The sequence below is a fragment of the Phyllostomus hastatus genome, unplaced genomic scaffold (genome assembly GCF_019186645.2).
Source record: "Phyllostomus hastatus isolate PE091 unplaced genomic scaffold, TTU_PhHast_1.1 phas_contig_159, whole genome shotgun sequence".
NCBI classification, from domain to species: Eukaryota; Metazoa; Chordata; class Mammalia; order Chiroptera; family Phyllostomidae; genus Phyllostomus; species Phyllostomus hastatus.
In genome coordinates, this window is record NW_025333640.1 from 14,413,798 (window position 1) to 14,550,246 (window position 136,449).

At 37.6% G+C, this 136,449-nt stretch overlaps 2 protein-coding genes and 2 pseudogenes across 9 annotated transcripts; all 4 read left to right on the forward strand.

Annotated features, from left to right (window-relative positions):
- Positions 1–23,017: 23,017 nt before the first annotated feature.
- LOC123814221 lies at positions 23,018–23,197 on the forward strand (annotated as a pseudogene).
- Positions 23,198–27,745: 4,548 nt separating this feature from the next.
- Positions 27,746–77,912, forward strand: GUCY1A1 (guanylate cyclase 1 soluble subunit alpha 1). Of its 6 annotated transcripts, none has more exons than XM_045831429.1 (10): positions 27,746–27,899; positions 28,293–28,357; positions 53,555–53,920; positions 59,834–59,895; positions 63,368–63,426; positions 64,724–65,433; positions 66,773–67,258; positions 70,147–70,290; positions 73,603–73,757; positions 76,595–77,912. In XM_045831429.1, exons 3-10 carry the CDS (start codon positions 53,666–53,668, stop codon positions 76,794–76,796), a joined length of 2,073 nt encoding a protein of 690 aa, XP_045687385.1. In that variant the 5' UTR covers positions 27,746–27,899; positions 28,293–28,357; positions 53,555–53,665; the 3' UTR covers positions 76,797–77,912. The 6 variants fall into 6 exon arrangements, with proteins under 6 accessions (XP_045687385.1, XP_045687388.1, XP_045687384.1 ...); XM_045831432.1 differs by lacking the exon at positions 27,746–27,899 and adding an exon at positions 28,020–28,136; XM_045831428.1 differs by lacking the exons at positions 27,746–27,899; positions 28,293–28,357 and adding an exon at positions 28,547–28,980.
- Positions 77,913–96,357: 18,445 nt separating this feature from the next.
- Positions 96,358–128,122, forward strand: GUCY1B1 (guanylate cyclase 1 soluble subunit beta 1). 3 transcript variants are annotated; one of them, XM_045831775.1, is made up of 14 exons: positions 96,358–96,474; positions 97,105–97,178; positions 106,362–106,462; positions 108,281–108,399; positions 115,767–115,964; positions 116,695–116,925; positions 118,135–118,251; positions 119,181–119,314; positions 120,899–121,096; positions 123,360–123,597; positions 124,550–124,690; positions 125,201–125,355; positions 125,706–125,832; positions 126,952–128,122. In XM_045831775.1, the coding sequence occupies exons 1-14, from the start codon at positions 96,472–96,474 to the stop codon at positions 126,973–126,975; spliced, it is 1,860 nt and encodes a 619-aa protein (XP_045687731.1). In that variant the 5' UTR covers positions 96,358–96,471; the 3' UTR covers positions 126,976–128,122. The 3 variants fall into 3 exon arrangements, with proteins under 3 accessions (XP_045687731.1, XP_045687732.1, XP_045687733.1); XM_045831777.1 differs by lacking the exon at positions 96,358–96,474 and adding an exon at positions 96,647–96,868; XM_045831776.1 differs by lacking the exon at positions 106,362–106,462 and having other exon boundaries at positions 96,414–96,474.
- Positions 107,495–107,688, forward strand: LOC123814223 (annotated as a pseudogene).
- Positions 128,123–136,449: the final 8,327 nt, after the last annotated feature.

Consider the following 136,449-nt stretch of genomic DNA (forward strand, 5'->3'; position numbering starts at 1 on the left):
AGTTATGCAATTCACTATGTGGAATAGCAATTAGTAAGTAATTAGTAATATAAGTATCTATTAAAATTTGCTCCTGTTTATTTTTTAATGTGCATTTTATTTCATAATACTAAAAGAGGAGAGCCTGGTGAAGCTGATTTTCTTCCAGCAAAAAGGCAGCAGTATGGATAATAACATGGGTGAGTAGCAGGTCAGAGTAAAGTCTGTGTAATGCAGATGAGTTACTGCATTTAAGGACACATGTTTTGAGCACCTGTATCTTTGGCTTTCTTTCCTTTCATCAGTGAATTGACTGATAGTAAACTGCATGTATTTTCCTTGACACAAGGTGCATGCTTTGAAACACTACGAAAGAACAAGAAAGACAAACTCAGCACATGTCACTGCTTTCAGTGTGGCTTGCATATGATAATATTCCTGTTTTCTTGAGTTATAAAGCATCAGTCTGGCTCTTAGTTTGGGGAACCTTAAAGAATCAAAGGTTTATATCTATAACCCTAACTCATCTCTATCTTTAAATAGTTACTTTCATTATGTTTTCATATTTTTATTAATTCTTTAAGCATGGTAGCGTCAATCACCTCAGCAGTTGTTTTATATATGAGGTCTGTCCGAAAAAAGTCCAGCCATTGTTCATGTAATGAGACCAGTTTGTGTGACATTGATGTAACTTGGCAGCCAAAGAGAGCGGACTGGAATGTGCATGTGTGAAGTGACAATTTCACTGCACTAGTCAGTGGGGTGGTAGACACAGTTGAGGGAGCATGTGTACTGTGTGGATGTCTCATTCAAAGTGACTGGGTGAGTAGAGCAAGAAATCTGCATCAAATGTTAAGCTCGAACATTCCTTCACACAAACTATTTGGATGATGCAGAAGGTCACAACTAGGGGCAACTAGTGATTGGCAGCTTCATCGTGACAATGTGCCCACTCATGTATTATGTGTTGTGCAGTTTTTTGGCAAAATATCAAATCCCCCAGGTGAGTCAGCCTCCCTACAGCCCAGATATGGAGCCCTGGGACTTCTGGCTTTTCCCAAAACTAAAATCACCTTTGAAAAGGAAGAGATTTCAAACCACTGATAAGATTCAGGAAAATATGATGAGGCAGCTGATGGTGATGCAACAAAAATTTTTGAAGAGTGTTTTGAACAGTAAAAGAGACAGTAGGAGAACTGGATGATGTCCCAAGGTGCCTACTTTGAAGGGGACTGAGACATCGTTGTCCTATGTTCAATGTTCCTTGTATCTTGTATTTTCTTCAATAAATGTCTATTTTTCATAGTAAATGGCTGGATACTTTCTGGAGAGACCTCATATGCTACATTGCTAGGTGGTATATTGGTGCATAGTATAAATATTGACACATGGTGCATTTTCTCGTATTATGTTGGGGCTGTGTATTTGTGATGCTGTGATTTATAAGTATACATTCATCCTGTTTCTGGTACAGAGATCCTCAAAACCTTGGAATTTCTTTAGGGATGAGAGGAAGGTGTCCTTGGTTATGTTACAGAGGTTACTTTGGGAAGCTCCTTAAGTTTAATTTAAAGGTGAGGGCTGGTTGCCAGGAGAAGCAACCATGTGATTACAGAATTGGAACTTTCGGGTCCACCTCCTGACCTGATGATGGAGTTTAATCACCAACGGTCAATGACTTAATCAGTCCTGCCCATGTAATGAAGCCTCCATGAAAGTCCAAAGGGCAGCTTTGCTCCATGCATATCTTCCATCTGCCTGTTCCTGAGTCACATTCTTTTATATTAAATGGTAATTTAGTAAGTAAACTGTCTCTCTGAGTTCCTTCAGTTCTGGGTGCTGCTCTAGCAAACTAATGGAACCTGACAAGGAGGCTATAGAAATCTCTGCTTTATAGCCCACTGGTCAGAAGTACAGGTAACAGCCAGGGTTTGTGATTGGCAACCTGAGGTGGAGGGGGTCTTTGGAAGCTGGAACCTGTAGCTGGTAGGTCAGAAGCACAGGTGAGAACCCGGATTTGTGTCTAGAGTCTGAAGTGCATGTTGGTGGGAAATGGTGCAACCTGGTAGGCCTGAACCCTGGCTCTTTGGAGTCTGATGCTGTCTCCAGGTAGATAGGATCAAAATTGAGTTGAATTTTAGGACACTAAGCTGGTGTCCAGAACAGATTGTTGGAAGTGTGAGGAACACCCCCCTCCCTCCACATACACACCATACACACACATCCATTAGGATTTGGATGCAGAAGCAAATTCAGTATTAAACTGTGCTAAGGGTTTTAAGGAATTCTTATTTCTGTGAAGTAATAGACATCTTAATATAATATCATGATGATATCTTAACAGGAAAGGACCAGATAGGCATCTAACCCATTATTTCTATAAAAGTATTCTGCAATATCTATGCCCATCATAAATCACTACAATAAGTAACTCACCAGTCTCAGATGGAGCTGACCACACTGTTGAACCCTATCAGTTCCTGGTATGCCTTAATCAAATGTCACCTGTGGCAGAGATAGGGGTGCTAGAGGGCATGGTGGCAGACTCACATGGGGTCATCGTGGAAGGACTACTAATTATGAATTCACTCTTGCAGAGGCCCGCCAAACTCTATCTTGTTTATTAAGGGAAAGTAATCCTGAGGGATAGATATTATCATTCTCATTGTACTGATAAAGGTACTAAAGCTAAGTGATGCCACAGCAATTACAACAGTTCAGGTAACTATTAGGTGAGAAAGCAGGGATTGTAACACAAATCTGTCTGGCAAGCACTTACTCATTTATTCAATCACACTTCAGAGATGTTTTCTCATGTCACAATTATTAATATCGAATATGGTCTCCCTTAGTCTACATCATCAGTTGTCAACCTTTTTTCATCTCATGGCACACACAAACTAATTACTAAAATTCTGGGGCACACCAAAAAATATTTTTTGACTACCTGACAAAAAAATCAATACAACCTTGATTCATTCACACCAGATGGCTGTTGTTTCATTGACTATCATCATTGTTTTACTTGACAATATAAAGGGAAAGGAGGTCAGTGCCACTAGCTAAGCAGTCAGATATTGAACACCTTAAAAATTCTTGTGGCACATTGGTTGAAAAATTATGGTTTATATTATGAAAGTGTCACTTCCATTCTATTGTCACAATGTCCATTCATTAATTTTCTTGGTTTTGAAAGTGACTTATTCTGGTAAAGTCATGAACTTACTATTTTCAAGCGCTTACCACATGCCAGCAGTTATGTTTGGCACTTCACAAATTCTCTGTCATTTATCCTCAAAATAAGTCTGAGAAGTAAATTGAAGCTCAGGAGGCTTAAGTTATATGTATTAAATCCTACAGTTTAAAACTAATAGAAGTGGTATACAAATCCATTTGGGTCTGGCCCTTGCACATTAGAGGAGGAAGGAAGGAAGGACAGAAGGAAGGTAAAAAAGAAGAAGGGAGGAAGGGGCAAGGATATGCAGCGAAGAGAACTCAGAAGAGAGTAGAAAAACCATGAGGCTATCCAGAACTCAAGGCAGAGCCATCCAGGGGCCACCAGGCTGTGTCTGCTGCTCTTGGTGAAGATCATCTCCTCTGGGCCTTCGTCTGGCAGATTTTTGTTGCTGCCTGTAACATTTATTTCACCAGAAGCTGCAAATTTGTAATTTCCCAATGGTCTTGTTCCTTTGCCAATTATTAGTTGGAATACTTTAAAAAAATACTTTCTAGCATCAACTAATATTATTTGGTCACTCAGAAGCCCCTTTGAAAGGGAAAAGCATACAGTCATGATGCTGTCAAGGCCATTGGGCTCAGAAAAGTGTGTTTCCAGGTTTTCTGAGTAAGCAGACCAGCGTGACCACCAACGCTTGGAGTAAGCCAGCCAGAACTCTAGCACTCTCTGACTGTGAAGCCGTTGTATTCTTGGGACATAAACCACAGAAACCTGGACATTTTCCTAAATATGTCTGATGTTTCAGACATTGACATCTACGCTGAATTCTTTTATGTCATTCATAGAATATATAATTATGAATTTGGCAAAGGCTTGTAGAAGAGATCAGTAAACTGAAAGGGTTTGTAATATGCTTACTCCCTGATAGTAATCCGCCTCACCTTCTGCGATATATTTACACAAAGGAGCCCCACGCTTTGGTGACTACTTAGGAGGACACATCCACCCAGCCAAGCACTTCCTGCTCCACAGCCTAACCTTGAAAGCCCCAAACTGAATCTCATAATAGAACGTGATTTGTCCATCTTGTCCCACCTTCAACATTATGGGAGTCTCCCATGGCTCAGGGACAGGAATTGGGTTTTGTAGATAATAAGGGAGACCCACCGAAGAGTCATTTCCGATTTCCTGTCCAGCAGCACGTATGCCTACACCACTTGTCAGATTGTTTTCTCAATCAGTGTTTCTACTTGTGGCAAAAGCAAATCAGTGTCAGCACTTTGCTGATTGAGACATGCTTTTGAATTGTTTATGGCGGATTGCTTGATTATAGCAGATCAATGTGTTCTTTGAAATATCTGATCTAGTAACCAATTTATTAATTTTTTTAAAAAGCCCTATCAGGTGATTCTAATATTATATCTGTATATCTATCTATCTATCTATCTATCTATCATCTATCTATTTGCCAGTGCCAAAGCTCTTGATCATAGATGTAGGACAACTGTCATGTTCTTATGCCAGAGTTTGAAAATATTGTTTATTTTTTGACCAAGACTGATCAAAAACAAGTTCTTCACACAAGAATGAAGGCAACTTCCCATTGATGAGTTTGGATTTAATTTTAATGTTTTCCTAAATTTGGAAAGACCTTTTATGGACACTGCAATGTCTATAGCAGATAACTGTAGAAACTCTGGATATTGTAACTGCATTTTTAATTGTTTATTGTTAAGTCCTTTCAAGATTATTATGAATATTACCCCAAACCACAGTAAAAATGAGCTGCTTTAGCTGCTCATTGGCAGTTGCCTTCCTCTCCACTGTTCCAGAATGAGATTCCATGTATGTGAAGACAAATCAGAGGGCTCAGATTTCAGCTCATGCTTCTGGTAGCTAACAGGGAGTTTTCTTAGCTGAGCAAGATTGCTGGCAACTGAGCCACAATCTCTTTGTAGTGTTCTTTAGTTTGGAAGCATACCTATTTTGTAAGTGCCCAAACCCAAATACCCGGGACAGAAGGCATTACAGAAAACCTGACCAATCACATACACAGAGGTTTGATGAGATGAACGTCAAAGTCAGAAAGAATGGGACCATGCTGATGGGAAGGAAGTAATGGGATCATGCTGATGGGAAGGAAGTAATGGGACCATCCTAGTGGGAAGGAAGTAATGGTACCATCCTAGTGGGAAGGAAGTAATGGGACCATCCTAATGGGACGAAACTTCCCCTAATAGGAAGTTTTGATCTTCTGCTGTAGTTTCAGCAACAAATGTCTACAAACAACTACTCTGTATTCTAAGATCTCCCTCCTTTCTTTATCCTTTTCCTCTTTTTCCTTCCTTTCTTTTTACTGAACATCCCCTTCCTCCTATTCTACTCCTCTCTTTTCTTCTCACCACATATCTCCTTAACTTTACATTTTCTTTTTGCTCCTTCTACTCTCCATCATATCTTTCTTTTTCATTTCCAACTTCCTTTTTCCCCTTCTCACTTCAATCTGCCATTCAAAAAACTTAAAGTCTCACTCAGCATACACAGACTTTTCAAACAAACTGTTTATAGAAATACTATTTACTTTCTCTAATTCCACTTCTTCAATGTGGCTACAAAAATTTAAAGGTATCAGAGAATATAAAAGGTCGGATGGTAAATGGTGTGTTCTAACAGCACTTTGCTTAGTTCTTCTAACTCCAATAGGGTAATTGAATCTTTCTTCCCCCAATGCTATGAGACTTTAAGCTTAGAAGCAAACCTGAAGAACATTGGTCATGATGGTTTCTGACTGACTTGAATCTTTTCATTAATAGAGAAGTCCTAGAGACTTGTCCAATCAAAGGAAGAGGTAAAACTAATCATTAACTCTAAATCACACACTATCGTTGTTACGCTGGTTTAATCATGTAGATATATTTCTGAAAACAATGCGCTATCTTGGGTTAGTATTAGAAAAATAATTCGTGTAAAAGTTACAAATGAGAAACCAAGCCTACAAGCTCAATACTACTTATTTAATGACTTTATATGCTTCTGTGTAGTCAAGGTTGGCAAGAAAATGGCTTCACGCTTGTCTAAAATTTTCCATTTAAGGAATTTTCTATGTTATAGTTATTCTCCTTATCTTTATAACACCTACTTTGTGTTGCTCTATAATGTTTTTTTTTTTAATTAAAGGTTTATTAACTCTTCTTGCATGGGAAGAAATTTAACAAAAGAGAAGTATTACTCAGACAGCAAAGAGTAGTTTACCCTTCCTTCTAAAAGGCTATTCGAACACATTTTCTACAAGAAGGAAGTAAAAATTCAAACCATATGAACTAATTTTACTTTCTTTACTATCAAAGTACATTTTGTCTTTTGAGGTTTAAGTTCCTTTACTGATAAAGATTATTTTCTATTGACATTTCTCCTAACTGAAGTTATTAATTTCATCTAAAAATTTTTATACCAGAGTTAATCAGTCAATTCTAAAACAGCACCATTATTTTAATGAGGCTAACACATATTATAAAATACCAGATCCTTTTGCACCTTTTCCAGAGTAGCAACATGCCAAGCCTAAATAAAACATATTGAAGGAAGATTTTTTAGTAAGAAAATGTGTATGTCCTATTTATTCTCGTTAAATCGATGACTTAGAGTCTGATCTTAACTCCATATTCACTGACAACTCTGTTTGCTTATTATGAGAGGAAAAATAGCAACAATCCTTGATTAGCAGTGAGAAAAGACATATCTAATCTTTTTCAGAAACATCCTGAAGTTCCTAAAGTAGGGAGGATGGACTATGGGGAAAAATAAATTAACTCTTGGTCAAAGGAAAATTAATTCAAAACAGATTTAAATCAGGGCAGCCCTAAGCACTGGGTTGGAAAGAAGAAAAAGAAAAGCAGGAATTTTTTTTGTTTCCAAAGAGTTTAGCAGATTTCTTTCAAGTCTAAAAATTACAACCAAAAGAACATAAAGCTTAACCAAAAATAACAGCACTATGATTCTTGGAGGAGAATCTAGATTTTTTTCAAAAAAATAATCAGTATATCTGAGGGATCTACTATACCAACAATTCTATTATATTTATATTGATGTTGCAACACAGAGCAGTGTATACATTGGAGCAAAGTCACGCTAAAATCAGCAGCATAGCACATGGTGGGCCACAGAGGAGTTATTTTACAGTGTAGGTTTCCACAAATATAGATATGTACCATCAAACACACTAGATTTAAGATAGGACAACATTCCCACAATTTGGTTTCAATAATTTATATGACTAAGTAATTCATTTTAAGTCAATTTCCTAATGCACAGGAATGTCAAATTAATGTGACATCATATTTAAATTAAAGAAAACACTACATAGTTTTATATGAAATATAAAGAATAATCTATTAAGAATGTTCTCTGAAGGTTCAATGAAATCATGATATTGTGAATGTATAAAAATACATTTGGCACTAATTGCATAATGGACATACTTTATCTGAAGAATATAATGCCTATAAAACCATTTAAACATGTACACAAAATATTATGAACTTTTTATTTACTTTGTACATATCTAAACCATTTGTAATAAAGAATAAACTACTTCTTTGGGTTTTGATAACAATCTATATCAGAATTTCCAAATTAATGGAAAAAAATAGAAAAAAAGTACTTAAAACCATAAGTTATATTTAGGTATTTGTCAAGAAGCCAGATTCCATGGGTTTTGAATATCTGACCCTTTGGCATCTTCCCACATAACCAGCCCTTTAACCCAGACTTGGAGTAAAGAGAATAGCTATTTTTTTTTCCCTTCTCTGTTTAACTTGGCTTAACTTTCTGTAGAAAGTCCTCTTTCCCACAGCCCAATTCCAAAGAAATTGTAATGTTAACAATACCCCTAGCACAGTTAATTCAGTCATTTTGCCTGTTAAACTGATGAAAAGCCAATATCAGATATCATTTTCTTCAAAGGTGAAACAGTAATTAGGAACTTCAACTTAAGATTGCCTTGCATTCTTACTAGTAAATTTTCTTTTTCCCTTTCCCACTGCACTTGAGCAAAAATTCCCAGTCATGGGGAGATCTTAACAAAAAACCATGTGGGAAATATGAAATGATCTAGAAAAATATATCTTTCCTTCAGAAGTAATCAATAAATAACACAATGCTAGAAAGTAGACCACAAACAAACCCTAGAAATTACCATTTTCTCTAGGTAAATTTGAAGGCATCACATGTCTTGTTGGTTTCCTGTAAGCCTCCATGAGAAAATATAAGAATTTAAGAAATAATTATATTGCCTAAATCAGGGGAGAATGAAGTGGAAACTTATCCATGATCCTTTTGATGGAAATTAAAGAATAGCTAGGAGTTAAAGAAGCAAGACCATCCAATCCTATATAAGGAAATTGAACATGATTTATTGGGGTGAGGGATAGATCATTTCAGCTTTGCTCTAGGTTTGTGTAGTTCATTTAACAGAATAACAGTAACCAGAAAACATGTCAAAAGTCTTTCTTCAGCGGGCAAGGAGGATTCAGGGATTACAGATCTGCTAGACACAACACTGGGCAAGCAGCTGGTCAGTCTCTGTGTCAGCATCTTCCAGTTTAGGGGACAGTGAGACTCTGAAGTCCTGTGAATTACTTAAGTAATGTCTGCAGTGGTTGGGGGAGGAGGCTCTGGGCAACAGTGTTCCTGATTACCTATGATTTAGACATGCCGTTAAATTATTCATGGATTAAAATGTTACTGTGCCAAAACAAAGCTTTAACTTTGTTTAATCCAACACTTTCCAAATGAAGTTCAGCAAAGAACTCTCAGTTCCTTCCCATATGCACACATACCACAAATCTTTGACAACCCACATAGGTATCCTGCAAAAATACAGTTTAGGAAATTATGATCATTATTGCCATTTGTCTGAACCAAGGACTGGGTGTATTGGTGGAAAAGCAGAAACATGCTAAGGACTTTGGGACTTCCAGGATACATTCATTGGTCGAACACTATTGACGAAGGCTAAGGAAAGGCTCAAGTGTTAAGGTCCATTTTTAGGGACTTGAAAATGAATTATGAGGAACTTTAACATTTAACCATTTAGAGTACTCTATCCAACTGGAAGAGACATGAAATTTTCCCAGTATCCAAAGCAGGTATCTGACGTTCTTACTCAGGGTTGAGTGGTCATAGAGACAGGTACTTAAAAGACTTTTCTTTCTTTGTTTACCAAGTTAACTGACTTTAAGATCTCCTCTACAGCATTGAATATTTTCTATAATGATAGTTCCTATTCTTTCCACAGAGATTTAATTTTCCCAATTTAGATAGGATCAGAAAACAAAGCCTGGCCCTAATTTCAGTCAAGAATATTTTTAAATGCAATGAATGTAAGTGGCAGTTCTGTTTAATATAGTACAGAAAAATTAAAACCAGCCTCTAGAAGATGTAGTTGGTAAGCCTTGCCCCTTCCTGTACACTGTGGGATGGAACGAATGTCTGAGGAGGGTAGAATTGGAAAAAATATTAATGAAGGAATGATACAGAAGAGTGTAAGCCATGAAATCTTTTGAAAAACTACTCTGACTTGGAATTGAAGTATTTTATTCTCAACCCTCTAAATTCCAAAAGATTTGTAAAATAGCATAATTGTAAGTCATTGCTTGTGATTATTTTATTTTTTATGTTATTCCTATACTCTAAAGATCCGCATGCAGCTGGAAAATGGGCAATTATCATACTAGTTACAAAAATAGCCGCTCTTTATTGTTGTCGCTTGGAGGTCAGGAGAACCATATTTAAATAATGTTTTTCCACAATTAACATCATGACCTGAATATAGCAGTCATTTGATGATGCTTTTAAAATTTTATTCATATCAAAGTCAAAAGAGTTCTCACTCCCATTTCTGGTAGATTTTAGGAGGCTTCATGGTATAAAAGAAGAAAAAATATGGTACATATAATCCTGAGTGTTAGTCCTAGTTTGTTTCTTCGTTAGTTGTATGACTGTGATATCAAGACAGTTAATACTTCTGACATTCTGAAGTTTCATTTCTAGGCTAGAGATACTAATATTTCCCATTTTATGGTGTGGTTTTGTGGTAATTTCATCATGATGAAAAATATTTTGAAACATGAAAGTTGCTATGTTTCTTTAAGATAGCATTAAATTATAACTATTCGACAGAAGGAAGGGTCTCATCATCAGTGGGAAGCTGAGTATGCGGCCAAGAAAACTAGCAAGAACAAGGGGGTCTTAGCACCAGGATCTGCTTGCAGCCAAGTTCTTGTGGCTGGAGCAGTGTCTTGTTTTCACCCTGCAGACACAGGCTTATTTTCACTTCCAGGCTTCTTTGAGTGAGAGTCAAAGTCTTCTTCAAGTAAAGGCAAGAGTCCTAAAGAGAACATCAGATCGGACAAGCCGAACTTACGTATTTCCAGCCTTCTTCCCTTCTGCAGTCCTGACTGCTTCCGCAGAATCTGTCCACTCTGGTTTTCCTGAAGCTAGAGCCCAGGTATTCAGAGACGGAGCACACCTCTGAGACATCTTCTCCGCTTCCTTTGCTGGAAGTGCTAATTATGGGCACAGGCTCCTCTCTCTTGTCTGTCTGCAAAAGTACTTGTCAGTACTTAAAGAATGCCTCTCCCAGTTCACATCTTTCATCAGCCCTAACTTTCCTTCTTCTTTTTATTAATCTCCCCTGCCTTCTGGGTATTTCCACTTGGGTGAAATCCTGTCATCACAAATTCAATGTGTTTAAACCTAAATTTATAAATCTTCCCTCTCTTAAGAAAGTTTAATGCCACATTATTCCAAGCACATACATGCTGTCAGCTTTCTGCTAGGCTGAAAACTCTGAGTTATTTTTAATTCTCAGTAAACGACTGCTCTAGTTCTATGTTCTCTTCCAACTTGTTCATCTGAGATAGCAGTTTATTTAATTTGCTCCCCATTAGTGACCCCATGTGAAGAATGACTGGACTGGGGTCTGCCACAGGTTCACTGCCAGGCTCCCTGTAAAATGTCAACAGTGCTAAGTCCAATGAGTTCAGAAACTGTTTGAGAAATAGGCACTCTGGAGCGAGCGAGCAAGAGAGAGAGCAAGAGAGAGAGAGAGAATGTGAGAGCGGGAGAGAGAGAACTTGGGGAGAGGACTAAAGGTCAAAACTAAAAAGAACTGGGAATAAGATGTTAGAAAGTGAAGGTGAAAATTTACAAGTTATTCTTTTATTGTTTTCAGAACATTTAACAGTGAAGGAAAAATACAAATAGTAGAAACAGAAGGCTGTAGATGGAAAATAAATATGTATTAAAAATCTGTTGCCTGTATTACTGGAGAGTCAGTAACACATTATACAAACATGGGCCTAAACGATGCTGTGACTTCATTGTAAAACTACAATTATCATAATTCTAGGCCAAAATTATACTGCCTAACATTTTTGATAAAAACATACATAATAAAGGAAAGAGCAGGGGCATCAGTCAGGTTAAAGAAGATGGTGATTTGTCAAGCCTCTTTGTGATCTGCCTGGAATTGGATGACCTCCTTACTATTTCCCATTTGTGATCCAAGGATAAATCGTCTTTCATGGCTAGTGGTGTTGTGACCGGACATGACCACCACAGTGAAACTGAACACATTTAAGGGACTTACAAAACAAAAATGCAGTGCAGGCTAAAATGTATGACTGAAACTTTTCACAGAGCTCTGCAGTTTGCACGTGCCTGATAACAGAAACGAGACTGAGGCCCATTAGAGGTCAATGATACACGATCTCCTCTTAGTGTCCCATCTGTCATCGAGCAAAGAAAATGTCCAAGGAGCATTTTGGTCACACAGCTCTGCATCTGAAAACCTTCCACTATATTTGGGGATGTAAGAACTGATTTGACTACTTTTCATTTACTTATTTATCATGTACTCATTTGTTCATTCATTCATTCATACCTGCCATAAAACTATTACTTAATATTTATACACTAGGCACTAAGAGATAGGGGTAAAATGATGATGAGAAAGAAATGAGCCATGCCCTTATGGAGCTAATCATCTAGTAAGGACAAGTGAAAAACAAATATAACCAAATTATAATATAATGCTATGAGTATTATTATTATTCAAGGTACAGAGTGCTATAGAAACACAAGCTGAACCTAGTCAAAGAGTTAGAAATGGTTTATGAAGACAATGAAATTTCAGCTGAGACAATAGATAGGAGTTAGCTGAGCAAAGAGGGAGAAGAAGACCCTTCCAGGCAGCTGTATCAGTAGAAGTAAGCTAAGGTATGCTGAGTAACTAAAAGATCTCCAAGGCTCAGTGCTTTATAAGTTATTTTGATTTCATTCTATGTGTCCACCGTGGGTTTTCTGGTTTGCTCTTTGTCTTTTTTTCTCCAAAAGAAGGATACCATTAATGAATCATCTTCCATCTGGGACGTTGCCTGTCTTGCGGCAGAAGACAGATATAGTATGCTGAAGCACACACAATGGCTCTTTGAGCTGCCATCCAAAAGTGACACATGCCACTTCTGTTTACATTTCACTGGGCGAGGCAAATCATGTAACCAATTTCACTGGGAAAAACAGTATAAGCTCCCAATGCGCAGGGAAGGGCACCATATTGAGAAATGGACCTAATAGAAGAATGAAACCATCTATTAATGGTATAAACATTAGTATAGCTTAAAATTTGAATTGATGTTAATGTAGCTTGAGCTTAGCTATTGAGGCAGAAAGTGATAAGGCCTGAAGCTGGCTCAGTGAGCATCATCCAGACTGCGCACGCTCACAGGGCCACAGTAAGGAGGGAGAGCTTTATCGTAAGTGCTTTGGGTGACCTCTGATAACTGATTGGAGTGTGGCAATCTGATTGGAAAGAAGCCAGATTGGAGCAGGGAGGATGAGGGAGTTAGAAATTGTGGACCTTTATCCAGGTAAAAAAAAAAAATCATATTTGAATAAAGGCAGTAGGAGTGGAAAAAGCCCATAAGATTTAAGAGGTGTTTGGAAAATTGAATCAGCAATCAGATTGAATCAGAAAAAAGGGAATGCTTGGATATGAGGGATGGATGGGGAGAAGTAAGGCAGCAGCCCAAGTTCTGGTCAGCTCATTAAAGAGTAGTATCAATTCCAATACAGAGGACACAGGGAGGGGTCAGGTTTGGGAACAAGACGGTAAATTACTTTCAGGACATTTTGAGCCTGGCTCCCCTGGAAGGCATTCCAGCAGAGGTACCAGTAGGTAGGTAAACATTTAGACTTAAAGTTATGGAAGAAAGGAAATCTGAGCAAGAAATGTAAATCTAGGACTCATCAGAATGTACACTGTAAGCCAAGTCAGGGAGCAACGGATATCTCCAGGGTGATGGTATGAGGGGGAAAAGCAGAAAGGATAAAATGACAATGCAGCCTTAATTAAACACATGTGTGACTCTGTCCACAGAGGAAGGGCATTGGTTCTTGAAGAAGAGTCATAGGTTTTACTTCCTCAGGGTCTCCCAAAGCGCTGAACATGAAGCGGTCAGAAGCACAGTAAGATGTGAGTCATACTGGATATCAGTTCCTAGCTTTGCTCATGGCAGCCATGTGTCCTTGGAAACCACATCTTACGTGTCTCATTCATTAAACTGGAGTGCTAACACTTTGACTCCGTACTGAACAAGGTTGTCAGGACTTGCAAAGCTACATAATGTAGGTGACAGCTCTTTGGGAACTGAAAAGCATCTTTTAAATACAAGTTGGTATTATAATGTTCACACTAGGAGGGGAAATTCCTAAATCTATTTTGAGGCCTCATAAAATATGAAGAAAATGGAAAGTCCTTTGCCAAAGCTCATAAAAGCAAAATTGACAACATTGCTGATATGACTCATTTTTCCTTTGAAAACCAACTATCAGATAAGGGTCAGCTCTGTTTAAATAGAAACTTAGGAAAATAAAACATTTAAGGAGTCTTTTTTAGAGTGAGACTTTCTTTTTTTTTTTTTTATCACATTGCTCAAGTTGAAGGTGTCTATTACCTGTAGGTAAGTTAACCTATGGCCCCAACCCTAATTTTTGTATTTTTCCTTTCAGGAAGATATATTTGCATGGTGGCAAAACCATTAAAATTTCCAATTTATGTCATGAAATTTTCAAACTTTCTTGTGGAGCTCTCACTATTAACCAAAAGTTTTGAACCTCTTATAACTATGAAAAAATTAACTCCAGAGGACTTGTCTAGACCAAAATAAAAAAAAAAAAACAACAACAACGATATTCCAGCAAATGTGTGTTCTATAACTTACATTTTCAAACAGTAATTACAATCTACTTTTCACCAATTTTTATTTATTTAGGTGAGAGACAACCTTCATTATCACTGTTTATGTGTTTTGTTTCATTTAAAAACACTCTAGTGCCCACTGTCCAAGCAGTTTGTAAGAAAGTTTGGACTTCTGTGTCAAGTATGACTTGAAACATTCCGTCAAGAGTAGGGCTTATGCTTTCAGCTCACTGTAATCTCTTCGTTTTATTTTCACAACCAAAAATTTGTGCTCCAAACATGAAAACATTGTGAAAGTCACCATATGCCATTGAGAGCACTATGAATTAGAGGGGAAAAGAAATAAAACTTTCCCTGTACATGTAGTTAAATGTCTTTAAATTTTGTAGAATAAAATGCTAAAGAGAGATTCAGGGATATATAAATCATCAAATTGTTTTTGTCTTTGCAGGTATTTTCTAAGCTACATTAACTCTAGTGGTAACAAATAATGAGGGTTATTGGCTGTCACTCAGCACCCCTGCCCCATCATCACTAAGCTAGCATTATACACTTTCTCAGTGCGTCCTCAGGCTCTTTCTCAACACAATGCCCCAGGCAGCCACCTTCAGTCACTTACAGTGCACAAAAAGACAAAACCTCTTTGCCATCCTGATACATACTAATAAACAAATGTGCTTCATCTGACTTCATCTATAGCAAGTATATCTTGCACATGAACTTTATCTGTGAATGTAAGAGAAAAACTATGTAACTTAATTTACAATGTAAGCACTAAACCTACAGATAACTGTTTTTCACAGATATTAACACTACTTATGGAATTGAAAATTAGTACTGTTCCTATCAGTACTTTCTCTGTCACCCTTTACTACCATCCAAAACATAAAGTGTTCACTCATCCTTAATCACTAAATACTTATTTAGCAATTATCACTATGCTCATTTCAAATAAACTCTAAATTTAGAAAAGGAAGAGTATGCTGATTTTAAGTCTTATGAAAACTTTGTTTTATCATTTCCATGACTACAGCCCACTTTTTATATTTCAGCTAATCTTTTCATTACTGTTTGGAAAGCAACAACAAAATGGACATTTATTAGGCACTAATGTGGAAAGTTATCATTATTCTTCTAGAATACATCCTTTTGTTTCTTATTGAATGGTGTTTTCCTCTTTTTTGAATTCTTCTGGACTCTTCCAAATGAAACTTCACTAATTGAATTGCAAAGTCACACCATGGAGCTTTTGAAATCATGCAGATGTGTGCTGACAACATAGCTATTTCAAACCTTGTTCATGGCCTTGAGAAAAGTGTGGTAATGAGTAGGAAATGAGATTTGTAAAAGAAAAGAGTTGACAGGAAGCAGCTGTTTCTGTTTTAAACATTCCATCAGTGGGACCACATTTTCTATCTGTCCCCTTTTCAAGTCAAATCCTCAGTGGGCTCATTTTAGTCATTATTTGTTGAATAGTACACATCTGGTAGGGCATGGTTCTGGTAAGTGGAGTGAACTGCTTGGTGACTGTTATATTGCACCTCTGTCTGGGCACCGGTGACCACTTGATTGTAGTGCACGGTTCTTACCGACAGCACGAAGCTGACTTCTGACTTCTGTGGAAAAACGCAGTAATATCTCATTGTCTGTAGCTCAATGATGTGAGAACTAAAAAATGCAGATCCTATAAAAACACATTTGAAAATATCAGCTTTAGAAGTGTGCTTTGTACCAATACATTATATGTGTCTTGGTAGAGTCTACACTCAAAACTCACCTTCTGTCAACTTTGTAAGCCCTTGCTATGAAAAAATTTTATGGGTGCTTATAAAAGGCTCCTTATTCAAGAAAATAATCAACATAAATTTCTTCAAAGGTGTTGTATAAAACTAGGAGTCACTCCACACAGTTGAATGAGTGGTACATGTGGCTGGTACTCTGGAGTTCTGCAGTGTGCAACTTACACAATGGTTGGCAGCCCTAAGATAAGTGTCTAGATATTCCTGTTTGGATCAATAGTTTTGATGGTATGAAATGGGATTGTATGACAGTTACATGATTCCCGGTCTTATGTCAATACTGGCCCTAAAACAATACTGTTCCTTCTGTTGAAACACTATTCCTTCCCTCAACACTCCATTCACTTGCATGCACACTTCGCATTTTAGCTTCCTCTTCACCCGCTCTGGGAGATTCCACCTCCCACCTGTGAAGATGAGACTCCCTTTATAAGTTCTCATATTTCTCTGAAGGTCCCTTTCATAGCACTTAGGCTGTTTTTAAGTAAATAGTTGGCTATCATTTCCCAGCTCACTAATTATGGAGCAGTGGGCAAAATATTAAACTGCTTTGCTTACCACTGCATTTCGTGAATGTGTTAAGCTAGACTTTATTTAATACATAATGATACAGTGCATGGTTAAATCAATTTGAAAAAGTTACCCGTGCCATTCCCCTTTATTGTGCCCACCTCAGTGACACCCCCCCCATTTGTGAATCTCCGCATCAACGTTTCAATTCTTTTTCTCTTGTGCCCTCCATTCTACAATCTCAGATAGCTGAAGGAAAATGATCTTTGCTTTTAAGGGAAAAATCTTTAGTGTCTCTTTTTTTCATCTTTGCTGCTCTTTTAATGCATCTAGCTTGGCAGCTATATATCTTTTTTTCCTGGGAAAGAAAAGATCAGGAGCCACAGGCCCTCCTAACGTGGGGGAGAGGAAATTTCTATTATAAACAGAGGATGTCAGATGTTTCCTTTTCCATAACTTCTAGGAAATTTATTATTGCTAATACCTCATCCTACTTAGGAATAAAAGTGATTTAGTACAAATCCACGAAAATGCACCACAGAAAAATTGATTGGTTCCAGCTAAAGAAGCAGATGGTAAACGACCTTCTCATCAACTTGATGCAGATATTTGCTGATTGTAAACTTTATATATATATAATATATATATATTTTATATATATACTTTAGTTATTGACAAGTCCATACCATTTGATGTTAATGCAGGGTCGTGATTTTATATTTATCAAATGAAATGTTTGGATTGTGTAATGATAACTAGGTAGGAAGTCTATGTAGATGATGCCAAAGGCATTAAAGTCAAACTTTGTAACTGTAGGTGCTTGAGGGTTCCAATGTAATTCACAGCCCCAGTTGAACACTTTTTGAGAGTGCAGAAGGCTACAAAAGTAATTGAAATTATATAGCTCTTGAAATGTTTTTTGCTAAAAATATAATTTTAGTATATAGTATATATATATTTATTTTCAAAAGCATTTTCTCTCTAAGTTAAAAATAACACTTCTGTAAAAATTAAAGCCTGATAATATTTCAAAGCTTTTTAAATTGACAACATTGAGTATAACATAAATGGAACTTTCAGTTTCAACTCTGACATGTAAATATCTTGGAAGCTGATACTCCTACCTTTACAAAAAGACAAATGCTGGACGAACTGAAAACCAACTACTTTTTTATACTCACCATAGAACTGAGTGGTGTGGAAAACCACAACCCCAAAATCTGGAGAGATAGGAGAATCCAGAGGATCAGAGCAATGATCTGCTTACCCACAACAGAAGCCACTGCAGACTTACCCAGTGGTAGGCATGTTTAAGTGGTAATTTGGATGGATTTCTAGATGCTGACAATATATTGGGATGAGAATGAGAAACTCCTGGAGACCACAGTCTTAGAAGGGTTCCCACATTTTTGTGTACTTTACCCCCAGGAATCACATAATAAACTGATGAGAATAGATACTATACTTGATCTTAAGCAAAGGTCTGAGAAGTAATATTGACTTTTCTTCATTTTTATTTTGAAGTACATTTATTACTGTACTGGGGACAGTGAAACCAGGAGGGGCTTAGGATGGATGCCCTTCCAGGAAAAATGCCCTCCTAGCTAGAGGAGGGAAAAACACAGAGAAACTGAACAAAAGAAGGCAAGAATTAAACAGATATACAAACATACATACATATATCGGTATACAGATATGTTACATATTATGGAGTTTTATATGCTGTATAGGATGTTATAGCTCTGGGTGGTGTGGCTCAGTGGATTGAATTCCAGCCTGAAAACTAAAGGGTTGCTGGTTTAATTCCAAGTCAGGCCACATGCCTGGGTTGTGGGCCAGGTTCCCAGTTGGGGGTGCATGAGAGGCAACCACACATTGATGTTTCTCTCCCTCTCCTTCTCCCTCGCTTTCCCTCTCTTTGAAAATAAGTAAAGAAAGAAAGAAAGTTACATGTATTTACAATGTTGAATGATGTAATATGTATGCAATATATTATGTTTTATATATTGTGTGTAGATATCAAGCTGTCATTTCATTATAGATGATTTTAGTTTTTTTTAAGGGGTCACTTTTAAGATCTCATTATCTTTGGTTTGGTCATTTTATCAAATGTATTTATGAATGGATTTTTTAAATTTTTTTTAACCCTCTTGTGAATAATTGGGCAAAGAAGAGGAGAAATGACCAACTAATGTCTGAAAAACTTAAGTTGGTATCCCTTTAAATATTGTCCTTTCACTAAATCTCTGTTCTCTTTTGGTAGTATCCTGCATAGATCTTAACCTATCTACATTTTCATCCAGTTTTGTCTAAATTTTAATTACTTCTTTAGATCTATTTTCCAATTTGTTAATGTTCTCTTCACTTATACCTAATCTGTTATTTAACTTTTCCATGAGATTTTATTTCTAATTACATTGTTCATTTCTGAAAGTTCCCTTTGGTTCCAGTTTCAAGTGGTCAAGTTTTATATTCTGTTTCCTTTTTTATACTATGAACATGTTTTATTTAAAAACTGTGTTAAATGCACTTATTGTACATTCTGTTTTGAATAATTTCTACTTTTGTAGTCCTTGCCAGTCCAGCATAATTTTCTTGTTTCTACCATTCATCATTCATGGGGGTGTTTTTCCTCATGTATGCGGTGATGTTCTTATTACAATTTCATTTTATCTGTAGAAATTACTTGAAGACTTTCTGTAACGTAGAATCCCTGGTGAGGATTTACGTTTGTTCCTGCCAGGCTCCTGTGGCATTCCCAACACATGACCATTTAAAAATAAAGGTTCTGCCTGTAGATTTTCAAGCACTGCATTTATATGAATTTCCATTCCACAACTGTGAAAGTACGGGCTTGAATTGAGATCAGAAAGACTCCGAAGAGACTTGTTTCCTTTCCAGCTCCATTCTGAGTCAATACTTAAAGAAAGAAGACCCCTGAGAGAAAATAATTCTGTCCAAGATTTCAAAGTGCGCTGTCATTTCCGACTTGTCCTAGGTTTTGTCTTCTACTCCCCAGCACACACTGCCCAGAGTCCCAAGCTCCTGCCCAGCAGTTGTAGGCTGATGACCTCAGAGCAGTTGGCAGCTACTGTGCCTGCTTACCAGTGAAGCCCTTCTTTCTTGTTATTTCTGTTTTCTGCTAGTCACCCTCTCTGGACAATAGCCTAGTTAAGCTTTAAAATTGCGTTTAGTTCTTACCCAGCATTGTCGGTCCTCTCTGCTGGGAAGGGTGGCTCTGCACGTCTGCCCTGGTGTTGGAAAGGGAGGGACTGTTTTGTAACTTGCATTACTTTTATAATCAGGCCAAAATAAAATATTCTAAGAGGATAGAGTTGGTAAGACACTAATTTTCCTTAGGTAAGTACATAATATTGTCAACTGTTTAAACGAAGTATTTTATAAATATAAGAGCAGCAGCCATAATTGTCATTTTCATAAAATGAGATTCCAATAAGTCTGTTGCTGCATAATTAGCCTTCTCCTTATGTCAAAACAGAAATGTCTTTACTCTGAAGAAATTTGAATCAGTTTCTTTGTTTAAACCAATGCACCGGATGTGTATGCCTCATGGCCCCGCCCGGAGAGACCATCTGAAGAGCATCTCCGTCTCCCTGGCTGCCTTTTAGTTTTGGAATCTGTGTGCTTCCCTTCTCCCAGAAGAAGCAGCATATGTGAAACACTCTCATGAGCAAGGCTCAAACAAAACATCTTGCTGTTGGAATTAAAGTGAAAACTAAAAGCAAAGTGAATAACCACGCATTAGGTGTTTCTGGCACAGACTCATGAGCTCATTAGCACAACACTTCACCAGTTGGTCGCTCTCCTGTGAAGAATAATAAAAAACCACCAGGCTTTACTCCCACTGAGCTGCTTAAGGAGCAGCATATGATTTTTTTCTCATACCAGCTTTGAATTAAAAAAGTATAACGAGAAACAGAAAAAGTTTTATCTGTTACAATATTTAAAAGGATAGTGACACTTTACTAACGTATACTTCTCATCTCTTTCATTATTCTTTGAATAGTTGCAAGCACATCTTTCTGCAGAGATGGCTCTCTTTTCCATAGGTCAGCAGGTCATGTTGCCGTGGAAAGCCACTCTTAAAATTAAAGAACTCATAGATGTTCATATATTTATAGTCACATATAAAATTCTCATTTTGACTAATTGCTTTCTTCTAAAAGTGATATTCTATTAGGATTTTTTTAAAAAAAACTCTATTTCAACCAGCTCTACAACAAAACCCCTGAAATAGCAGACTGCCATTCTGTTGGGAGAGATGTGTGGGAACTTCACCTACAGGATGTCTAGGGTTGTCTTGTAAGTTGAGTGCCCAGAAGTAGAAAGTGTTAAACATTTTTCAACTCTCTGTAAAAGGCATGCACTTACTTAATAATTATTTTCTAACATGACTTACCGTTAAAGGAAGCAGGAATAAGTCAGCCTTTATAACATTTGAAGAGTTGGGTGAAACATACTTGAGTATATTTCCTTAATGTTTTCTTCTGTAAGTAGCTTTATTGAATATACTTTCCATGCTTTGCCTTCCTGGTTCAGTAATCTTCCATCTTCCTTCTTTCCCTCCCTACCATCCTCTCATCCCTCCTTCCTTCTTCCCTTTATTCTCCCTCCCTCTTTCTCTCTTTTATTAAATAGATACACACTACCCCATTTGATTAACCATTGTATTAGGAAGTAAAGCTGTTGAAACTCAGGTTTTCCATTGGTAGCTCAAACTAATATCAAGCAAAGAGATTAAGAGAATATATAAATAGTTGGAAGTTCAAGGTGAAAACCCAAGCCTGTTATATAATGGTATCAGGAATGGGTACCTGCCCAAGGAGTTCCTCAATAAGACAATTTTACTACCTTGAAATATTTAGTGTTTCTGAGTATGATCCTCAGCCATCAAAGTGATTTACAGATGCTGGTTAAAATGCAGGTTCCTGGGACTTACCAGTACCTAAAGAGTTTGATTTAATAAGTCTAAACAGGGACTTTTTGTTTCGCATAGTTAATAAGCTCTTTGCAGAATGACCAGAGTGATTCATATCCTAGGGTGATGAACCAGCCAGCTCGAGCTTGAGTCCTGCTAGCTGTGTGATATTGGGAAAGTTATTCGATCTCCATATACCTCAATTTTCTCATATGTTAAGCAGATACAATAATAGTGTTTGCTGGGGGAAGCAAGTGCACAACCTACATGGTGTTTAGAACAGTGTCTGGAACAAAATAAACAATGTAAACAATTATGATTCATTTTTTGACATTTAAAATGTAAAATCTCAGAAAAATTCATTTGTCCTTCTAATAAGCTGGGGTGTTGTTATGACTTCAACTCTCATTTTAAAACAACTTGATTGAGATAAATGTACATAAAATAAGATATACTAATTTTAAATGTGCAGTTCCCTGAATTTTGATAAATGTATACACCCTCATGACCACCACTCCAGTCATAAATTAGAACATTTCTGTAACCCAGAGAGTCCCTGTGCCTCCTTGCAGGCAACTTCCCATCCCAGCTCCAAGCAACTACTAATCTGTCCTTTGCTATTACAGATTAGTTTTATTCTTTCTAGAATTTCATATAGATGGAATCATGCAGTATGTACTCGTTTATTTTATTTTATTTTTCCTCAGCATGTTTTTGAGATTCATCCATGTTCCTTTGTTTTTAGTAGGTCCTTCTTTCCTACGGCTGAGTAGCACTCCATCGTATGCATGCACCACAATGTGTTCATCCACTCACCTGTTGCTGGGCATTTGAATTGTTTCTGATTTGGGGCTGTTATGAATAGTCTAAATAATGTATTTGTTGACAGCTAGTGTTAGTTTTTCTATTTAAAAAATGCTGAAGTCAAAGACATGGAGTACACTTTCCCTCCCAAGAACACACCCGTGCCACTCCTCCCTCTCAGGAGTGCATCTCCTAAACTCTAAGGGTTTCCATGAGACTGGCAACCAGGGGCGCAGTGGGCAGTGGCAGCTCATCCTGGGCTTGCCCCCTGAACCTGTCTCCAAGGCCCACCTTTCTCCGACTTTTCAGTGAGCCAAGACCAGTGGCCCCACTCTGGCTCACTTCGGTCACTGTGACTTCTATTTCTCACATAGACTGTTTCTCGAGTAGCCTGCATAGATTCATTCCTTCCTCTAACATTTCTAGAGAGCCGAAGTGTCCCCACCTAGGCTCTCTTCTGCTGCTGCTTCTATCCTAAGCCCTTCTTTGTTTCACTGCCCCCCCGCTTTAATAAATGTACTCTTAAAATAAAAAAAAGAAAAGAAAATATCTCTCAGCCTTTTGGTTAAGATCAAGTGTATTTTCTGTTCTCATCAGTTTAGTATGTGATGCATCTTCTATTCCAGCACAATATATTAAATGGCTTTGAGGAGCAGGGAGGTGGAACTCGAGCTTGCTCTGTCCGTTTTGTGCATGGGTGGGGTGGGGCGGGTGACTGAGCTAGAGAAGGAAATATTGATATTGAAGACCTTAACCATAGCTATGGACTATTTTTTAGTTTGTTTGTTTTTGCAGACATTGTATCTTTGTATGGCTAAATGGTTCTCTTTAAACATGTCCAGGTTTATCCGTGTGAAGTATCTTTAACTGGATAGAACAAACACAGTTCCATTCAATAAATGCCTTTGAACAAATTTCACAAACGCTTATTTTACAGTATCCATTAACCCATTCATCTCAGGGACTTTTTATGTCATTGTCTCCACCATATATTTTCTTTTCAATTTCTTAAAGTCAATTGAATTGTAAGTTATTTCAATAAGGAGATATTTTAAAAGCATCATTAAATATATTGAGATCTATAGGATATGAGTTTGGTCTTCTTTCAAAGTATAAACAATTTATGAAATGCTAGTGCTATGTAATGATATTAGGAATAAAAGAGTCAATATAACTTTTACTTTAGCACATAAAGTAAAAATATAGGGATCTGTTGTATGTTTTTAAATATGAAAATCAATAAACTCTCCCAGTGCCACCAAAGTGCAAAGATGCTATGTTTACCTGGATCGCAATGGCCTGGCATCTTTTGTAATAAGCTGAGGATTTTCTAAATCACCAAGCCCTGGTTCTTTTTTGCTGAATAGTTCTTCCTTCAATCTCTCTTTCTTTTCACATTTTACAATAAGCAGCAAGAAGAAACCAGGCAGAGCCTTCAATACTTTCCTTAAAAATCTTCTCCTTTAAATACGCAAATTCATAATTTTTGTATGTAGCAGACTTCAGTTCAGCTGTGTTCCTTTCTGAAGGCTCTGAGAGAGAATCATTTTTCTAGGATGATCTGGCTTCTAGAGACTGCACGCATTCCTTGGAAATAACTCCCTTCCATCCTCAAAGCCAGCAATTACTTTAATTCTTTTCCACATTGCATCTCTCTGACTCTCTTTGATTCTGACCTTGACTTTCTTGTTTCCATCTTTTATTTATAGGAATCTTGTGATTGCAATAGGCCCACATGGGTGATCTGGGGTAATTTTCCAATCTCAAGGTCAGTTGATTAACAATCCTAATTCTATGTGCAAATTTAACTCCCCCTTGCCATGTTCCATGTGACATGTTATATTTACAGGTATTAGGTAATGAGGACATGGACATTTTTGGGTCAAGGACTGTGTGCCATTATTACCCCCAGTGCTCTATTTACTGTTAACAAACACCATTCATTTCTATCACCATTAGAATCTTTTCAAGTCCAGCTTTTTTCATGAATATCCTACCATAACTAGAAATTTAGGAATTCCAATCTCACATGGTCTGCTTTTCATAATTAAGACTTCACATTCCAAAACAGATGTTTTGGGGTGGTAACATGGTCCTGATAATTACAAGTTACCAGTATAAAATTTACCTAACTAGGTGTGTTTAAAATAAATTGAAAGCAAATAGCTATCTTAAGAAGGAGTATAAAAGAGTAATAAAGAGGAAAATGATCATGAAATGCTTCTTATTTTTCTTGTGTTTGACAAGTTATCCTGATTCGACAACTAATACAATCAGTGGTTTGTTAAAAAAATAAAGTGAATTTCTGCCCCTGACATAAAAAAGGGGGTTTTATAATAGCAAACAATGGAGCTCTCCTTTATTCCCTCCTGCTGCCTTACTCCCTTACCCTTTCTCTCAATTACCTCCAGTTTATGAACTTGTGGTGTTGGTTTATGAACTGGACCAAGAGGCCAGTAGAGATGAATCCATTAGTGTCCTCAATTTATTTGAGTTGATATGGCAATAACATCCCAGAAAAAAAAAAAGAGAGAGATGAGGGTTCTAAAAATCCCTAGGATTAAAGATAATTCTACAACCTGTTCCCAGGCCTCACATACTTAATGAGTTCATAGTAGATCAGTGGTTCTCCGACTTTAATATGCATAGGAATCAAGGAAGGATTTTGTTAAATGGTCCAGTAGGTTTGGACTGAGGCCTAATGCTCCATATCCCTGACAAGATCACAGGTCATGCTGATGCCACTGATACACAGGCCGCAGTCTAAGTAGTGAGGATTAGATTACATCTCTGGTTGGCAAAAAAATCAAGTTTTAGCCAAACCTATAGTGCATGACAACTAGAGGACAGGCAAATGAGGCCATCTGGGCCCAACTGATCTTTCCACCTTATCTTCCTATGTTTTTGCAAGTGTGAAAGGAATACACATTAAAATCTTTCTGTACTGTTGTCATGAGTACGGGGATAATAAAGCAACTTTTCTGCCTGAGTGGACAAATTTACCCAGGATTTCTTTCAACCAAATACTTGTCCTTGTTAACATTTTTGTCAAGTTGGCATGACAACTATCCTATTCTCAATAAAGTGGAGGTAAGTTTTAACCTATACGTCACCTGTAAGCCACAAGAATGGACATGGAAGATGATGACATATTTAGGTATTCATTTATCCACTCAACAGTCATTTTACTGAATCCCTACTATGACCCATGTTCACTGATAAGTACTTAGGCTGCAGAGATTACTTCTCTAGTGCAAAACACTACTTTCCTTATGCAAAAGTACTTTCAGTATTTTTTTAAAGATTTTATTTATTTATTTTTAGAGAGGAAAGGGAAGGAGAAAGAGAGAGAGAGAGAGAGAGAGAGAGAGAGAAACATCAATGTGCAGTTGCTGGGGGTCAAGGCCTGCAACCCAGGCATGTGCCCTGACTGGGAATCGAACCTGCAATGCCTAGTTTGCAGCCCACGCTCAATCCACTGAGCTATGCCAGCCAGGGATACTTTCAGTATTTTTTTCAGGGCATATCAAATATACAGATTAATAAATGGCTTTCACAATCACCTTTTGGTGGTTCCAGCCACACTTAACCCTAGATTGGTTGCTTTCTGCACATCCCATACTGACAAAGGATGAGCAAAGAATACAGAACTGTCTCTAGCTGATGGTCTACCCTTGGTGAAAGTGAGTAGCCCCTGGCAGAAATTACTGAGGTTAAATATGATACTTATTATAAGGTGGGTGGTCTACAGAATTTGAGGATGGTAAAAGCAGAAATTAACAGCTTTAGCAGATCACATTCCAGGATGAAAAGAATATTGACAAGAGTAATATCAGTAGAGGAAACAAAAACAAAAAAAATCAAGTTTTAGCCAAGCCTATAGTGCATGACAGCTAGAAGACAGGCAAATGAGGCCATTTGGACCCAACTAATCTTTATTTTACACCTTATCTTCCTGTACTTTTCCAATGTGCTTTGCATTTTTCTATCAAATGGTACAGTATCCTGTTTCTTAAATATCCATGTCGCTGCTCCCTACCTCCATGTCATCACTCACTGGAAAAAGCAAAGCAAAACAAAAACAAGCTTCTATTATATCTTTATCCAAGTAGGATCAGCCCTTCAAGGCTTAACTCTAATGCTGGTCCCTTATGCAGTTAAGTCTCCTGTCAAAAAAAGTCTTTTCTTTTGTGCTTTCATATTGAATTTATTTTTAAAATCTAGCATGAGATTCTCTTTCAATTATATGCTAGTGGGTATTTCTTTTTTCTTTTTTTCCTAGGTCTTAAATTCTAAGTATCCTGAGGACAGAAGCCCTACTGACCTAAGAGACTATCATGGGTTGATGGGTTGGGAGTAGAGGAAGAGAAGTTTTCAGAAGTGGCAGAATCAAAACATGCATATTTACAACTATAAACTTTTGTGTTTTACTAAGGCAAAGTTTATTTAAATGCCTTGTTTCTTATTTAAATGTCTTTGGGAGGGGGCTTATTCTGATGTTTGCCATGAGAAGAGCACAACCAACAAAAATGGGAGAGAATTTGTAAATGTGATGAGTCAAAAATGATACCAGATTATGTGGTAGGTTTGGGGAGAAATACAAGAATTGGAGATAACCATGGGCAATCTGTCCCAGAGTTCCTGGGTTTCAAGAAGGACCATGCAATAATCATGAATAATTGTGAATTCACACTGAAACATAATGAAATTTTTACTCTGAAAGTCAGAAAGGTGACTGGAAAACAATATCAGAACCTAATTTTCTGCGCTGGAATACACACACGGACACCACCCCCTACCCCCGGCAAACAGAACTAAATGTACTGAATCAAGCAGAATCAGGATCTTATTGGAAGGTTGTAAATGTCCGCAGCCATAGAACTGCATTTGTCAAAGGGTAGATGGGCTCTTTCTACTCTGGCTCACCCCGAAAACCAGAGCAAGAGAACCATCCATGCAGACACCAACTTCCCAGCAGAAATGTTGGAAGTTTTAACCATGATAAACCACAATTTTTCCAAATCAGACAAGAGTGGAGGGTTTTGTTTTTTGTGTTTTTTTTTGGTTTGTTTGTTTTGTTTTTTGTTTGTTTGTTTTAAGAAGCCAAGTTTTTCCTGAGTTCCCTCCTTTTTTCCTTCCTCTTTTGTCCCGGTCCCCATCCCCTCATCTCTGTTTCCACCGAGTAACTGCTGGGATGGTGATTGGGTAGCTGGAGGGGCCAAGACTCAGTTCCCCTGCCCCAGTCTCGGCGTAGTGGGTGGGACTCAGCCCAGAGCTGGTTTTGCACAAGCAGATTTCTGTGCACTTCTACACGTTCGCCTAGCGAGACCCAAGGCCAAAGGCGGACAACCGCTAGAGAACCGCCGCAAGCGACCCACACCTGCCGGGAAGGGGCCGCTGCTGGCTGCCAAAGGACCCTGAGTGACCATGGTGCGTTGTAGCCACTACTTTCTTTTTCAGTTTTTTGGTGCAGGGAAGGCAACGGGTTTTGAAAAGAAGTAGAATGTTATAGGGAAGGAAACTGCTAGGGATCTTTTGGGGTCATCGGAGAAAGAGCGACTCGTAGACACAGGGAGAAAACCGCTACCGGAACGGACTGAATGCTTCGGAGTAGCGCGGGAATCGGGTTTGAGAGTCACGTCTCGTCCCGCCCAGCCTGTTGAGCAGGTAGACCCAAGTAGGAGCGCTGCGGCCCAAGCATTAGCGCTGCGGCTGCGTGTGCGGTGGGTGCATTTGCCCAGAGACCCGCAGGTGCCACCGCAGGGTCCCGGCTCCCTTCCACCTCCTCCCTCCCCTGACCTCCACTCCCTTCTGCATTCACAGTGCAAGGAGCGCCCGGGAGCTGCTGTAGATCCGAAACGCTGTCCAGAGATCTGGGAGGTCACCGAGTAAGTTGTCGCAGCATACGCACGAGTGTCGAGTGTCGGGGCTCCTCACAGCGGGGGCTATTTCTCCGAGCCCCCGGCCTGGGCCGGTCCTCCACAGGCCCCCCCCCGCCCCCTCCCCCCCCCCTCCGGGGAAGCTTTCCTGGCGCTTCCCGCTGCCCAGCGCCGAGTGGCCTGGGCGCGGTTCCCACGCGGGGGAGGAGCAAGGGGGCAAAGGAGACGGCGCCGGGGGACCGGGCTGAGGGCCCGGGGGACCTACGACGCCCGAGAGAGGAGTAGGGACCGGGCTGGGCTCCGGGCCGACCGCGCTAGCGGCAGCGCTCGCGGAGCCGGGCCGTGAGAACGCGCTGGGCGCGCCGGGACGCTGCTCTCCCACGGCCCCGGCGCCCGGCAGCAGCAGCCAGCCAGCCCCGGCGCGGCGCCGCGGCCTCCGGTGCAAGGGAGACAGCTGGAGCAACAAAGGGGCGCTGGGACCTTCGAGCCTGGGCTTTACCGCAGCTTCCACCCGCTTGCTACGGCGTGGGTGAGCGATTCGCCCTCCTCGAGAGCAAACAGCTAGGATTGCAGGATTCCTTAGAGAAAACAGCCAGGAAACTTCCAGTGGGGCTCAGGGGCTTGACCAAAGAGTAAGTGTGTGTGTGTGTGTGTGTGTGTGTGTGTGTGTGTGTGCGCGCGCGCGCGTACGTGTGCTAATTACAGTTTGGCAGTCTAATTTCCGTCCCACCTGGGGAAACGGCGAGCAGGAGTCACCCGGTCGCTGAGTGCGGGACCTGTGCCCGGAGCCGGTACTCAATGGGCTGAGCTGCCTCACTGTGACCGTCATGAGAGGGGCTGCGATGCAACGTAGTCATGTGATTTCGGGCTATAGATTTTGTGCGTCTTGCTCTTGCTTGTTTGTTTTTCACACGCCTGTTCTTTCATTTTGCACTCGATACGCCGTTTACATCTTATGAAGTAAACCAGAAGGTTGTACATCTCACTTAATGGTAACTGGCAGAAGGCACCTGGGTTTCCAACATAATGGAAATCCCTCTGAGTGTGTGTGTGTGTGTGTGTGTGTGTGTGTGTGTGTGTGTGTGTGTAGGGGCGGGAGATATATATTAAATTAGAGCTTCATTTATAACACAATAGTAGTGATTTTTCAGGGTTAGGTTTCTGATGCTGATTTCATTAAATGTCTGTTTACTTCTAGAACTGGGCTTAGTAGGAAAATCGTTAACCCTCTGGTTCCATATATAAGATGTTGAAACACAATGATAGATACAGATTTTCATGTCTTGATTCATAATATAGAATTGATATGTTGCTTTTCCTAATATAATTATTTTTCTGCAACTGTGGTATTTCAGGTAATGGTTTACTGGGTAACGGTTTTTACACCATTAACAATGTAAAAGTGATATGAATGTCTAAAATTCCAAAGCAAACTTTAATTTGTGAAAAAGTCACATGAACTTTATTACTTTTTCAGTGGAGGTTGTCTGTGTAGGCTATGCTCTCTGCTCAGTTACCAAACACCTGCTTCTGTGGATCGACTTCAAGGGTCATGAAGTCCCCGAAATTGTATTCAAACAGCTGAGTTGCAGCACTTTTAGGGAAACAGTCTGGAGTTCTCAGGTAGCTGAAGAGATCTGTGACTCAGTAGAAAAATAACCACGAAGTTAAAATATACATGCATAAACTACACTTTTTCTTATCAAAACAATAGACTTTCTATATAAAGCCTTCTGATAAAATAGTAGGAAAAATTCTAGAATAATTAAGTAGTGTTACAATAATGAAACATCTCATATAAAATAGACTCACTTGTATGATTTTAAATGTATGGGATAGGAAATGTAGGCAGGTGAAATTTATTTAGTAGAAACTTGTACTCTTTCTTCTGGTACTGTAAGATCTCTTCATGGTTTATGACAAAGAAAATATATTCTGTCTTCAAAATCCAACAAAAATATGAAGTACTTATCCTTGGTCAGGTATTTCATAGTGTGTGGATATAGATAGCTCCTTAAAGGCCCTGTTTCCAGATGTTCTGGTGGAAAATAATGGGTCTCATACAGCTGTCATTTACAGAATGAGGGAAATGTAAAGATATTTTACTTATACCTGGCAACACCAAAGAAAAAAGAAATGTGGAAAACCACAGTGCTTAGCATTAATATCTCTTATACCTGTGATTTATTAAATGATCTTGCTTTAAGGTATTATTTTAAAAACTAGTTTAGTGAATATTATATTGTATTAAAACTAAAGAAGTGATAACTAAAATTTAATTATTTCTGTTATGAATACATCAGTAAAATTTTATGACTAAATGTCAAAAGTTTTGTCATAGACATTTTTCAAATAAAAATTCTTTCATTATGGTTTTTTAATTTAATCTCTATTGTATTTTTCCAGATCATTTAGCCCCCTTATACCCACCTCTCCCCAGCAGTCACCACACTGTCGTCCATGTCCATGGGTCCCTTTTCCTTTTTGCTCAATCCCTCCACCCCTAACCCCCTCCCACTAGCTGTCATTTGCTGAGTTAACATTATTTTTTAATGAATAAAGATATTGTATAACCTTAAATTTTGTCTGAAATCATACAAAAGAAATTAAATTCTATGGTTACATTTGTAGGTTGCATTTATCAACAATTAATGTGAGTACAGGGAAAAGAATACTGATTTTTTTTACAGGTTAGCTTAAAATAACATGTGTGCCCATGAAGTTTCTAATTCACCATTTTCAGAAATAAATAAAAATCAAATTAGCCTTAAGAATGAATATCTGCAGGTAAAGAGAAATGGAAATTTAAAGTAATATTTGAACATACCAAAAATATGTTATTGATGGGACAAAATTGTGGAGGAAATTATTTATTCTGAATATTTTCTCTATGTCATTTTCCAGAAAGTTCTTAGCTTTTCTTTTGTTTGCTAAGATTTATAACATTTATGAGAATGATTTTTATATTATTTAAATTATAAATATTTGCCCAAGAAGCTTTTCTTAAACATTATTATCGATTACTTCTCTTCATATTTGTATAAACTGTTATTTTTTGTTCTAAATACCAATAATTTCAATTCTTCTTAGTCTCTAGACCATCTAGATTTATTCAGTAAGTGTTGATTAGGTACCTGTGCAATAGTTTTGTTTTGGATATCTTTCTCTTGCCCTGATAGAATAAGATGTTTTGGAAATTTTTAGGTCTTAAATGAGCATATTTAGTTGCCCATAAAATAGATGACTTAATTGAGGTTGGAGTAATTTCCTCGCTATCCTAAATCACAGTTGCTCCTATTTCTCTCAAATTGTTTGAAAGTATCTGACCTATTTCATAATTTTTTCTTTTCTCTGGCTTGAGGCCAACAGGCTTTATCTTCCTATAGTTCTCAGGCTTATAGAAAGTATGGATAAAATTATTTGCAAGGAGTGAAGAGCTTTAGACCAGCTTATAAAACTTGAGGGTCTTCCTGCATCCTTAACATAAAAATGCAATTCTCGCTACTCATAGTTATGAACTTCACCTGCCTAGAATGTTTTCTGGTCATTAATGATCTTTTATTAAAATGAATCCTCCCTTTCGGAAAATTAAAGGCAACTGAAATTAATTAACTCACATACCACCTCCTCCTTCTCACCACAGTGGGAATTAGCAAGAAGCCAACAGAAGACAATGGCATGGGGAGTGGACACCCTGGGAAAAGGAAATTGGGCAGACCAAGGAAAACTTCTTAATCCTGAAATGATTTCCAGGTCTGACCTAACCTACATATTGCCATTCGCTCTGCTAAATTACATTAGAAATACCTGTTCAGATGTCTGTATCTTATACCAAATTCTAGTCTCCCTCAGGATATTCAGCACTGGACTCAGTGCCTGACGCAGAGTAAGTGTCTAATAAGTTTAATTGTGTGATCTTTGTGATTACTGAGTTAAGTTTTTTATGCCTTGATGCTCTAGGTTGTACTGTTCAAGAATACAATTTAAAGAATGGTATTTGTTTTTGCAGTGGCCCTCCCTGGCATGTTATGGTTTTCTCTCATATGGCTTGCAGCTTATTCAGAACTGCTTGTAAACTGTTATTTCGTTGATCATTGACCAATTATCTTTTGTTCTTCTAAGTTTTCATCCTCCACTAACATTATCTATTCTCTCTCCATTACCAATGCTTGCTGACCTAAACATCACAGTTTCCTTAAGAATCTAAAATAGTTGATTTTTTTCTTTCTGCACTTTAGTCAGCTGGCATTGTTCAGTACTTCATTCACCCTCCACACACGGCTCTCACAGGACCTTAACCTGCTGCCCTTCCCTTAGGGAATCCACTAGTATTCACCACCTGGGCCTTCACATCGTGGGAATTTCCCCAGCTGAAAAAGCTGAGAATCTCATATCCTCTTTCTGATCACAACTTCCTATCCTTCCAATGATTCCTGTCACTCGCCATTACCTGACACCACTGTCTTCCATTATTTTTCTTTGGCCACCCTTACTTTTCCCATGTTTCTCTCTTTGTACTTATCACAGCCATCTTAGCAGTGCCAACTGTGCTCTAACCCTCAATCTCTTGCACTAGAACATGATTCACTGCTACCTAGTTCAGTTTAAGGGATGGTTGATAGTGCTAGGAATTTATTTTATTCTTCCTTAGATAACTTCCTACCAAAATCTCCATAGTGCACGTTCCATTTTTTCCAGGTTTTCCAGTTCACTCAGACTATCCTTATTCTTTTCTTCCTTGGCAGATAAGCTTATTTCTAAATTCATAGAGAATATGAAGATTAATTTAGGCAAATTATTTATCAAGATTTATCTCCAATGTTATAGGTATTTATTTGATCTGTTCTTAGCATAAGAACTCTTATGTTGCACTATACTATTTGTCTCTAAAATATTCATATCCCAATTTTTAACTCTTAGAATAACTACACAAAATGTTCTCATTTATGACAACTCTTGTAGTCCCTATGATAATATTCCATTTCTTCAACCCATCCTCAACTGACATGGTTTGGGAGTCTTAGTATCAGCAGGGCCTTTCTCCTTTGGATGCACTCCTGGTTGTCTTAAGTGTGGTTCCCAAGCTGAACCCAGAGGAATGAACGAATATCATTAGATGTATCGGGTTTTCTCCTCTACAGTTACTCATCCTAAAATTTAATCTGCTCTCTCCCCATTTATTTTTTGCACCCATACTATACTATTTAATTATGTGTGTTCATTTGCTTCATCTTGGGCAAATACACTTCTCCCCAATTGTACATTTGACATCTGATCTGGGACTTTTAAAAATACTTACTGCAATTAAATTTAATCTTTGCCTTTGGTTAGCCTATTGTTTCAGAAGTTCAAACTATTTTTGGATTCTGATTCTATGATACAGATTAGCAATTCTTCCCAACATAGAGAGGCATTAGCGGATTGGATCAGGACACAGCATCTTCATCTGAGTAAATGTGTAGAATGCTGAACTGAAAGGACTTTTGTGGCACCTTCTTGCTTTTCATGAGTCCATGAATTAGTCCCCTTTATAAGGCTATTCAACCAGTTATACAGTCAAGTAACTCTCTTTCCTCTGAGTTTACATTCCTTTGTGTAGCCCAGAAGTATACTGTGACAGCCTTGGTCAAATTCCTTGCTGAAATGCGTTTCCACTTTCTGCGGAATAGGTATTCGCTAACACTATTAAAGCCAAGAGGAAATGACACCAGCTTGTAGGTAACGACACTTCACATTTTGAGTGCTGACATTCCGCGGGTTTAAGAACCTCCTGGGAATCATGCCTGGAATAATGTCAAAGCTCTTAGGCTAGAGTTGTCAGAATCCACCTTCTCTATTTTGAAAACTGAGACAGTGCCTGGATTTTTTGTTCTTTATCAACCTTTCTATTCATTACGATATCTGTAAAGATGATTTTAACCCTTCACTTACCTTGTCCACAAAAGCTTTCAGTACTTTGCAGTGCAATTTCTCTAAATTAGTCATTTCAAACTCATTTAGATTATTTAATGTCATAGTCTACCTTGGATCTTTAAATGTGTTATTTTTGTGTTTGTTTTCCTTTTGCCAGTGAATATTATTTTCTTGAAGAAGGGGGATGAAACAGAAGAATACAGTATTTCTGCCTGTACTATTTGAAATTCTTCGTCCCTCATTGGTAAACTTTCAGTATATCTAATAAAAATGCCATTATCACCACTTTAGCAATATAACAAGAATTAAAGGAACATTCTTTTCAACTTGTAATTTTTGAAAGCTTAGCTCGTTTTGTGTTTTGACACTCTTCTCAGAGGTTCAGTCACCTTTTTGTACTTCTTGCAATAAAGTTTACCATGGATTATGCTTGTCACTGACACAGATACAAGCAAAGTTTATGACACAGTCCCTGACTTGAGGGAATTTAAAGTCTGCATGTGGAGATAACAAAGCCCAGAAATAGTCTCAGACTTATACATGTCAGCACTTAGCAATCAGCTTAAGACTTGTGGTGCAGTTTAAATAATTTCTAAAAAACCTGAAAGAAGGGAGACAGCTCTGTAAGATGGAGATACTGAAGGAAGCCTTGTAGAAAAGATGGAGTGCTTAGTTGAGATTTGAAAACAGGACCAGGGTGTTGAACTTCACAGGACCTGTAGGATTTAAATGTAGAGAAGAGTGGTAGAGCATTCCAGACAGAGGAAACGAAGGAGCATCACAGAAAGCAGGTGAGTGTGGGTGTGTATGTGTGTGCATATATAACCAAGGTGTGGAAGGACAAGGGCAATGCCAAGTCTGTTAAACCACAGCTTTGAAGTATTCCTTTGTGGAAAATACAACTGCCCCCTCCCGTTTTCTTGATTTCCTTTCCCCTTGCTCGATCTGCGATCTTCGGAGCTGGCCATACCTACTCATCCCTTAAATCTGAAATGAGGCTCTACTTCTCAGAAACTTTTCCTCATCTTCCAAGTCTGAATTGAGTACCTTGTCATATTTTCCTTTGACTCCCTATCACATTAGTATGCCCTTCTACAGTTGTGGCTGAAATCGTCTACTTCCCCATTAGCTTGAACTCTGTGCGAGGAGGTACCATTTCTGTTTGGTTCTCGCTCTGTTCACAGACACCTCATAGAAGTACTCATGGATCATAAACACTCAGTAAAAATGTGTGAGATGACACGGGCCTGCCTGGAGCAGTGAGGTTATGTTGGAGAATATTTATAAAAAGATTGAAGGTAAAGAGGGGTTAGATTACAACAAGAGCACAGTGTCAGGCTGACTTGCTTTATTAGGTCATGTGGAACCATTTTGGTTTTAGAGCTTGGAGAAAGGATATGCCATATGCATTACTTTTAATTAGGCCTTCATAAATCAATTCAAACTATCCAAAGTTTGATATGCATTTTTAGATTTAACTAGGAAATTATTTGTCTCCTTACCTTGTATTAAGTGTTTCTTTTCTTGAGGTTGAAAAATCCTGTAACTTAAATACTGTGTTTTTATTAGAGGAGACTTGTTATTTTACTAGTCTGATTTTATATGTATGCTCTGAAATTGTTAGCTACTTTTTGTTCTCAGTTTCCAATCATTTTGCATTCAGCTATGCCCTGTTATAAGTGACATATATTGAGTTAATGAAACATATTCCTTTAATAAACAAAGAAATTTCAATGTTCCATTGAGTTGTATATTTTTTAGTGTGAAGTTTAATCAATGTAGCAACGTTTTAAAATGTTTAGAAGGGTTTACAAAGGTAACACGGAAGAGATTTGGATAACACAATAACGTTATCAATACTTGATATGTCAAGATTTAAAATAAGATAATCTTAGACTGGATTAGCATTACACATTCGTAAATGCAATTAGCAAAAGGCAGTCTTCCTAGTGAAAACTTCCTAGGGCTAGTATTGTTCTAGTATTTTAATGTTTTATGATATTTGCAGTCACTGATTGTGATTTACACTTCTCTTTGTCCACTTTTACCCCAAATGACAATTTATTATGCCACAACATTTATTTCTGGTTCTTTTCTGTGGTGACTAACCAGAATAATATTCTTAAGCTCTTGTGTTGCCTTACACTAAAAAAAGTATTCAGCAGTGGTATGTAGGAAAGCTCTCATATTTCTTGATCAAGTTTGTACCTTGGTGGGATAGCAAATTATCCCAACTGAAGCTACTGCCTTTTCCCTGTCTCCCCCACCCCTTTGAAGCTATTGGAGTTTTAGACTGGGCCACCACCTAGAGCTCACCTGCTAGCTTGGCCGAGTGCAGGAAGGTCATAAATGAATGATATTGCAAAGCTGCCCCTAACAGAAGTTTCTCTCCCACTTGTCCCATGGCCTAAAATTCCTTTGGATTGTATCTCTAGTGAGTTGAATCTCTTGGAAGCCATGGGATAATTATTTTACCGAGAAGAGCACCACCACTTGTTTGCACAATAGCAAATGTCATTTTTGTAATGTTACCTTTTGCCTTCAATTAAGAGCATGGTTTCTTGGACAGAGATTTTTGAAGTTAAGAGAAAAGGGAAACTAAAAGACCTGGCATGTGGGGCATAGACAAGAAAGGTAGATACAAGTAGGAGTTACCACGCGACAACATGCAGGCCAACAGGAAGAGGGAGGTCAAAAGAAAATAGAGAAGGTCCTGAAAAGAGCAGTTTCTCCACACTTTTGCACCCTATTCATTGCTAATGAAGAAATGCCCTCAGGGGGTGAGGGGTGGTTAGGACATTTTTCCTCACCTGTACAACATCATGTGTATTCATTTGTGTGGCCGTCATTTTCTATTTGAATCAAACCTGAGTACAGTTGGTTTCGTTATCTTTACCTTACTGTTGGATCTGTTTCTGTGCCTGGCGGAAACTGGTAGCTGTGTGAAGTCACAGTCGGTTTTACAGGTTGTAAAATCATGTCCGGCTATGATTCTTTCCATCAGCTTTCCTTGATAAATGATCGCTGGTCAGTGTTCAGTATCAAGAACTTCTGCTTTATACCGTGTGTTAAAGGCCGTTTGAAGTGGCGCAGGAATTGAGCAGTGTTCATAACTTCAAGCAGGTGATCTGACAGCCATGCTTTACCGCCTGACTCTGGGGCCCCATGTCTCAGTCATTCTCTTACTTAAATCCTGTGTTGTAGCCATATTGTCTGCACTGGAATTTGCCACCTTGTTCTTTTTTGTTTAAGATATTAGGCTTATTATATACTTTTTTCTATTATATTTTTCATTTTTTTAGCATTTTCAATTGCTTCTTTGCCTTTTTTTTACCTTTTTATTGAATTTATTGGGGTGATACTGGTTAATACAATTATATAGGTTTCAGGTGCACAATTCTATAATAGATCATCTGTATGTTGTATTGTGTTCACCACCCCAGGTCAAGTCTCCTTCCGTCACCATTTTTACCCTTATACCCTCTTTTACTTCCCCCACCTCCCTTTCCCTGTTAGTTATTCATTTGGGAATCTGGATGTTTTAGGTTTCTTTGAGTCCTCAATTAAGTTTTTTAATTACATGGTTAATGTATAACTTATGTACAATAAACCTCACATATATAAAATATACAATTGGATAAGACATGACAGAGGACTACCTCTGTGAAACCAGCACCGTGATCAAGATGAATAACATTCCTACCCCCCACCTAAACATTCCTGTGTCCTTCTCCAGTCAGTTCCCTCCTCCTCCTCCTCTGTCCCCAGACAATCGTCTGTCCACCTTCTGGACTTGCCACTGTGTTTGCAGAAACCAGATTTTATGTAAAAGTAAATTACCATATTTACCCTTGTTTGTGTGGGCTCATTTATGCAGCATAATTATTTACTTTGTTACATACATCTGCCAAATGATAGTTCTTTACATATATGGCTATACAACATCATTTTTATTCAATTGTATGATGAAAGATATTTCAATAGTTTCTTGCTTTTTAGCTATTGCAAATAAAGCTTATACATTTATATGTCTTTGTTGAAATACATTGGTTATCTTTTTCTTGGGTAAATACCTAGAAATGGAATAGCTAAGTGATAAGAAATGTTTAATATTTTAAGAAACCACCAAACTGTTTTCCAGTCCCTCCAGCAGAGTCTGAGAATTCCAGCTATTCCACATCATCACTAACTTTTGGCATTGTCAAACTTTCAAATTTTAGACATGGTTTTTGCCTCATGACTAATAATATTGAACATCTAAAGATTTATTTATTGGCTATTCATATACTTTCTTCAGTGAAGTGTCAGTTTTTGCCCATTTTTAAATCTAATTGTGTTTTCTCCTTTTGTTTTGTTTTTTAAAAGTATATTTTATTGATTATGCTATTGCAGTTGTCCCATTTTTCTCCACTTATTTCCCCTCTGCTCTGTGTCCCCTTTCCCACCAGCACCACCCCCACCCTCGTTCCTGTTTTCTTATTTAGCTCCAAGACTTTATATATTCTGGATTAAATTCCTTTGTTGATATGTGTGGCAAACGTTTCCTCTCACTGTGTGATTTGTCTTTTTATTTACTCAGTGGTGGCTATTGAAAAACAAAAGATTTTTAACTTTTGATGAGGTTCAGTTCATCATCTTTTATGTTTTATGCTTTGTCTTTCCCAGTTTACACATTTTTGCCTCATATAAGGTGACAAAGACTTTCTCATGTTTTCTTCTCCATGTTTTATAATTTTAACTTCTGTATTTAGATCAGTGATCCACTTGGGATTAGTTTTTGTGTATCACTGAAGTGTGGGTCAGAGTTCATTTTTTCCATATGGATATTCAAGTGTTTCAACATCATTTATTGAAACATCTTTCTTTTCTCATTAAATTGCCTTGATACATTTGTTGAAAAATTGAACAAACAAATGTTGTACTATTTTTGGACTCTTTTGCACTGATACCTGTTACTCTTTTCAAACCAATACTAAATGTTTTGATTACTGTAGTTTTATAAGTTTTAAATAAGTCTTTCACTGTTGTTTTTCTTCCTTAGTATTGATTTAGCTCTTCTATGTTTTCCATTAAATCTTAGCATCATTTTGTTAATGCCTGCTGAAAAGCTGGCTGAGATTTTGATTGGAGTGGCATTGTATGGAATGCCACTCCAATCATGTAGAGAAAATTGATCATGTAGGGAAAATTGATACCTTAACAATGTTGAGCATGTTGTATCTCTCTATTTATTTGGATTTTCTTAATTTATTTTACCAATTTTTGTAGTTGGTAAACTACAAATTTTGCAAGCCTTTGGTTAGATTTATTTCTAAGTATTTTATATCCGTTGACATACATGGATTTTAAAAATGTAATTTCTTAATTGTTTATTATCAGTACAGAAATTACAATGGACTTAATATGGGCTTTGTATCCTGCAACCTTGCTAAAATGAGTTGTTAGGTCTAGTTATTGTACAGATTCTTTAGAAATTCTTATCTAAATAATTATGTATACGTAAACAGACAATTTTACTTCTCTCTTTCCAATCTTTTTCCTTTTTTTTCCCTTAACTTATTTCAGTGACTGTGACCTAACCTCCTTACAATGTTGATTAGATGTGAGAGAAGGAATTCTTGCCTTGTTCCTAATCATAGTCAGAAAATGTTTAGTCTTTTACTTTAAAGTATGACTTTAACTGTAGGGATTTTTTAAAAAATATGTGTATTCAGATAAAAATTTTTAAAGCTATGATCACACAGTTTATCAAGCTAGTTCTCATTATTAGGGTTGCAGTGGGAGTCTATTATGATTTTATTCAACCTAATCAGAGGTGGACGTCTCTGTACCTTGACTTTTTTTAAGCTAACTTTGTGCACTGTGTAGTAAGTATTCCTGTTTAGAGAAAGCTACCAATATACACAACTCAAGAGATTTGTAATCTCCAATACTCTCTTTTTCAAATATGCTATTCCTCTTAAGGTAATCTTTACTCATTTACACTATAGTATTCCCTCCATTGCTCCTTGTTTTCTTTCACTTTTACTCTACTATTATTATTGAAATTTGTCTCAAAGAAGTCATGTATTTATAATCTAAAATTCAAATAGTATTTTCTTAGTCTTCTTGCTATAGACCGAATTGCGCCCCACCCCCAGTTTGTACGTTGAAGCCCTAATCCCAATGTGATGGTATTTAGAGGTGGGTTCTTTGGGAGATAATGAAGTTTAAAGAAGGTCATTAGGGGGGAGCCACACAGTGGGATTAGTGCCCATATAAGGTGTACCAGAGACCTTGCTCTCTCTGTCTTTCTATCTGTGTGCCATGTGAGGATACAGCAAGAAAGGGGCCATCTGCAAACCAGGGAAATAGACCTCTCAGAACAGGACCATGCTGGCATCCTGATCTTAGACTTCCAGCCTCCAGAACTGTGAGAAAATGAATGTTTCTTGTTAAAGTGACCCAGTCTCTGGTATTTTGTTATGGCAGCTTGAGCTGACTAATACACCCACTTACCCTCTTCAGACTCTCAACATACACTTCTTTTTGAACACGTGTACCCTTATATTTACATTCTCATCATATTTATCTGATAGCTGCTTGTGCGTGCTAGTCATAATATCCTTCTTAAGTTCTTAAATATGAGTTTTTCCCAGACTATTAAATTTAGCCATCCTCTCTCTCTCTACACGTAGCCCTTTAACATTGACCAGATTGAAATAAACTGAAATAAACTCCCAACTTTAATGGTTTCCTTTATGTGGAGGACCACAAACTCATATTGGTAGTCTGTGAAACACTCCCCTAAAAACTCCAATTTTCAAATGTATCTCTACCTAGATGCCCCATTAACAGTTCAAGATCCTTGTACACAAAACAAAATTCACATCCCTTCTCTCAAGTCTATTTCTGTTACCTCTTTCTGTTGAAGGCACCATTCTCCTTCCAGACACAACTCAGAGTCATCTTGTTCCTCAGATCTAGTCCATGCCACTTGACAACTTTAATTGTATAGTATCTCTAGCACCCATCCTTTCCTGTCCCTTGCCACAACTTCCTCCCTTCCTCAAATTCATTTATACCACACTCCCTCCCTGACATTCCCTTTTGCTAACATCTCTATGTCCAAACTGTCGTCATTTTCAAAAATAAGCTCGAATTCCATACATTATAAGAAGCTTTCTTTGACCATCCTTTTGCTGCCACTGGCTAAAAGTGATATTTCTTATAAACATAATTAATTCTCTGTCTCTACCTATTCTCCACTTTCTATTATAGCCATTTAAGAAAATTATATATATATATATATGTATATATATACCCATACTAGATTTTGAAGAAAATTAAAGAGAAATTATTCTCTTTAGAAGCTCAGTGAATATTGATTGAATTACAAATGAGTTTATTAATAATTCACTGTAAATTTTTTTCAGAAAGCAAAGACATTTTATAGGATCCAAAGTAGCCACATTTTACCTGTATTTTATAGGGTTTTTGGCCTATGTTTTTCCCCATATACATTAATAGCTTAATAGTATATTTTATTGATATCAGTTAATATTTACTAAATGTTCAATAATGCTGTGTCCATGCTTATGATAAAGCAAAGAGCTATAGGAAGCATGTGTGATTTTCCACCTAAGCTAATTTCACAGTGAAGTGGAGAAAGAGGATGGGGAATAACATAAGCATTGTTAGTTTGTTTGGCAGATCTTAGTGAACTTTATACATTTCTATGTAAAGTGAGATTTCTCCCTTCCAAAGAAGGTTAAAATATGAATAATAAAATAGAAAAATAACTGATAATAATAAAATAGAAAAAATAACTGATACAAATAATAAAAATAGATAAAAGAGCTAATACAATAGTAAAATGGAAAAATATATAGAAAAACTTTTTGAAAAATGTGTCTTCTCATATTTGTGTATGAACATACCACAGATACAGGGGAAACAGAGGGAAAAAACTGAGTAAATTTGACAAAAATGTAAGCTATCTATATCTTTTCTATGTTTATACCAGATGACTTCAAGCCAGTAGTTCTGTCTTTTCACTTCAGCATAAAATAACTGACTGGCAGTCTAAAGTTGGTTAAATTAGAATCTGCATTAACTAGTTAGATTAAGGCTGAGAACGTGCCTAACTTTCATTTATGTGGCAAAGGCAGGAGAGTAAGTAGGATTCTCAAGAAAACATGTTTAGAAAATTAAAAAAGGACTAAAGATAGTTTCTTGAGAAAATATAATACAAAAAGTGATGAGAAAGTCATGAAAAAGAGCCTGGGGAAATATTCTGGAAGCTGAAAATAATTTATTAGTGTGTATTAGCGTTAGTGTGATATGTCCATGGGCCACAAGCCTCTGATGGACTAAGATGAAGCATTATGGTAATTCTCAAGTGACTAAGCGTGGAGCTTGAATGAAAAGTACTAAGTGTTAATTTTTTCTCAAAGCTGTAGCTGCAATTGTTGGGGACCCATAAAGGAAGAGGGCTTCTCTGCATTTCAGTGGAGGGGCTGCATTCCAGTGGAGGGGCATTTCAGTGGAGGCAGTGGTTTTGGAGTGAACTCTGGTCTCCTGGAGAAACTGCCTGGGTCCTGTCTGGCCTCTACACCTCAAGAGCTGGGCCAAGTCACTAAAACCTGCAAGTGCAAAGGATGGCACTACGTAATCTCTCACGTAACTTCCAGTTCTAAACTTCTGTTCTAAACTTCTAAAAATGAATGTACCTTTATGTAGACTATTATGTAAGAGATACTGAAATGAATAAGGAAAATTGGGGTTTACTGTGAACAGGAAAATTTTTTCACTTTTTCTATTTGGAAACAATTAGGTGAGAAGGCATTAAAAGAATATGGTTGTGATTTTGGATTTAATGGGAAAGACCTTACTCTTTCTCAGCATATACTTAGTGAGTATCCATATATATACCTGAAAAGTACATGTTCAGAAGCCAAAATTCATTTCTGATAATGATTTCTTCTACTTATTATGTAAAAATTCAGATCTACTCTAGTTTCTAGAACCAGAGAGTTTCAAAGCAATATTTTTCAAAAGGGAGTCTCCTTAAATTCATGGGGACCCTCAAAGGGTCTCTCACACTGGCATTTCCAGAATATCAAGGTTTCAGTCCCTCCCCTGACATGCCCAACAGTCTGACCTTCCATTTTCTTATGTCTTCAATTTTTGCAGATAAATGTAACCTTTATGTTGCGGGACTGTATTTGTTCACAGAGGAATTTTAGTCATAATCACTTTGGTGTATAAAAAGCCCTTCATCTCAAAACCAACTAAGAGCATTAGCTCTGTAATCAGATAAGCCGGAGTTCATTTCCTGTTCTTGCCCCTCACTAGAACAAGTTACTTAATCTATGTTTTAGATTCTTCTTGAATAAAAAAAAATTTAAAACATACACAGACATATACCCTTTCTCCATAGAGTTGTTGAGAAGATCAAATGACATGTGTCCGTTCTTCAGAGCCCTTGACAACAGAGATCAGCAAACTGATTCTATAAAGGACAAGAGAGTAAATATTTTAGGCTTTGCTGGCCATGTGGTTTCTGTCACAATTACTCATTGTTGCTGTTGTTCTTGAAAGCAGCAGCTATGGGCCATTCATAAATGAGTGAGGTTATAAATGCCCTGTTTTTCCTTCACTGTCAGTCCTTAACTTCTGACAACAAAGGTGTGAGTTTTCCTCACCAAGTAATTTTCCAACACCAGCTGCATGTCCTTTGACTTAATTTAATGCAGACACTACCTACCCAGAGTGAGGGTCAGATCGCACAGATGAAGGGCCCTGTTCTACAAGTGTGTGCCCACTTCCCCAGACAGTCCTAAGGCTGGGCTTCTGGTAGTTCTGAACCACCAGCTGTAAACTGAAGGTTCCCAGGACCCCCTCTTTGGGTTTGATAATAGGATAACCCACAGAATTCAGGGAAATGGTTTACTTATTAGATTACAAGTTTATTATAAAAAGGATACAACTAGGGAACAGCCAGATGGAAAAGATGCATGAAGCAAGGTGTGGGGAAAAAGACCCAGAGCTCTCATGTCCTCTCTGAACATGCTGCCCTCCCAGCACCAACATGTGTTCAACCTCCAGCCCCTCCCCCCCACCCAGAGATCTAGGTGAGATGGAAAGTTTTCATCACCTGGGTGGTTTCCCTGGCAACCAGGCTCCATCCTGAAGGTATCCAGGAGCCCCCAGCCTCCTGTTACCTCACTTTGGAAATTTCAAGGGTTTTTTGGACCTGTGTGGCAGGAAACAGGGAAAGGAAAAGTGGGGAAAGATCAAATATATGTGTTTCTCATAATGTCACTGTATGGCTGTGGAAATTTGAATCTCATACCGTGTTCATGTATGGTGAAATGTTTTTCTTTTAATTTTTATTCATTCATTTCATTACATAAAGACTCTTCTTAGCTCAAGGGCTGGAGAAAAACTAGCAGAAGGTTGGCCTTGTCCCACAAGTCATTGTTTGCCAAGCCCACTGTCAAGGGCCCTGGGTGTCTAGGGTGCTCCTCAGTAGTGGTTCAGCTTTGCCAGCCCTCCCAGTCCCGGCCCAGCGCATGCATCTCTTCCACTGCCTGAGCCTCCCTGATACATTTGTTCCTCTTCTCCTTGGTTTCCCTCTCTGTCGGTTTCTGTGCGGCCAGGCCTCTGCTTGATTAATTTGTTCTCGATTATGTTAGGTCAAGTTCTGTCTCCAGCAGTGCTTACAAGTCTCAAATTTTCATGGCTCTACTAGTTTGTAGTCCTTTTTCTCAAGAATCTTGGGAAAAGTTTCAGGGGTTGGAGTCAAGAATCATGAGTATCAGTATTGCGTCTTCTTCCAGAATCTCCTTTCTAAATATGGCAGCTCAGGTAATTTGACTTTGCTGTACCATAGGGTGAATTAAGTTTACCCTTTCTTTCCTATCAAGAATGAGGCCACCTTGATATCACCTTCTTGTTCAAATGTTTATTCCAATGTTCTTTAGGTATGACGGTCAATCCCAAGATCCACTTCACTCTTGTTAAACATCCTTACATCTTCTATTTTGATCAGACTCTGAGTGACATACCCATATCACAATTTAAAAATAACATGCCAGTGAGAGTCTCACCTCTCCCTACATATCACCTAAGCCTTCCTACAAAATGAGTAAACATTAAGAAGGTAAGTAGATTAAGAAGTTGACACTGAATCAGTATTAAGAACAATTAACTTATAAAAGCAGCAATGGGAGACAAGATTCTTTGTATAGCACATATTAATCATTTGTCTATCTAGTGTTCTAGGAAAAGAAAATTACATACCATGCATTTTCCAGTTCTGCTTGCTTATTATGAGTTTATTTTGTTTGAAAAATTTCCACATTAGAACTAATGCAGATTTATAGAAATGAGTATGTGCGCCAATGACATAGGCTTTCTTAATTTAGTAACAGGTTTGGTTTAATGAGTAGAAAAAGAGATTTAAAATCTAGCATAGTCCTTCAATTTTTATTCTCATATCTTATTAAAGAAATTTGGCATGCAACTTATTAGATAATGGAATTACATAAGATAAAACCAAAATAGAATCTTACTGCTCTGGGATGTGTTGTAAATGCTATTATTTTGTAATTCAATAAAAGAAACCCTAATTATTGACATAGATGTTACTTTCTTGGTATACATTCATGTTCTTCAAGTGAAGAATGTGTGTGTATGTATATATATATATATATATATATATGACACCAAGCACCTGCTGTATACCAGAGTTCCTTTATAAAGCAATAAGAAAGGGTGCCATAGATTTAAAAAATTCAGGGTCTTTCTGAGATGATGGAATATATTTGTCAATCATTTATACAGGGACTTCTATTAGCATGATTCTATTGTATAATGCCTTTGTGTATATTATCTCTAATCCCTTATATATCCCTGTTTCACCACCATTTTACCATTTTGCGCATGAGGTGACAGAAATTCAATTAGAGTAACAAACGTGTCCAATGTAACACAGCTGCTAAGTAGGACAGTATTTTTGATTTGAGGTTGGGAATACACCTATGTGCAGGGCCAACTAGTCATACATGGATTTTCGATTGTGCAGGGCCTGGGGACCCAATCCCGGCATTGTTCAAGGGTCAACTGTGATTGTGAGACTCAGCATTCATTCATTACATAATCTGTGCTGGGTATTTTCCCAAGTGCCTCCCATTTATTGATGTTTATTCTCACAAGACATTTATGAGATAGTTACTATTAGGGTCCCTATTTTTCAGATGGGGAAAATTGAGGTGAAGTTAGGTTAAGAACTTGGCTAAAGTCACAGAGCTGGTAAGCGGTAGAGGCAAGAAGCAAACACAGACCATCTGGTCCCAGAGCCTGAGCTCTTCCCTGCTGTACTAACTCATATATATACAGATGAACATGTAAGCATGTATGTGTGGTACTTATATATGTGTATATATGAATATAGAAGTATACATATACATGACTGATAAACTTAAGAAACTGTCATTGTGGAAGATGGAAAATAGGTGTGTGGGCATATCTGCATGTACAAGAAGTCAAAGATGTGCCCCCAGGTCCTCCTGATTGGCCAAAATGAAAAAGAAAAGAAAATGGAAGTTTAAGATGTTATTAATCACCAGTTCCATTATGCCACATAATTGAAATTGATCAGTCAGCCCAAGTGTTTAATTGTCATGGATTTATTTTTATTTTAAAAGTTCTGTCAGGTTACATTACCTAAATCATAAGGAACTCTATGGAGTCTTAGAGATTATAACCAGACTGGGTGATTTTCCCAGGTAGGCTTTTCACCTTCCTTGCAAAATTGAATCAAACATGTTAAGAGTTCAGTCTATGTATTTCTGACATAATATGATATATGTGTTCCTGGAAACACTTGTATGTGGCAAAACTATTCACTAAAAATAAAATAACATATGGGAAGAAAATGTGTTAGGGTGAAACCAAACAACACTTATGAGCACTAGCTAAGGCAATAGAAAAATATACTGCCTTAATAAAAAGAAAAATTAAAATCTACCAAATACTGCTACAGTAATTGTAGGCTTAATTTAATGAAAAAAAAAGGTAGAAGTAACTAGATGGGAAGGAATGGACTATAAGAGGGGTTGATTTGAGGAGACAAGGAAAAAATAAAGGAAAACTATAATGAGAACTTTTAAACAAGACATGTGGTCAAACTGAGCTAGGAGGAAGAACTTGGGGTGACTGCTTATCTAGTATGATTGCTACTGTGCAGTGACATTTCCCCCTATTTTTCATTTGTATGAGCCAATTCACATCACAGAAACACACAGTATTTATCTAAAACTAGATAAAAACAAAATGGCTTTTTCTTGAGTAAAAAGGAATTACATTTCTCCTGAACTACTTTCATAATATTTATTTATTTTTCCCTCAATTCCTTCTGTAATTATTTTCAGTAGATATATTTTTAAAAATAAGTGTTTGTAAGCAACTATTTTAGAAATATAGCTATGATGGGAATTGTAGAAGTAGCTACAGGAAGTAGTTTTATATATTTCAAGAACAAAATATTGAAACATTTATATGATTTTTCTCATGACCTATATCCTAAGTGGTAATATTTCATTTGAAGAGATGCCAACTGCATGTATTCAAATTTTAGTGATTATCACACTAGAGTTTTTAAAACATAGGCATTTAGGATTTATAATTCTACAGGTTTTGTTCTTGCTTTTTAATTTGTTATAAGACATTCTATAAGCATTGTGATATAAAAACTGAGAATCACAAAATGCTAACTTTTAGAGGTTAAATTCCTCTGCTACAGAGTATACGAAACTTTGCTATTACTTCAAAGATCTCAGAAGCCACTATGTTCAAAGAAGATGATTGTGAATCATGTCCACTATTTTTTAAAGCTTTCTTTTTTTTAAGCTCTTATTTGTGAGAGAAACATCAACGTGTGGTTGACTCTCATGTGGCTCCCACTGGGGACCTGGCCCGCAAACCAGGCCTGTGCCCTGACTGAGAATCAAACTGGCAGCCCTTTAGTTCGCAGCCCACACTCAATCCACTCAGCTACACCAGCCAGGCATGTCCACTATTTTTAATGAAGAATTAAGGCAGCTTATTAAACATGATTCGTGTTTCACACTGTAGCTTCAGTGAGGCAATTGCCATCAGGAAAGGGGGTATTACTGTGTTTTGAGTCCCTAGAGGTGAGGCTGCCGTCATCCTTAGAGCTGACCTCTTTGTCTGGGGAGGATAACCTGTATAGTTACAAAATTTAAGGATTGAAGATAGCCACCTACTTTATACTTATATGCAATTGTAGTCATTGGAAAGGGGAATGCTCTGTTCAGTAATATAAAGTGGAGTCAGCTTTCCCATGTCTGAGCTTTTTTAAGTTGAAGAAATTGCTTTCCTAAAGGAGATTTTATTAGTAGAGTTGGAGCAGCCCAACTCTTACCAGGTGTCATGTAATCCTGAAAACCTGAAGTCTGAGCCTAGTCATGATTTAACAACCAAAGTCATGGGAAATGCATCACAGACTATTTTGATTGCTCTGCATGGCCTGAGAGTCTTCCTTCGGCCGTGGTATTTAGAAGTAAATTAAAGTCAGAAGAGTCTATCCTTCCTTTTCTTCAGCAACCGTGCCTAATCAGTAGCCAAGGCTTGTGGATTCTCTCCCTGAAATACTTCTGCAATTGATCTACTTTTTCATTCTCAGGGAACCCAGATCAGCCATCTATCCAATTCAGGCCCATTTCTCACTGTGCCTTCTAATTTAACTTTTAAAAGTGCAGTCTGATCTCTTCATTTTCTCACTTCTTAGTCAATTCAGTTGTGTACCCTTAGAATAGGGTTTTAATTCATTTAACATGGGTTACAGAGCCCCCAATCCTGACCTCTGCCTGTCTCATCTCTCACCACCACTGCCTTGTGCTCCCTGACCCCAGGCTCTAGCCAGGCTGGAATTATCTCAGTTCCTAGAACATGACTAGAGCTGCATTGGCCTCCAAGCATGCTGTTCTCCCTCCAACTCTCTTTGCCGGGTTCAAAGTCACAGTTCAGCTCAGATTCCTCTTTCTCCTGAGGCTGGGTCTGGATTCTTGATTCCCATTCTTAGAGTGCTGTGTGCCTCCCTTTTTCGTAGCCCATGTTCCACTTGGAACCGATGTGTCCAAAATAGTTTCCCTGCTGCATTGGAAACTCCAAGAGGGCACGTGTCTGACACATAGTAGCAATGCATTAATATTTATGGAATAGAATGAAAAGTGAATGAATGAATGAATGAATGAAATGGGAGATAATCGAGTGTATCAAAGAATCTATGAGAGTGGAGATTATGAAAACGAACATGCAAAGGACATGGAGAATTCCACTATACCAAGAGCCAAAAGATTCTTGAGGTTTAACGTTTAGCAGCTTATTGTCGAATTTAGCAAAGATGGTTTCAGTAACACAGTGGAAACAAAAGCCAGAGAGTTGGAGGCTTAGGAATAAATGCTTAAGGAAGTGAAGATAGCATATAAAGCCTGCTCTTGTCAGAAGTGTGACCATAAAAAACCGGGAGGAGTGACAGCTTGAAAGAGTCTGTCATTCCCTTGTCGTTTTTCTTAACTTAGGCTGGGAAGTCTTGGACATTCTCACTGTTTTTTCTGCTACTTTGTCCTGCTTTCCTGATATATCATAGGGGAAAGTTCTATAAATATTTCCTACTGCAAAGTAAAATGAGACACATTTTAAAAGCCTGATTTATGGGATTTTATTTAATATTTTTACATTTTGGAGGGATGAAAATTTTTGATGATTTTCAGTCTACCCGAAAATTAAGCTGGTTCCTTGACATTTGTTTATGAAAATGGTTGTTACAGTTTGTACTGGACTATGCAAACTTTATCCTGACTAAGGCAGTTTGTTTTGAAGTTGTCTTTTCCTTTTAGCCACTCTTAAAAATCTGGACTTTGGAATTTCATCTTAAAGCATTTCTATACCTTTAATCACAGATTTTGGCACAGATAGGTGCTAAGACATTGATCAGTGGATGTATATATTTGCTTTTTTTTTCTTACTGTAGAGATTTAGTTCTTAGGTTCCCCCCACACTCCCCACACACATACCATTTATAATCTAAAATCTGCTTTTTAAGACCTGCTGTTATAAAAAAATGCTTTTTGTATCGAAGTCTACCTGTGGGGTGTTTTTCTCAGGTCTCTTTACTTGTAGAAAACAAGATTTTTGTTCTTAATTAGCTCCTAGAGTTGAAATGATGGAGAGCCCCCTCTGAACAATAAGGTACCCTGGTTATTAATATGAGACCAATAGCTGGGCCATTATTCTCACCATAGCAGTTAATCACTTACTAGTAAGAGGGAGAGAGCATTCAGTATATTTGAAGGCTGTTTAATCATCAACTCTGGAAATGGCAAATATGACTTCGAGTTTATGAGAACGTACACCCCCCACTGCTTGTCAAGACTTTGTCACCAAATGTATTACTTTAATTAATTTGTTGTTTCCTTAACATGTTTGTTGTCATTTCTATCACAAGCTGTGTATTGAATTGCAAGTGACCAAGTCATTTGTGAAGGTACTGCTTATGTCACACATGAAATACATCACTGGTTGAGCTGAGGAACCTATTCTGTATTCCTGGCAGGCAAGCACAAGACAAACATAGGTTTCCAAGGTATCGGCACTGTGGGCATCTGTTTCATAGTGTAATTTTGTTAGTTGAACAGATGAAGAATGCTAATTAGTTTGTTTATACATTTGTGATTTAATGAGACTAAACACTTAACTGATCTTGAAGTAAGTACAACTTGTTTCCTGTTGCTGTTTTTAGTTTAATTAAAAACAGTGTTAGGCATATTTTCGGGAAGTTATATACTGTGCAGTATGGGAGAATCTCAGGGGAGGGTGGCTGGTCCGCTGTAGCCTGTCACAGTGAGATTCAATGGTAAGAGGAGAATAAAAATATTGGGTTTGGGGATGAGTTGAAATTCATTATTAATGAGACGGTTAAGCCAATGGAAGATTTTCTCATAAACTACATTATATCAAATTCCTAAATCCAGTACTAAAGTTCTAATACATACCAGAATAACTTATTTTAAGAAGTAGTCCTATACCTTCATTAAATTCAATCTATAATCAGAATTCTATTTTTTATCACTTTCTCTTTTATTTGAGTATCCTCAAAAAACTCCTAACTACTCTTCACCTAATCTTCTCTTCTTCTAATTGGTGTAGTTATATTTTGATATAACTGAAATAATGGCATTCAGTTAATATAGTTCCTCTTCCTGAAAATTAATACAAAATAATAGTGTTATACTTTTTATAAACTGATAATTATTTAATACCATCTATTCTGATCTCTTTTTCTTTTACTTACATGTTGTGCAAAACTGAATATGCAAAGGCTATAATATTTTGGGGGTGGCTGGACAGAGGAGATGAGGAAATAACTTGCCTTATAGTCAAAATGGTATTTGCATTAAAATGTTTCAGTTAACTTAGCTTTTTACAACCAGAGGTCAGAAAACTACAGCCTGAGGGGCAAGTCTATGGCCTGGTTTTTCAAATAAAGTTTTGTTGAAACACATCCATGTCGGTTCCTTTCATGAAGCAACAGCAGAACTGAGTCATTGATAGAGACCTACAAAGCTGAAATAAACTACTGTCCGATCCTTTGCAGAAAGGTCTGCTGACCACTGATCTAAACTTTATATGAAGACAGCAGTTAGTAAATAGTAGTAGAGTTATGCTGAAATGCAGTAAAGTCTGAGAAATAAATATTTGTAGAATCGAGTCATAAGGAAATGTTGTTGAGAGCTTTCAATTTTTAGGTCTTTCAAAATCCAATTTACCATGCCAAGCCTATTGAGGTAGATCCCTCTTCTAGTCTGCCAGAATATGTTTTCTGCTCAAGAATATATAGAATTTTCCTTGTACCTTCTTGAAGATTCATAAATTACATGTTGGTCACAGATTTGGGGTATGACTTTAAGTAATAGAGTCCTGGCAGCTTCTTCTGGACATTTGGCATCTTCATCTGCACCCATACCTAATATCCTGTGACCCAAAAGCCTGTCAGATGTTGAATTTGGGTTTCTTATTTGTTTCAGTTCATAAAGTGGATTGGCCATTGCTCTAAACTTATTAGATAACTTATCTGTGACAATGTACAAACCATTGCTTATACATATTAAGAAATTATTAAGAGCATTTAGGCACGTAGAAAAGAAAAAAAACTGAATGTTAGCTGTAAAGCCTGGAATATAAGGTTCTATCCTAGGTCATTCAAATGAGCAGGAGAATTATGTTCTTGTTTGCTTTTTAATGTAAACTCCTAAGCCATACCTTCAAGATAAACTAATCCTAGTTTTTAAATTAAGCCTGATTATTTAGAAATTAGTAAAATTTTGTAATATGAGTTTGGGTTAGTGGAAAATGCATGGACTATGGAGTGAGATGAACCCACATTTGAACTCTAGCTCCTTCATTTTCTAGCATTTCAAATGGAAGTAAATGACCTGAACTTTTGAGCTCTGGCTCATTAGAGATCATGATACCTATGCCATATGGTGGCTGTGATGATTAAATGATTCCTGTGAGGCTCAAATGTAAGAACAGAGTTCCGCAGCACATAGTAGAGATAAGTAAATGTAGGTTCTTTTCACTCTTTCTTTTGTCTTTAATTTTCCAAGAATGGAAATAGTTGGTAAACCCAGTTAATCAAGATCATTAGCATTGTTATTAAGCTGAGCTCATAACCAAACAGTAACCAGTGTTTCTTACCTGAAAACATATATTTGGTGTTTCAGTCTGAAAACATGTACTTAGGCATCAAATATATAAATATTTGGGGTTGTATTTGGGAGACATTGGTTTTTGCTATTCTGATTTATCAAAAATGATAGTATAGTGAAAATGTAGTGGTATTAGCACTAATAAAATGTACATTTTGACTTAGTTTTTATCTTAAAACCATAATGTTCCACCCATGTGTAATCAAACTAGACCAAATGGGTTACAAAAATGGACATCAGTAGTTTGTGCTAATAAGGACACTTCAGAGAAAATTCTATTCCATTTGAAAAATATTGAAATGTTAAAAGCAATGTTTTACTGTACACTAAAATGCACACCTATTAAAGATCTTTATCAAATTTTCCATCCATTGTATAATTGACATTTCCACCAGAATTTTTTTTACTGGAAAATGCAATATGACTATATGGTCTTTGTCTTTGCACACCTCTTTCTGTTTTCATAAGAGTTCCAAGTCACTCTCTTTCTGTTCTGATTTTCTACTGTCCATAGAAACCTCAATCACCAGTGTCCTTGATCTGATTGTGGCTTCTATTTGTCATCCCACATACGAAGACCAGCTCACCAGAACAAGATCCACAGCAGAGTGAGGCCACTAACACCATGTTCTGTACAAAGCTGAAGGATCTCAAGATCACCGGGGAGTGTCCTTTCTCGTTACTGGCACCAGGGCAGGTTCCTAAGGATCCAACAGAAGAGGTAGCAGGAAGCTCAGAGAGTTGCAAAGCCACTCTGCCCATCTGTCAGAACGTTCCCGAGAAGAATGCACAAGGAAGTCTTCCTAAAAGAAAGACCAGTCGGAGTCGAGTATATCTTCACACTTTGGCTGAGAGCATTTGCAAACTGATTTTCCCAGAGGTGAGTGCTTGTCCTTTTATGATTTTACTGATACTTTGAAAACTGTTTAAAAAAAGTTTTCCTAAGGAAAATGTAAACACTTGCTTTCTCACTTTCAAGACTATGATAGAGGTAGCATATTTCCTGGAAACATACAAAAACATTCCTTTAAAGCAATCATATTCTTAAATTGTATTTATCTTAAAACGTTTAACATCTTGAATTCTTTTAGAAGGGACCCTGCATTCTGGCAAGTTTTATAATTTTGAGTGATTGCTTAGTTCCTTAGCATCAGCTTTCTTGTCTGTAAAATGGAAACAATAACAGTCTCTACATTCTAGTGTTTTAATGATCATGAAGTGAAGTGATCCATACCTCTTGCCATAACATAAATGCCTAGTAGTTGTTCACTATTATTCTAAAATTAACTTCCTTGAAGAATAACTTACTTTCTGCCATGTTCTCTTCTTCCAACTCCAAGAGCTTCATGCATCACCTGACAATTTGTTGGGGTGGGAAAATCTCTCTTGTCCTGCTGGTTCTGGGTCTGAAATCTCTGCTCGAGCCAGGCATAACCTGCTCTTTTGGGTCAGAGTCATGGTCCTGTGATTACCAATGTCTGTGTTGTTAGCTCAGGCACTTCTTGAAAAAGCTTTGTGAGCTTCATAATCTAGTGCCATATTGAGATAAGGAGCACCTTCTTGGTCAAATAACTTAGGAATAGAAGGGGCATGTAGAGAGCTCCCCTCCCTCTGCAGGGCTAAAGAGAACAGCAGCTGACTGTGTTCATGATGTCCTTCTCCCTCCATCAGTGTTCAGTTTTATAGAAACTCACTTAACCTATGAATTTGGACATTGATGTAGTTAGACTCCAGCTATTGTCATCCGCTGGTAATTTTTAACTGACTCAGTACCAAGGCATTGAAGAACCACAGACTTGCTGACTTTTAGGACTCAGAGGAACTTCAGAGGTAATCTTGTTTCCCTCCTAAGGACTAGAGGAGTTCAGTAACTTGACCAAAGTCGCATAGTGTTTGAAGGGTAGAGCAATTACTGCTGTCAAGCAATATGGGCTTGAGTGACTGAGAAAGAAGAGACTTGAATTGACACTTGGAATATGGGTAAACTAGAATGAGCAGAAAGTGGAGGAACTTATTCCAAATATAATATTACCACAATAGAACTTCGGTTAATAGCCTTTGAAATAGAACCATCTAATTACTCTCACACTATGCTAGTCACTAGATAGCCAGCGTTGGCTGGGATGAAGGATGTAGCTCTTGCCAGGGAGCCGGGCAGCGTCACAGTCTGGGAAGTGGTTGGGACTCTCATTTCCAAAGACAGAGTGTGGTGCCCAGGGAGGAACAGATGGTGCCCACGGGGAAGCTGGACGTCCTCCACACTTCTCCCAAGTCTCGTCATTGTTGTGTCGGCTTCATGGTTTTGTTTGATAGATTTTGAGTTTTTAAGTAGAAGTCATACACATGTTGAAACATTCCAAATACTGATATAAATATTTTACTTTTTTCTTTGTTCTTATTTAGAATAAGCTGTGTTGTTTGTGAACTCATAGGAGCAATCATTGAGTTTTGGCGATACTGTCATGAAGCAGATGGTGAAGGCAAGGCTATAAGAATGCTAAGAGGCATTGCTTTTTGGCATTTTGGCTAAGATCAAGGAACACGTTTAAGAGATAGGAGTATAGTTGGCATTATTGACTAGAATTCCTCTTTGACAACTAAGGCCATTTGTCTTGTGACAAAAAAATGTCCTTGTGTTGAATACACTTGGACTGTGTGATAATAATCTAGATTATTTCATCAACTGTGCAAACATCTGCATATCTTCAATTAAATAGCACTTTTTAATTTTTTAAAGTAGACATTTGCTTCTTATTATACTGTTTAGTTTCAGTTGTATCAATCATTCAGAGAAAGAGACTCTAAATATCATTTGACAGCATCATAGTTTTCATTTTAGAAAATCAAATTTAACTTCCCAATTCATGTTATTATGGGGGACAAATATTAAAATGTATTATCAATGGCAAATTCAAAATAGGAGATGTCATTCTAAAGTAGAGGAATAGCAGAGCTTAAAAAGACCTCACTGATCATCCAACTCAAATTTTTCACTTCTGTTTGAAGAAATTGAGGATATAAATTTAGGGCACTCGCTTTTAATAAAAGAGATAACTGGCAAGATGGAAAGGTCTGTACCACTCATTCATACTTTATTGCTCTTTTTATTATAATATTGTTTTCTCATTTTTCATGACTGTTGCTCCCCCCAAATCCTGTATACTCTCCAGGCAGAGTGTGTTTAGGAACTTGCAATGTAGTATTAGCCATAGTTGTAAAACACCAGAACCCACTTACTGAATTGCATCAATTGAATCAAATATGCTTAAATAGATGGTATTACCCCAAGTCAAAGATCTCATGAGACCAAGTGGATCTGAGGAGAGTTGTACCATTTCTATATGTGTTTCAATACAGTGGGTTTCAAAGAAAAAAAAAGAAACAAAATTATAATTTATCCTTAAGAATTGAAATAACTTCGGTTTAGAAAATTATTGAAAACTGTAGAAAAGTTGAAAATCAACTGAAATAGTTAAACCATACGAACGGAATTTTGTCTACTCAGTGTTCATGGCAGTAATGCATCAAATGACAGGTATACCAGAGGTATTAACATACAGTGTATGTGTCAGGGATGCACTTATTTTAACAATGAATACATATCTACCCTTTATCAAGTCAAAAAATAATTGTGAAGCAAAGAGGAACAAACTCAAGAGCGACACTTGATTCACTTTTGGGGACAGGCATTTCCTCCAGGAATCAGAAATTCCATGATCCGCAACCCTTCAGGGTCTAAGGATTGTGGATGTAAGCAGAGCCCAATTTCCCAAAACTCAAAATAGAGGCTTTCCCAAGTAAAAGGGAGTTTGAGTGCTGGGCAAGTAAAAATCTGCAGGAGACTACTGCATCTACTGCATAATATTTATGTGTGTTGGATTGTAGGGGATTAATTTTAAAGGAAATATTCCATTTAGTCCTAAAATTCCATACTAAACTAAAGATCAATATATAGAATTGTTGGGATGTGTAGCATCTGACTGACCTGCCTAGAGTCTTGTAGTCGCTGATGGTATGTCACAAGGCCCTGACATGGGCTGTGGATGACAGGTCTCACTTAAAGTTGAGTCCTGCCTATGGCACTGTGGACTTGTGTCATCCCAGTATCTACACTCAGGATATGTTACAGAAGCTACAGGGCCAAAGCAGGAAACTGTGCACCAGCAGCCTTTACAGATAAATGTTTTGCCAGGAAAGTTTGGGGGTTTGGTTTGGTTGTGTTTCTTTGACTTTATAATAGTTTTCCAGAGAAGAAAAATGGTATATTATGAAAATAGCTACAAAAGTCTGTTAACTCATCATGTCACTAGAGTATACTACTAGAGCTTTCTTAGGACTTGAGCACCTTTGTCTTTAGAAAATCACATTCTGGTTCAAAATGGAAAGTCAGGAATACCTGTGTTTCACTGACCCCAGCAATGGGAAGACAGACCATTTTTCCTCCCTCTTACAATGGCAGCATTTACATTACATGGAAAGGACTAGAAAAAAAATTTCTGGTGAGAGTGGGAAGGAAATAAGAGTCCTAGAAGGATCTTGACTGCAAAGGGAAAGATAAAGAGAGAAAGAATGTCTCCAGTAGCATTCGGGGAGGAGGAAGAAAATATTATTTATTTTATTTTTCTCACTTATAGTTTACATTCAACATTATTTTGTATTAGCTTGAGGTGTACAGCGTAAAAAGGAAAAAATCTTCAGTAACAGAATTGGATGGGTTTTCTTTTTTTCATTGTCTATCAGAAGTTTCTGGCCAGAGTAACAATTCATATATATGCAAACATAATTCAAATTATTTTAAATTGGAAGCAATCTAAATTTATTTATAAGCAAGGTAAAAGAGTAATACCGCTGTACTTGGGTCTCTTGCTTCACTGATGTAATTTTACAGATGAGGTCTTCATGTCTTTGAATGCTGATAGGGGAGTGTTATTCATTCATTCATTCATTCATTTATTCATTCCATCAATATGTACTGAACATCTCCTATGGCCATGTACTGTTGTAGGTGCTGGACATAGTGGTGAATAAAACAGGTATTCTCTGCCCTTTTGGAGATTCTACTCTAGTGGAGAAGACAAATAATAATAACAAGGGCAGGTAGCAAAGGCATGAAGCAGAAGTGAGAGCTCATGAGCAAAGGCAATGATGTTCATTTTATTGATGAGCCCTTTGCCCATCTGTATATGTTTCTCAGGAAGAAGGAACTCACAAAACCCACGCTTTCATGAATTTTAATCTACATGAGTATGCTGGTGTTAGGTATGCCAGAGTAACTTTCAACAAAGTAAAAGGTCCTCGAGACCTTTTACTGAAGCTTTTCAGGCATCCTGGCTAATCCACCTCATTTAGAGTCTTCTATTTAAGGTCTCTCCTTCCTTAACATAAAAGGCCACAGAGAAACATGCCCATACTTTCCCTTCCAAACATGTTCCTCACCCGCCAGGCGTCCCACCCTCTGCCGTCATATAGGTCCCCAATTTTGCTTCGAATCTGCCCACCAGATAAGGCTCCTGCCAGCCTTTCTTTCATCCAGAAGCAGACATATCCTCTCTCTCCTTATCGGAACAGTCAGAGAAGTTGCTCTACATTGTAAATTTGTTTTCTTTTCTTTTTTTTTTCAGCACTTGTATTTTTTCAATAAAGTTCAAATTTCTTTTCTAAGCTCTATAATGCACATTAAAATGGAAAGTCCTTTTTGTAAGTTATTAACTTAATTTCTTAAAACAGAAGCTTGGCCTAATTTGCTGAACTCCACCGCCTGCCTCGCTTGACCAGTGGAAACTCAGAAAGATATAAATAGTTCTTAAGGAGAAAGGAATTTCCCAACTTGGAACATAGCCAGAAAATTCTTCACTTTTCTCTGGGTAAACTACAGAAAGAGTCAGCAGTTATGTATACCCATGTAGATACATATAATTTTACATGGAATGCAAAAGAATTAGCAGTACTACTTACCAATGCTCTGCTTCTCCTTATTAGCTAAGGACAACAAGCAGTTAAGAAAGATTAATAGATAGTCAGCAAGTATTTAAAATATGGTAGCTTATATGCAATACCTTACAGTATAGAAAAAATCATGAAATCCATAAAAGAGTAAAACTGTAAGTGTCTGGTGAGGATTATTAGTTTAAAGAAAAAACATGAGTGCAAACTAGGGAAAATCCAAGATATGTTCCAAATCAGTGATCAGCTGACCTTGGTGACAGACTGGATTTAAGGTATGAAGAAGGGGGAAAGACAGAGACAGCACCAGAGTTTTTAGACCAGGAGATGGGAACGGTAAGTGAAACATAAATTCGCATGTGGAGTTAAGGGCCGAGAGTCCCTGGCACGGCTGGTGTAGCATTTGTGAAAGGGGTAGGGCTTGGCTTGGCTGGAGCCACGCTGACGTGAGGTCCTGGCAGCACAGCCGAGGGGTTTCCTGACCCAGAGGAAGTGATGCCCAGGATCCCTTCATGGGAGACCTGACATTACCAAACTGGGGTCGTCTGTTCAGATGTCAACTCACTTGACCTTGTTCTGTGGTTGTCAGAGGATCCACCAAGGGCAAAGCCTGTGGTCTACAACCACATCCAAACTCAGATTAGTGTGAGCTCATTGTTTCTTCCCAAGTTTGAAAAACCCATGGAAAATCAATCTCATTTTCCAAAGTGTAAAGTCACGACACTTCTCATTGTGATAATAGTGTGTCTGCTTCTTTACAAGAAACTTTCAAGACGAGTGTTTAAAATGTGTATCTTCAAGTTCATTATTATTTAAGAGAATGTTTACAACTTTTCTTTTCAATTTTCAGTTTGAGCGGCTGAACCTTGCACTTCAGAGAACACTGGCAAAACACAAAATAAAAGAAAGCAGGTAAATTGAACCACTTTAGTTGTATGAACTTCTTATTACCATCACCAATACCACCACTAACAACCAACGCTTACTGAAAGTATCAGTGTATTTCTAATGCCCAATCTGGACTAAGTATTTTAGCTGCCACTAATCTGAAAGTGAGTGCATTTATTTTTCCCATTTTATGCATCACTAAGCTCAGGTTTATGTAAGATGTTTAGAATTTGATGGGGGGTTAGGAAAAAGCAGACCAGAATTTCGAACCTGGGTGTTTCAGAGCCCATGATTTTAACTATGTTGCCATATCCTGCTGCTTTTAACAAGCTCCCAGGGGCCTCTTCTTTCCTACTACAAGGTAATTTCTAAAATACTCTACAGGGAAGGCATGGATACCAAACACGCAGGCACACTCCTTGCCTGGAGAATCCTGCTAAAGGGTTGGAGCAAGGTTCTGGTGTTCCCTCTCCCCCCACTTCTGCCCTTTTTCCCAGGTTAGACTTTCAGGTGCTGCATCGGGAGGAGATGAAATGGGAGAGAATGGAGGGAGTTGACTTAGGGGACTTGGGGCAGTGGCTATTAATCCTCAGAGGAGTATTTCAGTATCTTCATATCCAGTTCGGTTATGCTGGTGTTTGCACTGACTGACTATCAGTTGTGTTCACAGTTCTTTTCTTATTACTGTGTCTTTGAAATTTTCGTTAAGCTAGCTTTCTGCAGAGACTTAATATATAAGGTAATATTCAAAAGCAATCTGATTTATATCATCAATTTTTCAAATATATCTTGGCACAGTTATTGCTGGTAGATAACTTGATTTAGCCTTGTTTTTGATTCTCTGAAATCCCAAGGATTATTTAATCTGGAAATGACAGAACATATACTTTAGTTTAAATTTATGGAATTGAACAGTGAAGTTTTGCAAACCAGTACCATTGTCAGGAATATTTTATAAATTCATTCATCTCCCTACTGCTCTTGAGTGAATAATCTGTTTTGTGGATTATCTGCGTGTAATTTTCCCTGCTGACTTACTGTTCCCAGACTGCAGGCAGCGGGCTGCCAAGAAGGGGTCACAGACGGGTTCAGAAGGAGAGAGTGCGAACCCCCGTGTCTGACAGGAGCTTTGTTTACATGAGTGATATGCAGAGCATTCCAGAACACCTCTGACCTCCACTCTCGGTCAGGCTGATAAGAGAGCCCCAAGTCAGTGGAGCCGCGCTACTGTGTCTGTCTGCTGAGATCCTTGGCAGCCAGTTCACACAAAATTTATTCTTAGGGCTTTGTGTTCTAAATGTTTTCAAAGCTGGATGGGTACAAACATTCCATTAGGATGTTTTCCCAGCGATGTTATCTCTTTTAAAAATCTCAAAACTCAAAAAATACATATTTTATTTGGAAATCTTGAAAAATCTTTAACCATTTCCAAGACTTCTTGCAGAGCTGATCATACTTTTAAATTGTCCTAGTGGTGATTATTCAGTTGTTGAAATAAGATGAGGGCCCTTCTTTTCTCCTAAGAGTGCCTGTTGGTATGCCAAATGGCTACTCTCTGCTTTGCCTTCTCAGATTCTTGGGTATGTTCTTTGTTTCTGGGTTTTCTCCCCATCTTTTTGGCAGGGTAACTGCCATTTCCACTGTTCTCATTTTGCCAACTGCTGAACATACCTTACTCCGTTTTTCAGACTATTTATTATCTATGTAACTTGAAAAGAAAAATACCAACATGTCCTGGCTGGCGTAGCTCAGTGGATTGAGCATGGGCTGCGAACCACAGTGTCGCAGGTTCGATTCCCAGTCAGGGTATATGCCTGGGTTGCAGGCCATGACCCCCAGCAACTGAACATTGATGTCTCTCTCTCTCTTTCTCTCTCCCTTCCCCCTCTAAAAATAAATAAATAAAATCTTAAAAAAAAAAGAAAAATACCAACATGTTAAATAATAAACTGTTCCTAAATGGAAGACTGGAGTTCCCTGCTCACCACCATCTATTCTTTAAGTGAATGAGTTTAAGTAGAACCATTCTGGGGTCTCCCTGAGGTGGTTGCAGGTAGAGCTTTTGTTTTGTTTCTTTTTCTAGGACCTTTTGTTCACATCATCACGTGTATGGACTCACAGCTGGTGTGTGTGTGTGTGTGTGTGTGTGCACATTTGCTGGTGCATATACAGCCTGATACCTCCTTTTCTGAAATAAAGATAAGGAACCTATTTTGAATTACACTACACGCTGTTTAACTCATTTTGCTCATATCTCATATCATGGGTGCTGGGAATTGGCAAAATTATAATTCTCTGGGAAGATTTGTTCTCCTCCTTTACAAAAAATAGAAGTTGCTTAAAAAAGAAACAAGTCTAAAGACTGATTAATGTAAAATAATATACATCAAGGGGTTCGGTGGTAAAAGAAGGACAGGCTCTGGGTGGTGAGCACACAAGAGAGTACACAGATGCTGTGAGATGTTATAAAGAAGTTGTATACATCAGGGTGCCTGAGGGCCTCTAAAGTCAACTAGATAATGCCATTTAGTGCTCCTCAGCCCACTTAAATAAGAAAATATTTCTACCTGCTATTTTAAATAATTGTAAGCAATATAAGTTTACATGATAAAGTAGTGGACTGAGAAACTTTCCTTCTTGAAAATATTTCCTTTTGAAACTGCTCTACTGTATCATGTTCTTTGAAACCTGTTAAGAATTATAGATTTATGCCTGTTTGTGCACTCGGCTTGTCTAATGGCAAACGGCACCACAAGCAGAACTTGGGTATTCTTTACTATGCTTCCAGAGTTTGGCAAAGTTGCTCATAATTGGTCATCACTATCAGGAATCATCAACAAAAAGTTTGGCAGACATAAATCAGTAAGTTGTCTAGTTGGAATTACCAGAGCCTCTATCAGTCAAAATGTATGCCATTATGTGATCAACTTCTATGCTATAGAAACCAGTGCACTGAGTAAAACCAGTAACTGAGTAAAGAATAGATTTATTTAGCCACTCAGTTTTATACTAGATCAAGAATAAAATTTAATATAAAGATGCCTGAGAGTTAAGTAGACAGGATTTACTGTGTATTTGCTTTAGAAAAAAATAAGGATACTTAAAAGTGACATTTGCCGATGTGTAGGTAGGTATTTCTTCCTGACTGGGTTTTCAGAAAAACTCTGGGCAGCTTTATCACCGTCCCCTGGTGGGCCATTTCTATTCCTGGTCGCCTGCCAGTGTAGACGGCCACGGCATTAGTCTAGGTGAAGTTCAGTTGAAAGGTAAGTACTTCGTAAGAAATGGTGGAACGAACACTCTGTGTCAGGTATATTGGGGGTTTCCCAGCATGCTCTGGGTTGTACATGCCGCTGCTCCTTTGCTGTAAACTCGATAGTCAACCTTTGCCTCTGCAGAAAAGGTAATTTAAATTATTATTTGTCATAACTTGTTATAAATGAAGTTTTAGCATTCATGTGTCAGTTTATAATTTAAGATATTGAAATAATTTCAGAAAATGTGTGGAAAGAGAAGACTTGGAAACAATAATTGCAGACCAAGCACTTGCCACAGGTAATAGACGTGTTTGAGTTTATGTGATTAGGAAATAATTATAATTTTAGAACTGATATTTTACCAGTGAACTAATATTTTCTATTAGTAAAAATAGTTACTTATGGAACTTATATTTTCTCTTAAAATATTTATTTATATTTGCTAGTGAGTTCCAGTGTGAAGTGTTCGATGTGTTGTGTTGGCGTAAAGAATAACTCTTTTCCATGCTATATATTTTTGTTTGATCTAAAATATTTCCTCTTCTTATAATGGTTATTTGCTGAGAATTAGATACAGCTGCATGGAAATCTGACTCATAGATAATTATAGCTTTGGTCTTGATGTTGACTAAGGATTCCTAGTTTTTGCAGGAAAAATACTATTCAGCAAAGTAAAACAAAAAAAAGAATTAAAAGGCCCGAAACAATCATGGGAAAAGGGGTTAACAGTGTTCTCATATTGATACTTAGTTTAGGGAGACCAGTATATGAGTAAATTTGTTTTACTGTCTTTTCACGGTTTGAGTACATAGCCCAACAAGTTAATTTTTTCTAAAAGTATAAGATATTAAGATTGTAATAATAATAATAATAATGGTGATTATGGCTAATTATATTGAACCCTCTTAGAAGCAGGTACTATTCTCAACACCTTCCCCACATACCACAAGAGTGTCATGAAAAAGGCACTACTTTTCCCTCAATTCCAGATAAAAAAAATTGGTGGTGCACAGAGTTTAAAGAATAAAGGAGGTTAAGGAAGAAGTTGCAGAAAGTAATATATTCCAAACACATATTCACTAGCGTAACATTAACCAATGAGAAGGATATTATACTCAGAGAAAATTGCTTTATATTATCTCTAAAAAAATGAGAAAGTTGAGTTTCGAGACCAGTGATTTCAAATTAATGCCTGCGTCTGAAGCTTGTTCTCCTGAGGCCCTGCGAGGGTGGCTGTACCTTCCCGTCAGGATGGACTGGCTGTGTCATCGCCGAGGTGGGAGGGCTTTTTCTGAAAGGGGCCCGACCCTACAATTCCACTTGCTCTTTTAGAGCTAAGTTTTTTAGGGAGATGGAAGTTGTACATTATACTCAATTGATCATTCTTTTCCAAATAAATGATTGGGGATTTTTATTCTAAGTTACCAGAATTTTAATAACTAATCTATACAGATAATTTCAATATAGATGGTTAATTGGGACTGGAACTCTTATTATGATATATAAAAGGAACTAAATCATTAAATAAATAAAACAATGTTTAAAATAGCAGTAACAGCACAAATGTGGCAGAAAATGTGAATATATGCTTTCAGGAGTTCCCGTGGAGATCATCAAAGAATCCCTCGGTGAAGAGCTTTTCAAAATATGTTATGAGGAAGATGAGTACATCCTGGGTGTGGTTGGAGGAACCCTCAAAGATTTTTTAAATAGCTTCAGCACCCTCCTGAAACAGAGCAGCCCCTGCCAAGAAGCAGAAAAGAAGGGCAGGCTGGAGGATGCGTCCATCCTCTGCCTGGAGAAAGATCATGACTTCTTAAATGTTTACTATTTCTTCCCTAAGAGGACCACGTCCTTGATTCTTCCCGGCATCATCAAGGCAGCAGCTCACATCTTGTATGAAACTGAAGTGGCAGTGTCATTAATGCCTTCCTGTGTCCGGGATGACAGCAGCGAGTTTGTGAATCAGCCCTATTTGTTATACTCAGTTCATGTCAAAAGCACCAAGCCATCCCTGTCCCCAGGCAAACCCCAGTCCTCACTGGTCATCCCTGCTTCTCTCTTCTGTAAGACATTTCCATTCCACTTCATGTTTGACCAAGATATGACAATTCTGCAATTTGGCAATGGGATCAGGAGGCTGATGAACAGGAGAGACTTCCAAGGAAAGCCTAATTTTGAAGAGTACTTTGAAATTCTGACTCCAAAAGTCAGCCAAACGTTTAGCGGAATCATGACTATGTTGAATATGCAATTTGTGGTCCGAGTGAGGAGATGGGACAACTCTGTGAAGAAATCTTCACGGGTAAGAGAAACATGATAGAATTTTGAATGTAAAATCAATTATTTCATACTAAGGACCAGAAGCCAAAAAAGGCACAAATACATATGTATTGCTTCAAATGTTTTGAGAAAACAACGCTGAAATACTTTTAAGGCTCTAATAAATTGAAAACAAGATTCTTTCTGCATGCATTTCTTCTTGACCCTTACTTCACAAACACTCAATGAATGCAGTCTACCTTTTAAAATCTTTATGAAGCATTTTATAACTAAATTATAAAAATATTTATACAAAATATGTTTTCAATCATGAAATAACTGCCTTAATTTGGAATAAGAGACATTTTTCTTAAAAACACACACAAAAAACTACTTTTTTTCTTATAGGACCCAACTAAATGGGTTTTTAATTCAATATATAATAAACATGGAAGAAATCAATAATTTATTTAATTGTTAGAGGATGGATGGGGAGAAATATTTTGTCACCTCATGGTAAAGAACTTTGGTAATCATTTGCTCTTAGGATACAAAGTTTGCTAAAACATAGTTGATAGTACAGCAAAGCTAATAGAGAGGATTAGAATGCATATAAAGTTTAGTCATGCATAACCTCAGCAGACATACTGTTCCCAAAATGAAAACAGCTTTATTACTTTTTATCATACAACTCATAGGTAAATGTTTAAAAAATTGGTAACTGTAGTAAAAAGGTCAAAGACATAACTTATGTGCATTTTTGTTTAAAACAAAGAAGTACTATTTATAACTTCCATTTCATTACTAAAAAAATATTTTGGGCATCTTTCCATTACATTAGATAGAAGCCTATTTCACTTTTCAGAGGCTATGTAGAATCTCGTTGTAAGGTTTTCCTCTATTTAACCATCTGCTATTGAAGGACATTTGGGTTGCTTCTGACTCTTTGCTGCAGTGAACACACATGTACATATTCATACATATTCATGCAGATAAACTGTGTGATCCAGGATAATCACTTGAAGTGTCACTTTTCTTAAGCCTCCCTTGCAGCAATTACTTCTCCTGGCTGCTACTGTCAAAAGAATGTAGTAACAAAAGCAGCAGCATGCCACTTACTAAGAAAGTTTTGAAGAAAAAATTATTTGCATTGTTTATTGAGAATTATGATTTATATGTAGAGTATACTCTTTGAATGCCTGCATTCATTTTAGAACTAATAGTAAGAACTGTAAGAATGCATATTGTTAATGGTCAGCAGGTAGAAAAAATCAAGTTGAATACAAAAGGATTATCACTGTATCTACTTCCTCTCCTTTTGTATCAAAAGGGTGTTGGGAACTTGAGTAAACCACAGGAATTGGTTCTCCTTTGCTTTACAGGTTATGGATCTCAAAGGCCAAATGATCTACATCATTGAATCCAGTGCAATCTTGTTCTTGGGGTCTCCCTGTGTGGACAGATTAGAAGATTTTACAGGACGAGGGCTCTACCTCTCAGACATCCCGATTCACAATGCACTGAGAGATGTGGTCTTGATAGGAGAACAGGCTAGAGCTCAAGACGGCCTTAAGAAGAGGCTGGGGAAACTGAAGGCTACCCTTGAGCAAGCCCACCAAGCCCTGGAGGAGGAAAAGAAGAAGACAGTTGATCTTCTGTGCTCTATATTTCCCTCTGAGGTGGCGCAGCAGCTGTGGCAAGGGCAAGTGGTGCAAGCCAAGAAGTTCAATAACGTCACCATGCTCTTCTCAGACATTGTTGGGTTCACTGCCATCTGCTCCCAGTGCTCACCGCTGCAGGTCATCACCATGCTCAATGCTCTCTACACGCGCTTTGACCGGCAGTGTGGAGAGCTGGATGTCTACAAGGTAGGGCTGGAGCAGGGCAATGACCATTTTCCAGGCAGAAGTCACTGAGAAAAAGCACAACTAGGGTCTGAGTGATACTGCACACAAGACGCTGTCTGAACAGGGCCATCCTGGGAGTGAGTGTTGTGCATTAATCAAGGGGGTGTCTGCCAGCCAGAAATAGCTCAGAATCTGCTCAGAAACAGAGATAATGATAACATGAAAAGACTGCCACATTGTCTTCTCAAGGCATAGGCACAGAATGGTGGGATGATAGACTGAGTGGAGAGCAGGGTGTAGGACCCATGGTCAGGTAAAGTTTGTAAGCCAGTGAGCCTTACACTTGACTAAGGAAACTGAGTTATTAAGTATCATACAATTCAAAGTATGGCTTGTACAGGAAAAACTTATCCTTTGTATCTATAAAAGTAAAGAAATGTGAGGATTATACAAATGGTATTCAAATAGATTAATTCAATACAGAGTCAACATGATACTTTTTATGTATTGCTACATAAAAAGTGTATCATGATGGCCAGTTAGAAGAAATCCCAATTACCTACTTAAGGCATTACTGTGGGGAGGCCATGGGTAGAGATGCCTGAATAAGAGAGGTCTGTCTTCAAGTTCTGTCTCTACCTGACATGCTTTGTGAGCTGAGAAAGTTAACCTTTCTCATTTCTGAAACAGAGAAGATGTTATCCACCCAAAGGTTACCATGCATGAACAACATAAATCATGTCCTGCAATCTTGATGAACAAGATCGTCGTACTTGTCATGGTAAATGATATCAGTTATTCATCAGGCAGCAGGACTGAGCACCTAGGATGAACCAGGCATCACTCCAGGCACTGGGGACGCACAGGACTGCCCCCAGGCTGTAATACGCTACTATTTAACTGCAACTATTATCAAAAAGAGAACTCATGAAGAGATTTCATGTGCTGCCTGTTTTTTAGAAGTAAAACATATTTTTTACTGATTGAAAGTATTTTGCATTGTTTTAGACATGAGCATTAAGAAGAGAGCATGCTTCTCATTTGTGTGGCTTGAATCATCTCTTAATTTGCCACATAATCTGAAATTTCAGAGTTTAACTGAACACAAAATAGATGATTGGAGAGAAAACAGAAATTATTTATGGGAATATGAAAGCCCTTTTTTAAAATCTAGATGCTGGAAGTAAAAAAAGCTTCTTTTTTAAAATTTCTAACAGGAAATTCCAGATAGAGCTATGATCCCTTAAGACAAAAATAGGTCCTTGGATAATTACAGATAAAATAATTGGCTTTGGTTAGGTTAAGCTTGATGGCCTCTTGTGGAATTTATTATATTTATTTGTAGACAGTATCTATCTTGAGGATGTCTCCTTTCTCAGAATTATGAGAAGGAATTCTTGCTGTTCTTTGCAAACTGCTCTGATTGATAGCAGAAGAAGCAGCCCTCTTCTTCAAGTTGAAAAAACATGGTTATTTCTGTCACGTATTTAGAATCAAGCCTCCTGACGACCGAAGTTCTCTGACTAACCCAGCTGCAGCTCGAACTAGTCAGTCACCTTCCCTGCTGGTCGTCATGTCCGCCTTCTCTCTACTCCTGATTTTTCATGAAAATGCCTGGAGACAGCCATCAATAAATACGGGTCTTCACCATAAAGTACATTTAGGATACACAGAACGTATAATCATAGGCTGCTCTAGAAGTATCCTGGCTTCCAAGCAACAGTCAAGTTTATTTATTCAGGGTCTGATCATACCTGGGCTTTATTTAATGTCATTTTTTCTCTTTCAATTATTTTGTTGTCTGTTTGTTTTACTATTTATTTATTCATTGTTTTAGCATATATCTACTGGTTATCTAGCATTTTCCAGCATGGGTGGGCACAATCCCTGTGAGAAGAGTTGACATATGTTGGGGAGGGGGTTGGTGGTGGCACTGACAAATGCTGGATTCCCATATGGCATGATGAAGGACCAATTTCACTCAAGTCTGTACAAAGTGCCACAATAGCACAGAGATTAGGCACCTAACTCTAAGTAGAGGTGAGGGTACTGCTTCTCCTAATTAGTAGCATTTATTGAGCACCTGTGATACATTAACCTCTCTGTTAAGCACTTCTTATGCATTCACTGTTGAGAAAAATCTGATGGGAGGCATTGCTACCTAATTCATTCATTGGTGAATATACCAGGCACTGGTGATATAGGAGTTAATAGAATAGACAAACTCAGAGAGCTTACATTCTACTGGAGGAAAGAAGGGCAATAAACAAATAAGTACATTTATAGTATTTTATGTGGTGTAATATTATGGAGGAAAATATGAAGCAAGTTAAGGGCAATTGTTATTTCATAGAGGGTGGTCTTTCTCATAAAGCGATGTTTCACAGGGGCTGAAGGAAATGAGGGACAAACCAAGTGGTTATCTGCAGGAATATTATTCCTGGCAAAGGACTAGCAAGTGAGAGCATGTTTGGTACATGTGAAAGGAAACAGGAGAGGCCAGTGGCATTGAGGTGAAGTGAGCAAAAGGGAGAATTACCAGGTAAAGTCAGGAATGGGCAGAGAGGCAGGTCAAGAGGAACTTTGGGCCTGCTATAAGTAAGGGTTTTGGCATTTATTCTGAGTGAAATGGGAAATTACTGTAGGTTTATGTATCTTGTTTTTCTCACTTCCATTTCTCCACCCTAGAAGTTTTGTGTAAGAAAAATGAGAATATCTGATAAGAGACAATAAATATTTAGAGAAGAGGAAAAAGACAGCCATTACAATTTGGTGGATTTAAATTAGTTGGTAGCTTTTTGCAGCCAGTATCATAGAGAACACCAAGATTTTTACTGTATGACTCATAACTTCTGCTATATGTTATACACTGTGATTCTTCCTGAGCTTGGGAAATGTGTTATGTGTAGGTGGAGACCATTGGCGATGCATATTGTGTGGCTGGGGGATTACACAAAGAAAGTGATACACATGCTGTTCAGATAGCGCTGATGGCCCTGAAGATGATGGAGCTCTCTGACGAAGTCATGTCTCCCCATGGAGAACCTATCAAGGTAAAGTGGATCATACCTTGTCCAGGAAATGAGAGTAAATGCTTATTAGTTATCAAAAGAGTGGTGTATTAGTCAGGGCTCAGTTGCTGAGAGCAAGCTCTCTAATTTATTTAAGCAGGGAGATTTACGACATCGTATGAGGTGGTTTAGAGAATCATTACATGGACCAAAGAAGTTATCTATAACTTGAGCTTTTAAAAAATGGCTCTGACAGCCAGAAATCAGAACCTCTGCCTTTTCCTCGATCAGGAAGCTGGCCTGCTCAGGAAAAGCTAGACCACTATAACCATTGTGTTCTAAAAGCTGCTGCCTCTACTATTGGCCACAGAACAAAACTGCACCTACTGATTGGAATCAGCCCCCTGGAAACCCTGCATCACAACCCCCACGACATGAGTGACTGGAAGCTGGGCTTGCACTAAGCGTGCCACAGGGAACTCAAAGGCTCCCAGTTAGGCTCACACTCAAGCATCACAACGAATGTAGTCACGGCAGAAGTCCTGGCTTTCAAATCTCACGCAAGTGTATCTGATTCACCCAACCTAATGCATCTAGAAACTGCCAGGGAGTTTGGAAAATGTAATTTTAATTTTCCAGTACTTGTAGGGGAGGACATCAGAGTAGAATGAATGTTGACTATTAATCTACCAGTGTTTTCCAGGACAGATAAAGTTTAAAAATGTCTTGATGAGTCAGATCCCAGAATATTTTATTGCAGATGAGAAAATAAAATTAACATGCTAGGCACTGGTTTCATCAGTAGAACATGAGCTGATTGTCTTTATTTATGGCACTGATAGTCAATCTGTCACTTAATTTTTACAGGATAGGCCTCAATTTGATGACCCAGAAATGGGCCTTTGAAGTGACATTGAATCTTATCTGATATGCAATAAGATATATAGAGAAGAAAGAAAAAATGTAAAATAAAACTATAATATTTAGAATTTTAGTCTTGATTCTCTTCAATGTTAATAGATACCATACATGTAAGTCTCTGTAATTGTTTCCTAAGTCCACCATCTTCCCAGTTCTAAGTTCGGGTGTGACACACTTTCATGTATTTAATGCTACAAGAACGCAAATCCTTTATTATGCATGGATTCTGTGCATCAGAAATTTGGCGAGGCATAGCAGGGATACCTCACCTCTGCTCACAATATCTGGTATCTCACCTGGGAAAACTCAAATAGCTGAGGGCATTTGGAATAGTTGGATGTACCGCTTGGACCCATATGACTGGTTCTTCATTGCAAATGGCTGAAAAGTTGGACTCAGCTAGGACTGTCATCCATCCACATGCTTACATGCCGTGTAGCTTCAGAGTAGTCACACTTCTTACATGGTGGTTTACATCCCAGGGAATAAGATTGGTGGCAGCTGCATGGCCTTTTATGACTTAACCTCAGGAGACACACAGTGATGCTTGCATTCTATTCTATTGGTCAAAGCGATCATAAACCTGGCCAGAGGGATAGCCAACAGGGCATGTGCTTTTACTGCCTTGTTTGGATTTTTATAAGGTGAATGCATGTTGATATTAATCATGCAATAGAAAAATAACAATGCTATGATAAATTTATCATATAGAAAGCTAGAATAATTAAGTACAGGGAGAAAAACTGATTTAATCAGAAGAATGCCCAAAGAGAGCAAAAAGTTCTCCATCTAAATGTATTTAACTTGTGGCTTATATAGGCAGAAGATCATTTTTTTCTCATCATTTTTGTTTGTTTATATCGTTTTGTTGTTGGACATGTAAAACCATATTCCTTTAAAGAAGAAAAAGCCCAATGTAATAAACATCTGTTTGCTGCTTGAAATAAAACTGTGACAAACAACAGGCTTTAAAAATAATCCAATTCTTCATTTTACAGATGAAAATATAGAGGGAAATAACAAGACTTACAGACAGTCAGACTACTCATTTTAGTAGAGTTTGGCTTAAAATGCAGATCTTCTGATTAATAAGAGTGCTTTTTGTTGGAAAATTTTGAAGAGTTCAGGATTTGACACCTTATAAGCAAATAATTTGGAAAAGTTTCTAGCACATATTAGAATGTAGTTACACCCCTGGCTTGTGTGGGTGGGTCTGTGGCTTGAGTGCCAGCCTTCAAACTGAACGTTACTGGTTCAGTTCCCAGCTGGGGCACGTGCCTGGGTCATATGTGGTGCTGGAGGTATGTATGCGAGAGGCAGTGAATCAGTGTTTCTCTCACAGGGGTGTTTGTCTCCCTTTCTTTTTCTTTCCCTTCCCCTCTCTCTTAAAATAAATAAATAAAATATTTAAAAGAAAAGAAATCAGCTATAAAATGAGGCAGGACTTGAGTCCCCTAAATTCTAAATTATATCTAAGTTAGTGAGTACTTGGCCTTTGTTTAAAATGCATATATCTAGTAAAACTTATTTTTAAAGTGTCAACTGAACATGCAGCTTGACAATTATAAACATGGCATTTGACGGTCATTTACAATATGTTGTAAGCAGTACTTTAAGACTCTGTGCATCCTCTAAGGCCATGAAATATTCTGATCTTCTAAAAGATCCCACTTTAAAATATTCTGTTTCAAGAGCTCTCCAAATCATTGATAACTTACAGAATTTCTATATTTTTACTCCACCATATTCCAGATTGCATCTTATAACTAGATAAGGGAAGACAATGGTTTTCCATGGGTCCAGACGTTTGAAACTGAAATTATATATATATATATTTTTTCACTATAATCTGGGCCTCAGCAACAACTTCCTGCTTCCTCTGTTATTTTTTTTGCTTAAATATTGGAATTCCTTTTCTCTAGCTGTTAGTCATTTGAATAATGGGGTAGTGTTTGGCATAAAGCTTTTCTGAGGCAATATTCCTAAAGCCACACACTTGATAGAGTGAGAGCTACCTCCCTTTGCCCCTCCTGACAGCCTTTGGGGAAACTAGTCCTGCAGCCCAGCAGTTATGTCTGCCTCACTTTGTAGACAGGGCAGGTTCACACAAACAGCCCGCAGATGCTTTGTCTTGTCTCTGTGGTGACTGCAATAGATAATGCGTGGAAATTTGTCTCAGATATTGAAGAGAGGTGAAATAAGACTGCCTTGTGTGATAAACCTAAGTGCATAAATAGAGAAGAGTTAAGAGGTGTGGCTGATTCTCCACTGGCCATTCTTAATCAGCTGTGAGGAGGAGAGGGAAGTCGGCCTGAGGTTTTGAGGAAGGAGGAACTGGTGTGGTGAGAGTGATTGGCCCAATAATTTAGACAGGCCATTCAAACAACACTGACAAGTGGAAAGTGCTTTACCAAAGTACTTTTTTGCTTGCAGATGCGAATTGGACTGCATTCTGGGTCAGTTTTTGCTGGAGTTGTTGGAGTTAAAATGCCTCGTTACTGTCTTTTTGGAAACAATGTCACCTTGGCTAACAAATTTGAGTCCTGCAGTGTACCACGGAAAATCAACGTCAGCCCAACCACTTACAGGTACTGATTGCACTGACCACTTGAGATCTATGAGTTTACTGTTGTAGTGGGAGAAATGGTATCTGGTCAAGAGGGAAGAAAGACATCTTCTACCTTGTGTGGACATCTGCATGGGGACTCTTGCTGCTATCCTTGGAGCTGACTGCCATCACACTTCCACTTAAATGGTTTCATTTTTTCAACCTGTTTTTCTTAAAAATTTGATCTTTATTTGAAGGTGATTTAATGGACATTTTTCACTGCATGACACTCTACTTGTGTTTATCTATAAGTTTCTTTAAAAGGCTGGGATTTGTATTCAGAAGACATGTCTTACCAGTTCTAAATACAAGGCTTACCTGTTGTGGGATCTTGAGCAAAGCCCTTAATAAATTCACGTGATATAAAGGCTGTGATTGTAATGATCACATTTACTAGGAAATGTTGAGCTAATGTGGATAGAAAAATATTTTTTAAATTTACCAATCACCTATAGATCTATACAGTTTTATTTTCTAAATCCTTACAGATTTATACATTTTTACAATTAATTTTTAAACATTCCTAACATACAGAAAAAAGTCAAAGAAAATATGATACTGATATTTAATAAATCTCAACATTTTGCCGTATTTGTTTCAGATCCCTCTTTTATAAAAGAATACAATATCACAGTCCCCATGTCCCTCTTTTCTGGCTGACACACTGGACTCTATATCCCTTAAGATTTGCAGGAACATCTGGGAACATGCACTTCCAAGGACAGGCAGGTTCTGAGGAGAGAGGCAGGAAGGCACTGAGTAGAGATACAACATACATCGCTGCTGTTTACCAGGAAGGAACACGGGCAGAATGAAGCCAGGAGTGTAACTCTCTTCATTTAGGTTCCTCCAGATAAAAAAGTAAAGTCGGAGAAAAATAGGTTTTCACTCAGCCTCTTCATATCCTTCTATGACTCCCTTGGGATCCACTCAAAATTATGTTTCTGAGACACTTTTTTCTTGATGAAATATAAATCTAATTCATTTGTTCAAATTATTTCTCATGCAGTGGCGTGCTGGTAGACCAGTTTAGAGGAGTGAAGGGGAGAATCCCTGATTTCTAGAATTTACTAATGTCTATGGCATCATACTCCCACCACAGCAGGCTTTAGTCCATTGCTAGCCTGGAAAATTCCTGAATGTTTTCACAGTTTGCTCTCACAAACCAGTACAAACTGGAACAAGTATGTCACTATATAATATTGAATATGTATTCTAGAGTATGAATCGGCCAGAATCCGCCTTCTACCCATGGTTAAAGTGTATCCAGTTTTCTTGTTATTGTAAAAGTGGTTTGATAAATATTCTTATACATACATTTTTAGATAACATGCCTGTAAGTGGTATTCACAGATCACAGGCTATACCCAGTTTCAACTTTACTAAGGATCAGTTCCCTGTCCAAATTGCTCTTGTTGATTTTCATTCCACTAACAGTGTGCCAAAGTTTCTCTTCCCCAAAGCCTGATATTATCAAACTTATTGTTACCGATATGACGGGTGTTATGTGATATCTCACTGATGTGTATTCTTATGTAATTGACTTATTTAATTTTCACAACTATCCTAGACATGCATACTACTATCCCATTTTTGCAAGTTAGAAAGCTGACATCTTTGTTGCACCTTAAAATTAAATCTACCAGAGTTTGAAGCTTATACTTTTACTATGGAATTCTGTAGCTTTTCATTATATATTACCAAATCCTATGCCTTATAAATAATAGGCCTCAAGAAATATTTATGAATTCCTAATAGGATCATCATTTTCATTGGTTTTATTATTTTGCAGGTTACATATTTATTGGTGCACTAATAGAAATTAGTTAATAGAATACTCACATGTATTTTACTTCAGGTCTGTCATTCATAGGCTTAGATTTCTACCTAGCTGGTTTCTTCAGTATTTGGAAGAGTGTCATAGTTCCAAATTCTAAAGTGGCACCAACACTCTATTTCATTTAGATAGGACATTGTAAACTGGTGAGTAAGGCTCTGGTCTGGTTGGGCAGATGTGATGAGTGCTTTTCTGTAGAAGTTGGTTTAGATCCCAGAACTATTCAACATTTTTCATCCATGGCCTAAATAATAGATTAGAGTGATACTTATTAAGTTTGTCTTGAACAGAAAGCTAGGGGAATAAATGGGAAGAGCCAGTAACTTAATCAGTAGGATCAGGAATTCAAAATGAGTTTAGCATAATGGGTAAGTAGTCAGTAGTAAAATTTTAAAAAATTAGGTAGAACAAATGAATTTAAGAAGGAAATACATTGCAAATACCAGATAGAAAGTAGAGTATCAGTGTATACAATTAAATCTCATTTTAGTCTTACTAACCTTGAATTGATAAACATTCTGTTGAGAAATAAAAGTTTAAATATATATGTGAGTGTGTGTATACACACACACATACACACATGCATATGGATATAGCTTATGTGGAACTTCCCCTTCACAGTTTTTTGCCCATGACTATTTCTCAGTAACATTTACAAAATGACTAAATCCATAAATGGGCAATGTTTCAACTTTGGAAGCCTTATTCTATCACATTTTATTTATGGGTTTATTTATTTATTTTTTGATCTTATTAGACCTTTAGATTATTTGGGGTTTTATTTCCCCACTACTGTGAATTTATTTTCCATTATTCTTCTTCTGTTTGTTAGCATCAGAAGGAGCTTTCTGTCAATCACAATGAAAATCACGGGTTTATTAATATTTTCAGGAATATTCATTTAGTTCTGTTGTCTTTTTTAGTAGACAATTATGTAAGCATTAAATTTTAATGGTTATATTTTTGTTTTAATCTTTCAGATTGCTCAAAGACTGTCCTGGTTTTGTGTTTACCCCTCGATCAAGGGAGGAACTTCCACCAAATTTCCCCAGTGAAATTCCTGGAATCTGTTATTTTCTGGAAGCGTATCAACAAGGAACAAATTCAAAACCATGGTTCCAAAAGAGAGATGTTGAAGACGGCAATGCCAATTTTTTAGGCAAAGCATCGGGAATAGATTAACAAACTATATGCTTGGTGTCAGCCTTTGGGGATTAACTCCTTCAAGCATTTGTGGAATCTCTGAAAGCACTTTAGGATGCAGATGGTTAAAAAGTGGTATTAAAATTTCAGGAATTGAGTCATGATCTACTCTTTCTTCCATTTAACAGGACAAAAATGTATGCACTTCAATACTTCAGCTCTTCAGTGAAAATAAAAACGGAACCTCGAGAAGTAACTTTGGGGGGATATTTTTGTTATATAACAATCACTTATTATCTGTACTTAAAATTTAGCACATTGTACATATATCAGGTAATTGTAATGACCTATACAATGTGATGGAGTCACTTGTATTCTTTGTCCTGGTGGAATGCCAACTGTGTCTGTGATAGTGTTGCCTTAAAAAAGCTTTCGAATAGAAATTATAGTCTTCAATGCCATAAGCTCTTTGAACCTTTAAACTCTGAATTTTATTATACTTTCACATTTAATTTTTAACATACATAAAATAGATTGAGGTTTTTTTCTGTTGCACTTTTCTTTTTTTTCTATTTTTAAGAAAATCAATTATGGGTTAGATGCAATATGAATATAAAATAGATCTTCTGTAAATATCAAAGATTATTTTATAAGCATATTCTCCATAATATAATGTGTCATTAACAATAAATATTTCCTTTTGTTTGACATTTTTTATTCAACATATGGTAAAGATTTTTCATTGCTATTAGCAATTTAATTCCTATTCATTTCTGTTATAGTATTTAGAATAAAAGAGAATTAAGCCTATGTTAAAATGCAATGATATCATTCTGATTTATTTTAATCAGAAGCAACATGGGAGTAAAGTAAGCATTTGGGGAACATATAACAAAGTACAGAAATAAAATATTTACACACACAGAGTAATTTGGGTCTATTTCAGCAGACATAGTCTATTGCCATGCTGAGCTATATAAAATTCCAGTAAGAAAATCTAAGTTCAGAAGTGGGAAATAAAAATTGTTCTTTTTTTTGTAAGAGTGCATTTTTCAAGTATTTGTATTGAATACTTAAGTGTGTGTATATTTTCTAAAAATCACCAAGGGGTTTGTCTTACTTACTAAATAAACACTTACAAATTGTTTTATTCTAGTTGAAATATCTCCATGATATTATTTAAAGAGAATGTTAGTGTCATTGAAGAAAATTATGCCGTGATTTTATTATGGAAAATTTTAAACATTTTTCTGGAGCTTGAACTTTAATTTTTAATGATGTTAGTCTAATATCTTTGGTAAACTAAACCTAAATAAGGGTTTGATTTTAAAAGAGCTCAACTTCAAAGCAAGAGAAAGATGAACATTATAATTTTTAAATTACTATTAGCAGAGCCATAGGTATACTGAAATTTTACTTGGAGTTCTAAGAAACAACTCAGCTTGAAAGCTCCTTAATGATCTCTAGTATTTCCCAGGCTACCCCATGGTGATCTGAGGAATAAAAGTAATTACCAATTGGCCTCTAATATCCTACATGTACCACTATAGATATTATAATAATTATTACTAAGTACCCTAATTTCTTGAAGGACTGAATGTGTCTCATGAAATACCAATCCTATTGTTGGAAAATATCATAGGTATTGGGAAAATATAGTTATGTGAAGTTCATAAAAATACTTAAAAGGAAAATAAAGACTTATTTTCTTTCTGTTACAGAAAGAAAAATGAACACCTATCATAAGGAAAATAATAGAAGTTAAAGGAAATTTAAAAGCATAAGATCAAATGTCTCCTTTACAAAAATATTTAGCAGATCCCAATTTCATAATAATTTGTTTTCTTATTCGGGTTGTTTTTCCTGAGAATTCCACAAGTTGTTTCTTCTGTTCTGATTTTGTATTCATTCATGGATTCTTGCCCCATTATTTTGTGTCTAGTTCACAAAATAAATTTGCTCTTTAAGCTATTTCTCAAGCAAGAATAGAGTTCCAATAACATTTTCTAAAGATGTTTGCATCATGAAGCAAAGAGAAATACAGAGTTAAAAAGTATCTTCCCATTTTTCCTTATTGTTTTATTTCCATCTAGACTTTGTAACAAAAGGCAGAGTTTCATCCTCAATGAATAGGTTCACTTACTCATTCCCATGTATATAATCATCATTTCTTGAATGACTCCCATATACTAGAAATAATGCTGTTTTTGGAATTCAAAGATAAAGTATGACCCATTCTATCAGGAAAGGAAAATGAAAAATGAACATAAGATAATTTCAAAATTCTGTGGGAGCACAAAGTAGGAGACTCAGTGCTTGGAGAAGTGTCCTGATCTTAGAGAAGTTCATAGAGGGGGAAGGACTCGGTCCAAGCAAGTGCACTAGTACACACAAAGAAATGCAGTCTTGGGGATGCATAGTGTATCCTGGATGGCATGTTGCCTGGGGTGAGTTGGAGGTGAGGAAAATAAGGACAGAAAGTCTAGTTAAATGCAAATCCTGAAGAGGGCTGTTTACATCAAGGTGTGTGATTTTGACGATGATAACAATGGTCAATTGTCATTATTAATTTTCATGGAGCGTTTTGTTCAAAACAAATCTTACAAACCAGCAAACACAAAAAGAAGCAAAACAGAAAAAAAGCAGACCATTGGTTTCTGCCTCCCTCCCCAACAGTTTTAAACTAGTAGGCAAGGGAAACAGCAAATGCTAAAGGAATAAATGGGGTGATCATACGTGTGTTTTTGAAAGGCAGTGTCTGAAACAGCATGGATAGCTGTGCATATTGACTTGCACAGATGGCCAAATTGATCTTCTTCTGTGTCTCAGAAGAAAATGATTCATGCTATATCCTGGGTGTTTTTACCAGAAGTATGAACATAAGCTAGGATGTCTGGCATTGGAATTTCCTATTACTCTCTAGGTCATTAGTCCTTCAGATACTTTGGTGGGGAAAAAGGAAGAGTTGCTTCAGCATTTTGCTAACCTTTCCTTCAAATTCTTCTCTGTGATATTACCAGTCACACCAAGGCAGACTCTTGCAGGCCTTTCCTATGGTTAGGTTAGAAGCTGTCCTACAATGGAAAATGGCGCTCTAGGAAGAGCAGAGGGCACTCAAGTGAAACAGCCTACCTGTTTCACATACTCCTGGGCATAGACTTGGTGGCCTGAGATTCCCCAACTGGAAACATGCCCACATAGAGCTTCACATACAATATGACCCGTAGGAAGTCTAGGGCCATATTATGCTTGAAAATCACATTCAATTCCCTGTTAAAGCAACAGTTAATAGTTTCAAAGAGAACAAGTTGACAAATTATTGTAGTAGTTTGAAGTATATGGATTTTACTTAGAGAAATTAATAAGTGAAAAGGAATGTCTTTGATACATACTGTTGGGGTGGGTTGCGAAATCACTACCCTTCACTGAACACTAAAATATGAAGAGTTTGTTTTGCCTGATTGTACACTTTGGTGCTGTGTCACTCTTAAATGGCTGTACTTACACAGCTAAATGAAGGCAGATTTGAAGGGTGGAAAGGTGGGGGATATGATTGGACTAGTGGAAGGCAAGTCACCAGAGGGGTTGCAATTCCTGTAAAGAAGAACTAGTCTCCTGCAAAACAAAAACTCAGTGCAGGGGATAGAAACTCGATGCAGATGATAGAAAAATGCAATTCCCTTGTCTAATCACAGGCTAAAAGCAGGGACAGCTTGCTTTACTAAGCAGAGAACACCCAAAAGTAGCTTTAACCAAGGTTTACAGTGTTGTGTGTTCTTTGCTGGGAATCTTCTCAAATCCTGAGAAATCTTGGTGATTTGCAGTGAGAAGTGGAAGAATCACTGCTATTGTGAAAGCCAGGAGCTTGGGAAGTACGATATTTAGTCCTTTGTGGTCTTCGTTGCCTTGAGCTTCCTTTTTTCTGCATGTTTGCTTCCAGATGTTCAGTGTAATGAGACTCCCTCTTAAATACTTCTTTTATTACATTGATGATGTGTATTCTTTTGGTATTCTTCCTTTAAGCCACATCAAACATTTTACATTTGACCCTGCCATCTCTATTTCTCTTTTTCACGCAAACTATTTCCCTATTTTTTTCACCCAAATTATTTCTTTGCTTTCTTCTTCATGTCCCTCTTTCCCTATTCAGTACATCCCCCCCCATAGCAAAACCTTCATAAATGCATAGATTCTATTTTTTTAAGTAAAAGGAGGAAATCATGATATTCTAAAAGCCAGGCTTCTTTTATCATCAGTATAGATTCTTTTGATCATCATATACTTAGTTTTAGGAAGCTGTTAATATTTTAGATTTAAACACTGGGGTAGAAATCAGGACAGAATATAAATGTTCTAGGACTTAATCTTAGACATTTCTGGTAGAAGATTTTGGAAAAGTTTGCGCTGCTTCTCAATAATTTAATGTCACAATATTAAATTGCCAACACACCTTACCATTTGCGGAAACTGTTTGTAGTGAGCTGCCTTCTTCCCCAAATAACTTGTATCTTGCAAAACTGAAGCAAATAAAAATATATCAGTATTTGGGAATTTAAGTTCCTTCACCTCTTGCCACATGTAAATTAAAGATGCCCTGCAAAATCTTACAACAGAAATTATATCCACTAATATACAGTGGTGTTCTCCAGCTTTTTGGATTTCTGCAACTATGAGTAAAATATTTTAGTACACTAACAATGTGTTTTAAATATAAAAAGTAAGTATTTATCACATAAATATTAAGACTTAATATTAATCTTAATATTAAGATTAAGATTAAATATTAATACTAAGATTAATAAACATATAATATGCTATCTGCAAGCCTATATACTACAATACAGTTATAAAGTTTTTTTGTTTATGTGTGTGAATATAAATAGAAATTTTAGTATTTTCTTCTCTTACCCCAGCATATCATCCTTATATTTTACTTTGGAAACTGCTACAATTGGCTGGTGGGTCTTCACTTTGATTGGGCCATATCACTTTGAGAAGGTGGGTAAAAGTCATAGAACATCTCCCCTCCCAAAACGTGCAGATGATCTCCTAGCCCAAGGTTTACATGTACTTCAGAGGTTTGGGGACTTCCTGGAGTCCACTCCACTAAGATAGTAGCATAGATTCTCAAAGAACATAGAGGGGGAAATAGTAAATAATCTTCAAAAAGAGAAGAGAATGAATAACTGGGAAAAGTCTGACTTTTGGCCTAAATGAGCCACTTTTGTTTTCTGAGTAATAAAGAAAATACGTGCATTTTTTGTTTGTTTGTTTTTTTGGTCCTAGTCTGTGAAATGATTCATGGGCCTTCACATATAGGTAACTAAAGGTTTTTCTTTTGTTGTTTTTTTCAGCAAATATTTAAAATATCTTTCAACATATTTTTCTCTAGCTTTTGGTAAATGTGTATTGCTAACAATAACCCCCCGTTATCCCCTAAGTTAAGTAGTACTTCTTTTTATTTTTCTCTATGTGAAAGAGGATACCTATTGGACTTCGCATTGAGATACTTCTTGATACTAACAACACTCTTTTTATTATAACTTTCATAGTTGCTTTAAATAATATGTTTATTTTGAGTTCTGCTTCTGGCAGAGTTGCAAAGTTTATCAAGAAGTTATCCTGTGTCTCAGAAGCTTGTTAGATATTGCTGCTACATAAATATTGTAATAAAAGTGTTTAAATAAAAAGCTTCTTAAAAAAATAAAATGAGTTCTATTTAAAAGAAAAATGAACCATTTGATCAAATAAAAACAATTTTTTTCCAAAATATACAAATGCATTTGTTCTCATGTAAGTTTGCTGCTACAGAGAGAGGAAACCTCCAACACAATAATGTGGAAACTCAGGACCAACAACCATTGTTTCAGGCTTTTGCTGTGTACAGCTCAACCTATATCCAAAATAAAAATTTAAAAAAACCAAAACTATTGTTAAATAAGGTACAAATATAACCATAATTAATTTCTTTAGGTATGTAAAGCTTTAATTTCCAACAAAACTCATATTCAGATTTTTCAAATCACACATAAAATAAAAAATGAAATAAAACCCACTAAATTTAAGAATAAAACAGTCTCTGGCTGGTGTGGCTCAATGAATGAGCGCTGGCCTGTGAAGCAAAGGGTCACTGGTTCGATTCTCAGTCAGGGCACATGCCTGGGTTGCAGGCCAGGTCCCTGTTACGGGGCGCATGAGAGGCAACCACTCATTGATGTTTCTTTCCCACTCTTTCTCCCTCCCTTCCTCAATGTATAAAAGTAAATAAATAAAATCTTTTGAAAAAAAAGAATAAAATAGAACTCTGCTCGTGCAAGTGTAATTGTTAGTGGCATGGGCTTTAGAGTCAGTTTGTCTCGTTCTCAGTCTGTCGGGAGACAAGTTTTAATCTCTTACATTTTTGTAAAGAAACAGGAGTACTGACCACCTTTGATCCATATTCTATTTTAAAGGATGTTTGCAGAGGAAAAGCCTTAGAAAATACTGTCTCTCTGTAGAGCAAAGGGCAGGCAGGCTTACTGCCCAACTGTCTTCCTAAATTTGGGGCTTCTCTCCTCTACTGCAACCCATTGTGTGTGCAGGGCTCACTTGATTCTCTTCACATTGTCCTGTGAAAATTGGGGCCCATGGGACCAATGTAAAATAAGGCTGATGCTCTCTGTCCACTGATACTATTCTGAGTAATAGTCTTTTGTCTCTGACCCAGGAAACTTGTGTCTTCTGCTAGCATCCATGAAAACATGACAGTTTTACTTATTAACTTACAAGTAGAGTAAAATCTCAGACCTTTCATAGTAATTCATAGTTATTGACAGTTTTGGCATGAGGATGGGAGACCGACAGACACATGACTTCCTGGAAGAGAAAAGATAGGGGTCTTGTGGGCTGGTTAACAGGAATGGAGAGGTAAGTCCATGGGAATCAATAGCAAACATCGTGACTGAGTTGTGTGTTCCATAGGGTGGCAAATGGTCCACCATTTTATTATGTGTTAATAAGGGAGAATTAGGGAGGGAGTAGCATGCCAACTGTCAGAAATGAGGTTCTAAGTTGCTGCCTGAACAGTGGATTGGTTGTTGCTAACATTCCTTTGGGTAAAAAGACTTCACTCAAGCTGCCAGCCTCAAGTACAGCCTCGTTGTCATAACTCATGCAAATAATAGTCCTGGGATAGAGGAAGGTTCTGACCTTCTTCAGACAAGAGTTACAGAGATGTACATTTACTCTCAATGCACGGAAATCCAATGCATAGGAACTCATCATACCTTATGAGCAGAAACCAAGGGAATTGTTAGAACTTTGGCTAGACTACTCGGGAGATGAGCATGCCAGAATCAAAAAGTTTGCATGAGCTGGGCAATCTTAAGGCTTAGCCTTTCCTGTAGTCTTTCATGCCAACCTTAGGTCTTTTTAAAGATGACAATCTTGGATTTTTCAGTAGTCCTTGATGCCATATACTTGTTTGTTTTTCTTCCAAGACATATCCCTGATACGGGCAAATTTTTATGGAAACCATAGACAGCACATCACTATGGGATAAACTGTGCCATCTCAAAACTCCTATGCTAAAATTCTAGTTTCCAGTACCTCAGAATGTGACCTTATTTGAAAATAGGATTATAGCAGATATAATTATTTAAGATGAGGTTATACTAAAGTGCATAGATCCCTAATCTAATATGACTGGTATCCTTATTTTTAAAAAGGGAATTTTGAACACAGAAACAAACACACAGAGAGAATGCCATTTGAAGATGAAGGTAAAGATTGAGGTAATGCTTATACAAGTCAGGAAATATGAGTTATTGCCAAGAAACAACCAGAAACTAGGTGAGAAGATGAGGCAGATTCCATCTCACAGCCCTCAGAAATAGTCAACCCAACTGACACCTTGATCTTGAACTTCTAGTCTTCTATAATAAGAGACAGTAAATTTCTGTTGTCTAAGCCATCCAAATACTTTGTTTCATCATGTAACACAGACATAAAATTTTGATTTCCTTCTTTCTCCCTACAAACCATCACTCACCACCATGTTCAGATAGGTGCTTATAAACTTTGATTCCCTATGGGGGCAAGGAGAACTTGGCTAGATTTCTTGGCTGGTAGGTGGGCACCTTCTGGATGTGTCCTCACATAACAGACTCTTCCTTTTATAAGGACACTAATCCCATACTGGGGTCTTACCCTCATAGTCTCATTTAGAACTAATTACCTCCCAAGGGCTCTAATGCCTTCTAATGCTATCACATTGAAGATTAGATACAGCTGCAACATATGAATTTGAGGAGACACAAACATTTAGTCCCTATTAAGTTTTCTGCCAGATCTCAGAATTTGGTTCAGAAAAGATACTCAGCACACAGTTTTAGTATCCTATTGTTGCTGCAACAAAGTACAAGAAACATAGTGGCTTAAAAGAACACAAATTTATTAACTTATAGTTGTAGATGTCAAAGGTCCCAAAATCAAGTTTAGCAGGGTTGCATTCCTTCTGGAGGCTGTAGGGAAGAATTATATTTGTTTGCCTTATTCCAACATCTACAGGCATCCTGCATTCCTTGGTTCATGGCTCCTTCCTTACATCACGCCTACCTTTGCTTCCAATGTTACACCTTCTCTGACTTTGACACTGTTGCCTTTCTCTCTCTTTTTTTTAAATTATATTTTATTGCACCCTGGCTGGCGTAGCTCAGTGGATTGATTGAGCGCGGGCTGCGAACCAAAGTGTCGCAAGTTCAATTCTCAGTCAGGGTACATGCCTGGGTTGCAGTCCACGGCCTCCAGCAACCGCACATTAATGTCTCTCTCTCTCTCTCTCTCTCTCTCTCTCTCTCTCTCTCTCTCTCTCTCCCTCCCTCCCTTTCCTCTCTAAAAATAAATAAATAAAAATCTAAAAAAAATTTTTTTTAAAAAATTATATTTTATTGATTATACTATTAGAATTGTTCCAATTTTTCTCCCTTTGCCCTCCTCAACTCAACAACCCATACTGCCTCAGGCAATCCACACATTGTTTTTCATGTCCATGGGTCATGCATATAAGTTCTTTGGCTACTCTATTTCCTATACTGTACTTTGCAACCCCACTTGGCTATTCTGTAACTACTTATTTGTACTTCTTAATCTCCTCACTTCTTCACCCCTGCCCCTATACCCTCCTCCCATCTGGCAACCATCAAAGTGCTCTCCATATCCATGATTCTGTCTCTGTTTTCCATGTTGGCTTAGTTTGTTTTTTAGCTTCACTTGTTGATAATTATTTATTTTTGCCATTTTATTTTTCATAGTTTTATCTTCTACTTTTTCTTAAATAAATCCCTTTAATATTTCATATAATAATCTTTTGGTCCCTTTAGTTTTTTTCTTGTTTGGGAAGCTCTTTGTCTGACCTTCAATTCTAGTGATATCTTTACTTGGCTGTAGGTCTCTGCTTTTTAGGACTTTGAATATTTCTTGTCAATCCCTTCTAGGCTGCAAAGATTCTTTTGAGAAATCAGATGATAGTTTTATGGGAATATTCCTGTAGTTAACTAACTGCTTTTCTCTTGTTGCTTCTAAGATTCTCTTTGCCCTGGCTTGTGTGGCTCTGTGGATTGAGTGTTGGCCTGTGAACCAAAGGGTCACTTGTTCAATTCACAGTCAAGGCACAGGCCTGGGTTACAATCCAGGTCCCTACTAGGGGACACGTGTGATACAATCATACACTGACGTTTCTCTCCCTCTCTTTCTCCCTCCCTTACCCTCTCTCTAAAAATAAATAAATTAAATATTTTTAAAAAGATTCTCTCTTTATCTTTAATATTTGGCATTTTAATTATGATGTGTCTTGGAGTGGACCTTTTTGCATCCATCTTGTTTGGGACTCTGTGCTTCCTGGACTTGCATGTCTATTTCCTTCACCAAATTAGGGACGTTTTCTTTCATTATTCTTTCAAATAGATTTCCAAATTTTGCTTTTTCTCTTCTCCCTCTGGCACCCCCACAATGTGAATGTTGGAACTCTTGAAGTTGTCTCAGAGGCTGCTTATACTATCCTCATTTTTTTGGATTCTTTTTTCTTTTTGTTGTTTTAATTGTTTGTTTTTGCTTCTTTATGTTCCAAATTATTGATTCGATTCTTGGCTTCATCCACTCTACTGTTATTTCCCTGTAAGTTGTTCTTTATTTCAATTAGTGTGTCCTTTGTTTCTGACTGGATCTGTTTTATGCTATTGAGGTCCTCAATAATTTCCTTGAGCATCCTTATAACCAGTATTTTGAGCTCAGCATCCGGTAGATTGTTTATTTCCATTTCATTTAGCTCTTTTTCTGGAATTTTGACCTATTCTTTCATTTTGGCCATGTTATTTTGTCTCCTCATTTTGGCAGCCTCACTGTGTTTGTTTCTATGTATTAGGGAGAGATGTTATGACTCTCCATCTTGGTAGTATGGCCTAATGTAGTAGGTGTTCTGTAGGGCCCAGTGGCACAGCCTCTCCTATCATTTAAGATGGGTACTGGAGGTGTGCCTTATATGTCGGCTGAGTACACTCTCCTCTTGAAATTGAGGCTTGATTGCTGTTGGCAGGTCAGTGGCAGGAATTTTCTCAGGCCAGTCAGCTCCAAGGACTTGCTATGACCACTGACTACCAAATTCTGCCCTCTGTGGAGAATCAGCTGTGCAGGGGCAGGGTGGTAATGTTCCACTGTGGTTTGTAGCTGTCCACTGAGTGCACAGGCCATGGGCTTTCTTGGGAGGTGCTGGCAATGTCAGCCCCCACCTGTGTTGTCAATGAGGCCAACCTGCATGAACTATAATGCAATCTGAGATGGCTGCTACTTGTACTGGGTTTGGAGACTCCCGGGCAAAGCCAAACTGTGAATCTAGGCTGGCTGCTGCTAGTGCTGGGACTGCAGACACTTAGCAAGGGATAAGGAGGCTGGGACTCACTGATGTCAGCTGTTGCTTGTTTTAGAGGTTTTAGGAAGTTGTGAAACATGAGCCAAGACCAGCATACAGAAAAGTCACAATTAACAGTTAGGGTGGGCCTGTAAGTTGGGTGAAATGGAGTCTCAGGGGAACTCCAAGGTGGGGCAAACAGTGTTAACCAGGTTGATTGAGTCTCAGATATAGCAACCACCTGCTGGTTCTGTGGCTCTGTGGTAGGAGGTCTCAGAAAAGGGACAATAGCCTCTGTCTACCTTTCTGTTTGGGAGAAAGCTGTCCCCCAGCTCCCACCTTGATGCCAAACACTTCAATTTATCTTTGTATGTCATTGGTTACCTTTTAAGCTGCTGCCCTGGTGCTGGAGCTCAAAGGGAGTGCATCTGAGTAAGTTTGTGTGTGCATTCTTTAAGGGGAACTGCTTGGGACTCCAGAAGTTTCTTCCACTGACTCAATCCGTGCTGGTTTTTGCAGCCAGAAATTATGGGGACTTATCCTCCTGCACTGAAACCCTGGGCTGGGGAGCCTAGCGTGGGAATGGGACTCCTTGCTCCTGAGATATCCTCCCAAATTTTTATCCAACACACATGGATGTAGGACCAGCCTGTTCCATGTCTCCACCACTCCTACCAGTCCAGATGGACGTGGTTTCTTTAATTCTGTAGTTGTCAGGCCTCCATTCATCTTGATTCCTGATGTTTCTGAGTGATGGTTGTTCTATATTTTAGTTTTAATTGTGCAAAGAGGCAAGCCATTTTTACCTATGCCATCATCTTGACCCTGTCCTGCCTCTTTCTTGTAAGGACTTTTGTGATTTTCAGAAAATCCAAGATACTCTTTCCATAATAATGACCTTGACTTAATCATATGTACAAAGCCCTTTTTTTCTCCAAGTAATATAACATATTCACAGGTTCTGAGGATTCAGACATGGACAACTTGGGGTGCGGGTGAAGGGTGAAGAGGAGAGGGCTTATGCTGTGTACCACAGCATTCCTAATGTTACATATGTGGGAAGGTTCACATCACAGCTCAGAATTTTCCAACTCAGTTTACTCTAGTGTACTGTTTTTTTCATGTGAGAAAATTCTTGTTTTCATTAAAATAATTTTTACCATGGTTAAATTGGAAAAACCACAGATTTCCATACCAGACCCAAAAAGTAGGTCTGGGTAGCCTTGGGAATTAGTTCTGGTCTTTTTTATTGGTTTCTTGCCAGGAATGAAAATGAAAGCAACAGAATACAAAGAAGAAAGAAATTAGGGCAGTCCAGTCAATTGACTGCATATTATTTTGTTAGATAGAAAAGAAAAACATACCCCAGGGTGGTTTGATGTTCGTTCACTCAGGATAATAAAATGGAACTAATCTAGAGCTGCTTTATTCTGCTGACTTTGGCTCCAATCTGCAGGGCTGGGCTGAAGATAAAGTAGGGGATCGGGAAACTGTGGCTTAGATCCTCTGCAGTGTCAGTGTGGGATTTAAGCATTATCTTAACTCAGACTCAGCACCTATGAAAATGGACTGTTTACTTTATTATAAACACATTTCTCAAATGGATTATCAAGTTCACATTTAGTGACCATTTACCATGTGTCAAACACTGTAATATATCCTTTACGTATATTATCATATTTTTTCATGATTGCTGTATTTTCAGAGGTTTAGAGAGGTTTAGTAACTTGTTCATTGTAGGGCCAAAGACAATTGTCTTTATCTCTTTCATGGTATTTTCTCGTAAAGAATATTAAAAATTCACATAATGCAGACTAAGTCATATAATAAAGATAGCAAATCCAATGTGGATTCAATTAGACGCTATATAAAATATATTCATATATGTTAACTCATTTGATCCTTACCTAGAAAAGGTGTAAAAATTACTATTTACAATGTCCTTTTTTATAGATAAGAAAAATGAAGTTCAGGGAAATCATGTGAATTCTCTAATTTATACAGCTATTCAGCTGTAGATAACTTTTATTTTGATATCTATCTACTCTATTAGGCATTATAACAGCACACACCAACTTCCCGGACACATACACAGAAAGAATTATATCATAAGGAAAGAGCTATGGGTTTGGAATCAAAGATCTTCAATAGGGTCACTGAATCAAAGGATTCTGTGACAGATACTGGCCAGCAGTATCGATCGCTGCAGATGCTTGTCAAAACACGAGAAAAATATACACATGGACAACTGAGTCCTGTGGAGAAACAAGGATGAAACGACCACTCTCTCTAGTAGAGAGCACCCTGAGTTGCCACCTGAGCAGGCTTTTATTAAGAATACAGATACAGTTTGTGGATTACAGTCTGGCAGGGAAGATCAAAAGGAATAGGTAGCTTTCAAAGGTGCTGGTAGACCTCCCGCTGGGATTCTGGGCAGGTTTGGGGGTTTTATCACTTAAAAAGACTACAGGACCTAAAAGGATAGTTTTGTTTCCTGCCTGTGCCTTCATATTCTAATTCAAGAGTATCCTCCAGCAAGCAGATCGCACAGGACTGCTTATTCTATATCCCAGGCCTGATTACCCTGGGGGTCCGCAGACTCTGGTCTTGGCTGCACCGCCCTGTTATTTCCGCAGGCCTGAGTCAGGTAGAGGAGATAAAGGCAGCCAGGAGACTTGGATTTCTCACAACCAAGAGCAAGGACTCAGGCTTTGACAAAGCCAAGGGAGCAGAGGTCAATGTCGTTCACCCTTTTATTTCCACAGCCCCTCAAGTCCTTCCCTAAGGCCTCCACGTGATCATGCCTGTCTTAGGTGATTCCCCTCTGTGGGAAATCTTACCTGTCATTGGCTAACTGATCAAGCATCTGGGGCCGGCACAGAAGAGGCAGCATTCATGCCAGGGAAATAAGTTTTGTCTCCTTAGTGTCTCCTGGTCCAGAGGTCTCTTACTCAGCCTTCGCCATGGGGGGTTACAGTTTCCTGAGGCCATATAGAGCAGACCCCAACAGTATTCCCCCTTAGAAATGCATGAGGGTTCCTCACTTCTCTGGGCCTCAGGTCCTCACATCCAAAACAAGCAAAACACTGTGTCCCTCATAAACAATGAAATAATGAAAAGGAGACAAAGTGTGTGGAAGAGGGAGGTAAGTTGCTAATATTATTTAGAAATAAGGTCTTAAAAAACTAAACAGCATGATAATTATTCCAGTGGAATAAATATCGCTTCACACTCTAATATTTTCCAATAGGGTATTGATGCTTTTCAAGTGAAGCATCCTTAAAGGCTCTTTTGATCTAGTTAAACCCATTTAGGTCTTTCTGTTTGTATATTTTAGCTTGATGTTCTTTGTCATGTGGGAGAACTATCGGATGGAGACACCAGAAATCATAGTTAAAGATCATCAAAATGCATCGTAAATTACATTTTATTAAATATGTATGTAGTAGTGGCTGCATCCAATGTTTTGTTTCAAATGTCAATGAAAATGACTAAGATTTTCTCACATCAGCACAAATTAGTTTCAACTTTTTTGTTGCCAATAAAGTACCCATTTAAGAAAAAAGAAGCTCATGCTCTATGAAAATGGATTAATGGACAATTTACTTCCTTTTATTATTTTTACTCGTGTTTGTTAGAATATGTATAATATTGTTATATCCTTTAGTTAAATTTGGATTCTATTTTTAACAAAAAAGAAAAAGAATTCTGAATAAAGAAATAAATTTAGCCAAGAGATTGTCAGATTGTCACTTGTCAGTCAGTGATTCACATGTGAGTCTTCGGCTTATTTAGTTGCTAATTCTATACAATCAGTAGCAGATGATGTGTGGCTCTTTAAAGTTTATGAGACCCTTTCAAGCATGTCATCTCATACGATCTTCCTAGGACCTCAGTTGATGGACGTGGGCCAGGCAAAGTTATCCTCATTATTAAGTTGGGGATTTGATTCAGGTTAACTTGCCAAGCAAATGAGTGACGAGGCTGATCTAGATCTTCTAATCACCATGGTTCAGCTCCTTTCACTACACATTTGCTGCCAGTGGGCATACGTATTACATCTCTATAAGGTAGACACAAGGAGTTTGGTCATATTAGTGATTAATTCTCAGCAGAGCAAAACAACCTCAAAAGTAAATTAGCTAATAGTTTCTGAGTACTTAACTTAGCTTGTGCCCTTTACTGCTTTATGCATCATACTTGCATTAAACCATTTACTGTTCACAATAAACCTGTGAGGCAGGTAATATTTTAAATCTTCTCAATACTGGAGTGTATTGACCTACTATTTTCCCCGTTTTATAAGTGAGGAAACTGTAGTTCAAAGAAATTAAGTACCTGCCTCATTGTTTAACCTTTACAAAATGGGGAAAACCAGGTAAGCTGACCACCTGCTACATTGTACTGTCCCCGTTGCTAACTTTCTTCTTTGCTTTTCCAATCAAGAAAAGATAAAAAAGAAGGAACCAAACATTTGAATTAATGGTGTTTAATCTCTCCTATTTCCTTGTGTTTCAGTTATATTCAGTATGTAATTTCACAGAGTCTACAGAAGAGCCGTGCTTTAATGCGATATCTAGAGGCTTTTGGGAGCTGTGGGCTGTTTTGAACCACACATGTGTAACTCATGTGTGGGATTTCACCTTCTGTAGTGAGACTGTAGGAAAGTATACTTGGCTCTGGTTCCAATGGAATCTTAAAATCTTCCAGAGCATCTGAGGACAATAATACATTACTTTACTATTATTATTTCTTGGCTAAGATCTCAATTTCTCATTGTTTCCCTACAAAGCAAAATACATAAGAGGTTTCCTGATATAGGTAAAGAAAGTTTCACTATGTGACCTTTAAAATACCTTTCTGTGCTCAAAATAGATGAATCTTTGACATGTTCATAGTAGACCAATCCTTACAAAAGACCTGATCATCTCTCCCAGCCATACAAATGTGTGGGCTGTGGCCAAGGTTAGGCCAGTTAGTTCTTTCAATCAATTTGACTTTGGAAGCATAACATTAGAGCTAAATGTAGTTTTCATATAAGCTTTTCTCAGAAATAAAAATTTATTTAATTACAAATACTTCAGTATAGTATGATGATGACTTAATTTACTTTAATGTTTATAATGATAACATCCATACTAAACATCATCCTTCATTCTCTTTAATTTCTTTTCAATTACTTACAGAGTTCAAACATTTTATATATATATATATATATATATATATATATATATATATATGAGAAAACCATATGTGTATGTTTTCTATGTAGAGAGAAAACTATATATATGTTTGCCTATGTGTCTGTGATTGCATTGTTTGTTTAAAAAGTCTGATGGCAAAAAAAATTAAATAATTTGCTATAGAAGGAGTAACTTTAAAAAGTGCTTATTTTAACATTCAATATCTATACCTTTTTCATGTGACTAAACTTAGAGTTAATTTGCAAATTAAAAGGATATCTGAATGCCAACTGTTTTATCAAATATCTTTTTTTCATTGATTCAGAACAATACCACATAATGTGACATTTATTTTTTAAAAGATTTTATTTATTTATTTTTAGAAAGAGGAAAAGGGAGGGAGACATACAGGGGCAGAAAGAGGGATCAAATCAGGAACCAGGCCAGTAACCCAGGCATGTGCCCCTAGCAGGGATTGAACTGGCAGGCTTTCAGTTTGCAGGCCAATGTCCAACCAACTGAACCATACTATCAAGGCACATAATGTGTAATTTACAATGTACTTTTTACTTTGCTTATAAGCATACTAAGTTTCTTGTTTTAAGTACTGAGTGATTATATTAACAAAAATAGTGAGAGGTGTGGCATTTGTGGGCCTCTCCAATACTAGCAGCAAAGGTTCATGAAGAAACAATTATTAGGCTCTGAGCCATGCATATTAAAGATCCTTATGAATATACTGCAAATCACTGCATAAGTAATTGGTGAAACTAACAAACACCCTGCTTCACAGAAACAATCCAAAAATAGAAGTCCCAATTCCATGGTAGAAAAACTGGCAAAACACCAAAGCTTTGAGAAACACTTTCACAGACCCGAGAACATTCCCCAAAATATGTTCTTCTTTATTTCCAGTGTAGTTTGTTATTTTCACATCACTAGAAAAGCCTTGAAAACATTAAATACATCTAATACTTCATTAGGCCACCTAATATATTTTTATTAGCTGAAAATGTGAGTCATTTCAGCTTACACTCCTGACAACCCCATACCACCTTTTTTATTTATTTACTATTTATGCCTTGGACTGTTTTTCAAATAGCACTGACTTTATGGCTGTCTAAGCCATACCCTAAGCTTCTGCTTTGCCTTCCTAACTGATTGTCTTCAGTTTGGGCCAAACAGAGGAGGGTGATTTATTGTTTCTGAGAATATGGCATAACTTAGTTGTGGCCTGTTTTCTCCACTCCTTTGTGGGCAGTGGGGACGATGGACAGGGAGGTCACTCACAGAAACGTGGTGACCTCTTTCAGGTTCTTGCAGGGCTGGTGGGATCCCTTCTCTCTCTAATCATCATATCCTTTGTAGTAACTTGTGGGCCAAACAAAAGTTGGTGATGTTTCAGTGAACCGAACTTCCTTGAATCTGAGAGAATGTAAAACAATTAGAAAAAGCAGTGTACATAGTTACAAATGCAAATAGGTATTGGACAAAAGGTCAATAAGTTCAAACATTCACTAGACAAAAAGAACAATGAGCATGAAAGGTAGACCTTCGGATAGAAAAAAAAGTCAGCAGGAATGCTCATTATTCATTTTCTCTCTATCTCTCCTCATTTTTCATCACCAGAGAGCAATTTTCTCCCCTATGTTTTACCTATAGAGTCTAAAGTAAAGACACCACAGATCTGTTCAAAGGAAGACAGGTTAAAATCGGAGAAACAGTGCTTTTGACATATTAAAAACTTTATTTCATGTGAATAGAAAAAAATCAAAAGATACAGAAGGTCATAATACAAAAACTGAAAGTCTTGGTCCCTTCAACCACTGGTTGTAATCACAGACAATAGACATATCAAAAATTTCCTATACATCTTCCCAGAAGGTTATGCTTATCACAATGTATGTGTATGTGTTCTTATTATTCAAATAACACCGTCCACTGTACAACCACTAAAAAATTAAAAGTGAGCCCTTGCTGGTGTGGCTCATTTGGGTGAAGCGTGATCCCATAACTGAAAGGTTGTAGATTCAGTTCCTAGGAAGGGCACATAAATGCCTGGTCTAGGTGCATACTGTCCCCTGTCCGGGTGTGGACTGGAAGCAACCAATCCATGCCTCTCTCTCGCATCAATGTTTCTCCTGCTCCCTTTTGCTCTCTCTAAAAGCAATGAAAATATGTCCTCGGGTGAGGATTAAAAAAATTGAAGGGAAGAGCATTTATGTGTCACTTGTTCATGTAAAAATATATTTTTCTGTATCATTTCGTATCTATTTTTTTGTGTTTGTATAGAATAATGGGCTATATGAATAGTTAATAATGTTTTAATATTTTAATAATTGTATAGAGCTTCATTGTATGAAAAACTATAATTTATTTTTTCATTCTACCATTGATGGAAGTTAATATTTTATAAGTTATTTGTTGCTGTTTTGTTTGTTTCTTATGTAATTTCTGCATCTATTATGCCTCAAGATAGGTCTCTGGTATGAATGCCAGTAGTTTTATTGTTTGATATTTTCTCTATTTGTCTTGAAATTGTTCTCACAGCAAACTATTCACATCATAAAATATCATCTTGGCTTCTCAGGTCCACTTGACACTGTAGATCTGGAAGCAAATGCTTGCCTTCCCTTCCTCACTTTTGACCTAACCCTAGTTGGTTGTATCCATGTAACTCAAACACAATGTTTTAAACAACAGACACTTCCTTCTCCCATGGTGGGACGAGGGTTAACTAACCCAAGTGCCTGGTAGATTACAGACTGGGTTGGATTAATTGAAAGTCTGCCCATTTTGTACTGCGCCTTTTCCAGTTCATCAGGAAAACAGCAACAACTAGCACCAAATTCTGGTCAGTTAAAAACTTTGGATTCATGATTCCTGGCTCTAATGTGGGATCAGGTATCCCACCAGGATCAAGCATAGATCGTTACTGAATCTTGTAGGGAAGTTCGGTAATGAGCGGAGCTGGTTTTGACACCATGCTCACCAAACTGTATTGCTGAAAATTTTAGCTGACCCTTTCAGCTAGTTTCATTGGCTGAAAGTAAAATTTGGGAAGTTCAGTGTTATTAGCTTTAAGTTTACCATAAACTGTTGAGGGGCCAAGCCACAAAGGAAATATTTATCTGCAAGATGACAGTAAAGAAGAGGATGTTGACAGCAAGGGCCTATTCCTTTTAAGGTTTGTGCGCTGCAAAACACGCACACAGCTCTACTCAGGTTTTCCTACCTCTGAGAATATATTTGGTAGAACTGCAATAGCTGCATTCTCTCTGTCCCAGTATTCATGCAAGGAACAAAACTGAGGCTTCTCTACCGTCATTGATGTGACCTCGATCGAAAGCCTCGTCACTAGGGAGGGGGCGGGAAGGCCCTAGAGCGCTACAGTGGTGACAGCATCTGAATTCCCTCCTCTGCCTCTGACTGGTTGAAAACTAGGAGGCAGCGGCCAGCCCCCCTGCGGCTCGACTCTCCATTGGCTGGGGAGAGATGGCAATCAAGGCGGGCCGCGAAGGCTGCTCTCCTTCCAGCTCTAAGCTGCCGCTGGGGTCCTGTTGCGCTGTCGCCTTCGCAGCCGCCGCTTGGGTACCTTCGACCGTGCCTCTCCGTGAGGGCTGCCTCCCCAGCTCCGGGCGCAGACACTATGGTGAGAGCTCTTAGCCTGGTCAGGCTGAATACTCACAGCGCAGCTGGACCGGCCTGGCTGCCTAAGGGGACCGGCTGTGCCACCGGAGCTTGGCGCTGGGACTCGGACAGTGCACCTCTGGTCGCGGGAGCAGCCTCGCTGTTAGCCTGCTGCGGGGGCTGGGGAGGTGGGAACTCCGTGGGTCGCGGCGGGGGGGGCAGTGGATGCCTTTGCCAGCCAGGAGGTCAGCTGTATTGCACCGCGGTTTCCGGAGCTTGGGAAGGGGACGTGCCACCGCGGATCGGAGACATCCCAGCCCAGGCCGGCCCGCCAGTGTGGGAGACTGAGCGCCTTGGTGTGGGAGGTGCAGGTTCCCGTCTCCTCTGCCGCGCTTTCAGGCTGCCCAGCCTGGCAGGTGAATGGGGATAAGAAAGTGGCATGGGGGTGGGGTAGACGGTGATGGAAAAGATCTGCTCTTTATTGAGGCGTGGCTTGAGTCCCTCTGATGCCCTTCTTTAACAGTACATCGAATAGACTGGGTCTAGAGAGCGGGGTACAAGGTTAAAGCACCGCAGTGACAGCTAACTCGCGCTCAAGCCCTTCCCACCTACAACTGGTCCCTGACTCGCAGGTTTTCCTCTGTCTCCGCAGTATGGATTTGTGAACCACGCGCTGGAGCTGCTGGTGATCCGCAATTACGGCCTGGAGGTGTGGGAAGACATCAAGTAAGTGACTGGCTCCTCGAGTTTAGGCCCTGCGCTGGCGCCGCGTGCGAAGGGTCCCCAGGCTTCCTCGCGCGCCGTAGCCCGCTCCTCGATTGATTCATTCTCCGCTTCCTGCTCAGGTAGCGGGAGCGCATCTCCGAGATGCCTCCGCCCGCCGCTGCGGCTGCAGCTGCGCTCCCACGCTCCGGAGCTGGACCCTGAGAGGAGGGGCGGCCTGGGCGGGGCGAGGCTGGGAGGGCGAGAGCCAAGGGAAGGAGCCTCTAGGTCACTGCGGCCTCCCGACCCGGCCTGAGCGTGGGAACGCGCTGCCAGCGTCTGACGGCTCCCAGGCTTTGCAGGCCCGGCGGCTCCCACGCAGAGAAGGGCCAGGGGGACCACAAAGGCCTCCGCAACGCTCAAGTTCCCAGTGGCCTTAGAAACAAATGGAAGATCTCGGCTCCTTTAAAATGTACACACCTTGCAGACACAAAAATAGTTAAGCCATTTCGATATGCTAAAACTCGCTTCTCTTGAGACTATTTCTTGAGTAACTGTGAATCACGTACATTTATTCATTCTGAAATAAAGTGAAATTGGAATGTTTGCCCTTTCATTTTCTCCAAATCATCCCCGCACCTTGGTTTCTACTGTGATGAGAGCTGTCGGCTGTAACAGGGCATCCCAGTGTGTCAGTCTAGGACTGTGAGCCTGGGACTCTGGGTGGGGGTTTAAACCTGTTCAAATGATGGGTTATCTCTGCTGCCACATTGAACAATTTAGCAGAGGCTGTTTCTTTTGTTTCTCTCTCATTCTTGTGAAATTTGCATTTAACTTGTCCTATAGATGACCACAACCAACCAGCTAAAACAAAACCGTATTTAAGGATTTTCGAATTGGAACAACAATTTACAATGGGAACAACTGACACGTACAATTGGCGGTGGGGGGCGTGGTACCTGGGTGGGCAGAGAACACATTGTTATTATATACTCTCATTTCCTGTCCTCACTGAGTGCATTTACTTATATCAAGTAGGTGATACTTTCGAACTACTTTTTCCAAAATGCATTACAATTATTAGCAATCAAGCTTTATTATGCAGTTACACAATAGGGATTTTTTTATAAATATGTTTCCATGGAAATGACCAGTGTTAAATATTAAGCACTAAAGTGCATCTTTTCCTTCTCTTGGGTCTGTATCAATGAGCATTGTTTCATGATCCATAAGCAATATTAATGTTACCCACAGGGCACATCTACATATTATATTATGCAGTTGAATCAAATGAGAATCTAGGCACTAAGGCTTACTTTGGGATTTCAGTATACTCTGAACCTCACTAGTACCTTCATAATTATTATTTTGTTTAGTGGACAGTTACACAGAAGGCAGACATCAAGAGCAAGATGTTATACACTGGAACAATTATAGGATTATTTTTAAGCCATTTTCTTTGTGAATTTATGAAAGCATATCCTTCATATGATGTTTTCTCATCTGTGAGATAGAAATTTCCAATTTTTCTGGTGGATATGCTGTGACAATGAATTTTTTTAGAGCACAATTAAAGAAGGCTATATGGTTAAGCAATCATGTGTATTTTAACCAGATTTAGAATGTATATCCTACCCATTATCAATTTAGGTCACTGTTGAATACAAAGATGAAAAATTATACACTGTACATTTATCAGAAATTTTAAAAATTAAATTATCAAGTGGTATGTTTGTATTGGCCATGTTTTCCCCCAGATAAGGTCAAAATATCTAAAAATATACAAATTACAGTGATGTGAGGATTTATCTGTCCAAGCACATTGACAATATTGTTAAATTCTACTTTTAAAAACAAATTATTAATTTTAGTTAACTATCAGTGTCTTTAACACACTAACATCTTTAAGTAGCTTTGAACAGTGTTTTTAATTTGTTCAAATGCTCATAATTTAAATCATTCAAATCATTTTTCCACTAAAATAAAACAAACCCTACTTTTTAAATAAAATTATCTCAAGGATGATGTGCCTGGGAAAGGAAAATAGTCTTAGTTAAACTAGCATTTGCAATCCAGGTGTTCATTTTTATCCCCACTCCCCCCCACCACAGCACCCTCTTTGGGGGAGCTCATCTGGTCTTGGGCACAGTTTAGTATCTGGACCAGAGCACACAGTACAGCCTCCTGTACTGAGTGGATTAAAGCAGCAGGACATAGGTTTCCAACCCATTCAGTACCCCTGAGGGATTATTATGAAGGGCTCTTTGGAAGAACATATGGTTATCCAAGCGGAGAGATTCTCACTGCCTATAGGCAGGTGAGGAGAAGTTGGCGGAGTTTAATTTGAAGTGCTCCTTGCGGGATCCTGATCCCTTCTCCCGACCTCACCCTCTGCTCCAGGGAAGATCACTGCAGTCAGCAGTCCAAGATACTTTCAGTTTTAACTTTTCATAAAAAACAGAATATATGAAAAAAATTAATTTGTCTCAGTAAGTACCAAACTCCTTTATCTTTATTTTAGTCTGTGAGAAACTATCTAAATTGATTTTTTAAAATTTCCATAATGCTTTTTTGATTTGGTAGGAAATGCCATCCATCCTTCGTGAGAAACGATGCCAAACATTTAATGACAAATAAAATCCTAAGTAACAGATTCCAGACAGAAAGTTCTAAGTGGATAAGAGCCAACAGTGCTTCATTGTAAACTCAGTATCTACTTACACTCCCAACACTGTAACCATTTCTCAAGAACTTCAAATTGCTCTTTTTAAGAAAGAGAAAAAATGTTAGATGGAGGGTAGATAAATTTTTCTTATAACAGGTCAGATAGTAAATATTTTAGGTGCTGCAAACCAGCAGTCAATATTGAGGATATTATATAGGTGCGGACATAACTATTAAAATGTAACCACTTAAAAGTGTAAAAACCATTCTTTGCTTCTTGACAAGACAAAAACAGGCAGAAGGCTGACTTTGACCAACTATAGTTTGCCTACCTCTGATCTAGACCATAAATACCTGTTTTATTTAAAAAAAGAGACCTCTGAATCTACTCCAAATTTTTTGTTGGTTTCTTTAAGCCATGGCTGCTAAGGGATGAGAAAAATCAACCATCAGAAAAAAAAAAAAAACCATGATGTCAATATACGTGTATTAGAAAAGTATCTGAACATTTGGTTCTGTCATCTCTGTTACCCCCTCATCAGCCCTAGCAAAACTAACCTTTGGGTCAAATGATAAGGTTTGATTTTTGAATTTTTAACTTCACTGGACCATGGCTGAGCAGGATGGAGTCTAGGAGATAAGCCAGGCCATTGTAATATTTCAGGGTTTATTTTGACAATGTGAGATGACCACAAAGATCAAACTGGGTCTTTGTTTTCCTATCGATCTGTAATTTTTTTTAACTTTGAAAACTGTGAGTTCTTTTTTTTTATTTTTCTTTTGACTATGTCAATCATTTCTTTTTTTAAAAGATTTTATTTATTTATTTTTTAGAGAGGGAAGGGAGGGAGAAAGAGAGAGAGAAACATCAATGTGCGATTGCTGGAGGCAATGGCCTGCAACCCAGGCATGTGCCCTGACTGGGAATTGAACCTGCGATGCTTTGGTTCACAGCCCACGCTCAATCCACTGAGCTACGCCAGCCAGGGCCCAATCTGTAATTTTTGAGAATTAAACAAAATCACAGAAGCATTTTATTGGGTGGGTCAAGAAGTATTCCACATTAAAATGAGCACCAGAGGATAAATCAGAAAACCTGTATTCTTTTTGTTAACATACCCAGACCTAGTTATGGACAACATTAACTAGACATTGGTGCTGCTTGCAAGGAACAATGTCCTTTAGACTTTTTCTGTAGCAAATGTTTTCCTTCATGCTGTTGGAAAGTGATAGCTCTGGGTGGATACTCTGTAGACATCAACAGGAAAACACACTTAAAGAAATCTGTGTAACTGACCCAGTTCAGAGGGTGACAACTTAGAAAACGTGCATGCCTGCAGCTTTTCCATTTGCTACTTGGCCACTTGGTTTGTTAAAAGGGAAACAATGGCGAAACGTTATCTTTGTTTATGTCTAGCAAAATGAAGCATCTTTTTCTATATGAAAAGATATTGAGGTTAAATAAGTTTCTGTTCCAGGTAAACATTCTGAAGTATTGATTGTATCTTTGTTACTGTGGCTTTGCTTCTGTTGCGTATTCTTATCTACTTGCCCTTCGTTATTGAATCATGAAATATGAAATTGTTGCTTTATTGAAATTCTTTGGCGTAAATCTTCAAATCATTCAAACATGGGGACCTTTCAGTCCTCCTGCCCCAGATGGGCCTAATGGGCCAGGTTTTTGTTTTTGTTTTTTCTGAAGCACACTGGAAAAAAGTACAATTATGTATCAAGAGTCATGTTATTTTGCCAAAATCCATGTCCATCATGAGGGCATTTACTGTTACAGTTTACAGTTCTTGGATGAGTGGAATATAAGGAATTGAAAAGACTGTCCTTTACCAACGAAAAGTGGGTCCAAGCAGGAAGCCTTCACTGTATTTAAAGGTTCTCACTCCTTGGTAGTTCTCTCAAACTAGAGTTTGGCTTCCATGGATTAAGACTCATTGGGAATCATTGGATTGAGTTATTGAAAATTGAGAAACCTGCATTTTTTTAAAAATCCTCACCTGAGGATATGCTTATTGACTTTAGAATGAGAGGAAGCATGAGACAGAGAGAGAGAGAGAGAGAGAGAGAGAGAGAGAGAGAGAGAGAGAGAGAGAGAAACATTGATATGAGACAGAAAAACTGATTGGGTGTCTCTTATACATGCCCCAACCAGGGACTGAACCTGAAACTTAGGTATGTGCCCTGACCAGGAATCGAACCTGCAACCTTTTGGTGTCCAGGATGACACTCAAACAACTGAGCCACCCAGCCAGTACAACAATTTACATTTTTAATTTTTAAGATGTTATATACAGTTATTATGTATGGGAGATTTTAATTTTAATAATGGGTTGGACACTAGCCAGCATTCATGATGTCCTTATAGCTTACTACAATGGACCATCCCAGGATTTACTGACAAGACCACACCTATATATTGTCTATTGTATGGCAGGTGCTGTGATAATGGGTTTTATGGGATCAGGACCCCTTTGAGCTATCATTGGTCAGGTCAATTGTTTGATGTATCTTGACCTCTTCTGCTTCAGACCATACCTTGTTTTGAGACTCCTTTTCAAGGTGCCCGTATTCAAGCTCTCCCACTTTAGAATACTCATTTTTTTGACACCTCCACAGGCAACTTCTTTACCTAATAGCCTAAAAGTAGATCCTGATCTACTTCATTTTGTAGCATGTATCACCTCATAATAGGTTATAAAATTTGAGCATATATTATGTTTATTGCTTATTGCTTGTTTCTGCCAGCTAGAATATAAGTTCTATGAGGGCAGGAAAATTGATCTCTTTTGTTCATTGGTATATTAAAAGGTGCTTAGAAAAGTGTCTAGGGCATAACAGTTGCTCAAATGTTTGTAGCAAAGCTCCTTTCCCTGGGTGGGGCATGGAGGGCATTGGTGGGAAAGAATGAAAAGGGACCCCAAATCCCCCAAGATTTTTAAGATAAATATAAATAAGGAATCCTAAATATTCTGAATAATTCATTGGAATTCAGTGTGAAGTTTTTAATGGAAATGATTATTTCCCTTCATGTCCTACTGTTTAATTTATACTTCAACCTCCCTCCAGGAATCCTGCTGGGCTGATCAGTTCAGGAAGTAAAGCTTGAAAGATAAGGAAGCTTATTTTATTAAAATGAAAGATAGGAAAGAAAGGATGCATTGACTCACGGTTAGGGACATTCTAGGGAAATGGCCATCCCTCTGTTTTATTTAGAGGAACTTTGCCATCTATTTGTATTTCATTCAGTTAATGGTTGTAATGGATTGGTGTTTCCGAGAAACTGAGTTTATTATGGAAATATATGCCATGTGATTTATCCCAACTGGAGGAAACAGAATAGGGCACAGTGAGAGCATGAACTAATTTGTACTTTAATATATATTTAATTAAATTTTATGAGAATGCCCTAAATCAGAAACTTCAAAATGTCAATCTGTAGAACAGTGCTTTTCCATAATAAAATGTCAGTGACAAAATGAGAAAAATTAGGCTATCCATATTCTTCAAATCAACAATTCCATTCCCAGGCACTTATTCTATTTTATGCAGAAATATTTTTTAAGGATTTTATTTATTTGTTTTTAGAGAGTGGAAGGGAGGGAGAAAGAGAGGGAGAGAAACATCAATGCGTGGTTGCCTCTCATGCATCCCACTGGGGACCTGGCCTGCAACCCAGGTCCACAGAATGTAGTATGTCTATAGAATGTAGTTTTATGCAGTCAAGGTATTGAAATATATTTAATAACATGAAGAGATGTCCATCAAATAAAAAGTCGAAAAGGAGGTTTTAAAGTAGTATAATCTCATGTGTGTTGTTTATACAAGTGTATTCACACATGAACAACTTGAATATAATATTAGCAGCTTTTATCTCAAAATAGTGGAGGATTTTTAAAGCTTTTTCTTTATCATACAAATGGTCCCTGACTTACTATGCTTTGACTTGACTTAAGATTTTTTGACTTTGGAATGGTGGGAAAGCAATATGCATTCAGTGCAACCATATTCCAACTTTAGAATTTTTACCCTTTCCTGGGGCGAGTGATGGGCAGTACAATGCTCTTGCATGAGGCTGGGTGGTGGCAGTGAGCTCCTGCCAGCTGCGCCATGGACGAGGGTGAACAACTGGCACTGCAGTGTCTTGTGTTGCCAGCACTTTTTACATACTGTAGTTCACAAATTACATGAGCTATCAATGCTTCATTAGAAAACAGGTTCTGTGTCAGGTGTTTTGTCCAACTGTAGGCTAATGTAAGTACTCTGAGCACATTCAAGGTAGGCTAGGTTAGGTATATTAAATGCATTTTTGACTTACTTTATTTTTGACTTCTATTTCCAACTTATGGGAAGTTTATTGGGACATAGCCACATCATAAGTCAAGGGGCATCTGTGTTTTATATTTTTGTACAAATAGAAATTAGAATGCATAAGATATATAATAGCATTTATTGAAAGATATGTCAGTATTTGTAGATTATATTGTCATAATTTAGGAATATTTCACTGACTTTGAGCATAAAAAAGACTTGAGGCATTGAAGATGTGTTCCTTTCATTTAATAGCTGTGTATGTTCAGCCAAAGGGAGAAGAATTTCACATCTTTTCGATAGCTCAATTTTTGATTAGGTAAACATGGGAGGTATTATGGTGATTAGCAATGTATGTATAATGTTTCAACTGCTTAGAACATCCTTCTGCATACTTTATCTTTTTAAAGTTGTGGAAGGTGGGTTATATTATTTTTCCAATTTTAGAAAAGAAAGGTTTTATTGCTCAGGTGCTTTACGTGATTTGGCCAAGTTCATTTGGATTGTGGGCTCTGAAATTCAAATTTCTGTGCCTACCAAATTATGCCCCCCTACCACATGCACTGTTATACATAATTGCAAACAAATGGTATGCTCTGAGGAGCACCGGGTTTTTAAAGACTATCTCCACCCCACCTGAGCTAAGACATGCCACTGTTTGGAATCGTTCCCTTGAACAGACAGTGGCACCAGAGCCAGGAGCAGCAGCTCTGCTATCATAGCTCCCGAGGGAGGGAAAGTGGCTCAGGCTCCATGTGGCCAGCCTTGCAAGCCTTGAAGGAGCTATTTCAGGCCACTGGGTTGAAAATTTACTTAAGAATAGTAACTAGTTTCTCTTTCCTGGCAGGGTATAGAATTTAGAAGAATTAAATTGAGGGTTAGAGATTGATGTCCAAGTTGCACATATTTTTGTGAATTTAACATTGGAAAAGAGACCTGGAAACTTGTCATTTTTCTTCTATAACCAGCAATATTTTGGACAATGGATTTTCCTCCCTTTTTGGACACTTGAAAAAAATAACCCAAATCCTATCAAAATTAATATATGTGTATAATCATGACAACTATTAAAAATGACTCTAATAATTTTTTATTAATATTGTATCTATTTTGAGCAACTTTATTTAATAAGCTAAGGATATGTTAGAAGATATTATCTGCCCACCTGACACTCAAACTTCAATATGTTTAAAACACAGCTCTTGATCTTAGCCCCATCCACCTCCAACAGTCTTTCCCAATTTAGCTACTGGTGACGACATCTATCCAGGTTCTCAGACCCAAACGTCAGTGTCACCCTTGGCAATAGGATCTTAAGAGGGCTTCTTGCTCTGTCCTAGACCCTTTGGCCCATTCTCTATGCTATAGCAGGACTGACCCTTTTAACCAGGTCTGCTGGTTAGTCTTGGTGCTCCCATCACAAGTACTAGGACCCTCCATCTCTTTCAAGTAAATGACAGAGTCATTCCAACCTCCAACCCCAGGTTACCTCTCTGATCTGTCCTCTTACAGCTACTCTGCCTAACCTCTGTTCCAGCCACTCTGGCCTCTGCTATTCCTCTGCCTTCCCAAGCTACTTCATCTAGCCCTTGGCACATGCTCTTCCCTCTGCCCAGAACACGCTTCCCTAGATGGCTCATGGCTCCTCCTAGAGCAACTTCAGACTCCACTTAATGACCAGCTACTCAGTGAGGCTTCCAGCTATTGAACTTGAACTACCCGGCTTTGCTTTTCTCCGTGCAACTTACCATTATATGTGTTACTAATTAGTTTCATGTCTCTTTTGTCTCCCCTCCTGGAATACGTATGTTCCAAGAGGTCAGGTACTTTTGTTTGTGTTACTGAATATGTGTTCCCACAGTCTAGAACAATGCCTGGCATGTATAGGGACTAAACATAGAGTATTTGTTAACTGTTTATCAAACCAAAAGTTAGTTCTTGATTATATTTAATATTTGATGCTGTACTGGGTGTGAAAGTACTTTATAAAAGTTAGCCCTGCTAAAATTAACTTACCTGTATCATTTTAATTTGGGGAAGGGAATGTGACATCATTTCCTCTCCATCATTAGACTTTTAAGCACAACACATTGATTTAAACAAATTGGCCAAAAACAAATTATGTTTTAGATCTAAAACCATTGTTTATACAATCATGGTAACTATAGAACTTGTTCTCTTATTCCAACTTTTCCATCTCTCTTTCTCATTTTTGTTTTCCAGAAAAGAGGCACAGTTAGATGAAGAAGGGCAGTTTCTTGTCAGAATAATATATGATGATTCTAAAACTTACGATTTGGTTGCTGCTGCAAGCAAAGTCCTCAGTAAGTTGACTATGACTTCCCTTCTTTGGCTAAGTTACACACAGAAGTCCAAAGGAATGTACAGTCCAAAATTACATTGTATAATTATGCAGGTTGTACATTGCCCAGCCCTGGTGGGGAAGACGTTTACACGTAATGTTAGGCTCAGGCTATGCTGAGTCCTATTTTTCCTTTTGCAAACTCTTCAGGAACTAGAGGAGCTCTCTGCCCTGTACCCTCCCCACAAAAAACCATGTGTTGGGGAAGAAAAAAAAATATTGATTCTTAATGTAATAAGTTAATAATGTAAGAACTTATGCTATGATATCAATAGCACAGTAATTACACAAGTTTAGTGTGCAAAAGATAATATTCCCAAATCTCTTTTGTAATGACATGTTTTGTTAGCTATTGGTAAAAGAAACAGGAAACAGTTCTGTCTATATCAGACAGAACTCATGCAAAGAAGGCAAAATTGAAAGAGAAACCTTCATGGAAAAAGTACTGTCTCCTGCTCAGAGTGCTTAATTCGTAACCAGAATACAGTATGGATACAGTAGAAAGAAGTTTTTTAACATTGCCAAATATAACAAGAAGAGCAAATACTACCTACTGCAGAATGAAGGAATTAGAAAAAATGATAAATTGTTACCAGTGACAAGGAAAAGATAAAATCTCATTAGTAATCAAAATGGAAACAAATGGGAAATATTTTTCATATACACTTGTCAGTTTTTAAAAATTAAATATCTAGTGTGGTTGAGGACAGAGTTTAAAATGAAATCATACACTTTTTTAAAAAAATGTTCAAATCTTTTAGGAATATTTCCTAAAGAAATTATTAGAGTTAGCCCTGGCTGGTGTGGTTTAGTGGACTGAGCACCTGCCTGTGAACCAAAGGGTCTCAGGTTCAATTCCCAGTCAGGGCACATGCCTGGGTTGAGGACCAGGTCCCCAGGAGGGGCCTGCAAGAGGCAACCACATTGATATTTCTCTTCATCTTTTTCTCCCTCCCTTCCCTTCTCTCTAAAAATAAATAAAATCTTAAAACAGAAGAAATTATTAGATTCATTTTCATTAAGGTTTATGTGTGCTTTCACTTCAAAGTCACTTATATTATCAAAAATTGGAAAAGCCTTAGCGTGAAGTCAGCTTTTGGTGTTTCTTTTGCAGCAGCCAATAGCCATTGATGATTGTTCTTCTCTTCCTTTGGAAGAGTAAGAGGCAGAGAACGCAATCTGAGTGGTTAAAAAAATTGGAAAAGCCTATATTTTTAATAAGGGAATTGATTAAATTGTTGCATCTCTGTGTTAAGTGAGATAGTGACTAAAATAAATTTTACAAAAACAATCTTAAAGTGTTAAGAAATAATCATAATTGGATATAAACAAAAATGCAGGATATTAGGGTATATAGTATATGCATCTGACTTATTAATATGTATACTTAGGTAAAGAATAATCATTTTGCACCAAAATATTATCAGGTGCATCATGGATGATTTTCAAAATTTTCCTGTATTTTCCAGAAAAAATAAGTTGTACATTAAATACACATTTTTAAAAAGCTCAAAATTAATTGACTAGTTTTTCATGGAAGGTGATAAACTGACTACTTTGCTATTAAGTACAAATCTACGCTGTTAACATGGTAATATGTTGTCTTCTCAGATTTCATTGTATTGCCCTGGCCAGAAATTGTTCGTAAGATGTATATTCACTATGCACAAAAATTGAGGATATTTAATTTTTTATTATGCATGTATCTTCATTCTTCCCATTAATAATATTCTACCTATAACATGGTCTGTTTTTGTTATTCTCTCAACCTATAAAATAGATCTCAATGCTGGAGAAATCCTCCAAATGTTTGGGAAGATGTTTTTTGTCTTTTGTCAAGAATCTGGTTACGATACGATCTTGCGTGTCCTGGGATCTAATGTCAGAGAATTTCTGCAGGTAAGCAGGTTGAGGTCTTGCTGTTGAGAGCTCTGAATTCGTGATTCTTGAACCTAGGCTCTGCCTGGCATCCTTTTTGTTCAGCCAGGAGGATGTGCGTGTCTTGCTGCTGATATGGAATCATGGTGACGTTCTTCTTAATTTACATACAATAATAGTCATTAGAAGATCTCGAATACACTTTTACATTTTTGCTTCATAATTTTTCTTTACCTTGTGGTCACTGACAGTAAATATGCAGACTTTGAATTAATATTCTTGGAAAAACTTATCATGGCCTATTCAGGTTATTCCACTGCCTTTTTTTTAAATAGTATTTAAATAGTATTAACTAGTATTTGCTACCAGTTGTGGTTTTACATTGTGGCTCTACAATGCAGTTTTATCATTATTTTTTGGGGGGGAGGTATTCCTAGTTTGTATAGCTTCGTTAGATAGTATGTCAGTATCTATGACGTTCTACATGGAGCTTGTTGTTTAGGAAAAATCACCCTGGCTTTCAGGTGCTGTGCTACCAAAACAAATTTGAGAACCATTACTCCAAGTTACATATTAGTTGACCTACTATAGAAAGGACAATAAGAGACCTTGCAAAGGCAGTTTCGGGTGAAGGGAAAGATAACTAATAGCACCAAAGGCCTTTGTCTTAGATTCATGTTAATTACCTTAAACGTTTTGTACTAGTAAACTACACATTAGATGAAAGGCTATTTTTGGATTGTCTGTCCTATTTTAAGCCCAGGCCATTGGTGAGATCTTCTTCTTGAAATGTGTTACCAGTTGAAAATATTGTGGTTGTAAAGAATATTTCCAAACTGGCAGCTCAGAGCCGCCAGATCGCGCTGGAAAATGATGTCAGTGCAATACCAGCTGAACCAGAGCCCAGTTTTGAGGGAATGTAAACGACTTTCAGTCCAGCTGCATTATTGATTTAACAGCCAAAATAAGAACTTGAGTGTTTAATCAAAATGTCTGTTGTTTACACAGTGACATTTTTCTTATAAACTTAAGACAGCATTAAATCAAGATGGAAACTGGTTTGCAATCCCCTGCCATGGATTTACCAAACTACTGGTGTCTAAAAGAGCTGCCACTTCCAAATGAAGCAGCTGTCAGGAGATATGTAAATTAAACTTTAACTGTATTTAAATTAATTATGTTAAATGGATTAAAGTTAGACCTTTAAAAGTATTTTGAGACTTTAGAATTTTAAATACATATTCCATTTTTTAATGCTGTCACCTTATCAACAACATTTGAACTTGCATTTTCTGTCTTAGTTTTCTCTTTCTCTCAATAGCCACATTTACATAACAAAACAAATATTCAAATATTTTTGCAAATTGTTTTTGTTTTACTTCGTCTCATTGTGACCAGCTGCTAAGTTTGTAATCATGCAGTAAGCAATCAGGCAGCCTCTGGGTGTTTCTCTGTGTTGAGAGTTATGCTAGTCGAATAGGATGGCCACCCGCCACGAGTGGCTGAATTTTGAGTGCTCTGTCACTTTCCTTCCTTCCCCTCCCCTACTCTTCCCTGGAGAGTTTACCATTATCTAGATATTGGATAATCTCCCTGTCTGTGTCTGTCTCGTGACTCCCCCAATCTCTTCTCCATTCTGTGACTAGTGATTTTTCCGAAATGCAAATATATATTATCATCATATTTACACACACACATTCATTTATTAATATTTTAATTTTTTTAGTTTTTGCTTTAAACCCTTCAGGGATTCCACACTGTTCACTAGGAAATGTCAAAAATAGTTAAAACGACTGAAACTACTTACGTTCCCTATCCATTCTGCTTCTTCCTTTCTCCTAGCCCAGCCAAACAGAACTTAAAAAAAAAATGTACTATCTGCTGAGCTTTTGCATCTGCTCTTTCCTTTGTCTGAAATACTGTTCATGCTCCTTTTTGCCTAGATAAATTCTGTTCACCCTACTGGTCAAATTACTTCTTCCGGAAAGACTTCACTCCTCTCTTCAGTCTCTATGCTCAGTCAGTTAGGGTCATTGACATTTATTTCTCATGCTTTCCTAGCACATTTGTTTTCCCAGGCATAGTTGTCTGCCACTGCTTATCGTTTCCTGTTTGTTGGGCTGGAATGTAAACTTCAGGAAGCCGGAGACCATGTATAATCTCTTAATGATGGTATCTTCACAGATACAATCTGTATATCTGGGAATGAATGAATATCTTTTTTTCTTTAAATGAAGATTTGCCCTTTGTGTAAATACAGGAAGCAAATACACCAATAGCTCAAGATCAACTGTTTTATTAAGAATAACAAACAACCCTTTTCAGTGAAACTTTATAACTTTATTTACAGATGAACCATAGATTGAATAAAGAGGAATAGACAGCCAAGCACTAGACTAATTTCCTTGACTCAGGAGCTTTGAACATCAGTCATGTTTGATAATATGGGACCTCTGGGACTGTAATCCATGTCAATCCCCAGCAGGGTTGCCAATTAATTTTTAGTGGCCTTCCGTGGTTATCACATTATATATTCTTTACCTCCCCAATGATTTTACTGAGGTAAAATGAAATTAAAATGAGCATCGAAGGTTGACTGTGGAAAGATAAATGAGCAGCATACAATCTTGGAGATGAGTCAGGATTTAAACGATGGGCCTGTTTAAATATGCATAGGAATCTCAGTTGAATAATATTGCAAATATTCTTTCATAGCTTGCGGGAAACGTTGGCGTTTGGAGTGGTGGCAGTTTGCCTCATTCCCTCAGTTCATGTACGTGGGAGATCCTCTGGCAGAGCCTCTGTTCTGCCTGCCCTGGGATCTCCAGTTCACAGCGGGTCAAGCTTCTGGCCCCCAAATCACAACACTGTGGTTTGGCCAGCCCCCCACCCTCATGAGCATTCTGGGATTGATGACAGATCTAAAATCCTTAAATGTTTGTGTTAAGTGTTATTTTGGGAAATGTGAGGATTTTCCTGAACAGCTGTGAAATTCTAATACTTCCCAAAATTATTTGTCATATTCCTTAGAAAAAAATGCACCACTCATTTCATTTTTAACTTTTTAATTTCCAAAGGACCTGCTTTCTCAACATCCAAAATGTCAATTTCTGTAACCTACAGTTTTAAAGTTGACAAGTGAGGACTTTTAAAGAAAATAAGTATTTTAGAATTGTAACATCTTTCTTTTCAGATAACTGGTATATATTTTCACAATTTTACAATATATTGATTGCCAAATATAGTATTATGTAAGTGGGACTTTTTAAAAACATGAGTTTAAAAGCTTGACTTGTTTAAGAAAAGAAATGTGCCTCCTTCTCTTTCCTTAAAAAAGAGGTTTGCAATGGCTGATTTTTAAGATTACTTCCAGATCTGAAACTCAGTAATGTTCTCAAATGACATAACTTCCTTTTCCCCATCTTCTCAGATAGGATTTTAAGAGACTGAAACATCTCTTTGTCTCAGAACTTATCTCCACCCACGTGTATGAATCCTTTAGGGATTTTTAATTAAATGCCCTGGAAGCAGGAAAAGGAAGTAGCGAACTTCTAGAAATTTTGCCTCAGTTAATTATGCATGAGCTCATTTTGGCATGTATATTGCAAAGAAAATTTGCATTTATTTAAAATCATTCCAAGATATTTAAAAATATAAAACTTCAGTGTGTTTTTCAGAGAGTAATAAATTCTCTTCGGCTTCCTAAATCTGTGGAGTATGCTAAATTGAGAACTCCAGTACAGCTTCCCAGGATGCCAGCACGACTTTTTTTCTGTAAATGATGAGTGCTAGGTGACAGGATGAGCTAACTGGGCTTATGGGTCTTAGGACTCCTGAGAAAAAAATGCATTCATTTTGCGTGTAGAAAAACCAGTGAAGTTGTATCAGAACATTACAAAATGGAATGAAAACCTCAGAGTAACTTTTTGGCATCTTGAGGCAAAGTAGATAGTGGACCTGCTCACTATCCCTTTCCTGCTTCCAAATTTGATGAAGGTGAGAAGAATGAAGGGAAAGCATGTTTGAGGTTTTCTTTATGGATTCTTGGGAATCTACTTGTGCTGGAATATATGCATTTACTTTTTCCCCCTATGTTCATCCCTGTGTTTCCCTGCTTTGTAACGTATATACTTTGTATACCTGCTTCCATGGGTACATTTAGAAGTAAAGAGAATACCAGTTTTAATATATAACTCTTGTTTTCCTGAATACATTGCTATAGACTTATGGGTGAAAAATTAGCTTCATGTAGATAGTATGATGAAATGTAGTCAAGATTTTCTCTTGGCTATTTTGACAATCTTTTTTGTGACCTTTGATGTGGCTACAAGTGATTATAGTCTAACTACAAAGAAGGCATATTTTTAGCAATATAAATGTACACAAATAAAAATAATTTAATTTTTAATTGCAAACTCCATTTCTCACAATAGACAGCCTGCGGTAATCACTTTGATTTTGCAAGAGTAAAACCAAGTCAGGAAAGCTGTAACTTAAGAAATCCTGAGAGTATTTTTATGTTAGACACTATCTAAAGAAAATCAATACTACATTAAGTGGTGTAGCTTTCATGCTGCAGGAAAGCATTTTACTTGTCCATGTAATTAATAGTAAATTCAATAAAACAGTAAATCTCTGGAGAGTTGGTTACCACAAAGACAAAAGATGACACATTCTGACTTCAAATATTTCGCTTTCTTGCTTGTTTTGAAGTGATACATTTAAGCAACATATTATTAGCAACATTAGTACCTTTATTTAAATTAAAACTGCTCAGCATTTAGGGTGGAAGTGCCTTATCTCTTTGTGACCTATGGTGAAGAAATGTGCTAATATAATATGACACAACATGAAAATAGATGAGTATGAAAGTGATACAGACATTTTGACTTATATTTAAGTACTTAGTAGAAGAAATTTAAAATTAATATTCAAATACATATTTCAAATTATTGACTCATTTTTTTTCTTTAAAATGAGCCACAGCACAGTAGCTGGGCCTGACGATACTAGGTAGTTACCTAAATGTGGCAGCAGCCTCAATTTCGACTTTGTGGCAAATGGAAATAAGTATAAAATTCTTTTGGTCATTTTTTTTTCACCTGATTTTTTCTCATAATATTTTTGCAACATCAGCAAAAGGGTAAGGGATCTGGGAGGGTTATGAAGATCAGTCTTCACATCTTCCCTTCTCAGAAAAGAATTCCTCTGAGAAAAACTTGTCGTAGAAAGAACCCTTCGTACTACTCAACCAAGAAAAATTGTTTTGGGACTTGTACTATGTATATTACACACACACACACACACACACACACACACACACTAGTATATAGTATACTAGTATACTATAGTATATACTATATATATACTATATATATAAACTATATATAACTATATATAACTATATATATAACTATATATAACTATATATAACTATATATAACTATATATAACTATATATATATATATATATATATATATATATATATATATAAACTACACACACACACACACACACACACATAAACTTCCAGTTCTTAGTATCCGCCATGTTGGATTCCTTTTACATGCCAATAGCAGCCTCTAGAGGCAAGGAGGATGAATTGATGTTTCTATTAAGAAATGGACTGAGTTGATTATAACAGATATTGTTTAGGGGAAGAAAATTAAAAGCACTTTGCATAAAGGCCATTGCATGATTAACCCAGTTGAGGAGACCATTAAATCATGTGTTCAAATCAGAAGAATGTCAACCTTTATGACCTAACTCAGGCCTCATCTTTATTTTGAAATTTTCAGATCCCTTTCTTCCAGTCTGAGTTGTTGGGTCCTTTATTTGTGCATCAGAAGCCATCCAGCACATCTGTTTGTGGAATAAACTATGAGCTGCTTAAAGTCAGGGTCCTTGTCATGCAGATTCATATCCAACCTTCTACCCTGGCCCTAGCCTACACCACGTAGGGGCATGTTTCACAATGGGCATGGGATAACTTTATAGAATGAGTGAATGCTTGAATGGAGGAGACAGGAAATTAAACCACAGTGCCATAGGTGACCTGGGGGAGAATTTCACAAATCTAGGCCCCATGGAGAGGCCTCATATTCACTCCATTTTCTTCCTGGCTTCTTAGTGGATATTTCTGTTTCTCTAAATTGGCCTCTTTGAGACATTTGGAACAAGAACCACAGTTCAATGTTGGCTCATCTCTAGCACCTTCTTTTTAGAGACACTCTTTTAGGCCCATGGCATTCTGAAATTATTTTGTTTTTCACATTCTCTTTATCCATAGTCACCAATTATTGGTAGGTCACTATTTGCTTACTGTATTAGTTTTTTTATTGCTATCACAAATATAAGTGCTTAAAAGAACAGAAACCTATTATCCTACAGTTTTGTAGGTTGGAAGTCCATAACAGGTCTCACTGGACTGTAATCAAAGTGCCAGTAGGGCTGTGTTTCTTTACATAGGATCTAGGGCATAATTGTTTCCTTGCTCAGTTTGATGTGTTATAGGGCTGAAGATCCAGTTTCTTCGCTGGCCATCAGCTCGGGCTGCCCTAAGGTCCTGGAGGCCTCTCTCCATCCTTGCACACAAGTCTCCTACATCTCAGAACCTAGAGCAAAGTATCATTTCCTTTTCATGCTACCATCTCTCTGACCATCTCTTTGCCCTTCTGTCATTGTACTTCTCTCTCCCTGTAACCAGGAAGTCTTAGCTCTTAAGGACTCAGTCATCATTCATGTGGTTAGCTTGGGGCACCAGAGTCATCCAGAACACTCCTCCCAACTCAAGATCCATTACCTCAACACCATCTGCAAAATACTTTTTGCCATGTGAAATGTGAGATATCGTATTCAAAAGAATTGGGGCATGGAAATTATTTTGCTTACTGCACCTGGGATATACTAAGTGTTTCACGTACATCATTTTAGTTACCATGATTTTATCAGAAGTGAAGTCTTAGAAAAATTGGATAAAGTACCTATTATGTTACCGTGAAATGACTGTCATACATATACAGCTGCCACAAACTTCTATAGATATGTTTATCTTTGCTTTAGCCCATAACTACTTCTTTTTTCTGCTTCATGGAATTCTCTTTATTTACTATTTATTATCACTGGTCATTTAGTATTTCTTAACATGTATTAACTGTTAATAGCCACAGATGTTTTTCTTGATTACTCTACTAGGGTTTCAAGTTCTCTGTGGTTCTTGCTTTACAGATGCCTCTCAGGGAGGCAAGGGAAGGATGTGCTATGTGAGTGTTTACTCAGCTGATCTGTTCACTAAGCTCAGATTGAGCCTTCTGTCATTATCTCGCTTTCTTGAAGTCATGTCATGTGGAAGCATTATTTATTCATCACCATTTCCCTTCTATTGCAGAACCTAGATGCTCTGCATGACCACCTGGCTACTATCTACCCAGGTATGCGTGCACCCTCCTTCAGGTGCACTGATGCAGAGAAGGGCAAAGGCCTCATTCTGCACTACTACTCAGAGAGAGAAGGACTTCAGGATATTGTCATCGGAATCATTAAAACGGTAGCTCAGCAAATACATGGCACAGAAATTGACATGAAGGTAATGATCAGTCATGGAGACACTTCTAAACCATAGAAAATTAAAAATGACACTCAGTGAATTTACATTTAATTATTGCAGCTAGTGGACCTCACCAGAGACATACATAAACCATAGCAGTGGCAACTGCAGAAATCTATATTTGGCTTTGGAATGCAAGGATCTAAAGGAATACAGGCTACTTTTTTCCTTGCAGTAGCAGATTTTTCTTTTTATACATTGCTTAAGGTCACATGACATTTAGTTTGCATTCTCTGTGAGAACATACTGGCTGGAAAGCAGGAGGATATGCAACTGGCTAAGCTGTACCCTTGAAAATACAAAATGCATTAAATGGATAAATTCTAAAATATAAAATTAGATATTACTTTACTGTTCATTGTTTTTTTCTTTTGGGGGATTTTGTCTGTCTCTGAAATATCATTGGAATACCTCATATTGGGAACTAAAAACTTTGTTTTTTAAAAAAAATTAGATTACTTGGTGAAAGAAGCCAGATCTCAAACTTTAAAAAGGTTGATAATACAGACTGTTAGTTTTAAGTGATAATTCCAAGGTATTAACACAACAATTGTTCTTTTATTTTAAGCATTTGTAGTATTTGCATATATTAAAATTTTAATATTAGCCCTCTAAATGCAATTTTCCAAACCAGTTTCTTAGGCATTTAGGTCCTTTTACATAAATTGAAATGCAGACCATTAACACCATTTACCCCTTTGACATCCAGGTTATTCAGCAAAGAAATGAAGAATGTGATCATACTCAATTTTTAATTGAAGAAAAAGAATCTAAAGAAGAGGATTTTTATGAAGATCTTGACAGATTTGAAGAAAATGGTACCCAGGAATCACGCATCAGCCCCTATACCTTCTGCAAAGCTTTTCCTTTTCACATAATATTTGACCGGGACCTAGTGGTCACTCAGTGTGGCAATGCCATATACAGAGTGCTTCCCCAGGTAAATGACATCATGCTTCCTTGGGGCCTAGACAAAGGGCCGTAAAGGTGCTATTGTTACCTGTGACCATTCATTTATTTAACCTTTTTACTGTGTATTAGTTGATGGTTAGCACATTGTATATGATATAAGTTGTTTAAATATGAGCTAGAGTGTTTAACCATAATGGTACTTTCCCTACAACAGGTATATATATTTTTTTCTTAATAACAGGGATAGTGAGGATCCTTTTAAAATGAGAAAATGGGTACCTTTCTAGTAACAACCAATTTTCACCTATTTTATTCCTTGAATACATATTCATTGGCTATATACAATTTGAAAATAGCTTTCAAATCAACCTTGGATATTTGCAGGGAAAAGGGAGAATTTCAAAAACACTAAAGAGGAAAATGACAGAGATTATTAACATAGGAATTAGTAGAAAAAGCATCAAAGGACAATGATTCAAGTCTACATTCAGTTTGCATTATTCCGATCCATTTGTAAAGTTACTCCTTTCTATTCTACCAGTTTTTAGAGTTGTACATGACGTGTGTCTAGAGATATGTTTTGCTTGTAGTTAAAGAGACTTGATAATTTGGGATTAACCTAAATGGGATCAGGCATAAACCTATAGATCTGGAAGCCTGGGCTCTTATGCTGGTTTTGCCTTTCCCTCATAGTGTGACATGAAGTGTGTAACTTGGCCTTTCTCTGCCAGTTTTCCCTTTGTTACAGCATGAACAGAGAGAGCAAAAGAAGAACACTTAGTTGAACCGCTTATCCATTATGAGCAATCAGTAACTGTTGTTATTATTATTATTATTATTATTATTAACATCTCTTGATAAACTGTGTTTGCCAGTGCTCTTGATATTTAAACGTCATTTTAAGCCATTGGCACTTAACACCTCATGCTACATTTTAAGAGATAAATTTCTACTTTTTTATACTTTGAAAATGCTTCTTTTATTTCTAATAGCTTATATTTGAATCCCAGTCATCTGAATCCATGTGAGGTTTTATATTCATGAAACTATTTGATGTCCATTTAATCAGAGTTGCACAGGTCAAAATACGAGTCCATAGCTGAGTAAACTTTCTCACAGATTAATGTATTTCTGTACTTATATATAATTGAGAGCTGATATCAAATAAAAATTTAACCTAACATGAAATAAAATTGTTTTAAATAATTGTGTTCTTTCCTTTGTATCTACATTTTAGCTCCAACCTGGCAATTGCAGCCTTTTGTCTGTCTTCTCTCTGGTCCGTCCTCACATTGACATTAGTTTCCATGGGATCCTTTCACACATCAATACGGTTTTTGTATTGAGAAGCAAGGTAATTAAGATATTATTTATTAAATGTGAGTAAGTAAGATGTATTACATACTAGAAATGTTCTGGAGGGAAAAGTAGCAGCTATGTCATTCTACAAGACAGAATAGGTATAGTGAGATCAAAAGCAAACCTGAAAGGGAGTCCTGTTTCAAAGGCAATGTTATTGATTTTTGCTTTGCCTAAGAATCAATGGGACTCTGTCATCTGATCAGAATTAATAAAAGTAAATGTGGAGAATGCCTTGCTAGGACAACCCACTTTCTATCTTTTACTTCCTGTATAGCTACAATGTCCTATTTGAGAGTCAGAAAAGCTAATAAAGATTTTTAAAATAAAAACCTCATCCACTTCCTTAAGGTGTCTCTTCTGCATGGTTCCGTTTTTTTGCAAGGAAAAAAGAGTGGTAAAGTATTCATTCAGTTAATAATTGATAACAGCTCTCACAGTTTCTGTCTTTGGGCCTGGCAGAGGAAAGATGTCTTCAAGTGCACGCTTCACCCTTCCTACACCCCTCCCAAAAGTTCTACGTACACACACTTTATGTGTTTGGAAGTATTTCCAGTTTCTCTGTGAACACAGGGGTGGGGAGTGGAGAGGCTTGGTTTATTCTTTGCTAAGACCTGGTATTGTATCTTATAACTGTAATGGAAAATCAGAACTAATCTTAGAAACTTTAAATAAACCTGTGAACAGTAGTACAGCTACTGACTCTCTGAGTTTCAAGAGACAGTCAATTCGCTTGTTTGCTGTGTTTGTAAGGGAGCCACTACGCTTATGCCTTGGCAGAACTCTGGTGGAATGCCCTCCCCTCCTCAAATCGGTGCACTTACTCTCCCTTGTGGTTTGGTGGGGAATGAGGTTTGTGTGTCCTTTTTTGTGATGAATTGCGAGGCAGGGAGAAAGTTAATGGTTATGTCTTGCCTTCTCCAGGAAGGACTGTTGGATGTGGAGAAATTAGAATGTGAGGATGAACTGACTGGGACTGAGATCAGCTGCTTACGTCTCAAGGGTCAAATGATCTACTTACCTGAAGCAGATAGCATACTTTTTCTGTGTTCGCCAAGGTAATACAATTATAATGGATATAAGTACCCATCTTTAACTACCAAAGGAATTTAATAACATGTTCCTACTCATCACGTCTACATATTTTGAAGTGGAATTAGATTTTACAACTCTTATTAGTATACCTCTCTATGACAAAGATAATGTCAGTTAACATTTGTAATAAATTCAGAAGAAATCATGTATTCTATTTTATTTACCATGTCTTAATTTGCTGAATGTTTATGCCACTAGATCATCCTATGGCTAATCTGCAGTTATTCTGAAGTGTAATTTGAGTTTACAACTTATATAGTCAACTTTTTTATAAGAAAAGTCAACTAAGGGCAGTTTTACTTCTAAAATAAATAATTTTAAGATGGTTAATTCAAATTTAGAAACAATGTTTATAGTGTATTAAAATAAATATTTAAAAAGACACAATTTGATTACATTTTATAACTCAGTATTTTTATTTTAATCTTATAATATTTTTCCCTTGCTTATGGGCAGATGTTTTATAGTTTTTAGCAGATAATCTGCTCTCTCTCCAGAAGGGTTTATTTCTGCAAGTGAGCTTTAACTTACATATCCATTCTAACAAAATCTAAAGAGACCAAGTGCTTCACTAGTAAACTATTTGATCATTTTTTGTTTCTAAATTGGAATGCTAATTTTTGCTTTGACTTATGGATATTTATGCTGAGGATCTATTATAGGGAGACATTTTAGTAATCCATAATTCTTCAGTAAAATCTCTACTCAATTATGCAATTTTAGAGAAATTATTATCATGAATGCCCAGAATTACTTTGTATTTAAAGATTTCAAACCAATAACATATCCTTAAGACATTAAAACCAAATAGTAAATTTTTAAAAAGCTGCTTTTCACTTACCAGATCTTCACTGAATCAATAAATATTATCGTCCTAAAAATAACTTAAGTTGCAAAGACACAGCAAATTTAAAAGCTATTGCAAATAAATGAGAAAAATTAGTCAAAGAAAATAAGAGTAGAAGAAATTAAAATCAGAAGTAAGAGTAGCATATAAAATGCATCTCAGAAAGTCATACACACATGGAATACTCGTTGAAGACGAGTCATTCATCTGGTTGTAAACTTTTAATCATCATATTTAAAATGGAAAAGCAATCAGTTGTAAGAGTCACAGGCTCCCAAAGGAAGAAATGAGCTAGTTTCTCAAAAGAAGCACAATATCCCTGCTAAAAAGGGTAAAGATAAATTGTTTTTCATCTCTTGGTAACAATAAAAATGTGTAATAATAAATCACAGCCTTGTGCTAAGTAACTGAGCAGGTTTCATAGGGCATTTTTTGCCATTATCTTCCAGTTTAGGCTGATAGCATCAAAAAGTGCAATTTGGGCACCATCCATTTCAAGTTCATTGTTCTTTGGTAGATTTTGAGCTCTCTAGAAGACTGAAGTCTTATTCTTGGCATGATTCTCTGATGTTTTCCTTCTTTAGCCCGAGCAGCGTTAGAATGCTAGGAGATGGCAGGGTGATACTCGCTGACAGTAATCACGGTTGGTATTGTCATGTGATGACGGAGAATGCCTTTGCCTCCTTTCCCTGTATAACAGTGTGATGAATCTGGATGATTTGACCAGGAGAGGTCTGTATCTGAGTGACATCCCTCTGCACGATGCCACACGTGATCTTGTTCTTTTGGGAGAACAGTTCAGAGAGGAATACAAACTGACTCAGGAACTGGAAATCCTAACAGACAGGCTGCAGCTCACGTTAAGAGCCCTGGAAGATGAAAAGAAAAAGACAGACACGTAAGTCTGTAACCTTGTGTGTAAAGAAGGGCACAGCTGTTAGGCACCGTGGATTGTGACTTTACTGTGGTAAAGATTAATGCTCACACTAGAAAGGCAGGGAGGCCATTGGAGCTTTGGAGAAGTAAATACATTCTTCCATGTCACTTAGGATGAAACTGTATACACAGAGATAAATCAGTCTTAGTGGTGGTGGGCATATGTTTCCTAGCTTTACAAACTAAGCTGGAAGAATAAATGCCAATACATTTCTCTGATAATCATTAGAATAATTCAAATGCATAAAATCCAACTATCCATTCATTTCTTTATAGAAGAAATATGTTCAGCACATCCTTGATGTGTCAGGGGCTAAGTTCTGAGGGTTACACTAAGCACTGACTTATTGGCCATTATCTTTTAAAAGATTACTTTTCTTGGACTGAATTGTTTTAAAACTTGGCTGATAGGAATCTGACAGATTTAATGTTATCTTGTAATGACAACAATTCTATCTGTGAAGACAAACATTAACAAAAAAATCAAAATATAAAGCTATTATTATTTTTCTATGAATGGTAGATTAAATTAGGAAATATTGGGCAAGTGACATTAAAGTAATAGTTCATTTTCAAATAATTCACTTAAACAAATACACATCATGCATACTACTTAGACTTGCTTGCTATATTCATTAAAAGCACTAAGTCACTGATGTTCACAAGATATTTTACCCAGGGCCTTGTGTGTTCAATTGTAATGTTAACACACATATAACAAGAAGATATCTTGCTGGAGAATTGAAATGATCTGTCTTACTTTCATAAGAACTATTTCACTCAGCTTGAATACCAGAATCTTGGAAACAACATCACTCTCCATACTTTTCTTGCATTGATATATGTGGAGTTGCCCAAGGATGAATGCTGCGCCCACACTTAAATGCATCAGTTAACTATTTATTGAGGCATGGATGAAGTAGAGAATGCCATTCAATGCCTGTCTTTATCCATAGCTCCCTAATCACTGTCTTGGCCTTTGTATAATGAAGGTGAAAGCTGTGTTTCATTTTTTTGAGACCACTTAATGTTTCCCATAGTCCTGCTAAACTCCTTAATCTATTCAGATGTTTTGAAAATTTCAGAAAGTATATGGGACAGGCAGCTTGAACTCCTTCCACTGCTTGAGAAGCAACTCAAACATATGTTTTATTGGTATGTGGTACAACTTTATCCATGAAAAATGTCACATTTTGTGGAGCTCATAATACACTTCTAAGGACTAAGGTTCAAAGTCACATGGGTTTGTAAGTTTGACTAGTATCCTGCTCTGGCTATTATAATAAAACAACACTTAGGTTTAGTTTTTTTTTTCATAGAAATTTGTTTCTCAAGGTGATATACTGATAAACCCTTTACTATTTATTTCCTTTAAAGCTAAGTAGTTCTTCTGTTCACATTTAGTATTCAAATATAGCTTTAAAATATTTTATAAAATTTTCTGTTTGAAAGTTAAAATGAAAGACTGGGGAAATCCCACTAAAGCTAGGAAAAATGAGGAGAGCTCAGCTCCATGTTGTACACTGAATTTAGCACAGTGTGCCCTCTCACTAGAGAGAAGAAAAGGGGAGGAGCCTTCATTTGTTCCTCTGAGCCCTCATGCCAAGAGCCCCAACGTCTCCCTGGTTCCTGCTCCTCTCCGCATAAATCCACCAGCAATGATCCTTCTTCTGTTGTGTTTATCTTACCTGTCCCCTCAGCATGTTCTCTGATGCTGTCGTAGTCTCAATGTTGACTGTAGAAACAAAATGTGCTCTAGGCCAATGTCCACCTGTCTTACCAGTTTCTTCCACAGGAGAGGGAGGCATGAATGGGATTGGAGAAATCTGCTTCTTTCAATATTACTTTGCAACCATTGAGATCAGTTTCTTATTCTAGAGACATAAGCATGCTATTCATGGTGCCTTGAACGGTAATGACAACTTCCCTACTGTGACTATCATAATGGCAGGGTCAGAGTGCAGAGCTACAAATGAAAACTTTGACTTTTTTTGTTTTGTCTAGTGTTTGGCTGATTTTGATTTGGTTTGACTTGGCTTTTCTTGAGGACATTTTGTTTTTACTTATAAATATGAGTAATATTTGAAACTAGTTTTAGAGATTGTCCTACAAGAATCCAGGCCTTCACAGTGCAATGACATTGATGTTCTATGAAGTGGTCTGTAGATCCACAAAACCTAGCCCAGCGTTTCTTACCGTGGCTGTTTCCTAATCCCGCTAAACAGGTTGCTATACTCTGTCCTTCCTCCATCTGTCGCCAATGAGCTGAGACACAAGCGTCCCGTGCCTGCTAAGAGATATGACAATGTGACAATCCTCTTCAGTGGCATTGTGGGCTTCAACGCTTTCTGTAGCAAACATGCATCTGGCGAAGGGGCCATGAAGATTGTCAACCTTCTCAATGACCTCTACACCAGATTTGACACACTGACCGACTCCCGGAAGAATCCATTTGTGTATAAGGCAAGTCCTGACCACACTGTGACGCAGTGCTGTTCAAACCGTCCCTGCAGAGGCACTGCGGTCAGTTCCCTGACAGCAGCTGTGGTACATAGTGAGCCTCCGTGTGGCCAGTATTAATCAACTTAAATAATCTCCTCTTGCTATAAACCACTCTCTTTCTTGTAACTGAAATGAATGGAGTAGATGATTCCATAGTTAAAATTAAATGTTCAGCAGCTTTTTTGCATTTGCATTAACAGATCTGTGCATATTGTTTATCACAGATAGTATAAGCATAACGTTCATTTTAACAATTTGTAAGAGACATTGTTATTGAAATGTGTAAATGCTTTGTACAGTAAAGAAGTCATGGAGCATGAGAGCATAAACGGGCATAAAGCATTTCTGCCCTTGGTTTCAATGACAAACGAGTATAGTATCGGAAAAATGGAGTCAGTGGAATATTGCTTCATAAAGGAAAGAATGTTAACTACATTATCCCCAGGCATCTGGGGTAATATAAGTGCCACCAGAGCTATTTATTTGATAGTCACTGTCTGAGGTACAGTGTAACACTCAGTGAGCAGCATATCATAAAAATAAATAGGTAATGGCCATGATAAATCATTGAATTTCAGGTCTTGTGCTGTCACACCATCACTGTCTTAGGGGAAAACACATTGTTCTACTGAATTGTAAGGGTATCTGAGGTGAGAAACCAAAACTTACAAGTGGAAAAATAATGCTGAGACTACACCTTCCTGTAATCAAATACCTCAAATGCCATGTGTGTAAATTTCAAATAACTACAAAGTTGTATGTTGTTGGAGTTGTTAGAATTTTTAAAGAACTAAGGTGAAGGAAAGCTTGACGTTATTGATAGCCTTGACAAATATTTTTTGTATAGGAGGGGCAAATGAAACTGTCATGTTTATGCTAACTAGTCAACATCTAACTATATGTGTTACGTTAGGTGGAGACTGTGGGTGATAAGTACATGACAGTGAGTGGTTTACCAGAGCCCTGCATCCACCACGCACGATCCATTTGTCACCTGGCCTTGGACATGATGGAAATTGCTGGCCAGGTTCAAGTTGATGGCGAATCTGTTCAGGTTAGTAAATAAAATAGATATTAAAAGAGTAGTAATAGACCCTTGTAGACAGCTGATTCACACTCTTGACCAGGCAGTCATTAATTATGCATAAGGAAGGGCATCTTCACAACAAAGGCTGCAATATTTTAAAGATCCCACTCGCATTACTTTCTTTCAGAGATGGCAAGTCTCTTCACCTGTCTGAAGTTACTTAGTCAGCCCCAGGTACTGGAAGTTGTGATGATGATACAAAACCTTCTGTCCCTTCTGGGTTTAGTGTTTTGTTTCTTAACTCTTTCCTGTATCCCATGTAACTTGCTAGGTTCACATCTTTGAAATCTTCAGACTTTAGAAAAGGAATGGCAGACAGATTTTGTGAGGATTTTGATTTTGTCTGTGATACACTTGAGTTCTAGGGAATTCCTATGCTTTTTGTATGAGGACTCCTCATTATTCTGTAATATAAAATAAGCAAATATCAGTGTGTTAGTGACTGAAGTTGTTGAAGCAAAGTTTTGATTTCTGCAGATAACAATAGGGATACACACTGGAGAGGTCGTCACAGGTGTCATAGGACAGAGGATGCCTCGTTACTGTCTTTTTGGAAATACTGTCAACCTCACAAGCAGAACAGAAACCACTGGAGAAAAGGGGAAAATAAATGTGTCTGAATATACATACAGGTAAGAGAACATGCCTTGGTGTTTATGAGTTTGACAGGAGAATGTCTGTCTGCACGTGGTTTAACCCTCTGAGGGGGTTTGCTTCCTTTTAAGCAGTCATCACTGTCACTCTCGGGATTGTTTAATTTGTACTTGAGTGGATTGTGTCATTATTTCCACTTTAAGTCATTTCACACCCTCTTGGAAATCTCTAATGTGGCCATTGTTCTGAAAACCTGTTCTGAGTTACCTTTATGTACAACTTCAGTGTGTGTCCTTGCTGTGTCTTTATTCCTAACTGTGGTACGGATCGCTTTCTCTGGGCAACCGTGTTCCATAATTCTCTCCTTGCTCCCTACCCCATCTTTCAGATGCCTTATGACACCAGACAATTCAGATCCACAGTTCCACTTGGAGCACAGGGGCCCGGTGTCCATGAAGGGCAAGAAAGAACCAATGCAAGTTTGGTTTCTCTCAAGACAAAATACAGGAACAGAGGTATGACTAGTCAGAGCCCTTTTTATTTTCAAGACAGTCTGTATGTATGGCAAGCTGAATCATAATCACTGAGAATACACTTCATTTGAAAAGAATTATTAGTTAAAGAAATGAACTTTCAAGTAAAGCAGCAGAAATACTACACCATTCATGAGCCAGTTAGAGCAATAAATACTTCTTAGGGGATGCTTTTGGTTGCTGGCTTTTGAAACTAAAACCAAAAGCCCTAAATGGAGAAGACCTGTTCTTTTGTTCTTCCTCTGCCATCTGGTTCAAACAGGACTGAGGTGGTGGGCTGTGAGGGGAACCCCCAACCTTGTTCACTCAGCCCCTAGTTATTGTGAGACAGCATCAGAGTTTCTTAACCATGAGGTTTCAGATCTTCGTAAGGGCCAAGCTACCTCCAATTGTAGTTGTTTGAGGATCTTTGGAAATCCTGATCCCTTGTGTGTTTGCCCTAGAGAGAAGAGTGATTTATAATTTTTCCAGAACCTATTATAAATGATTTTCTAGGGAAGCTCTGGGCTCATGGTAGAGCTGTGGTTGTACTCCAGCCAGAACCCATGTGCTAGGGTGTATCTGGCAACACTGGCCTCCGAAGGGGAATCCTGTGACTACCAGTGGGCTATACACACGAAGGTTAGGCCCTGCCTTTTCTCACTCCCAGTGCGCTGCAGCAGAAACAAGTTTGCCACCTCGTTCCCCTATTGATGTATTGATTCTTTAAAGAGGGTGAGACTGCTTGATTCCGTTTGTTTCTCCATAGGTGTACATTCCTTAAAAATGCTTTTAAAGTGCCCCAAGTCCTAAAAGGAATGGAACGCCAAGTTTTAAAACATTTATTTTTACCCTCTTCCAGCTGTTTTCACTAAATAATTTACTTCTGGGGTTGGTATGCTTAGCGATGCTTCCTGAGAAGTTAAACTTTACTTCCAGTGTTGCTCACAGTAGTTGGGTGGCCCTCTTTCACCCAGAGTCATGGGGGATGCCTTCAAAACATTGAAGAGTATGAATGCAGATCATACTCTTACAGAAAATGATTTTTTCCCAGGGTACTGTAAGATTTATTACTGATATATTACTGAAAATTAACCCCCTTTTCTCTTATACTTTGCTAAGGAAACAAAGCAGGATGATAACTGAATCGTGGACTGTGGGGGGAAGAAGACCATGATCAGTTCCAGGTATCCCCTGATATGCGGCAGGCCAGGGAGCAACTGCGACCTACGGATCCAGAGTCCTGCTTTGTCTTTCTCAATTCCCCCAAGCCTTTCTCCTAGGCATATCTTTATTCATTATTCAGCTTTAGCCCTGCTTTTGATTTTTTTCCAGGTTTAATATATTATCTGAAGTTCGGCTTTAGATGTGGATGATATGTGCTTCATGTGTCTTCAAATCTACTACAAGCATTGCTAAACCCGGTAATTTGTATGTAGTAGGCACCCAGTAAATATCTGTTGAATTTAATTAAATGAAACTGAACAGTATTTGGCCTTGTATATACAGACCATGGAGTCCCAAATCTGTTTCCCACTCCATATATATATATATATATGTATATTTTAATGACTATAACATATAACAAACTTTATAACATATTGGTGTATATCATTGTAGAATTCATTTTCTAAAGGAGTGAATTGTAAGTTTTGGGGGGAAAAAGTGATTTATTTTCAGACTCCCAAAGTAAGAATTAACTTACCATGCTAAGAAAATAATGACTATTTTGAAGTATGTCAATTTCTCTGAAGAAATATAGAGCACGCATTTCTGTTATTAAAAATATTTGGTTGCTCATTCAAATCATGTGGCAAATTATAATTCCTCTAAAATGCTATCATTTGTATTGTATCCTTTGTATTAAGTTTCATTAACCACATTCAGCTGTTCTGGAAAGCTGCAGTATTTAAGCTACTACATTAGGTTTGGATATGTGTTAGGGACTCTAACCACTTCCAAGAATGAAGCTGGGACACTGTTAATCAGAGCCATCCCTGGCCTTTTATTCCCAGAAATGAGCTTTTCTTCTTAGCTTAGAAGGATGGGATTATATCTAGGGCATCATGTTCAGAAAACTCAGTTTAATTATAACATAGAATGCATTCCTATTGGAATAGTTGGCCTGTTGTTCTTAAATGTTTCAATAATTTATTAATATCTATCTTTATAAAATATAGTGCAACTACTTTTGTGTAAAAATGTTTGTCAATTTAGTATTTCATATCAACACACCGATATATGTATAAATGTTCTATGTTAATGTGTAAAAGAATCTGCAATAAATTATTTTTTCCACTTGCCTCTCGACAGTTTTTACTTCAATAAAAATGATATGTTATCTGTTGCTTTATTAATGCTATTTTTATAAATGCATTTTAGGATTTTTACCTAGTATAAGGTTTAAGTTAATTTAGACTCGTTGTTAGAAAATTTAATGGCTCCTCTCAGACATGGTCTCAAATGCTATTTTTCTTTAGACCAACAAAAGGAGAGAGACAAGACTAGACAAGGCGAGGAGTGTGGGGAAGGAACACACAGATAAACAAGCAATGACATCAGCTCTTAGTCTTTCAGAAATGAAAGAACATATGCAAATAATAAAAATTTGCATGACATTCATAGTGACCAAGCAAGCATATTCAACATGAGAGGACGACCTCTTACAAAGTGAGAGATGAGAGGGAGCACAGCGTAGTCTGAGAAAAGGTGGAGACAGGGACAGCAGTTGGATTTTACCATGGTCTAATTTAAATATGAATTAATACCATGGAAGCAAGGATGTGCTTCTGCTCTAGGAGATGTGGACAAGAAAGAGGCCACAGCCCAAACCTACCAAGTCCAGGGGAGGCATGGCTATGGCTTCATAAACTCAGAGACAGAAAGTAGCCACTTCGGGTGGTCTGAACATAGAAAATCCTAACTAAAAGCGGGCTGTGGCAGGCAGTCATGTCCTAGGCCTGTGGCTTCTTGAACAAAGATCACTTTCTATCTTCAGAGAGTTGTGTTTTTTCATCTGAGATAAACGAACCTCTCAGATGTCAGAGTGATCTCCTCTTCCACATCCTCAGGGCACTCCCACCTCTCCTAACAAGAGGCCACAGAACTGCTGTAACCTGCTGTAAATGTTAATTATTAACTATCCTGTACCTGCTCGCCTCCAAGATGTAAAAGAAGTATCTCTCTGTTTTACTTTTTATTCCATCCCAGAGATATCCCTGCTTTGCTTTCTCTGGCCCCTGTAATCTACCACCAGTGGATTTCAGGTAACTCTCTTGAGTCTCCTCCTTTGACTTTCATGTATAAATGAACTGCGAAACTGCCATTCTCCAGAGTATTTTCTCTGTTTGCTGAGATTTCCCTTCCTAACACTTGTGATCATTTTGGCTCTAACAAACTCTCAGAAGACTTTTTCTTAAACTGGGTGCTTTCATCCCTGCAGCCTGCACTGCGTCTCTAGTTTCGCTCCTGTTTAACCCTCACAGGTGTCATGCATTGTGTGCATTAGGTCTGTTTTGCATGAGGTTATCTTTCTAATTTCTAAATTTAGTGAACATTCATCAGTTTCTTTTATTGGTCCTGATGACTACTTTATGCATGCTTAAAAAATTATTATTATTATTCTCTTGTTATTGCTTATGTGAATTTCTTTCCCAGACATTTTTTTTATTTTAAAAAGTAATGTTGAAGGAATTGTACAGGGTAAAACCATACACTTACACCTAGATTTTATAATTATTAAAAATGTACTGTATTCTGACAAATTCATTTTCTAGCATTCTGTACTCTGCAGGATTGAAATTTTTTTTGAGATACAATTCACATACTATAAAATTAACTTTTTTAAGGTGTCCAATTCAATGGTTTTAGCATATTTACAAAGTTGTATAGTCACCTAATTGCAGAATATTTTCATTACTTCAGAAAGACATCCTATAACCATTAGCAGTCACTCCAAATTAACTGCTTCTCTCAGCCTCTGACACCCACTAATCCACTTTCTGTCCCCAAGGATTTGCCTATTCTGAACATTTTCTATAGTGATATTGTGACTTATACTACGAAATTACTCTATATTTGATCTTCTTCTTGGTCCCAGTTTCTGGCACAAGTTTCTGGAATTTCTTAAGTGAGGAAAATGACAAAAGTTTCTTTGCTATTTTAATGATGACTTTAGGAATATATCATAAACCTAAGGCCAGGGGCTGGTTTCCTGTGGAGCCTGGGTAGAGAGGGTAGAGAAGTTTGGAACCTGGGTAGAGAAGGTTGGAACTTTTAGTCCCTCCACCCCCCACCTCCAACCTCAAGGGAGGAGAGAGAAGCTGGAGGTTAGAACCATGACAAATGGCCAGTGATCTGATCAGCCATATCCCTGTAATGATATATTCATAACCCCTCCCCAAAAAAGACCAAGTTGGAGAGCTTCCAGACTGGCGTGCCTGGAGAGGTGTGCCTGAGAGAGGGGTGGCTGGAGAAAGTACAGAAGCTCTGTGCCCTGTCTCCTTGCCTTGCCCCATGCATCTCTTCCCTCTGGCTGGTCCAGAGTTATGTCCTCTTAGGTAAGTAAAATATTTCTGAGTTGTGTGCCACTCCAGCACATTAATCCATCCCAAATCGGGGGCTGTGAGACTCTTGTATCCACAGCTAGTGGGTTAGAGCACAGGTGATGACCTGGATTTGCAATTGGCCTCGAAAGTGTGGACGGTCTTGTATGGATTGAGCTCCAAGCCTGTGGAATCTGATCCTGTCTCCCAGAAGAGTGATTTTTAACCAGAATGCTGCAAGAATTTTTAAGACGTGCAATACTTGACTGTTTAGGCAGGGGCCCTGCCCTCTTTTGCCTCAGTCTGTCAGGTTAAAAAAAGAAGACAACAACCAACACAACAGTAGCTGTCTGATGTGAATGAATTAAAATTATACCTATTTTTTTTGTCAGATCAGCAAAAAATATATTTTTGGTGTGCTGTAGAATTTTAGTAATTAGCCTATGTGGGCCATGAGATGAAAAAGGTTGAAAATTGCTGCCCTGGAAGATAGTGTCAGAATTGAGTTGAACTGCAGTGAACTCAGCTGGTGTCCAGAGAATTGTTTTGTGGTGTGGGGGCGAGGATGGGGAACCTACATTGTACATGGGTGCAGAATTCTTAGAGAAAAAAATAATTACTGAGCTGCATACATACACCTGAGTATGTTCCTCTTTTTGTCGCCCTCTCTAATGGCTCTTAGAGCCTCTGGAGGGCAGCAGAGAATGTGGCTCAGAATGCCAGTCTGAAAAAAAACAGGGAAGACACAAGATGTCTCAGAGAAGTTCATTTCACCTTCTTGGTTCCCAATCGACCATCACTTCCTGTATGCAACCTTGAGGTCATCTCTTCCACCAGCCCCTCGGTTCAAAGGAATGTCATAAACATAATTATTTCTGCCTCATTATGACCATTTGTGTTACATGAAATTTGCTCACACATATATTCTTTGCAATTTCACCCAAATGTTTCCTGTAAAATCTGTAGGAAGCTATGGAAATTGGTTAAAAGAGTCAATGTGTGATAAAAGCTAATTGTTTAGAATTATTGCAGTCAAACAAAGTTCTAGCTAGTTCATGTTAAAAGCTATGAAATATAAGTAAGCAAGTATTGTTTATTTACAAGGAGAAAATTGGATAACTGCTTATTTTGCATTTAAACAAGCAAGCAAAATATAACCAGAGAGAGACATTGAAATTAGAAATAAACTGACAGTAACCAGAGGGGAGATGGGAGAGGACAATGGAGGGGAAAGGGGGGAGGGTCTTCAAGAATAACTATAAAGGACACCTGGACAAAACCAATGTGGGGTGGGATCAAGCGTGGGAGGTGGGGATGGCTGGGGTGTGGGGGAGTGGTGGGAGGAAAATGGAGACAATTGTACTTGAACAACAATAAAAAATGATATGAAAAAAATGCATTTCAATGATTTTTCCTTGCTACTTCTACCATATTGGAGAGAGGAAAGAGCATAGGGTAGATTAAAAAAACAAACCAAAACACAAAACACTGGACAGAGAGCCGAGGTCCTGAGTCTAGCTCCTGCAAGGTTAGTCCTGCAGTTTTGACAAGTCATTTACTTTCTTGAGATTCAGTTTCTCAATCTGTAAAAAAAGGAGCTGGACAAGATGTTATCTAAAGTTAATTCTCGCTTCAAAATTGCATTGTTTCTTTGGTAAAAAATCCCAGTGCATTGACGCTATGAATTTGGCCTGGCCTTTCTGGAAATACTTAGAAACACAATTTGAACTCTTGATGGTACTCTGTGTAATAGTCCAGGAACACAGAGGAGATCAAATGAGGGAGTTTAAAGGTAACTTCTACGAAATAAACAAATCTGAGGTATGACACAGGCTAAGACAGTTACTGATTGTTTTGCTCCTAGGCCATTGGGACCCTGAATGGGAGTGGCAAGGCGGTCCATGAGGAGTGAGAGATTGATGTTCTGGAAACTGAGACAAAGTGAAGGCAAGGTCTGAAGGAAGTACCAGTCTTAGGAAGTGCATAGAATCCAAATCTATGACTTGACAAGAAAGCCTAGATATCTGTCAAAACAAGCCAGTAACTTAGAGAATTAGGAAAGATTTGGGAGTTACATGTCCGAGGTCCAAAGCCTTTTTCAGGATGCCAGTTTGTGTGTGCAAAGGTGTTCTTGGAACATATCTGTTTGATGATTTAATATCCTCAATTTTAAGTATGGAAAAGGATATTAAGTAATGGAGTGGTTATAATTCCTTGATGCACTGGAATAACTATGTTTTCATTTAAAGCACAACATTTTTACAGGTACTTAGAAAATTGCAAGATGGTTTATCTATCAGCATGGTTGAACAGAAATACAATGTCAGACATATAAGTGCAAGTCACATATGGCATAAAGTTTTAAATTTAAAAACATCTAGGAGCTGCAAAGAAACAGGTGGAATTGTTTTTAATAATATATTTTATTTAATCTAATATATCTAAAATACTATATTTTGACATGCAATTGACATAAAATTATTAGTGAATAAATCATTTTACATGTTTATTTTATCCTAAGACTTGGAAATCCAGTGTGTATTTAATATCTAATACACATCTCAGTTCAGACCAGTATTAAAAGATAAAATGAGGCATATTAAATATTTTAAGAGTTTATTTGAGCCCTGGTCAGGTAGGTCAGTTGGTTAGAGCATCATTCTGATATGCCAATGCTATGGGCATATACAGGGAGCAACCAGTGAATGCATCGGTGAATGGAGCAACAAATCAATAAATTGATGTTTCTTTCTCTTTCTTTGTCTTCCCCCTTCTTCTTTCTCTCTAACACCAATAAATAAATTTTTTGAAAAACAAGTTTATTTGAGTGAAAATCCATTCCAATCGGGCAGCACCATATAGGAAGTGGTTCTACCAACAGGAATTCAGGGATAAACTTTTCTAGAAATAGGGAAGTATTGATTGGCTACAGTTTAAAAACCTAGGCTGTTGTAAGTGCCCATCAGTAGATGAGTGGATTAAAAAACTGGTACATTGATACAATGGAATACTACACAACAGAAAGAAAGAAGGAGCTCCTACCTTTTGCCACAGCATGGGTGGAACTGGAGAATATTATGCTAAGGGAAATAATCCAGTAGGTGAAAGACGGATACCATGTGACCTCACTTATAACTGGAATCTCATGAACAAAATACACTAATGAAGAAAATAGAATCAGAGGCATAGAAACATGGAACAGACTCACAGCTGTAAGAGGGGAGGAAGGAGATGAAGACTATTTGAAAGAAGGTGAAAGGAGAGAACACATATGAAGGACCCATGGACATGGACAATGATGTGAATGACTGTGGAGGTGGGGGCGCTGGGTGGATGCATTGAAGGGAGAAAATTGGGACAACTGTAATAACAGAAACAATAAAGAAAACTTCATCTAAAAAATTAAATAAAAACCTAGGCTTTTTGTGGTTGGTTCTCCTTATGATTCAGTTTCCTAATCCAGAGGCATTTACGTTTAGATTTGGGGTTGTTGGTGTAAACCGCTGAGGCATTAGAGCCACATCAGTCTAGAGACCTCCTTGTTTAATTAATATGACATTGGCCGCTTTGCTAGTGCTCAATGGTCACGTGAAGCTGGTAGCCATCACTGGAGAGCCCACATCTAGACATACAGGAAGCTGAGTAGATCTTACCTAAAAATGCATCATCATCTTAGATTTCTTATTGTTTTGCTTCCTCCTTGTCAGTACATTGAATCATACCTTGTTATTTCCAAACACAAAACAAGTATCTGAATAGTTCAAAGGAAAAATGGTCATTCAATAAAGAAACAGAAAGTATACGCTTATACTTTTTATTTTAATTGATAATATATAGTTTTGAATAAAGCATTTCCTTTGAACTGAAACATTATGTATGTATATATAGATGGTGATAAGAGTAATAAAATGAGTTTTCAGGGATTTTTAACAAAATATTTAAGAAAAAGAAAGTGGACCTTTTTAATAAGTTACTAACATTATCAACCTAAAGGTTTGAGATTAAAAAAAAATACCTTGCATTTTCACTCGACAATTCTTTTGCAAAAATTGCATAAGAAGCAATTATAAAGCCTTAAGCAGCACTTATTAACTTTTGACAAAGTTAAGGCTCTTTATAAAAAACATTTAATTCATCATTCAGTTACCACCCACATTCCATTTTTCTTTGTCATTTGTATTTTTGTTAAAGGTTGTTCTTTCTCTGTTCACTCAACCGACTATGTCGGTACTTGACAAGAATATCAGAAAAACATTAACTGAAAAAAGAATTATGCAAAAGGTGATTGTAAAGTTTTTGTACACTTGTGAACACATGAGTGATTTTTACTTGATTTGAGCTTAACAGAATGTACCAGACCTTGGTGGAAAGAGATGTTCTTATTGTACAGAGTACATGCCCTTCTCTGTCAATTTACCAAAACTTATTTCTAATTTATGAACTCTTGAGATTTAAAACATTTTAATAAACTTCTTTGCATTTCTCAGATTTTATTTGTTTATTTTTAAAAAGAGAGGAAGAGAGGAAGAAAGAGAGAGAGAGAAACATCAATGTGTCGGTTGCCTTTCATGCACCACCTACCAGGGACCTGGCCCACAACCCAGGCATGTGCCCCAACTGGGAATTGAACCAGTGATCATTAGGTTCACAGGCCCGCGCTCAATCCAGCGAGCTACATCAGCTGGGGCCTCTTTGCATTTCTTCACATGTAAAGGCCTTCTACAAAAGAGTTATTTTAAAAATAATGTTCACACTACTATAAAGTTTCAAACTCCATTTTAAAGTGTACATCTCTTGAAATGTTGTGTTGCATTGTAACTGCTAATCAAACTTAGTGGGCATGAAAAACTTGATATCAGAGGCGATCAGAACCCCTATTTCCACTCAAACTCACAACAAAATCTACACTACTAGATGGTAATCGGGGAACAATACTAAAGTCACCCAGCACCCCCATGTGCCCAACATTGTTTGGGACATTTTGTATGTGTTTGACCCTTGCAGCAACCCATTGAGTAAATACTGTCATGATCACCTTCAATTTACATGAAAGGTCAACTATGGCACAAAAAGTTTGGGTGACTCACCAAAAGTCAGAGGATGAACTAACTATACCTTCAACTAATGCCAGAGCCTATGCTTCCAGACAGTATGTTCTGATATCTCAAATCCCATGGAAGCAAAGCACTTGGCAAATGAACTTCTGGCGGGTGTTTTGACAGATGATTGGGTATCATGTAACAAAATTCTAGTTAGACAAATGACCAAAATTATAAAGGAGATATGGCAGGTGGTTTGGGCCCTCGTTCTCATGACAAACACTGAACAAGATTGGAGGCCTGAGGCACAGGTAGCCAAACAGCTCTAGCTAAGGGAACATGTTAAAACTTTTTGTGGTGGCAGCAATCATAAGGACAGAACCAGAGAACCCATATGGTATTGCAGTTGGAGAAATGTCTAAGTATAAAATGCTTGCCAGCTGCCTAAAAACCGGATTGGCTCTAGAGTGTGGATTCAGGTTGTGAGATTGATTAATTCCAAAAGTGAGCTCTGACGGGCTGCAGAAGTAGGGAAGGAATGCCACTGACTGTCTCCTTCTATTAAGTCATTGGCTAAAAGTGCTGGCTCTCTGGGTGTGGGAAGAACCCTCCAGTCAATGTCTCTTTGTTGCACCCTGCCTCCAGTGGCTAGCATTTTCATTTTATTTACAGAGGCTACTAATCAGGGGAACTTAAAAATATTTTTTCTAAGACTTCTAACAAGGTCTCCCAGAAACACAGAAGAAAGGTCCCTGATTTCCCATTTTAAGTTAGGTCTGTGCTGCCATAGTGCCTGGTTAAAACCAGTTGGCATTCTTCTATCTGATACAATTTTGATGACTTGTCTTTTTGTTCAATGGACTGTGAAAACCTCATGTCAGGGACTGCATGTTCTTTCATGTATGAAATGTGGACAGACATTTTACCAGTGCACTAGAAATATACACAAATACATTCAGGACATTTGAATGGTCATTGATAGAAATAATATTTAATTAAACAGTAAATTCTGGTGTGTCAGCATATACAAATTTTAA

What these genes read in the sequence shown, in the direction of transcription:
- GUCY1A1 (XM_045831429.1), top strand. Translation starts at nt 53,666, where the DNA reads ATGTTCTGTACAAAGCTGAAGGATCTCAAGATCACCGGGGAGTGTCCT. An exon ending in CACAAAATAAAAGAAAGCAG is followed by an intron (nt 59,896 to 63,367) that starts GTAAATTGAACC and finishes AAATAATTTCAG; the next exon opens with AAAATGTGTGGAAAGAGAAG. An exon ending in AGACCAAGCACTTGCCACAG is followed by an intron (nt 63,427 to 64,723) that starts GTAATAGACGTG and finishes ATATGCTTTCAG; the next exon opens with GAGTTCCCGTGGAGATCATC.
- GUCY1B1 (XM_045831775.1), top strand. An exon ending in TTTTTGTATTGAGAAGCAAG is followed by an intron (nt 118,252 to 119,180) that starts GTAATTAAGATA and finishes TGCCTTCTCCAG; the next exon opens with GAAGGACTGTTGGATGTGGA. An exon ending in GACAAAATACAGGAACAGAG is followed by an intron (nt 125,833 to 126,951) that starts GTATGACTAGTC and finishes TACTTTGCTAAG; the next exon opens with GAAACAAAGCAGGATGATAA.